Source organism: Heterocephalus glaber, unplaced genomic scaffold, assembly GCF_053883595.1.
Source record: "Heterocephalus glaber isolate CG9 unplaced genomic scaffold, H.glaber_assembly_v1.0 deba00001757, whole genome shotgun sequence".
In the NCBI taxonomy this organism is placed as follows: Eukaryota; Metazoa; Chordata; class Mammalia; order Rodentia; family Bathyergidae; genus Heterocephalus; species Heterocephalus glaber.
Window position 1 is genome coordinate 522,362 of NW_028258454.1, and position 144,179 is coordinate 666,540.

General features: G+C 38.7%; 1 protein-coding gene, 1 long non-coding RNA gene and 2 pseudogenes across 6 annotated transcripts; 3 read left to right on the plus strand and 1 right to left on the minus strand.

Moving 5' to 3' along the window:
- Nucleotides 1-1,934: 1,934 nt before the first annotated feature.
- LOC106008195 (archaemetzincin-2-like) lies at nucleotides 1,935-6,266 on the plus strand (annotated as a pseudogene).
- On the plus strand, nucleotides 2,388-4,687 carry LOC101697664 (52 kDa repressor of the inhibitor of the protein kinase pseudogene; annotated as a pseudogene).
- A 9,324-nt stretch (nucleotides 6,267-15,590) lies between the features above and the next one.
- On the minus strand, nucleotides 15,591-39,623 carry LOC110346800 (uncharacterized). Of its 3 annotated transcripts, XR_002391039.2 has the most exons (4): nucleotides 39,413-39,623; nucleotides 39,166-39,310; nucleotides 38,840-39,071; nucleotides 15,595-18,252 (listed from the first exon to the last, which is right to left on the minus strand). It is a non-coding gene; the product is annotated as an uncharacterized LOC110346800 (long non-coding RNA). The 3 variants fall into 3 exon arrangements; XR_015447416.1 differs by having other exon boundaries at nucleotides 15,591-18,252; nucleotides 39,166-39,623; XR_015447417.1 differs by lacking the exon at nucleotides 15,595-18,252 and having other exon boundaries at nucleotides 37,253-39,071; nucleotides 39,166-39,623.
- Nucleotides 39,624-39,728: 105 nt separating this feature from the next.
- Nucleotides 39,729-54,235, plus strand: Mtx3 (metaxin 3). 3 transcript variants are annotated; one of them, XR_002391037.2, is made up of 10 exons: nucleotides 39,729-39,852; nucleotides 40,271-40,340; nucleotides 40,697-40,773; nucleotides 41,617-41,709; nucleotides 42,206-42,388; nucleotides 42,532-42,608; nucleotides 43,092-43,249; nucleotides 43,640-43,734; nucleotides 44,521-44,609; nucleotides 47,678-47,771. XR_002391037.2 is itself a non-coding variant. In XM_004870216.3 (9 exons), the coding sequence occupies exons 1-9, from the start codon at nucleotides 39,772-39,774 to the stop codon at nucleotides 47,786-47,788; spliced, it is 939 nt and encodes a 312-aa protein (XP_004870273.1). In that variant the 5' UTR covers nucleotides 39,729-39,771; the 3' UTR covers nucleotides 47,789-54,235. The 3 variants fall into 3 exon arrangements, 1 of the variants encoding a protein (XP_004870273.1); XR_015447415.1 differs by having other exon boundaries at nucleotides 43,640-44,609; nucleotides 47,678-47,787; XM_004870216.3 differs by lacking the exon at nucleotides 43,640-43,734 and having other exon boundaries at nucleotides 47,678-54,235.
- Nucleotides 54,236-144,179: the final 89,944 nt, after the last annotated feature.

The window sequence follows — 144,179 nt, forward strand, 5'->3', positions numbered from 1 at the left end:
ATACTGAATTTACCTCAAGTGACAGATATTGGGTGTCTTCATTACTTTCCCTTATTGCTATGGCAAAATACTCAACACCCAAAGTTAAGGAGGAAAGGTTTATTATAGCTCCCAGTTTGTAGAGGTTTCAGTCCATAGTCAGCTTGTTCCAAGAGGAGTTGGCACAGCAGAGGGGTATCACAGAGGAGAGAGTTCATGATCGAGCAGGTAGGAGCCAGCATAGCAATCAGCAACAACAAGCAGCAGCAAAAGCCTCTCCCTTTATCTTTTCCAGGTTATCCTACTTTAGAGTGGTGCCACCCACACCCAGAGTAGGGCACTCTTAATCCCAGAATCACACCCTTAATCTCAGCCTCACACCTTTAATCCACATCCACACCCCCTAATCCAGCCACCTTCAAATCCCCCACCTATGAGCACCTGAGCCCCTATGAGGTTTTGAGGGGACATCTAGATACAAGACATGGTACTGGAGATCTGGAATCTGGGGAAAAAGGGAGCCCAGGAATTCACAGCTTTTGGAGCAATGTAGGTGAAAAGCCCTGAGGCTTAATAAGCCTTGTAGCTTCAACCTCAAGTTAAAATTTACCTCTTTAGCAAAAGACCAAAACACTTCTAGGAGCCCACTGGTACTCAGAAGTTGGATGTTTCATAGTCCCGCATATTTTCTGTTTTGGTTTGTACAGCTTATGTCTTTCCCGTTACTGGACATTACCTCTCTCTGTCTTTCATTCAAACTGCACCAGAGGTAATGACTTATTTAGTTAGCCCCTCAGTGTCTAATACAGTGCCACTACTGTACTACTGGTCAGTTTTATCACCAGGTCTTCTCTTAGGCTACTGATTTCCTTAAGTTCAGACTATAGATAGTGGCTGGCTTTTTTTTTTTTTTTGGTACTGGGCTTGAACTCAGGACCTTGCTCTAGCCAGGCAGGCCTAGAGCACTCCCCCACTTTTTAAAAAATGATTTCTAGTTCCTGCTCAAATAAGTGGCAGAAACCGGTCTGGCTATAGTGTTTACAAAGAGGTACTTGAACAATTATTGGTCTCCTTCCTTTACAATGCCAAAAATCCAAGTCACACCAATAGAAAGAGTCAGGGGCACACACACACAAGCGAGGCCAAGCTTGGTGCTGAAAAGCAGCGTGGAGCCCCATGGAGTGAAGGCACCCCCTACAACACTTTCTGAACACACAGATCCTTGTAAGGTCAAACATCAGTGGCCAGTGTGTTAACTTTTCTCTCATTGCTGAGACAAGATACTTGACACCCAAAGTTAAAAGGGAAGGGGTGTATTTAGCTCACAGTTCATAGAAGTTTCAGTCCATAGTCAGCTGGCTCCAAGGCTGGGATGGCAAACAAGCATCACAGAGGAGACACAACATGGTGGGTACAAGGCAGCAAAGGTAACAAGGGGGTTTAACAGCATCTTTCTCCCCTTTTATCTTATTCAGACTACCAGGATTAGGGTGGTGCCAAACTAATCACTCATATATAGTGGTTTAGTAATCACATGCCCTTAACCCCAGCATCACACATTCCAGATTCAACTACCTCTGAAAAAGAAAGTCCCACCTCATCCACATGAGGCTTTGGGGGGCACATCTAAACACAAATCATAAGAGCAAGCTTCCTCCTTTATGAAGCCTCACAATGGAACATCTCTTTGACCCATTCAGTGGAAGGATGGAAACTACATAGGAACACCCTGGGAATGGAAGGGTCCTCTCAGTGTGAGTCCTTACTTTAGATTAATCATCTGATGTCCTCTCCAGAGAGACAACATGGCTCTGAGATATTAAATTTAGTGGCTGAGATGTATCTTACACAAATCATATGGCACTCTGAACAGACACTCAAAACAGCTCTCATCTCAAAGAACCCATGCTTGCAACACAGTACAAGAAATTAGATCCTAGAAAACAGTTTAATGCATGAAGCCTTCTAGCCAGCCAGAAAATCTCTTTGGACCGATCATCTTGAATTCACAGTCAGACTGGATCACCTCCCACCCTGCGGCTCCTCAGTACTCTGAAGAGCTTTTCTGTGATTCCTACAGGAGTCACCCTGTCCAGAGAAATGCCATATTCATATATAGTCCCTTGTAGGTCTAGGAAACACCAGAGTTAACAGTGAATATATTAAATGGCTCAGGGCTACTGTGAAGCATTTTCTATAGTGTGACAGTAAAACCCCTAGAACCAGTTAATGTTTCTGCACTCACGTGTTCCTTTAGAGTCAATGATCACACAAATCTACAAATTCATGCAGAGCACTTCCTGAATTTCTTAAAAAAGAAGAAACCTGCTCCCCCACCCCGACGGGCAGGAGGGCTGCCCTGAGGAGGCGGGGAGGGGAGGACGGCAGGCAGGCAACGATGCCGAATGATGCTGAACTTCTGTGTGGCTCCCAACTGCACAAGGAAGAGCACGCAGTCCAACCTGGCCTTCTTCAAGTTTCCGCCGGATCCGGCCAGATGCCAGAAGTGGGTGGAGAATTGTAGGAGAGCAGACTTAGAAGATAAAACACCTGATCAGCTAAATAAACATTATCGATTGTGTGCCAAACACTTCAAGACCTCTATGATCTGTAGAACTAGTCCTTACAGGACCGTTCTTCAAGACAATGCAATACCAACAATATTTGATCTTACCAGTCATTTGAGCAATCCGCATAGTAGACACAGAAAATGAATCAAAGAATTGAGTGAAGATGAAATCAGGACACTGAAACAGAAAAAAATTGATGAAAATTCTGAACAGAAACAGAAGCATAAAGAAACAAACAATAGCAATGCTCAGAATCCCAGTGCCAAAGTTCAGGGGGATGAACAGGATGAAGACATTTTACCTTTAACCCTTGAAGAGAAGGAAAACAAAGAATACTTAAAGTCTCTATTTGAAATTTTGATTCTTATGGGAAAACAAAACATACCTCTGGATGGGCATGAGACCGACAAAATCCCGGAAGGTCTCTTTACACCTGATAACTTCCAAGCTTTGTTGGAGTGCCGGATAAATTCTGGTGAAGAGGTTCTGAGAAAGCACTTTGAGACCACAGCCGTTAACACATTGTTCTGTTCAAAAACACAGCAGAAACAGATGCTAGAGATCTGTGAGAGCTGTGTTAGGGAAGAAACCCTCAGGGAAGTGAGAGACTCACACTTCTTTTCCATCGTCACTGATGATGCGGTGGACATAGCGGGGGAAGAGCACTTACCTGTCCTGGTGAGGTTTGTTGATGAAGCCCATAACCTGAGAGAGGAGTTGTGGGCTTCCTGCCTTATGAAGCTGATGCGGAAATTTTGGCTGTGAAATTTCACACTACAATAACTGAGAAGTGGGGACTAAATATGGAGTATTGTCGTGGCCAGGCTTATATTGTATCCAGTGGATTTTCTTCTAAAATGAAAGTTGTTGCTTCTAGACTTCTAGAAAAATATCCCCAAGCTATCTACACACTCTGCTCTTCCTGTGCCTTAAACATGTGGTTGGCAAAATCAGTGCCTGTGGTGGGGGTATCGGTTGCATTGGGAACAAATGAGGAAGTTTGTTCTTTTTTCCATCGATCACCACAACTACTTTTAGAACTTGACAATGTAATTTCAGTTCTTTTCCAGAACAGTGAAGAAAGGGGTAAAGAACTGAAGGAAATATGTCATTCTCAGTGGACAGGCAGGCATGATGCTTTTGAAGTTTTAGTGGACCTCCTGCAAGCACTTGTTTTATGTTTAGATGGTATAAATAGTGACACAAATATTAGGTGGAATAACTGTATAGCTGGCCAAGCATTTGTACTCTGTAGTGCAGTAACAGATTTTGATTTTATTGTTACCATTGTTGTTCTTAAAAATGTCTTATCTTTTACAAGGGCCTTTGGGAAAAATCTCCAGGGACAAACTTCTGACGTTTTCTTTGCAGCCAGTAGTTTAACTGCTGTATTACACTCACTCAATGAAGTGATGGAAAATATTGAAGTTTATCATGAGTTTTGGTTTGAGGAAGCCACAAATTTGGCAACCAAACTTGATATTCAAATGAAACTCCCTGGTAAATTTCATAGGGCTCAACAAGGTAACCTGGAATCTCAATTAACCTCTGAGAGTTACTATAAAGAAACCCTGAGTGTCCCAACAGTAGAGCACATTATTCAGGAACTTAAAGATATATTCTCAGAACAGCATCTCAAAGCTCTTAAATGCTTATCTCTGGTACCCTCAGTCATGAGACAGCTCAAATTCAACATATCAGAGGAACATCATGCTGACATGTACAGAAGTGACTTACCCAATCCTGATACACTCTCAGCTGAACTTCATTGTTGGATAATCAAATGGAAACACAGAGGGAAAGACATAGAGCTTCCATCTACCATTTATGAAGCCCTCCATCTGCCTGACATTAAGTTTTTTCCTAATGTGTATGCCTTGCTGAAGGTCCTGTGTATTCTTCCTGTGATGAAAGTTGAGAATGTGCGCTATGAAAATGGATGAAAGCATCTCAAAGCATACTTGAGGCACACTTTGACAGACCAAAGGTCAAGTAACTTGGCTTTGCTTAACATAAATTTTGATATAAAATATGATCTGGATTTAATGGTGGACACATATATCAAACTATATACAACTAAATCAGAGCTTCCTACAGATAATTCAGAAACTGTTGAAAATACCTAAGAGACTTTTACAGTGGGCTTTTTCTTTTTTTTTTTTTTTTCTTTTTTTTGGGGGGGGCAGTTCTTATATTTGCTGTTTGAAGGAAAAGCTATAAGGGGTATGTAGGCCCCTAATCACTGAATATGTTAGCCCACAGGCCTGTCATTGAATATATTAGCCATTGATAATCTCCATATTTAAATGGCCCCTCTGAATCCTCGTGCGCCTGAGACCTGTCTGTTCTTCTCCATGGTTCCACTTCATGCCTCCCAAGCGCAAGGTCCCAAGTTCGATCTCTGGTACCAAAAAAAAAAGAATGGCAGAAGATGGCATTGTAAGTGCCACACTTCTCTTTGGTGTGACCTCTGCTGGTGGCATTATGGAATTGTTTTAAGTCATTTTAGACAACACACTCATTGGGGATCTGCTTTCAAGTATTGAGTTGTCAGTTTTTCAAGAAATGAATTTTGAGGTGGTGTGGGAGAAAATCCATCTTATAAAGTGTTATGATAAAGGCCATCATTGACCTGTGATTAGTAGGAGTTTTAAGTATGTTATTAAAAATCTAATGGCCAGTTAAGGGAATTACTAAAGAGAAGTTTATGAACCTACCAGAATTCAATGTAGACTTTGCCTTTATTAAATGAGCTTAAAAGAAGAGGTTACAGTTTAAGCTTGAATGGAAGAGCTTGCCATTGTTATTCCACATCTAGTTATTGCTCTTTACATTCCTTTGTGGAACCTACATCTTCATAAGCTTCTTAGCAGGTAAATGTTGAACACTTCTGCTTCATCATCAAGGCAGAATCAGAGGCCATCTATACAGGCAACTGACTTGTCTGTTTTCTTGTCTTTTTCCATGACTTATCTACTGCCTCATCTTGATTTATAAGCAAAACTGAAAACCTACAAAATGAATGTTTTGTGGTTTATTTAGAAATAATACAGAAAATAATTGCTGTTATTTTTGGTGAAGAAAATTTTGTATAGTTTATTTCAATCTAAATAAAATGTGAATTTTGTTTAAAGTTCAAAAAAAAAAAAAGAAGAAACCTGAAAATACCTTCTATGTCATGGGGATAACAATGATTGATCTTTACCCAAGAGACTCCTGGGACTTGGTCTTGAGACAGGCCTCTCTGACAGGTGGTCAGGTATGGCAAGGATTTCTGAACCTTATACTATGACAACAAAGTGAAGAAGCTCCACAAAAAATCTTACAGTGACTATTCCATTTTTAATAATTATTATATTGTGGAAATCACTGTGTTTTATTGCTGCAGTACTGTACAGCTTTAACTCATGAGATTGAACATATATTTGGACTACAAAACTACCAATGGCTGCAATGCCTGATGCTAAATTCCGACCACTTGGAAGAAGCTGACTGCCACCCATGTGTTTACTCAAGCTGCAATGTGCTATTGGCTTCAGAACTGTAGAAAGATACAAGGCGTTGGTGAGGTGGATTGATGATGAATCTGCTGACACACTGAGAGCAATTCCAAAACAATGTAATCATGAGAATAATGTGAAATTGCTGAAATCTGTGGAAGTCTTTAAGGAATGGAAAGAGTGGGTGATAAAATTCCTTGTTGCTCTCCAAAAATAAGGACCTTCAAATAGGAGTAATTAAAATAAATTCTTGCACATTATGTTTTCAAAACACTTAAAAGAAGGTGATAGATTTGTATTAATGCTATTTTAGGCTAATATAATAACTCTTTTTAATAACTCTTATTTTGTGCTCCACATAAGAGAGTTGTAATATGTAGCAGGTTTTAGAAAACTATCATGGGATTTGGGGGAGCAGGCTGGAAGTACATCCTTATGTGCTTCCTGCAGAACTCTGAGGGGTCAGCCCTGACTCATTTTGAACTCTAAGTTTGGTGTAATTATTTTTACTCAAGGGGCATTGCTAGATAGGGCAACCTCTCAGTTGTTCTTGCCTTGTTTTTAGCTCTCTTTCTGTCTCCGTGTTTTGGGATGGCTTCTCTCAGTAAAATTATTTTTAATATAAAATAGTCAATAAGCTAAACAAACTCAAACAATACTTTTCTTTCCTTCTTGCTTCCTCCCCAATATCAATTTCCCTTTCCTTCCTTTTATTGGTAGCTAGGTCTAGGGCCTCCTAGCTGGAGACCTATATTCTACCCCCCATTGCAGCTATGGTGGCCACTCTAGATGTTCTAGATAATGAGATGTAAATGGCAGTAATTTATGCATCTTGACCAAGGTCATCCCCCTTCCTGGAGAAGATGATGCCCAAAAACTGGTCAAAGGATTAAAAGGCCCAATATCTCATCCCATTTCTAAAGAACCATCTCAGCATCACTGCTTTATATTCATTAAACTGAGATGTTGCTGTGCCTGTTCTGCAGCCTAACTTTTCCATCTTCCCTGTCTTGTTACTTTTCTCATTGCTGAGGTAAAATACTCAACACTTAAAGTTAAAAGAGGAGAGATTTATTTTGGCTCACAGTGTGTAGAGGTTTTAGTCCATAGTCGTATGGCTCCAAGGCAGGGTGGCTAGCAGCAGGGCATCACAGAGGAGAAATAGTCCATGGCAAAGCAAGACAGACAGAAAACAGCAGGCAGCAAAGTAGTGAAGCAGCAGCAGAAGCCTACCTGTCCTTTTCATCCCTTCAAGGCTACCTGCCCTTTGGGCGGTGCTACTCACTCCCAGGAACATCTAGATACAAACCATAACTTTCCCCATTCTTCTTTTTCCCTTTCTTCCCCACAGATCTTGATCCAAGGATCACTCCCTAATAATGAGCATTCTGCACACTTATCTCTGTCTCAGAGTGTGTTTCCTGGAGAAACCACCTTGCAGCACTGCTTCCAAAAAAAAGCTATCTGCCTATCTTTATGCATGTTGGGACACAGAGAGGGTGGTGGTGAAGGCTTTTTGACCATGGAAATGAAGATAATGCCTTATAGGGTGAAGGAGCAACAAGATAAGAAGCACTGGGCTTACTGTATGGCCTTGTGAATCAATCTGCTCATAAAATACTGGACCACTGACCACCTGTACATTTTCAACCTCCTAAGCAAAAGGATAATCAATTCTGATCTTATTCAGGGACCTCTACTTTTGGATCTCTATGTTAGAGTAGCTTAACCTGTTCCCTAGGAATTGGGGGAAGTGTGATGTACGACAATCAGATCATTCAGGATATTGTAGATAATTTAAAGCTTTTGGACTTGATCCTAAAAATAATAGGTCTTTGCTGCATCTTTAGGCCATGTGTATATGTTTGTCTGAAAAAGAACTATAGACCAAAACTGACTGGCTTTGTCCTTAGAAAAGAATTGCCTTCATGTCATTTTTAAAAGAAAAATAAATAAGAAATGAAAAAGAAAAGCAATATAATTGGGCTACGTGTCCCTTGAATTTAGTTAAAATGACTCAATTGAAAGAAAAATTTTTCCATTATTCTCATAAAATACAAATTAATAAAGGCAGGATATAAAATTCATATATTCTTTTTGGAATCTTGCTAAAACCACTGCTCTTTTGAGTCTCTCTTTACTGGAAGTAAATTTGATTTTTCATTCCAGTCTGGCAATCATGTAGAATTTGAGTGGAAAATGGGATTATGCTGAAAATTCCTGAGAGGCAGGAATGATTAGTGACTCTCACCATACAACCAAAGAAAAGTTTTGAGAGCCACAAACATTGGAAAGTTTAATTCTTTTAACACTTTTTCATAATATGTGTAACCGCACTATTTTTCTGATTAAACAGCAAAGTCAGTTCATATGTTTGCTTGGAGGAAAATAGAACAACACCTTTACAAAATTCCTGTCAGAGTAATTTGTAAAAATCAAACAGTAAACAGTTCTTTTTCTCTGGTTCTCAATTCATCTCTTGGCCATTTGTTTTTCCACACACACACACACACACACACACACACACACAAACACATACACTCATGCACAATTATGCAGCTAGGTAGTCTGGGTTGGAATTTCAGTTACTGCTATCCAAATAAAACACTCCTTTTCCAGAAACCAGCTGACTTCGTACTTACTGTTCTTTCAAAGCCTAGATGAGGCTGTGCTGGGAACCTGAGCCTGTCATGAGTACTTTCTATGGTCTTTCTCTCAGAGTCACCAGAGCAAATAGAATCTTCACTAATGAAGCTTCAGACTGCAAAACATTTCCAATACACCAGCAGTTCATCTCCATTTCCCATTAAACCTCCATTGGTGTCTTTCCCAAGACACTTCAAAATGAAGACTACATAAAATATGGTTCCCCCCTTCTTTCTGCAAGACCCGGTCAGGCTAGTTTCTACTAAAATACATAAATACACTTACAAATAAATTTATTCACTCAGGATAGTGTCCTCAACCAAAGGCCACCCCCTTCATAACACACACACACACACACACACACACTTCTACCACCTCCCCAAGAGACATTTAGCAATGGCTGCAGACATCTGTGGTTGTCATAACTAGGAGATGGTACTGCATCTGGTGGGTAGAGCCCAGGGGTTCTACTAAGCATTAATGTACATCTCCCCACAACAAAGAAGTTGACCAAAATGTTAGTAGTGTCCATGCTGAGAAACTCCACCTCAACAAGACCTACAATTGTATTGAATTATTTTCAAAAGTAATCAACTATCGTACATACTTTAGAGTTTAATCAGTAGCCTTGTTTAGAAACAGAAATTATTCTTTTGATTATAGTCACATATATAATGAATAAAAATATAGGAAGTCCAATTAACCTTTTTACTTACATTAAAAACTCCATTATTTATTTGAAATTCAAATGTAATTTGAATGGTCAGCTTGTGTTTCATCTGGCAACCTTACCTTAGAAAGACATTATCGCTTTTTTTTTTTTTTTTTTTGGTACCGGGGATCAAATTTGGGACCTTGCGCTTGCGAGGCAGGCAGAAGAACCACTGAGCTAAATCCCCGGCCCAGACATTATCACTTTTATATCTTAAAATTTTTTATCTTAAGACATCTGGAAATGATTACTTTTAAATCTTAAAAGTGAGAACCATTTTTGTGTCTTAATTTAAACCACTGATTTTGTTGGAAGATGCTTACTGTTTTTTTCTATGTTTATGTGCTATACTAAACAAACTATCTTTCAGAGGAATGATATTACAATGAACACACCTTTAGAGTAGAATAAATTTTTTTCTGAAAATTGTACCAGTTTAATTTTTGTTAACACTAATGTAATGTATTAATAAATTTCATATGCTCTTTTGCTCTGCTAGAACATGTCCATATTTTTTTTGGATGTGAACCCAGTTTGTCCTATCTTATCCCAAGTATATGAATTATTTTCTTGTAGGAGCATCTATTATTTTTCATTCTCAAAATGAAACTAAGAAGCTACTATTTGAGAAGAATATGAATAATTGATATTGAAAATCTCAGACAAAATTGGACATACCATCCACATCATAGAAGAAAAGTTACAACAAGTATCAAATAGTGTTTCATAAAAATGTATGTGTGTGAGCCCATGGCTGGGGATCAGAGACCTGCATTCTATGGAGGTTTTGTCACTGACTTTTCTGGGCTGCATACTGATTCACTGGCTTCAGGTTCACTCACAGTTTGGATTCTGATGCAGACAGACCCCAAGAGCTGCATCAGCTAAAGCCTTGAAGTAAAACTTGAGTGAGACCAGGAGCTAGGGCATAGCCATGTCCTGCAGATAGGACATGCATATGGACAGTAGTGTGGATGGTTGCTTCTTAGGGGACAGGCTTGTGACATCAGCCACCTAGCTCCATAGTGCAGAGTAGACCTAGGAGACACAGGGATGGCTTTGCAGTAAGCTCCCTGCATTAGCCAACTTTCCCCTTGATGGACATAATACCAGACATTCACAACTTAAAGGAGGAGAGGTATAATTTTGCTCATGGTATTAGTCCATGATTTCCAGGCTCCAAGGCAGAAACATCATGGCAGAGAGACGTAGTAAAGCAAAGCTGCTTCATTCATGGCTCCCAGGAAGCAGAGAAGGGGTGAGAGACCAGAAATAGACCCCAAGGCTAAGCCTCCATGACCCACTCAGACACACCCAGAAGTGTTCTCCACCAGCCCTTGAGGTAAATTCCAAAACAAGTCTAGCTGAAACGTCACCCTAACTGCCACAATCTTTCTTATGCTTGCTCCAGGCAACACAAAGGCTGCTCTTTTAAGGGTAGCAGACCTCAGGTGGATACAGCTGAGACAGGCAAAACTGACATTAAATAGCAGAAAAAATCACTTAAAATTCTTAGTCCATTTTACCGTACTAATGTATATGTCTGTAAAACTCATAAGAGCAAATAAGCTTAAGGCCTTCCTGGTATCCAGTCACATCATCCCCACTCCTCTTTATTCTAAGCCAGCTCTTGCAATTGTAGTGAGACTCCTTCCTTGGTCATTCCCATCTCAGACATTGTCACTCCTGTGGGATCTGGTAGCAGGCAATGTTGATATCTAGTAATGGAAAATGTCCAATTTGACTGTGAGTAGCAAGAGAATCCAAGGGAAGGGGTCTATTCCAAACAGAAGTAAAGCAAAGGAGAGTTGGGAAAAATGAAACTTCTTGATGTTTTCTAGCTCTGAAGAAAAAAAAGCTTTCTCAACTCCTTTCATGGAAACAATTACTTTTCAGAAAACCTAGAATGCATGCCCCACCTTAAAAACAATGCCACAAACAAAGCATAAACTTGTTTGCATATGAGGTTATGATCACACTGCTAGGTCTCCTAAGGCCCCACCAATCAGGAGTAAGAGAGATCAGTGTCCGCTTTACAAGGAAACAGGACACTAAGATGCAAAGAAGTGAAGGGAATTCATCAGGCCCACATATGGCAGAAACCAGCCCCACCCCAATTCTCTGGAACTCATATCAAAGATTCATTTTTCTGTGCCACACTCTCTTTACAAAGTTTAAGATGTTTTGTGGTTTTGGTATATTAAAATGTATTAGGAGCAAACAAATTTATTCACAAAATTGTCAGGTCTGGTGAATTAAATGAAAAGGATAGTTCATTCAGGTTAACTGCAAATTTACTAATTAAATTATCCTTTAACTATACTTATTTTTATTACATGTGGCACTACAATCTGCTAAATTTTAAGAAACCTATATCTATTACTTTTCCCAATATGTGGAAAGCTGGAGAATATTTTGTCTTTGTAAAAACAAAGACATTTACAATGCTCTTTGGCTATTCTCTTTAGTGACAATGAGGCACTAAAATAAATTTTCACAAAAGAAGTTGAAAAATAAAACAAGAAAAGTCCACCCTGCCCCCAAAGTATATCAACTACAACTGTTCTACATGAATATAGTGCCTAATTAATGTTATTCTCTAAGCTCTCATTTTAAAAATTTTTTCTCATTTTTCATGATAGCAGAATGTTAAAAATTATAGCTTTGCTCACAATAAATAAACATTCTCAAATCTTTTATTTCTTTGTGTTATGGCTTGAATCTAGATGTCTTCCCTAAGCCTCAAGTGGTCATAGGTGGGGCTTTTCAGAGTTGGCTGGACCTAGGGTGTGTGATGATGGGATTAAAGATGTGATGCTGGGATTAATGGTGCAATGCTAGGATTAAAGGTGCCCCACCCTGGGTGTGAGCAAATAGCCTGGATAGACTATAAGGGACAGAAAGAGTACAGCTGCCAGTTACTTGCTGATTCACTACTTTGCTGCTTTGCTGCCTTCCATCCACCATGCCATCCTGCCTTGGAGCCAGCCAACTATGAACTCAACCCTCTACAAACTGTGATCCACAATAAACCTTTCCTCCTTTAACTTTGAGTGTGAGGTACTTTGTCTCAGCAATGAGAAAAGTAACTAAGACAGTCTGTTTCTGGAGTTTTCTGAATTTCTAAATCAAGTCCCCAGACCATATCAGAAGAGACTCTAGCAGATGGGAAACAACAAGAATCCAAACCAGCATACTACAAAGGCCTGGGTCTGGTGAGACCCAGATTTGCATCTCTAGAATGAACATCAGGAATGGTCATGTCTCCAACATGTGGCAGTTCCTGCTGGTCCTCACCTCCCCAGCCAGTTAAATGCAGTGCTGATCCCACTTACAGAATCTGAATATTTTCATTTATGCTTCTGTTTTAGTCCATTTTCTGTTGGTATAACAGAATACCAAAGCTTGGATAATTTATAAAGAAAAGTTTATTTAGCTCACATTTCTAGAGGCTGAGAAGTCCACATGTATAGGCGTATAGTGTGGCCCCTGGCCAGGGCCTTCTGCTGTGTTATAACCTTGCAGGAGGTAAAAATACAAGCTCATGTGGGAGAGACAAACCATGAGGGGCAGACTTGATTTATAGCAATCTGCTCTCAAGGTAACTACTAATCCACCTGTGATGAAGATGTCATCCCACTCATCGAAACTCCACCTGCATGACCCAAATACCTTGCTTCAGGCCCTACCTCCCAACACCCCTGAGATGGGAATCAAACTTCCAATGTATGAATTCTGGGAGCAAATGTCCAAACTATAACAGCATCTTCATTATCTCTCTTAAATGGAAAACCTAAAAAATTGCCATTTCTCTCCATGTGGAAAAAAATAAATAAACCTTAAAGTAATCTTGAATGACTTTTCAACTTCTAATTTAGATTTAACTCTTGTGACTTGGGTTCCTTGTGAAAGCTACCTACCACATACTGAAACTGAGAGAAACCAACTAGAAGATTTTCAGAACCCTTTGAGCTGTACAATTCAGTGGCCTTTATTTTCACCTCTCTGATTTTGATTCATTTAAGCCATATGAGGAAGGTCCTAAGTGTGAATGAACTTTCCTCTTCTCTATTGTCACACAGTTCCTTGAACTCAGTTGCACTTTTAACTTTTAAAGAAATAGGAAAGGAATATTTCAAATCCACAATATATGAAGAGCTTCTCCAGAACCTCTCACCAATCTGTTTCTGATGATAAATACCAGATGCTCTAAAGGAAGATTAACTATGCAGACAACTTGCCTGTAAAGTATAGTAAATTGTACAGTGATGGCAGAAAAAGAGTCTGCAGGGATGTATGACTTCATTTTGAACTGGGCTGAAGCATTTGCTTCTGTCCCCAAAGGGGAGTACTTTAGAGCAGCTTTAGGTTCATTCATACATATGTGCTCTTTGCTTTTCCTTTTCTTCTTGAGGGAACTGCAATTGTCCATTTATTCTTCTTTTTTCTTTCCATTGGAAGAACTGTTTTAAATTGGTGAAGCTGTTTTGTGGCTAAGTTTTAGATATCAGAATGACATGAGAAGCTCCTTGAACCTCATGGTTGGTGAGAAATGGTTAGATAACTGTTCAATCAGAGCAATAATTCAGGGGCCACAGCCCTAGCCAACAGTATAATGTGACCTCTAGGTCCAAAACCATCCCTTCTCCTCTTGTTCTCTCTTCTGCCTTATTTCTTCTATATTTTCTCTTCTTCTTACCCTTTTCCCCTCTGAGCTCTTTCTTGCTTGCTCTCTCCTTTCTCTAAATACCCGAGTCTGATACTGTTTTGAAAAGTAATGAAATGTTTATAATATTTATACATAAAGGTATAAGAAATAATACAACAAACATTTGTTCCGCTACTCAGTGAAGAACAATTGAAAATTATTGAAGCCCCTCCTATTTCCCTCTCCTGATAGCATCCATTCCCATTCTTGACCCCAGGACTGGACTGAGTACTTAGCTTGCTCCTCACTCTCCTGGGACAGACACGAACTTTAAGAAAACACACTTGTTCTTATTGAATATATTCCCTGTTCTTAAGACAAGAATTAGCACACTCAATATGTTTTTAAAGAGAAAGTGAAATAGAGTTTTTCAAGTGAACTTTTCTCAAAATACTAGTTCCCTCATGCCCTTCCTGCTGTATGGGTATGCACTAATTAGCATCCAGCACCACCAGTGCCATTGTGCTCAGAAGTATTTTTCTGAATCTCCATAAATGTATGCTCTTTCATTTTTTCCCCCTCAGGCTTTCTTTTTTTCCCCTTTTCTCTCCTGGAGTTTCCTTAACTGTCCAATGTTTCTCTCCTGTCTCCAGTTATAGAACTCACCCTGGTGACATTTACTGCTCAGGCAATTTATTCTTGAATATAAAATGCTCTTTCTGCTTTCTGCTCTGCACCAAGTGATTACAGTTGACTCTTTATTTGAACAACCTAGCGAAAAGCCTGAACACAGTTCACATTAGATAGAGCATGGGGCCACTGAGAGGAGCTTCCCAGATGTGCTGAGGCAGCAGGACTGTACACAAGGCAGAGGGCGTGGTCCTTGGTCCCCATTCCTTTTTGGGAAATGTTAATGGTTTAAGGGCAGAAGAGTCATCCTTAGCAAGTAGGCCTCCCCTAACGATCCAAGAAGTGTCAGTCTCCAGTGCCAGGATAGGCAGAGACATTTGCTCTCATCACACCCAGCAGAAGCATCTGAGCAGAGGTGCCCTTGAGGTGGTCTGGACTCAGATTCACATCTCTGCCAGGCAGCTGCGAAGGTTGCATCTAGATGTTCAAAGAACAGAACATCTCTTGTGTAGTTATCACCAGCTGAAATCCCAGCATTAGACAATAGTCAGTTCGCTACCTAATTGATGATAATTAATGAAACAGAATGCATAATATGGTATGATTATGGGAGTAAAAGGTAACTAATCAAAAGGCTCAAAGTTCTTCAGAGAATATTAATAATCTAATAATACTGGCTTTTTCCCAAATAATGTTTTTGAATTTTGAATATTTTCCAATTTAGTAGTGTTCTTTTTCCACTTACAATGTGATTTACATCTTTGGTAAATAGTTTTCAAGAATGTCTATGAAGTAAGTATGATTTAGTGTAAACAGCATGAACTTTGAAGTCAAACAGAACTGGGTAAAAATCTTTATGTAATCACTTTTGAATCAATGTATTTACCCTGGGCCCAGATTCTTTGGCATGGCTACATAGGCCTCTTATTGTGCCTGTAGTCTCTCTGCTCTCTGCTTCTCATCAAGTCTACTGTCCACTTTACCCCTGAAATGTTGAGTTACACATGGTTCTCAGACAAGTTGAGCTGTTATGTCTGCCTGGAGCTTCTTCCCCCTTGCTCCTGCTCCAGGGTGACTTCCTGATGCTGCTTCATCCCCCAGCCTTCTGCTATAGGTGAGTTACCCTTCCTCTATGATCTCTTAACTTCCTGAATTCATCACCATCAGCACTCCATACAGACACTGGATGTTACAGGGTTCCCTCCATCAATGTGCACCAGTCAGTAAGAGTCACATTTTATTCATCTGGTATCACTGCCAGCATTTAGCAAACTTACTAAATGTTTATTGTATTTAAATGGATATATCTATAAAATGAACATAATAGTAACCCTTCAGTTCTTATGACAAAGAATTCAATAAATGCTATTGCTGGTTATATTAGCCTGCCTCCTTAGGTATTTCTAAAACACAGCAACAAATACACATTACATTCAAAGAAAAGATAAATTGACAGTCACCTCTACATGTCATTTTTGAATTCATAATATTTTCTATAGAAATATATGTTCAACAGAATTGCAGCTACATTGCCAGTTTTAAGACACTGCTACTTGGCTGATGAAATCCAAATAGAAGTAAGATATTCAGAGACTAGATGAGCATGTTATTTGAGAGTCAACTGGTCTCTTACTTGTTATAAATTCTTGGTCATATCTGCAGGTAAAAATTATCTTGAAGGATAATGGATATAAAAATATGCTGTTTTAAAAGTAGGTCCACATCCACAATGGAGACATTATATATAAAACCATTAGTGAGAAAAGAGTCTTTTCTTCAAACAAAGAACACCTGGGAACATTTTTTGACCTCAGGAAGATTCCTCAACAATTCTTGCATCCTATAACCCTTCCTCCATCCTCCACTTCATGTGCATATGTTGGAAGCACTGCCTCTGGATATTCACACTTGGTTCCAAACTGTTCCACACTGGAAATACACCTCTCTGGGCTGGATTTGTTCATTCTCATGTTATCACTTTGGTTTTTAGTGGTTTAGTCAGTCTTAGGTGAGAGTTCAAGTTCATTTTATTATCCATGCCAACAAAGAAGGGAAAAAGTACACAAATTGTGTTTATTCCTCTAATGGTCTTATTATCCCATACTTATGATGGCACTCAGAGGTGGAGAGAAGAAGCAATGGTAGCAGTAACAGAAGGCACACATGCCATATTGGCAAGCCAAAGGATGGATCTGCCTTGTAGAGCAAAATAAGGTTCTGGTCCTGAGTATGAGCAGCGACCAAGATGCACCCAACTCAGAGGAAGACACTACAATAAGGGGTAGGCCTGGTGGTGAGAAGCAAAGAATGACTTTGAGACATGGGAAACTGAAGCAGCAAAGTTCATCTTTTTCACCCATGAACTATAAGCATTTATTATGTGCTTGCTAAATGCTGTGGGGAATATAAAACTTACATAAAGACCAAGGTGCAAACTTTATGCAAACACAGTAATACAAATTAATATGAACTCATAAGAAGTATTTACACACAGATGCATTTGTCAGGAAGTTAAGCCATATGCCATTCTCTTATACACATACTGTATACACCTCTTGACCTGATTTAATGTTATTGTCTCAGGGTCTTGATGAATATGAGAACCAAGAAGCTTCAAGAGCTATGAAAACATACAGTTATAAAAGTATCTTATGACACAATTTTGAGCTCACTAGATTTTGTTCTTTCCCTTTCCTGTCACTTCCACTACTCAAAATGCACATTGATTTATTTTAATCTGTTAGATGACATTTAAAATATTGATGTGAAAAATAATTGACATTCCATGAGAAGATTCCATAAAGTGAGATATCCTGTCAGTTCCGCCTCATTTACACAACTTACATGATTGTGTATATATAGAATTTTTACATATACAATATTTTTAACTGCCAGGAGAGTTTGATTTTTAAAGCAATTTAGGTATAAAAAAAAGAATCTCCAAACAATGACACTTTATCCAGACTTTAAGATGTTGGAATTTCACAAGGCAAGACTTGTTTGTTCTTCACTACTAATGACAGACAATCAATCTGGAAAAGAAACATCCCTAAAAACTTAGCCATATCATGAAATGATTTAAGTTTTTGGAAATAAGATATTTCATATATTCATTTATACATTTCAGAAAATGGAAAAATATCTATGACTTTTTAATTATCACCATAAAAAGATGAGGCATATGAATCTAATGTTTTACACTCTAGTAAATTAAGCTAATTCAATAGAGAAATATATATATATTTATATACATTGCCTTTTAAAGAGAACCCTGAAATATTTCTTTAGTCAAAATAGAGAAGGCTGGATGATTTGTAGGTCATCCTGAGGATTGCAGTGATTTCCCAGGTTGATGGAATCTCAGTGGTATAAGGAGCCTTAGGCAGTGCTGAGACTGTACACTGGAGAGCACCCTTACTCCCAGATGTCTGTTCTTATTCCTTGGTTTTGCTTCTGGAGAGTCATGTGGTCTATTGTAGATGGCTCAGCATCACTCTGGGAAAACATTTGAATGATGTGGCTTGCTGATAAGGAGACCCAAGTGTTCAGAACCAGTTGGGTAAACACCTAGAGGCACAATAGCAAGATTGTAGGATGCATTCATTTGCTAGGACTGCTATAATAAATTATCAGAACCAGGTGGCTTAAAATAATAGAAATTTATTTTGTCATAGTTCTGGAGACTAGAGGTCTGAAAACAGCTTGTCAGCAGGACTGTGCTCCCTCTGAAGGCCATGGGAAAGAACCTTTCCTCTTCTGTTCCTACTCATAACTCCTTGCTATATAAATTCATTATTCCAGTTTTTGCCTCCATCTCCACAGTGCAATTTTCCTTTTCAGTGGGTCTGTGTCTCTCTATACCTCTGTGTTTCCTTTTTGTAATAAGGACAATCATCATAGGATTTGGAGCACAACCTAATCCAGTACAATCTCACATTAACGTGGCTACATCTGCAAAGTTCTTATTTCCAAATAAGGTCACTTTCACAGGTACTAGGATTTGCACTTTAACATAACCTGTGGGGAAAAAGTTCAACCCACAACATATACAGATAGTGTTTAGCTTTGAAAGAAACTATCAAATTGTCTTGCAAAGTTTTGCATTCCCACCAGGAATGACTGAGAATTGCCTTTGCTTGTTCAATATCCTTACAGAGCAGTTGGTGTTGTCAGTGTTTAAAAATTTAGCCATTCTAGGGCCGGGGATTTTGCTCAGTAGTTTCACCGCCTGCTGCGCAAGTGTAAGGACCCGAGCTCGATCCCCGGTACCACAAAAAAAAAAAAAAAAGAAAAAAAAAATTTAGCCATTCTAATAGGTGTACAGTAGTACTTCATTATTGTTTCAGCTTACAATTCTCTAATGATAAATGATATTTAGCCTGTTTTTTTCCATTAAGTTAATTGGTACATTTTGGGTATATAATACAGTTACATTCATCATTGGAATCTTACACCTTTACATGATGTATCTTGGTTCTTATTTTTTCCCCATTCCCCTGACCTCCCTTCACCCCCTCCACCCCTTCCCTATTTACAAAGACTTTGTTTCCATGCTTTCCTTTTCTCATATTTTTTCTTTTCCCTTCTTTACTTTCCCCTACCCCTCCCACTTCCCCTACTCCTTTAGACATTTTCTTCCTATTTCACAATATTACTTATACATTTGGATCGTTATTTACTCTATTATTCTTTTTCACACAAGAGAAACTATTCAGTATTTACACGTGTGCCCTATTTATTTCACTTAAGAGTATGGCCTCAATGTGCATCCACTTAGCTATAAATGTCTCTAGTTTCTCATTCTTTATGGCTGAGTAGTACTCCATTTTATTTTTTAAAAATCACACACATCTTCTTTATTCACTCTCCAGTTGATAGGCAATTGAGCTGTTTCCAAGTTTTAGCTATTACAAACTGTGCCACTATAAACATGGGTGAGCATATATCACTGTGGTATGATTCTTTTGGGAAGATACCCAGAAGAGGAATAGCTGGGTCAAATGGGACTTCCAATCCTAGTTGTTTGAGGTATTTCCATATTGATTTCTACAGTGGTTGCTCCTGTCTGCACACCCACCAACAATGAAGAAGGGTTCCTTTCTCCCCACAACCCCTCCAGCATTTGTTATCGGTTGATTTCTTGATAGCAGCCATTCTTTGTGGGGTGAGGTGGAATCTCAGTGTTGTTTTCATCTGCATATCTCAAATGACCAGTGATGTTGAACGTTTTTTCATACGTTTATTTGCTGCTTTCACTTCTTTGAGAAATGTCTGTTCATTTCAGATGCCCATTTTTCAATTGGGTATTTATATTTGGGGGCTCTGATTTTTTTGAGTTGATTGTATATTCTAGATAATAGACCTTTGTCTGAGGTACAGCTGCTAAAAAAATTTTTCCCACATTGTGGGTTGTCTCTTAGCTCTGTTGGTGGTTTCTCTTGCAGGGCAGAAGCTTTTTAATAAGACAAGATCCCACTTGTTGATTCTTTGTGCTAGTTCCTGTGCTACTGAGGATTTGTTCATAAAGATTTTCCCTATGTCAATGTCTTCAAGAGTTCTAGCTAACTTATTTTCCAGCAAGTTTAGTGTTTCTGTTTTAGTGTTTAGATATTTAATCCACTTCAATATTAGTTTAGAGCATGGTGAAAGATAGGGGTCTAGTTTTAATCTTTGGCAGGTTGAAATCCAGTTTTTCCAACACCATTTATTAAAAAGGCTATCTTTCCTCCAGTGAGGATGGTGGGCTCCTTTGTCAAACATGAGGTAGCTGAGTATGTCTGGAGTTGTTTATGCATCTTCTAATCTATTTCACTGATCCTTGGGTCTGTTTCTTTGCCAGTACCATGCTGTTTTTATCACAGTGGCTTTGTAATATAGTTTCAATTTGGGGATTGTGATACCCCCTGCCATGTCTCTATTGCCTAGAATTGTTTTTGCTATTCTAGGTCTCTTCTGATTCCAGATGAATTTTTGGATTGTTTTCTCTAATACTGTGAAATATACTGTTGAGATTTCAATCGGAATTGCATTGAATCTGTATAGCAGTTTTGGAAGTATGGCCATTTTCACTATATTGGTTCCTCCTACCCAGGAACAAGGGATGTTTTCCCATTTTCTTATATCCTCTCTGACCTCTTTTTTCAGAGTGTTGGAGTTCTCAATGTAGAGGTCTTTGCCTCCTTCATTAGATTGATTCCTAGATATTTCTTTTGGGGGTTTTTGGATGCTATTGTGAAAGGGATTGTTTCCCTAATTTCTCTTTGATTTTTGAGTGCTTACCTTGTATCCAGCTACTCTACTGAATCTGTCAATTAAGTCTAGAAGTCTTTTGGCAAGATTTTTTTGGGTCTTCTATGTAGAGTATCATATCATCAGCAAATAATGACAGTTTAATTTCTTCCTTTTCTATCTTTATTCCTTTTATTTCTTTCTCTTGCCTACTGGTTGTGGCTAATGTTTCCAAAACTATATTGAACAGGAGTGGTGATAGTGGACATCCTTGTCTTCTTCCTGATTTTAGCATGAAGGTTTTCAGTTTTTGATCCTTTAGTATAATGTTGGCTTTTGGTTTTTCATAGATGGCCTTTATCAAGTTGAGATAAAGACCATCTATTCCAATTTTCTGCAGGGTTTTTATCATGGATGGGTGTTGAATTTTGTAGAATGCTTTTTCTGTATCTATTGAGATGATCATATGGTTTTTGTCCTTGGCTCTGTTAATATAGAGTATTACATTTATTTTTTTTCTCCCATTAAGTTTATTGGTACATTTTAGGTATAAAATACAGTTACATTCATTATTAGGATCTTGTACCTTTCCATGATGTATCTTGATTCTTATTTTTCCCCTTCCCCTGCCCTGCCTTCACCCCCTCCACCCTTCCCTATTTGCAAAGACTTTGTTTCCATTTTTTTTCCTTTCCTCATACTTTTTCTTTTCCCTTCTTTCCTTTCCCATACCCCTCCCACTTCCCCTACTCCTTTAGACCTTTTTTTCCTATTACACAATATCAATTATACATTTTTAAAATTACAATAGAAGACATTACCACAGATTTTACAGAATTTAAAAAGATATAGAAAGCATATTACAAAAATCTTTTTTGAAATAAATTTGACAACTTCTATGAAGTACCTTGGAAGATAAATTAATGAAACTAACTCTGGAGGAAATATAAAATTTTAATAGCATCTATTAAAGTATATTCCTAGCTTGAAAACCTACCTATATGACAACAGCAGGCTCATATACATTTTAACTGATAAATTATATCAAACATATAAAGCAGAAAAAAGAAGGAACACTTCTCTCCTCGTTTTAGGAAATCAACATCATGCTAAAACTAAAACTGGATAAAGATAATAGAAGAAAAAAGTATGAACATAGATAGAAATTTGGTTAACAAAACAAATTATTAGAAGTCAGATCTGGAAGTATGTAGAAAGCAGTTTTATTATAGGGATGGCAGTGTTGATTCAGCATTGGAAGATCCAACCACAAAAGTCATCATTTTAACAGAGGAAAGGAAAAGCCATATGATCCTGTCAGTAGTTGGAGAAAAAGTATTGGACTATATTCCACAGCTGTTCATGGTAAAAGCTATCAGGAGACTAGAAGTAGAACAGAACCTTCTCAACAGATCCAAGATGTGTACTCCATACTTCCAACAAAACCACCTTATATGAATGGAGAAGATACAATGCTTTCTCCCTAAGGTGGGGAACAAGGGCAGATATGCCTACTCTTCATCTGTTCATTAAACTTTGAAACATAAGCCCAAATCAAAATAGTCTGGTAATAAAATGACACAATTAGGATAGGATTGGCAAGGTATAAGTAAAATCTTTATATGTAAATGAAATGATTTTCTACAGAGAAAATGCTAAGAAACCTCTAGGAGCCCTTAGAACTTGTATTTGAATTTAGCAGGATTAGAAAACCCAAGGTATATATAAAAATTCAGGTCTATGTATACTTGCTATAAATGAAGAATTGGATATTGAAATTTAAAAGTTATGTAGGAGTACAAAGGACCTAGAAAAGTAAAAAAGAAAAAAAAACAATATTGGAAGACATTTAGTACCTAATTTTAAGACTTCCTCTAAAGCTACAGTAATCAAGGCAGTGTGGGTATAAAGAAAGATATGTAGGTCATGGGAATAAAACAGAAAATCTAATAGAACCACATATATATGGTCCACTGAGTTTTGAAAGATTATTTAATGGTAACATTTTATAGAACATAAACTCAATTAAAGAGCAGAGGAAAAGATAGTGTTTTCAGCAAATGGCATTAGAACACCTGGTATCTGTATATAAAACTTAACCTTCACCCTTTGTGAGAAAACAACTGAATCTGAGTTGCCCAGTTTGAGGATCATGTAACATGCCTTTAATCATCTGTTTGGATTAAAAATAATTCCAATTAAAAGTAAAAATTTATGCAATTTAGGGGACAGTCTATGGCATATTTGTAGACCTGGCCTGGTTTGTTCATTGATAAGCAATGACTAGTCTAGTTGTGGAGTTAATATATGAAATTTTTACATATCAAAAAAAAATTAACCTCAACCCTTTATTTCCATACATAAAAATAACTTGAAAGGATCTATGCACCTAAATATGAAAGACTAAAACTATAAAACTTTAAGAAGAAATTATAAGGGAAAATGTTTATGAATTTAAGGTAGGCAAGAATTTCCTAGGATATAGAAAACATGATGTATAAAAGAAAAAAATTGATAAATGAGATTCCATCAAACTTTAGAACTCTAAATGACATTGTTAAGAAAATGAAAAATAGTCCTTAAACAGACCATATTTATAATGCATATAACCTATGACCAGAATATATAAAGAACTCTTACAGCTCATTAATAGACAACCCAATTAAAAAGTAGACACAAGAAGATGATAAATGGCCAGTATAGCACAAGGAAAGGTGCACAAAACTGGAATCAGAAAAATACTAATCAGTACAATAACAAGATTGAATTATACACTCATTAGGGAGATGAAGTTAAAAGTTTTAAAAGAACAAATGTCAGCTTAGGTGTGAACCAGTTAGAACTTTCTAATACTCCTAATGCGAATGTAAAATGACAAAACCATTTTGGAAAACAATATAGAAATTTCTTGTATTACTGTTATGAACCAAGAGCCCTGTTCTTAAGTTTTTATTTGAGAGGAATGAAAACACATGTTCACAATAGATTTGTATATACAAGTTGACTACCCCTTATCTGAAATTATTGGGCCCCAAGTGTTTCAGATTTTCATTTGAAATCCACTTGATCTGCAAAAAGGATAGCTACTCCTGCTTTTTTTGGGCGGGGGGGTCCTGTCACATGGAGTATTGTTTCCCACCCTCTAACTTTCAGACTATGAGTTTCTTTTTGAATTAAATGTGTTTCTTGTATGCAGCATATTGTTGGATCTTGCTTCTTAACCAATTCTGCCAGTCTATTTCTTTTGATTGGTGAATTGAGACCATTAACATTGATGATTATAACTCATACATATTGACTTATCATTGTCATGACTTTTTCTGTTTGTTGGATTCTCCCCCTCTGCTTTGTTGCACCCAATGAATTCATTATGCTGGGCTTCCTGGGGTTGTGCTCCTCCTTGTCTTTTCCTAGGATATTATCTAAAATTTTTTGGAGTGCTGATTTGGTATTCATGAAGTTCCTAAGGTGCTCTTTGTCATGAAAGTATCTTATTTCTCCATCAATTTTGAAAGATGATTTTTCAGGGTACATCAATCTGGGTTGGAGGCTGTTTTCCTTTAGGGCTTGAAATACATCACTCCAAGCTCTTCTTGCCTTGAGGGTTTGCATTGAGAAGTCTGCTGTGATTCTGATGGGCTTTCCTTTGTATGTGATTTGTTTCTTTTCTCTCACTGCTTGTAGAATTTGTTCTTCTGTTGGGTTGCTGGAATCTTAACAATTATATGCCTATGTGTAGATTTTTTTTTATCACACCTACTTGGAATCCTATGTGTCTCACTTATCTATATATCGGGCTCTTTTCCCCTGCTTGGGAAGTTTTCTGCATCACTTCTGTGAACAGTTTTTTTATGTCATCTTCACTCTCTCCTGTTTCTTCATTGACTCCAATAAGTCTTATGTTATTCTTCTTTGCATCATCTAGCAGCTGCTGGATTGATTTCTCATGGTCCCTTAAAATTTTAAAGCAATTTTTCTTTTCCTGGTCACTAATTGCAACCTTATCTTCTATATCTGAAATTCTGTCCTCACATTGGTTCATTCTGCTGCACAGACTTTCGATGTAGGTTTTAATCTCCTGGAAATCTGTTTGCATCTGTTTTATGGATTCCATTTGTTTCCTATGTTGGGATTCCATCATGTTCTTCAGCTCCTCTATTTTTTTATCTGTGTCCTCTCTAGATTTATTAATCATGTCTTGCACTATGGGCACAATTTCTGTTGCTATCTGAGAAATTATTTCTGATTTCATTTTTTTCAAATCCTCTTTTGTTGCCAGTTCAGGGAGTCCAGGTGGTTGAGTATCACAATGTTCCATCTCATTTCCCTTTGGGGTTGTTTTAGGTGATCTGGAAGTCTGGTTTTGAAACTTGTTTACTTGTCTTCTCATTTCAATGGGAGGTCTTGCTGCTGTTGCCCACATGGATCACCTCCTTTGTGCTTGCGGGGGTTGGAGGGGTACAGCAGCCTGGAAGCCTCCTCTTGTGCGCTGGGAGCAGCTCACCTCCTCTGAGCTCATGGTGGGTATGGTGGCCCAGAAGTCTCCTCTTGTGCGCTGGGAGCAGCTCACCTCCTCTCTACATTTATTGATTTATGTATGTTAAACCATCTTTGCATCCTTGGGATAAATCCAACTTGGTCAGGGTGTATGGTCTTCTTGATGACCCTCTGTATTCGGTTGGCCAATATCTTACTGAGGATTTTTGCATAGTTCTCTTTTTTGGTTGGGTATTTCTCTGGTTTTGGAATCAAAGTAACACTTGCTTCCAGGAATGAAGTTGGAAGTATTGTTTCCCTTTCAATTTCTTTGAAAAGTTTAAAGAGTAGTGGCAATAGTTCTTCTCTAAATGTCTTGTAGAATTCAGCAGTGAAGCCATCAGGACCTGGGCTTTTCTTTGTTGGTAAATTTTTAATTACGTTTTCAATTTCACTCATTGTAATTGGGGTGTTTGGATTTTTTTTTTTTTTTTTTTTGTACCGGGCATTGAACTTGGGACCTTGTGCTTGCAAGGCAGGCAGCAGAACCACTAAGCTAAATCCCCAGCCCTAGAATTTTTATATCTTTTTCATTCAACTTTGGTAATTCACATGTATCTAGAAATCTGCCCATTTCTTTTGTGTTTTCCATTTTATTAGAGTACAGGTTCTCAAAATAGATATTGATGATCCTCTGGATTTCTGCTGGATCTGTTGTGACTGCAACTTTTTCATTCTTAATTCCATGGATTTGAGCCTTTTATTTCCTATTTTTAATAAAGTTGACTAAGGGTTTATCCATTTTATTTATTCTTTCACAGAACCAACTCTTCGATTCATTGATTTTTTTGTATTGTTCTCTTAGTCTCCATTGCAATGATTTCTGCTCTGATCTTTTTAATTTCCTCCCTTGTATGAGCTTTGGGTTTGTCTTGCTCTTCTTTTTCTAGGAGCTTGAGATTCAGCATTAGGTTGTTTATTTGAGCTCACTCAGTTTTCCTAGTGTGGGCATTCACTGCTATAAATTTCCCTCATAAAACTGCTTTCATTGTGTCCCATGGATTCCTGTATGTTGTACTGGCATTATCATTTAATTGTAAAAACTGTCTAATTTCTTCTTTAATTTCCTGTGACCCATTGGTTGTTCAAGAGTGGGTTATTCAATTTCCATGTGTTTGTGAAGTTCCTGGGGTTTCTTATGCTATTGATCTCCAGTTTAACTGCACTATGGTCTGATAATATACACAGGATAACTTCAGTTCCTTTGCATTTACTTGAACACGTTCTATGAACTAGTATGTGGTCTACTTTGGAGAATAACCCATGTGCAGCTGAAAAGAATGTATATTCTAATTTTGTGGGGTGGAACACTTTGTAGACTTCTATTAAGTCCATTTGTTCAAAAGGTTGGTTAGGTTCTAGTATTTTGTGGTTAATTTTTTGTCTAAATGATCTATTTGTGACAGTGGGGTATTGAGGTCCCCCACTACAATTATATTAGTGCTTATTTGGTTTTTCATGTCCCTTAATATTTGTTTTGTATAGTTGGGGCATTAGTATTTGGTACATATATATTTATGATTATCATCTTTTCCTCTTGGATTTTTCCTTTACAAGGATGTAGTGACCTTCTTTGCCTCTCTTAATTAGTTCTGGTTTGAAATTTACTTTGTCTGCAAATAAGAGAGCTACTCCTTCTTTTTTCTGGGTTCCTGTCACATGGAGAACTGTTTTCCATCCTTTTACTTTCAGTCTGAGTTTCTTTTTGAACTAAGTGTGTTTCTTGTATAGAGTATATTGTTGGATTTTGCCTCTTAATTCATTCTGCCAATCTGTTTCTTTTGACTGAGGAATTGAGGCCATTAACATCGATGGTTATAATTGATATGTATTGATTTATCATTGTCATGTTATTTTCCTGTTGTTGGCTCTCTTTTATTTTTCCCCCTTTCCCTTTAATTTCTTGCCTTGCCTGATGAATTTGCTCTGTTGGGCCTCATGGAGTTATGACTGTCATCGTCTTTTTCTAGGATATTTTTAGAATTGTTTGGAGTGCTGGTTTGGTATTCATGAAGTTTCTCAGGTGTTCTTTGTCATGGAAGCATCTTATTTTCCCCATCAATTTTGAAAGATAGTTTTGCAGGACACATCAGTTTAGGTTGGAGGCTATTTTCTTTTAGGGCTTGAAATACCTCACTCCAGGCTCTCATTGACTTGAGGGTTTGTGTTGAAAAGTCTGCTGTGATTCTGATGGGTTTTCTTTGCATGTGATTTGTTTCTTTTCTCTAACTGCTTGTAGTATTTTGTTCTTTGGTTCGATTTCCAGGATCTTGATTATTATATGTCTAGGTGTAGAATTGTTTTTATCATGGCTAGTTGGAGTCCTATATGTCAAATTCTTTTGTTCTGTTTGGGAAGTTTTCTGTTGTTAATTCTGTGAACAGGTTTTTCATGTCATTTGTACTTTTCCTGATTTTTCACAGACTCCTATCAGTCAGTTATTATTCTTCTTTGCATCATCTAGGAGCTGTTGAATTGATTTCTCATGGTCCCTCACTATTTTTAAGAGATCTCTCTTTTCATGGACACTGACTGCCATCCTGTCTTCTATATCTGATATTCTGTCTTCAGATTGGCTCAGTCTGCTGTGTATACTTTCAATAGAGTTTTTAATCTCCTGGGTATCTGTTTGAATCTGTTTCATGGATTCCATTTCTTTCCTATGCTGGGCATTCATGGCTTCCATCATGGTCCTGAACTCATCTATTTTTTTATCTCTTTCTGTTCTAGAATCTCTAATCCTGTCTTTCATTCTGCTCACCACCTCTGTAGATATCTGGGAAATTATTTCTGTTTTGAATTTTTCTAGAGCCCCATTCATCTGTTTTGTTATTTCCTGTATTATCAGTTCAGGGTATCCTGGTGGTTGACTATCAGACTTTTCCACCTCATTTCCCCCAGAATTTGCCTTTGGTGAGCCTAATGTCTGTGACTGTGCCTTGCTTAAATGTCTTATTATTTCAGGATTTTTAAAAAATAAATTTATTATCAAACACACACATACAAAAAATTAAAACCATTCAAAGAAGAATAATGCAAGGGGAAAAAAACTACAATAATATTCAAGTACAGTAGAACTCAACCAAAACAAAACTGAAAAGCACTTAAACATTTTTCCATATAACTTTAAAAAGCATCTCAAGCACCAACAAGACCCCAGAGGATGTGATTTGTTTCAGAAAGATCCCCAAAACCATCATTGAACAAATAATGATCTGGAAAAAAAAACTCCAGTTAGTTAGCAGACTCCACATAAGCCAAACTTCTCTCTAATTTCTGTTTTTGTTGTTGGTACTCTCCTTGGTTTAATCCCTGGGTTGATACTTCAATATTGCTTATTATAAGTATCTTTATTGCTAGTATTTAGAATCCTTACAGAATGATTCCTTCTCAGAGGTATCTTCTAGATATAGCTGTTCTTTAGGTTTTGAGTCTCTAATGACTCTGGGGCAATCTCATTTTCATTATACCAGGAAGGATAACTGGTTAGATCAATCACAACACCTTAGCCCAAGTGATATAATCAGCAACAACAATAGTATCAAGCACATCTTAGAAAATTACAATTTGTGGTAGGTATTAATCTATCACCTTTAACCATGTGAATTAAGTCAAAATCAAGGACCAGGCCAAAATTTGTTTGTAGTAAATAAACTCTTCAATATAGCAACTTTACCTTTTGGGATGGGGACTTAGAAGGAGTTGGGGTGGGAGGGCTAGATAGGTAGAAGGAATGTGAAAGGGTAAAAGTGAGGCTAGAGGACACAGGAAGATCATGCAAACTCTAGGGAATGAAGACAAGAGGAAAAGACAGAATGAAAGAACAAAGGCAAGAACAGAACAACCTAACTGCAATAGGGAAGCTAGAAACTATTCACTTTCTTTTGAAACTAATGACAATCAAGAGAAGGAAAAAGAGAGGAGAAAAGAAAAAGAAAGGAAAAATCCAAATTAGGGCAGGAACAGGAACAAAAAGGGAGATGAAGAGCAATGTGGGAGAGAGAGAGCAAGAGAGTGAGAGAAAGAAAAGAAAAAGAAGAAAGAAAAAAATTTTAATAGAAAAAATTAAAAATAAGAGAAAAAATAATTTTAAAATAAAAAATAAAAATGAAGGGCCTCCTTCAGGGTATGTCTCTGCTGTCACAATAGACAATGTGGGCTGCAGTGTGCAGATCTAAGTCAATTAGTCTCAGCAAGCCAGCAGCAGACCCCTGAGATTCAGGCTGATTTTTGGCTGCAAGGCCCAAGTTGAGTTCCCTGACCTCCTGGAGAGTTGAACTCTGCAAGGTTCTACTGCAGGTTCCAGTTGCCCTTCCCCTGAAGATAGTCCAGGTTCTGATGGGAGGTGGTGATCCCTCCAACTTACCAACTACAGTGGTCTGGTGTGCCTTTATTGCAGAGATTCTCTTGCTTTTCCAGTGGGCTTCAATTTTCATCATTGTTCACTTCTGCTCTATCTTGTGGAGCTCAGGACAATGGTCTTTATGATCCCCTGTGCCTCTGCAGTGTGGATCCAGGTACAAGTGCAGTCAGGAGGCCAGAGGTGGTGGTGGAGGGGTTGCTGGGGTGGTGCTGCAAGCACCCCCCCACTCCTCACTGGTCTGCTCCTGGCTGGGAGACCTGGATGGGGGTGGGGCAGTGCCGATGGCTCCACAAGGCTCCTAGCCTGTTTTCATATACTTATTTTCATCTATGTGTCCTCTTGGGTAAGATGACTATTCACATTTTCCCCTATTTTTAAATTAGATGATTTGCTTTCTTATTGTTATGATTTGACTAAGTGTCTTCCAGAGTCCTATGTATTAAAGTCTTGGTCCTTATCCTATGGCACAATTGGGAAGTGGTGGAACACCTTTAAGAGTTGGGGCCTAGTTGGAAGCTTCTCCAGTTATATGGAAGTCTCCCCTGGAAGGGATACTGGGATCCTGATTTCTTCTCTTTCCTCTTTGCTTTCCAACCATTGTGAGGTGAGTGGATTACTCCACCATGCACTCCCTGCCATGATGTGCTATCTCACCACAGGCCCAAAGCAACAGGGACAATTGATCTCAGACTGAAATTTCCAAAATTAAGAGCAAAAATAAACCTTTACTCTTTTTAAAGTTGATTATCTCAAGTATTTTGTTATAGTAATAAAAATATAACACATATGAGTTTTAAAAGTTCTTTGTATATTTTTGTTATAGTCTCTTGACACTTACGCCTTTTGCAATTTTTTTCTCCCAGTGTGCTGTTTAATTTCAAAGTATACGGAGTTTGGATATAGGAAAATATAACTCCCAATGTGTTAGATGTCAAATGTGCTGAGATCATGGTTTCACAACAATAAGGAATGAAATCACAATCCAAAGGAGAAAGTTATGAGAGTTTTATTGGGAATAAGGAGAATAGCTTCTGGGTTTTCAGGAAAGGTCCCAAGTGGGTGGCCACTGAGGCCCTTTGTCAGGAGCAATTTATACAGGAAAATCACAATAATGTGGGCATGATGTGGGCCAAACTAAATCAATTTATAGGATTAAAAATATAGCTGATTAGCTAATATTGATCCAATAGGAAAATGAGTCACATAGCGTGGGTATATGGAAAGATCAAAGCAATTCTTGGAAAGGGATGGAAGTATGGGTCCAGACATTCTGGTCACTCATCTATGTATCTGATAGCTGTCTGGGCCCACTGGACTAGGTGATGATAATTACAATATAATCTCAAGTTTCCATTTATCTCACAAGCCTGGCTCTTTAATGCCCATCCTGAGACCAGGCTTTCTTCAGATTCACCTCCAGCCACAATTCTGATGTCCCTATGTTTTTGTACTGACTTCCTCCAGGGCCCAATCCTTCTCTGATTGCATATTAATTTCTGTCTAACTTAGTCAACTATAATGGTGTTTACTCTTTGTCTGTTGATTTCTATTGTGATTCTAGTGATCTCTAAATTACTTAGGAGTGTATTTTCTTTTTTTAAAATTAACTTTATTGAGACACTTTTGACATACATAATGATCACAATAATCAAAGGGAATTTGTACCTGTACCTATAAGAATATATCTTAATTCTTTTTTCCCATTCCCCTCCCTTTCCTTCAATCTTTCTTCCCCTCTCCCTTACAAAACTTTGTTTCTATTGTTTTTCTTCCATTTCTTTTTTTTCCCTCTACTCCCTTTCTTCCCTTCCTCCTCCCCTTCCCTCACTCCCTCTCCTATTTGAACATTTTCTCCCTGCTTCCCAATATCTATCATCCATTTTGGTATTTATTTACCCTTTGGGTTTCTCACACAAGAGAAACAAGGTAATATTTAAACATCTGAGCCCAATTTTTTCACTGAAAGCTACGATGTCCAGATGCATCCATTTACCTATAAATATCTCATTTATCCTTCTTTATGGTAGTGTGGTACTCCATTACATATAAAAATCACATTTTTATTATCCACTCATCCATTGATGGGCATCTGGGCTGTTTCCAAGATTTAGCTATTACAAATTGTGCTGCTATAAACATGGATGTGCATATATCACTGTTGTATGATTCTTTTAACTTTTTCAGGAAGATACCTAGAAGGGTAATAGCTGGGAAAAGAGAACCTCTTTAGTTTTTTGAGGAATCTCCATACTTATTTCTATAGTGATTGTACCAATTTACAATCCCACCAACAGTGGATATGGGTTCCTTTTTCCCCACAGCCTCACCAGCATTTGTTATTGGTTGATGTCTTGATGATAGCTATTTTTTTTTGGAGCGAGATGGACTCTCAGTGTTGTTTTAATTTACATTTCTCAAATGATCAGTGATGTTCAACATTTTCTCATATATTTATTTTGTTTGTACTTCTTCATCTGAGAAGTGTCTATTCATTTCAGATGCCCATTTTTGGCTGGGTCTTTAAATTTAGGGGAGATCTGATTTTTTTAAATTCTTTATACAGTCTAGATATTAGTCCTTTGTCTGAGGAATAGCTGGTAAAAATTGTTTTTCCTACTCTGTGTGCTGTCTCTTCACTCTGTTGGTGGTTTCTTTTGCTGTCCAAAAAAAAAGCTTTTGAATGTGATTTGATCCCAGTTGTCAGTTCTTTGTAATTTTCCATGCCATGGGGACTTTATTCATAAAGTCTTTGCCTATACTTTCCAGACTCTTCTAGAATTTTACCTATTCTATCTTCCAGTAGATTAAGTATTTCTGTTTTAATATTTAGGTCTTTGATCCATTTAGTTTAGTGCATGGTGAGAGATATAAGTCTAGGTTTTCTTCAGCATATGGAAAGTCAATTTTCCCAACACAATTTATTAAAGAGGCTATACTTCTTCCAGTGTAGATGTTTGGCCCTTTTGTCAAAGATAAATTGGCTGAGTATGTTTGGAGTGTTTTTGCATCTTCTAATCTATTCATTGATTCTCAGGCCTAGTTTGTGTTTTTGTTTTGCCAGCACCATGCTGTTTTTATCACGATAGCTTTGCAGTATAATTTCAAGTCAGGGGTTGTGATGCCCCTGCCCTTGCCTTCATTGCCCAGAATTGCTTTTGCTATTCTGGGTCTCTTCTGGCTCCAAATAAATTTTAGGATTGATTTCTCTAATTCTGTGAGGTATGCAGTTGGTGTTTTCGTTGAGATTGCATTAAATTTGTATAGTAATTTTGGAAGTATGGTCATTTTCACTATATTGGTTCTTCCTACCCAAGAACAAAGGATATTTTCTATTTTTTGATATCCTCTTTGATCTCTTTTTTCAGAGTACTATAGTTTTCAATGTAAAAGTCTTTTACTTTCTTCATTAGATTGATTCTTATTTCATTTTTTGATAGTACTGTGAAAGGTGTGGATTCCTAATTTCCTTTAATTTCACTCTCAGTGTTTGTTACTTGTGTTATTTGTGTCAATATTGTGTCAATATTTGTATAACATAACTTTTTTCATCCATTTTGCTCAACCTACGTAAAGCATTCTGTTTGAAGTAGATTTCTTATAGACAGCAAATATTTGACTTATTTTTAATCCACGTGAAAATCTTTTTTAATTGCTTTATCTATTTATTTATGGGGGGGCAGTACCAGGTATCACACTCAGGACCTTGCACTTGTGAGGCAGCTGCAACACCACTGAGCTAAAATCCCCAGATAATTGCTTTATTTAGATCATTTATATTCATAGCAACTATTGACATTTTAGAATTTAAATCTACTTTGTTGTTTATTTTCTATTTGTTCCCTTGTATCATTGCCCACATTTATCCTTATTCTCCACCCCCCCACACACACATCTTCTTATGGGTTACTTAGGCTTTAAACATTCTATTTTTGTTCATTTGGCATTTATAAATATATACTCTTTGTAGTTTTCATAGTGGTTGCCCTCAGCCAAGACATATACATGTATACTTTATCACAGCCTACTGATATATGTTTTACCACTTTCAATGAGGTGTCAAAATCTCATTTTTATTTAGGGCCTACTATACTTCTAGCTTTTAAAATGTATTCTTTCCTCAGCATAAATTAAACACCATGTCAGACAATGAGATTATTATATTTCTTGGATTTCATTCAAAAGATACATAGCAAGGTCACTATGCTGGAGGAGCAAAATGAATACCTTCCAGTATATATCACTGCCTGCTAGACTTGATATAGCTACCAAATGAACAATCCTGACTCCTACTTATGCTTCTAGGCAACAAAGACTCTTTGGAAGAAGCCATACAATTGCATAAATGTAACTAGACTTAGGGATGACTGAGTAACCAGCATGCTGAAGCTATAGGTTCCATCTTCTTTCAGAACCTATGATCCCATTATCATCATTTTCAGGCCCAAACTTTAAGGGTTAATAAAACTCATTTATCCACATAAGTCTTCTAATATAATTAGTAAAATGTAAATTGATCTTGTTACATTCTGCAGCCAATCTTATTTTCCATTTTGAAAACACTGCATTAATATTTAAATAAGACCTGCTTGAAGCCCCCTACTTATAAGCCTGCCTGGGCTCTCACTTATTTCTATTTATAAAATTTGACACTTAGCACTGTCAGCAATGCTCCCACTCACTGTGAACAAATTCCCTGGGATAGTTTCTAAATGGTTCTCACCTCTTTTTAAGCCCCAATCTCTCCCTCTCGGTCTCTCCTTTGGGTTTTCTAATGTAATAGGAAACTTTGAAGGTAATTCATTTGAGCTAACATAGTATTCCATAATCTCCTTGAAATTTCCCCCAAAGTCAGAGAGAAAGGATGACTCTCGTTTTCAGAGCCTGCCCCACTGCTCAAATTCTTTATCTTGTCCTCTCAACTCTTATGATCCTATTCTTCCTAGTATCCTATTCTTCTCTCCAGCAATTCAGACTGTTACTTAGTAATGGCCAGCTTTGTCTTCATCTGTACACAGATCACCCTGTCATCTCTTTCAAAACCTATCTTGGGTCTTCCACTCCTACCCAAATTCTCTAGTTTTATCTGTTGTATTCTTCATGATCTTATACCTACGCCTACTCTTTATACCCCTTTCTTTACAGATCCCTTGCAATTTGATTTTTAACAACCTCCTCTGAAAAACACTCAGTGCAAATGTGCCAAGTGACCTTTTAATGACATGTAGCAGCATTTCCTCACTTCAGCTTCCAGCACATTTTTGCTTCATTTGATACAGTTTATGGGTTTATAAAACTATTCCTCCTACAGTGTCTATGAAACAATAGTATTTCACCTGCCACCCTTGACTATGGGAATCTATTAACACTGTATTTAGACTTTTACTCTTCTTTTACTTCCTTAATACTGTACATTCCCTTGTCTTCCAATTCTGGTTCTTGTTAATTAACATTCTTCCTGATCAGTCTCTAGATTATTAAAATGTCAGCATTTATTTACTTGTCTTCAGACTCTCTGCCATAGTCATTTCCATTTCTAGGCTTTCACCCATATAGCTTAGCCACATGGAACACTTTACTCTGTGCTAATCTAAATCCAATGTACTCAGGGTCCAAGGGCACCTCGTGTCCTACATTAGGCCTTTGCTAAGCATTGCAGAACTTTTAAAGTCTTTGTCTGATGCCATATTAGAGTTGTAGTCTTCCTGACAAAACAGTATCTTCTGACAGTCTTTAGTTACCTCAAATATATAATTCTTGTCTCATCAACTACCCCCTCTCAAAGCATGGATGTAGGGTTTTATTACCTGACAGGCTTGCAATATGTTAGGCATAGAGTTGCTTAATGAATTTGTCTAATGGCTAAATGGCGAATGTTATTTAAATAAGTCATAATAATTATATAAATCATTGATCCCTCCACTTTGAGTGAAACTAGGTATTTAATTGGCTTATTAAAAGGTTATGTGAGGGCTGGGGATTTAGCTCAGTGGTTCCAGCACCTGCCTTGCAAGCACAAGGTGCCAAGTTCGATCCCCAGTACCAAAAACAAACAAACAAACAAAATAAATAAAAGGTTGCATGAGGCACAATGACATTGGCTCAGAAAGAGAATGAGCTCTTAAACCAGGCTACCTGAGTTCAAATCCTGGCTCTCTCACATAATGGCTATGTGACTTTGAGAAGGTTAATTAATATCTTTGGGACTTAGTGTCTTTCATTGAGAATATGAGAACATAACAGTACCTCCTTCCGGAGTCATTACAAGCTCCAATGACTTATGTCAGATACATATTTACAACAATTTCTAGCATGTAGAAGTTGCTGTATAAATGCTATTATTAAATGTTCATTACACATAGAATGTACCTCAGAGCTAAAACAATCTTCGCTTTACAAATGAAGAGCTGAGGAATCAAGATAAAAAGGATGGACTCAAAAGCACATGGCTAATTTGGGCATCAAGTTAAACTCCCTCCCTGAAGCCTATTCAGTATCTGTTTTTGTTTTTCTCCCTAAGGATCTCTATATCTGAACAGAGACCAAATTACAGAATCTTTGACTTATAAGGGACTCTTTTCTTTAATTTTCCCATACAGGACCATACTGCATGATCACTTATTACAAACTTTTCATCTTTGCCAGCAGCTCCATTTCAGATTTTTAATCATTTTGGGTGTGGGGGGAGGGGGATATGTGCTACTAAGAGAGCCTGTACCAGGGCTCCCAAGTTAAGAAATGCTTGAGAGACAGGAATGGATGACAAGGTCAGGTCCCCTGAGTTCAGCTGACCATCACTAGTGAAGCTATTTTAATATCCATTTTTTGAAAAATAAGATTTCTTTTACAGGGAAAACACTGCCTGGAATACTCATTATAAAGCTGTGATTCAAGCCATCCCACACATACATGAATGTTTTGCAGATAGTATCCTTCCTGGTAAGAATCTGAAATTATGATTTTGATGAACTCTGAACAATACTCTCTAGCAGCCAGAAAAAGGCACAGGAGCCAAGTATCCATACCAGGCATAATTTCAGAAGTTTCAGCTTTCTGTGTGGTTCTCTGGAACAGTATTCAGCCTGGTTGTGAAACCAAGCTATGCCGGGGTTTTAAAATTCAATCTAGCAGATAGAGACTCTCAAGAGGAATTACAGCAATAAAAGATTGCTATTAACTAGGCATAAATAAGCCTGTGTGTAAGGATACTTTCATCAGATACACTGAAACTCTATTTTCTGCCTCAATTCAATGCTAAGGGAAGAAATTTAATTTCTCTTTTACACAAACAAAATCATCATGGGAATATGTAACACCTGTAAGGGAGCAGAACAAACTGAATAATTATGTTCATCCACCACATTCCCATTGCCCACTATTCCCTCCACAAACAAGACTCAGGGAACCTACATTCTCCTTGCATGATTATTTTAAATGCCTGAGTATAAAATAGCGACTCTGAGCTTTATGGCTTGGGATTTAATCCTCAGAACAAGGGGGTTCCATTACTTGAATCTCAAAGTTGAATTAATGTATTTTCTTTACACTGAAGCCTGAACAGATTCTCTCTACTAGTCCTACATAGGATTGTCCCTCCTTTGTATTTCTTTAGTATTTTATTTACATCTCTAAACTTAGTCATAAAAAATGATTTATTATACCTAGATATGTATATTCTCCTTTGTAGACTCAGGAGGATAGACTTCATGTCTTACATATGTCTGCACTCTCTCAGAGCTTTACAGTGTCTTAGACATAGTAGCTGCTCACTAAACATGTTATTTAGGTTTAATTGTAATATTCTAATCTGAAATGAAAAGACAATTCTCAGATGAAAAAGTAGAAACAGCAAATAAATATGTGAAAAAATGTTCACCATCAGTGGTCATTCGTGAAATGCAAACTAAAGCAATGCTGAGATTCCATCTCACTCCAGAAGGAATGGCTGTTATCAAGAAATCATAACAAATGCTGGCTGGGGTGTGGGGAAAAGGGAGCCCTTCTCCACTGTTGGTGGAAGTGTAGACTGGTGTAACCACTGTAGAAATCAGTGTGGAGATTCCTCAAAAAACTAAAACTAGAGGTTCCATTTGACCCAGCTATACTTCTTCTTGGTATCTTCCCAAAAGAATTAAAAGCTTCATACCAGAGCAATATATGCACACCCATGTTTACTGCAGCACACTTTGTAATAGCTAAATCTTGGAAACAGCCCAAATGCCCATCAACTAATAAATGAATAAAGAAGATGTGGGGGGTTTTATACAAGGGAGTACTACTCTACCATAAAGAAGGATGAGCTTCAGACATTTATAGCTAAATGGATGGACCTGAGACCATACTCTTAAGTGAAATAAATCAGACACACATGTTCAAATACCACATTGTTTCTCTGGTGTGATAAACCCAAAGTGAAATAAAAGCTAAAATGTATAACAGATATTGGGAAATGGGAAGAAAATGTTCAAATGGGAAGGGAAACAAGGGAGAAAGGAAGGAAAAGACAAGAAAAAAAAGTGAAAATAGAAGGAAAAAATGGAAACAAAGCTTTTGTATATGGGGGGATGGGGGAAAAGGGGTGGAATGTACCATGTACAGATGCAAATTCCCTATGAGTGTTATCATTATGCCTAAAATGTACCAATAAATGTTGTGCTATTTAAAAATATGCTAAGCTTATACAGCGATAAAGTATTATTAATGATTTTTCAAGTTTATTATATCTTTTCCTTCCCAGTACTATGAATGCTTATTTTTTTAAACATGAAAGACTAGCAACTGGCATTGTAATTTCAACAACTATGTAAACAGTAAGAGAGTGCCTAGCAAATACTTGAACAGCTATTTTGTGAAAATTTGCATATGTTTCTTTTGAGCTTTCAGTTGTTTAAGGGAAACTCATCTATCTCAGAAGGACATCAAAAAGGAAGAGAACTCGCAACATAATGGAAGGATCCCAGAAACATTACTGCCCCATTCAGAAATAAGCCTCAGTACACAAGTCCTATTTCTAGGAGCCAGTAAATTTACCTGAATCATGGCATTTCCAAGTCCTCTTTCTTTTTTAGTGGGTTTTCTGAGAAATTGTCAGGTTTAATTTTCAAGAAACCAGTCTATGCCCACCAGGCCCATAGCCTCTTGTTCAAAAATTAAGATTTCAAGACAATGACAGCAAAGCATTAGCTGAGAAGCTCTTCTAAACACAGGGCCTTGTGTAACTGCATCCATCCTCCAAAGCTAGTCCTGTTGTCTCAAAGAGCTTCTGTACAGTGAAGAGAAAAAGGTCAGCGACTAATAATAAAAGCTGCAATTCAAGTACATACAAGGAGCTCCAAGAAAGAAGAGCAACGTCCTACCTTTGTACAGTCATTCCAAACAAAGTGAAAGTTAATTGAGGGCGCAGTTGAACAGGGAAGAAAGACATTCCAGATGTAAGAAGTAGCAGTGAAGGCGGCAGAATTCACTTGCTAAATTTCAGGAACAGGGATACTTTCAAGGAGGCTGGAGCAAATGAACATAGATGATACTTACCTTAAGAATAGAATGGCAGGTAGAGGTATAATAAATACGTAGGGGAAAGAACTGAACAAATTGAGCGCCTACTATCTGCCAAGTCCATTGCCTCATGTCATGTTAAACACCACAATCCATAAACAAACCCCTTATTTACTAAAGGATTGAGCCTTTTCCCAGTAAAGTACACAGAATTTGACACATCATAGGCATGCAATAAATATTTGAGGAATGACTAGCAGGACCGTCTCACTTAGGGCCCAGGGAGCTTAACCCCTAAACTAGCTGCTCAGCGCGCCGCTACGCGGCCCCCCCCCCCCCCAGCTCTTTCTAACGCTCTCAGAGCCCACACCTTCCTCCCGCCCCTTGGTCCGCCTCCTCCCCACGCTTCCACGTGCCGGAAAGTGGGCGAGGAAGTACTTCCGGGTATAAAGGTCGGGCCCGTCAAGATGGCGGCCGCCTTGGAGCTCAGCTGCTGGGGAGGCGGCTGGGGCCTCCCCTCGGTGCACAGCGAGTCTCTGGTGGTGATGGTGAGGCCGCCCCGCCGGCAGGGGGACGGGGAGAAGGGGGGGCCCGAGGTGAGGCCGGAGGACGCGTGCTCCGCGGGTTGGGGCAGCCCGGGCTCCGCTCGCTTCACCGCGGAGTGCGCCTTCTCTTCTCTCAATGAGTCACAGCTGGCCTGTGACCCCGGGGCCCCGGCAGAAACATCGTGGCTTCTCTGCTCGGCCCTGAGTTTCTCAACTTTGTAAAGCTTTCCGTGCGGTGAAATGAAAGCTTTCCGGGTTGTGAGTCCCCGGTACGTTTGGGGGACAATGTTCCCGAAAGCCGGCTCCCTAGCCCATGTGTCAGGAGACATTCGCGTTTAGAGGACGGGACTGAAGTAAAGCTGCACTGCAGACTTGTATTACGTATTCACTTTAAAATGTGTTGTTGCAAACTCTATTTCAGGCTTATGCCAAATTCTCTGGTGCACCCTTGAAAGTCAGTGTCATAGATAACACCTGGAGAGGTTCAAGAGGTACAGTGTAAACTTCAGACATCCCTTTCTGCCCTTACCCCAATTCCATTTAAACCCATGAGACAGCCCTACAGTACCTTGGGAATTTAGTTACTTCTTACTATGACCTTGGATATGTGTTGCTTATAGTTTAACCACTCTGAGTACCACTCTGAGTAATAACCCAAACTGCAAGCCAAAACAATGGAAATTTTGAGAAATGAAAATATTCTCTAGAACTCTGAGATTGAAAAAATTGAGACGTGCTTACTCATTTTTCCCCCTCCAAATGTGCGACTGGTATAGTTTTTAGTGTATTGGAATCTCCAGGGAAATCACTACAATGCCTTGTGTTTTCATGCTTTTTTTGATTATAGGCGATGTACCAATTTTGACAACTGACGACAACATTGTTTCTCAGCCTGCAAAAATACTAAACTTTTTAAGAAAACAGGTGGGTGGTTCCTTTTGAAGAAGTATATTATTGATTTCTGCGTCTTAAAAAAAAAACAGTGTAAGGTTGTTTTTTGTTGTTTTGCAACTCATTATACAATTGGAAATAACCTGGAGTTTGATGAAAAATAGACTTGAGAATCACTTCCTGAAAAAGCATGAATTTTACTGTGTTTGGGAAGTCATATGGTGAGGTGTAGTCAACATAGACTTTTATGCACTTTGCTTGGATTTTATTGAAATTTATAAGAAGATTCAATTTAGGTTTTTGCGCTATTTCACTTATTGATAGCCAGTTTAGTCACATAGTTGCTACACATTTTGTGCTGGGTCTGACAACTATTTTTATGTTGAGTGTTTTATGAAACAATGTATCTAAAATGTTTGTACGGGAACATTTATTTAGAAGTATCCCAAATGTTTAAACATGTAACGGTTTATATGAGTGCAAAGTTACACTTGTTTTGCCACTACTTTTTAAACAAACGTTCTGTGTCAGTACAATTTGAGAATTGTCTGTTTCCTTTTTTATGGATAAAAATGCAACCAATTGAATTTTTTTTGTTTCCTTTTTAAAAATAACAATTATTTTTACAGTATTTGTTAACTTTGCATTACACGCTATGGTTTTAACTAGCCCATTAACAAAAATTAAGGTAATAAGTTAATTTTAAGATCACATTTATTACGTGCATGATGTGGTGCTAAGATCCTTATGTGCTTTGAGCAACAGTTTTCAGTGGGCTTGTATTTCCCAGTTAATATCACATTTGCCATTATTTAGCTTCACTGTCCTCAGGATATTATTTGACTATTGAAGCCCTTTGGTTTTGTTTTTTAATAGAAATATAACGCTGATTATGAACTGTCAGCAAAACAAGGGGCAGATACACTGGCTTACATTGCTCTCCTTGAAGAGAAGCTTCTCCCTGCTGTGGTGAGCATTCATGAATACTAGAGTATTTTAGTGACTTAATAGAAAATGTACTTTGTCTGTTTAGGAGGGAAACAATGAAAAGGCTTAGGAGAGGGAAATTCAGTTGCATATTAGTCTTGATTCTTTTATATTACTGTCTTACTGGATTAGATTCAACTAGTATGTGATATATAAAAATAAAAGAATCTCATTTTCGAAATAAAAATTCTTTGTGGGAGACGAAACCTTTTTCACAGTGTATAAAATTGGTTAAATTGTAAATCATACTTTTAGGAAGTAATTACTGTGTACCTACTATATGCTAGTGCTAGGTCTTCTGGGTGTTTGGGATTAGTGAAAACTCATAAACATAATTTTGTTTTATCCTAAATCATTCTAACTGTAAAATTTATATAAAGTCACTTTATACAGAGACATTTATGAGAGATTCTCACATTGATTGAGCAACCTTTTAATAAAAGAACATCCTTGAGATATTTTTGCTCTACTTTTGCAGCTCCACACATTCTGGGTAGAGAGTGACAATTACTTTACTGTGACAAAGCCATGGTTTGCTTCACGAATTCCTTTTCCCTTGAGTTTGATCCTGCCTGGAAGGATGTCTAGGGGAGCACTGAATAGGATTCTCCTGACCAGAGGGGGGCCTCCCCTCTACCACATCCAAGAAGTAGAAGCACAGGTATGGTCTGGATTATTCTCCAAGCAAGGGCTCTCTAGGGAAGAGATGGGAAACAGCACAGGTTGACTGATCTAGGGATGCTGCCTCAAAAGCAGTTTCAGAACATCTATCCTACTTCTGAGATATAATTCCACTTTTATTAGATATACAGAGATGCCAAGGAGTGCCTAAATCTTCTATCAAACAGATTGGGAACATCTCATTTTTTTTTTGGAGATACGTGAGTACATTGCCTTAAAAATCATTTTAGTATTTTCTGTGCATATATTCCATGAATAGTAAAGCAAGTCCTTCCTGTGCCCCCAAAAGATGAGTTTTTCACTTAAAAAAAAAAAAAAAAGATTTCATGGGTTTTTATTGTAGGAAACCTTTTCTGTCAGTGGTAATCTAACCTTGGCTTAATATGCTGCATGTGTAAATGTAAAACTGAAGATTGCTCCCACCCTACCTCTAGTCTATTTAGTACTTGCAAAAATGAGTGTAATTGTCAACTTCATTTTCTTATAAATAAAATAAGTGGTTATTTAAAAACTACGTAAAGGGTAGAACCCTAGTTGCATTGTTTTTATAGACTAAAGTGGGTGATAAACCATTAAAACATTGTGTTGTGTACTTCAGACGACATGTATTTGAAAGAAAAATTAAGCACAATCCCAAATTATATTTTCTTATGTACTTACAGAAATCCTTAATGTATTTCTAGGCCTTCTACCTTGGATGCCTATGTATTTGGTTTTCTTGCACCTCTTTATAAAGTACGGTTTCCTAAAGTTCAGTTACAAGTACATCTGAAACAGCTTTCCAACCTCTGTCGCTTTTGTGATGACATCCTAAATAGTTACTTTAGGCTTAGTCTTGGAGGTAAGCTGGCTCTACTTAGCTAATGTTTGTTTGCATAGTGTATTTTGCATATTCTCCTGGGATGCATAAGCAAAACTCATTACTTATTTTAATATAAAACATTTATGCATCATCTTTTAATACTGGTTTATAACATTTCATGAAGTTACATTTTTCCTGCTTCATTTTTCCCCATTAGTGTTAGTTCTTATTTAAATAAATAGACACGTGCCTTGTATTTATTCCTCTGGATTTTATATTTCTTACCTCTTTTAAGTACTACCACTTTGAAATGGGTGGTTTTCTTCTAAAAGATTAAACCACAGGTATTTTGAGTCCCTACTGAAAAATAGTATTTATTCTCATGCAAATGGACAATTGCTTTAAATGATTCTTACCTGCCACTTCTAGCATTTTCCGGCGTGAACAGAAATCAGTGGCAGATTGATTTTGGTGAGGTACTCCCATGATTCCACTGCTTGAAAAATGAGTGCATCAGACTGGAGGTATAGTAAATAGAGGGCAGCTGTCGCTTAGGGTATGATTCTCTGTGAATCTCTGTGGTTAACTGACTGGGATGCTGAAGTTGTATTGAGAGTTGGCTGAAACTGTCCTTTTAAGAAACTAAAATATTATAAAGATAGTGCCTTAGGTAGACAGTGTTTTTGTTTTTGTTTTTTTGCTCATGGTGGGTTACATGGGGAGGAATTAGTAGATTGGAAGTCATGAAACTAAGTAACATTTAACCTTGTTACTTTGGAGCAGTTAGCAAACCATATTCCATAACAAATAAAAAGCACTGGGTCCTGTTCTTGACTCCATGAATTAGAATCACTTAGGGATGGGTCCCAGAACCCTGAACTTTTTAAAATGTCTTTAAATATTTTGAGTGCCTGGTAGGTAGCTGTTTGGAAGTCAGTGCCTTACAAAGCTTACAAATAGTTGTGACCAAAGACTTATTTGGAATGCCAGCGGGGAAAGTACAACTTCAATTTCAGAAGAAAATAAGGACTATCATGCTTTTACTAATTACTGTGGTTAACTGTGTGTCACTTGGATCGTGATGTCTCCTCAATGGAGATTTTAGTCCTTTTGTTTAAGGTTTGGTACTAGAGCATTACTGTCCCTTTTAACTTTGCCTTTGAACCCAGAATGGTTTTTCTCTTTGCATTTTTTTTTTTGAGAGAGTGGGGCACTTCGGAGGGTGGGTCGACTCAAAATTCTTTTAGTCTAAACAGCTTTAAAGACTTTCAAATTTTCCTGTCTTTCTGATTTCTGTCCTGGCTTCTTAGGAACCTCTCCAGTTGGACAAGAAACAGTAGATGCAAATCTGCAGAAACTCACACAACTTGTAAATAAAGAATCCAACTTGATTGAAAAGGTCAAGTTTACTTCAATCATTCTTTTACAGTAGTCTAGTATTTTCCTTTCACCTTCTTCATTTTCTAAAGAGTTTACATTTTAGAAAGTTGTTTAAATATACTTTTACTGAAGTTGTATATAGTGCAATGTTTTGAAACCAGTGGTGGCCTTATTGCTGTGGGGAAAGTTCAGATAATGGTATTGTGTTTACTTTTACCACAGTTCGCACTTGTCAAGCTAAGAGACCTAGAAGACTGACTTAAAAAAAAAAAAAAAAAGAAGAAGCCGGGGATTTACCTCAGTGATTCCATCACCTGAGTTTGATCCCCAGTACAAAAAAAAAAAAAAAAAAAAAAAAGCAGCAGCAGCCTGGCACATGGCACAGTGGCCCATGCCTCTAATCCCAGCTACTCAGGAGCCTAAGGCAGGAGAATTACAAGTTCAAATCCTGCCAGGGCAACTTAGTAAGAGTCTCTCAAAAAATAAAAAGGGCTGGGGATGTAGCTCAGTGGTAGAGTACTTGTCTAACATTTGAAAGGCTGCGGATTTGATCCCCAGCGCTGCAAAACAAACAAAAACAAAAGAGTTCTTGTTTTTCTCTTTTTTTCTCTGTGCTTCTCCTTTTCTCTTAATAGTACCATGATATCTTTTTCTGTGATAGTTTTTCTCCATCTTGTCCTCTGTTTTAAATGTAGTCAAGGTTTTTCCACTAGTATACATATTTTGCCATTTTGGGATGTTTATTTTGTAAGAGCTATTTGAGGAACTGGATGGGCTTTACTTTTTTTTTTTTGGTACTGGGGATCAATCTTGGGACCTTGCGCTTTTGAGGCAGGCAGAACCAATGAGCTAAATCCCCAGCTGAGGAACTGGGTGGGAGAGAGTCAACAATGGAAATTTCAAGGGTGATTCTAACTGGGAAAATACAAAAGAGTTGCACATTTTTCCATTTGTCTGATAAACCTGCTTTTTTCTTACAAAAATGAAAATACTCCATTCCTTCACTGACACTAGCTAATTTTTTGAGGTCTAATGAGCACTGTAGTATAAGGCTCATTCAAGTTACCTCATTTAAACCTCACAGTAGCTCTGTATGGATACTATTATTGTCCCCATTTTACAGATGTGGATACTGAAGCTGTTAGACTAACTTAAATCACCTGCCCAACGTCATTCATCTGGCAAAAAGTAGAGTGTGAACTTGAGCCATAAAAGTGGGTCTCCAGCATGAGCTTTGCAGTTAGCTATTCTCCCAGGGACCACTGGGGTCAGCTGTCTTAGCTTGTAAATGAGATTATGTTCCCGTTGCTAGTGGCACTAGTAGTCAGGTTTATCACTGTCATTCTCTGAGATAACCACCTGTTGCTTTTTTGTGGTTTTTTTCATGTGTTGTTATAATTTGAGGAGTAAAACTAGGTAGTAAAATTGTAAGCATGCATAATTATTGAATTTTGGTAATTTGTGTTAATTTTGGTAAGAATTGAATTAGTCTATCTCAATTCTTTGCTCAGTTCAGTAAATCTCATGATGGAAGTATATGAAGTATAAAGTACATATAAAAGAAAGAGCACTTGCCTACTAAATGAAGGCTATTCAGTGTGGTTTACATTTTCTATATGTGACACATTCATGCTATATATGGAAGAGGCACTATGAAATAGGTACTGTACAGAAAGTGAAAACAAGGGACCCTGTCACCACTTCATACACATCCACCTGAGCTTATCAATTTATGAAGGCGTTTTTTACCTATTTCAGTCAGGCCTTCCCTTCCCTCCACTCTTCATTCATTCATCCCTGCTTATCCATTGGAAATGTTTGGTTTACTGGTTGCTACAAGACAGTAGTAGCAGATCCTGTTGGCCATCACCATTCACAATTTGAACAGAAAGTCTAGAGCTTAACAGAAGAGTCATGTTTGAGGAACTTAGTTTTACAAGAAAGAAAAAACATCTTAACATAATCTAAATAGTTCATTGTTATTTTTTCTGGTGGAAAATTAAAAATTAATCATTTTTTTCTACAAATCTATTTCTGCTGAAATTTTTTTTATAAGAACATCTTGGGAAGATAAGGAGGAGTTTTGACTATTCTGCACATATGTAAAACTCTTTAAAAAGCCTGCTTATCGAGTAGGTGACAGGATCCTGTTTTCTCTTGGTGTTGTGTTTTTGGATGGCAGTTACTTTCAAGTACTGAAGGTTAAGCTGAAAGTGAACCCACCATCAGGATCTGAGTCTTGCACTTAATGGAGTACTCTGGTTAAAGATAGTTTTCAAGGGTCTGGGTTCTAAACAATCCCTGTCCTCCTACTAGAGTTGTTAATATGACTTTCTTTAGATAAATCTGAAGTTCTTGGGCATTTTCCTAATATGCTTATATTTATTTCTTTAAAGTAGGCTTGAACTGATTGAATGTTGGAAGATGTGTAAATTGGGTATAAGCAATTTGTCCTTTCTGCCTGTTTTTCTGACTTCTTTTGGTCTATATACTCTCAGCTTGAAAGAGCTGGTCTTTTTGAGTAGAGTACAGGTCATTTCATTGAGGCAAAACATTGTGTTGAGATTCAAGTTCAAGTTTCAGCTCTCATACTAGCTTTTGGACCTGAGACAAATCACTTAACCTTTCTGGGCCTTATTTTGCTATCTATACATCAAGGAAGGACTGTTGTCTGCCTTGTTTCTTTCAGTATGTTGGGAAAATTAAATGCAGCATTGGAGGTGTATAGACTTTATAAACTGTGGGACTTAGTGTAGCAGAATTAGTACTTTTACCCTTTCTATTAGAAGACTTCTTAAACTAAGTGATACTATGGGTGAGTTAATTTTCATTTAGTGGAATTACTATAAATTGTGAGGGTACCAAGGTACTATAAATTGTAAGCCACATTGCTTTCTACAGCTAGTCCACTGGTATTAGTGATATATTCAAAATTCTTGAGAGATTATTTGTAGGAAAAGGTGTCTGTGACAGCTCTGGCAACATATGGTTCTGTATTCTTCTAGGCTGTAGTTTGGAAGGGGAGGCCACAGTCCACCGAGGTGGTACCACAGCCTTAGTCAGATATATCTTTTGTACTTCCTGCAGATGGATGACAATCTTCGCCAAAGCCCTCAGCTTCCTCCTCGGAAACTGCCAACACTCAAATTGACTCCAGCAGAAGAAGAAAGTAATTCCTTACAACGGCTGTCGCCCTAAGAGTCGTCATGCTTTGTGGTCCTGGTTGTATGAATTGTTATAATCTCTTACACCAAGTGTATGAAGGCAAAAAGAAAATACTGTTAGTAGGTATAAGGAAGACTCGAAAACAAAAGCTTTCTGTGGCATCTTTTTTTTTTTTTTTTTAAATTAAGAAACTTGTATTTTAGCTCGGCAATGCATTTTAAATAAAGGTGCATGCTAAAATGAATATGATGGATGGGAGGGGAGACATACTGTACTGTATGTTTAAAAAAAACAACAGCAGCAACCTGCCTTAATCCTGGCAGATTTTTGCCTTTGGTTCATGTGTTGCTGACCAGAAACTACAATTCTGTTCTCAGTGTGCATTCTTAATTTATTCCAGTTAATTTATTCAGGTTATTAACTTAGTTTTCTTATACCTATCTAAATACATAGTATGTGGCTCTATGCCTGAATCTTTTTTCTTCTGTTTAGAAATCTGATGCCTATCTTAGGAACTAGGAAAAATATAAATTACTTCAATAGAAAAGCCTGTATTTAACTTTAAAAAGCAACGAGGAATGTGTTTTCTAATTATGTTCTCATAAGCCTAATCTTTTAGGAGTTTAGTACCATATATAAATATCAAGTGATTATATTTAATGTTCTCCCAGTGACATGCACTTCAGTACATTAGTATTTGTTGATGTGTTCAGTGTAGGCCAGCAAGGGCTCTTTCCATTTGCTGGGCAAACGTGGCAGCTTTAGACCTTTGGATTTGTAGTGCACCTTTAATCATCTCATTGTGTTGATTCCAGGAGAACTGAATGTGTCGGTCGTCTTTACTGTGTGAGGCCATTAAACCTTAATGAAACTTGCCCAGTATTAGACACTACTCAGGAGGAGCCTGCAGCCAGGGTAATAGAAATATCTACTGTGCGTCTGGTCCGAGTTCTCCATGCTTGACTCAGGCCAGTATTTTTTTAAAAGAAATACATTATATCATCACAAGCTTTCTGACAACCAATTGTTTTCCATGTATTTTAACTACAGGTTGAAAGATCCAAGGGAATAATCAGAAATATTTCAGACTGTTTTCTATTCATTGGTTGCTGAACTGTTTGAGGATTTGCTCTATGGGAATTTTACTTATACTGTAATAGAAACTTGGTTATTTTAGTGGTTGAGGTGCTTCTGTTGTCCTAAGACCACTTCTGGGGTTTTTAAAACGTAGGACCATGTTTTTGATTGGTGTCTTAGAAGATTACCATGGCGCTCAGCAAAGCTTACCAAGTCCTCTGGAAACCAGAATGTTAAGAGAACAAGCTTTGTCGTCGAGAGACTCAGCTAGTTGGAGCTGAGTGAAGTTCAGCCATGTTTGACCCACATCTTCCTAATTTGTTCTGTGTTTAGGTAGCTATTTATACAGAAGTCTTGAAGTCATTCTCAATATTTTTTCTTGAAAGTTTTAACTAAATGACAAACAAGATTGTAGTCCCAGTCTTGTTCACCTGTTGGGATGCCTTTAGGGAAAGTAGCTAAAGAATTCACATTATTTCTACAACAGGGTGTGGGGGGTGTGTGTGTGTCTGTGTGTGTGTGTGTGTGTGTTTGTGTGATTCATCTTCAGAGGCAGGTTATTAGATTCTAGCAATCTGAAATATGTATGAATATTTTATATTAAAAGCCATGACCATGAGACTTTACTTTCCCTAGGATTGATGTATGTTGGAGAAGGGTGGTTAGCACATCAACCAGACATCTGTTTACACTTTAGTCAAGGTTAGTCATTTTCAATCATGATTTATATTAAACCTTCCAAAAAGCATTTGAAGTGACTTACAACTAAAATACATGTAAAACAGGACAATTGTGATTAATCTATGAAAAAATAAATTTGTAGGAAGGAAAAACTATATCAACACTAACACACTGTAAAATTGAATAGTGAATTTAACTTCAAGTTTTTCCATAGGTAAAGTCAAAAGATAATTGTGGGTTAAATAATTTCTTTTTTCAACAAAGCTACTGATGTTCATGAGGAACAGAAATGTATTTAAATATTTGTAAGAATGTGGGAGTTTGTGTTCTCACAATACACAGACATCAACCAAAAATTGTACTATAATCATGTATTAAATTTTTAATCAAAAAAGGCCATTTTAATATAATAAGTATTTGTCCTTTTCAGTAGTAGTATTTATTTACTTTTTGGTCATTCCTGCTCTGAACTGTCTTTAGCCTTGTGTAGCCCATGATATTTCCAAACTACTACCTTTCCTAGGAGGCAAAATGTGATTTAGTAAGTGAGAATTATATGTTGAGTTACTTAGTTGAGTTCATTTCTTTGTATAAGCACATAAAATGATAGAAAACTATGCCTGGCCACTAAATACTTTAGAGACCAGCCACACTTACAGGAAGCTCTTGGAAAAAAATAAATTTTGAGACTGATCAGAGGGCCTATAATTACCCAGTCAATAATGCTTTGGATAAAGGTTGAGCTTTCTGGAAAAAATGGTCCACAGCCTTAAACAAAATACTATGAGCTACTGTCTTTTGGAAGTGATGAGGGAGATAATACAATAAGAGGGAATGGGCTTGTGTTTAATTTTGTTAGCAGTACAGGATTAGAAAAATTAGCTAGACAATGCCCATAAGATGAAAATCCTCTATCAACAGCCATCCATGAAATGGATTGAACAGCACTAAAAGAAGTGTCCAGAGCGTTGAAGATAGTCTTTCCTTCAAAACTGTTTTTGATCTTACAAAAGGTTGGCATTAACAAATATCAGTGTAGGCATGTTTGTCCTAGAGAATTAGAGAATTTATAAAGCAAGCATTTTTATTTCTATTTGTAATTGCTATTTAAAGATGCTAGACACATAAATATGAGAGAATAGGGAAGCTTTTTTTAATCAAAGATAAGTTAAATTTTAAGTCTGTGAAAATGGGAAAAACTAATGTCAAAAGAGGCAGAAACTGATAATGGTAATAGTATCTTAGCAAACCACTTTATTCAGATAACTTCATGGGATGAAAATGGCACTTGAATTTAGTAATATGATTCCTTTGAGTCTCCTCCAGAAATAACTATTTACCAGCCCAGTTGGATTTGGGGAGTTTTTCATGAGCTGTCAAAAACCTGAAGCTTTTAAAAATCAAGAGTAAATGCTTAAATATAGACAGAAAGCTAAATGATAACGACACATGATATCTCTGTTCTGTTTTTTTGAGTTTTGTGAGACTATCATTACAAAACAAGAGGTTTTTTAAAGTAAATTCAGTAGAATAAATTATCTACATAAACTATGATTTAAAAGTTAATGCTCTAAACATAGTATTTAGTTCTAGATGAATATATGTTAAATATGATTTTTATTTCATTCTGGAGTTTAAAGAAAAAACAGTGCTTCTCTGCAAATGCTTCTCGAAAGATTTACTTTGCCTTGCTACAAAAGAAAAAACCTAAATTCCAGAATTCCTTTTCCTTGAGATATCAAAGTCTATGATTTTATGTTTCTAATTATATTTTTCCATATGGTATCTAGGTTCACATTTGAAAGAAATGCCTCCATCTCTTCATATGGTATTTCTTCTTTGCTTTGTGTTTGTAATCTAATTGCACAGTGTGACTAAGATGTTCACTAAGAGCACTTTTTAAAGAAGAGGGTATGACATGTCTCTGATCATACTGTTTTTTGTTTTTTTTTTCTGTTTTTGGTACCAGGAATCGAACTCGGGACCTTGTGCTTGTGAGGCAGGCGGTGGAACCGCTGAGCTAAATCCCTGGCCCACTGATCATATTCTTTTAAGCTCAGGGGAGTTAGTACTGACTTTGTCTTGGTTTGGTTATTTATTTATTTATTTTGCTGAGGTTTTTTTGTTGGTTTTTTGTTTTGCTTTGTTTTGTTTTGGGTTTCCTTATTTTTATAATTGAAATTCTGAGCAGAGCAACAGAGATAATTTGGGTTGTGATGACGGTCTTTTCTATCTGTCCTTGGTGGAAAGAATTATTTTTGCCTTTTTGTTTTCATATTTCTTTTCTAAAATTTTGTTGTTACATGAAATAAAATGCTAGCGATCCTATTGAAGGTTTAATTGAAGCTTCATTTAGATATTCAAAATGCTAATTTTCAGAGAGCTATAAGGATGAAGGATTTTTGTTTTAAGTTGTTTTGTATTTGTTTCTAAGGCATTGCAAAATAATGTAGCCTAGAAACTATTGTTGAGATGTAGTGATTGCTTAGGAACCCAAGTTCTCTGCCCTGGATATAAGATTTTTGTGACTGAGGTAGAGAAGTACTCTAGGAATTAAAAAGGATATAAAAAATTACTTTTTAATAAAGTTTTGTTTCGTTTTTTGTTACTGGGGATCGAACTTGGGTCCTTGCGCTTGCAAGGCAGGCAGTGGAACCACTGAGCTAAATCCCCAGCCCCTATTTTTTTATATGCCATGGATTACTGATAGGAGTTAACATTCTTGAACAATTACATAATAATAGCATAACTTCAGGTCAAATCTTTCCAAAAGGGGAATACTGTAATAGAAAATTTTTCAAAACAAAATAAACTACTTTTCTTAAAAAAAAAAAAAAGACAAAGTCTTTGTGTTCTCATTATTATTAATTTGAAATTATACTATAAGTTTTTTTAAAACCACCAGTTTAGTTTACCAGATAAGCAGTTCCCAAAGGGGTGTTTTGGCAGAATAAATTGTTATGTAAATTGAGGGGTCTGTTTGAAAGATGCTGGCTTAGGCAAAGTTGAAACTATAGGTTTTTCAGAACCTTAGATACACTAATGTGTATTTTCAATCTCTAAGCTTTGCAGATTTTCAAGTTTTATTTGATTATGTATTAAAGGCAATCTAAAGGATTATTGTGTGTGTGTGTACACAGATTGAGTAAGGTATTTCCCAGGGGAGGTTTAGTTTCCATTCAGAACCTCTATTTCATACACTATCTAATTTATTTTAATATGGATATTTTTTTTAAGTACAATACTATGTCATCTGCAAAATACACTTAGGGAGTGTTGCCCTGAAGTATTTTTGCTTGTTTGTGTTCATTGCAAAGGTTTCTTATTCTGGAGTGCCCCTCTAGTGATGGTGATAAAATAGGAAGGGATAAGTCAGGTCTGCCTTGGACCCCAGAGTTGAGAGAGGGGGGCTGGTTGTGGCTGCAGAGAGGTTGTCAGTGCATCCCCTTTCCTAGAACTTTGTCAGTCTGGATCAGCTGTACGGGGCCTAAACTGGTGGCTTCAGGGGACAAAACAGTTCTTAGGTGTCCATGAGACAGGGACGACAAACTTGTAATTCCAGAGCATTTTTCCAAAGCTTTTCTGTGCTTTATAAGTACCAAGAAAGACAGTGAAGTTTCTCATATATATGAAAGTTTGCAGTTGCTTCAGTGACACAGCAAAGAAGTTTACTATCCAGGTTATATTCTGTCAATGAAGACAGTTTAAGGAACAATTTCGGAAGTGGGATGATGTGTTCATTAGATTTTCAGCAGATTCTGCATCCTAAAAAATGTAAACTTTACTAGGCCTCCAAATTTGAGTTAACAAAATATATTTTCTTTTTTTCACTTCAGAGTGTAAAACCAGATCACAAATGAAGCATAAGGATGTTTTTCATTTATTTCTTGTTAAGTATTCAGCTGCCTGTTTGGAATTCCATGCTTTGGATGTGTATTTGAAAGAAAGCTTTCCTTTGGGCTTTGAGCTGTGGTATAATGGTGAACATCTAGCCACATAAAAAGCAGTTAGATCTCTGTCCTGATTCGTTGGTTTTCCTCTTGCAAATTTTGAGAAATGCCTTTTAATCATTCATGTTACATATCCCAGAACCTTGGAAATCACAAAACCTCACTTGCCAGAGTTCCCATCAGTCCCCAGCTAGTCATGCACCATGGAGACTTGTGGCCATTCATCTTTTGGACCATTGGCTGCTCCTCCATTGCTGACATCTGTCTCCTAGAGAAGAGGAGTATACTCTAGCTTTTAGGTTAAATGCATAAAGATGAGCTTTATTCCTTTCGCAACTCTTTTTTTTTTTAATTTTGTAAAATAGAAAATAATGTCTTTCCATTTTTCTGTCCATCTTGAAGTAGGAGTTTGAGGTGTTTGTAACTAGCTTTTTGGAAGATTGACAGTAATGAAGACAAGAAATATATATGTGTACATATTGGTTTGGTTTCACCAAGCCTATCTCATCAGTACTTAACATTTTAAACATTTTTTCTAGTGTGCAAATACTGTACTTTCATTATAAAATAAACACTTACAATAAGCAATGCTGACAGTCATTCCAATATTCTAGCCTTGCCTAATATGAATATATTTTACTCAAGAGACTGTGTATAAATACCCAGAAGTGATCAATGTTGTAAAGAGAGTATTCTAATAAATGACAACTGGATATAATGTTAAAATAGCTATTTTCTCAATAAAATCTCAAATTGCCCAAATGTTTAGTAATTCTTGAGTGATGTCATTTATCCTTTGAGGTAAGTGTCTTTGCTGTCAAGAATCTTTTACTGGTGTAGCATAGCTACTATATGATGGAACTAAGCTAAATTGAGGGCTGTACCTTTCATGTCCACCCGTCTGGAACACATGGAGACCACTTCTGCCATTTGCACCCCATGCAGAGGGAGGAGAGAGGCCTGCTGTCCAGGCTGCTGATGAGTAGGTGAGCCCTGACGCTCATGCAGCTTTTCAGGGCAATACCTTCCCCGTCCATTCTGCTGTATCACTTTCTTTTAAATTTTTCATTTTGCCCACTCAGTCCAGCAGTCTTGTATTTAATTGAATAGAAGACACAGAAAAATAATGCAGTATTACACACGGAAGATATTTGTGTCTTTTCTGCTTTGTTTATGGAATAGGGTGTATTTGCATGGAGAACCTTGTTATTTATAGTTGTTAAGGGCAGATGTCTCAGCCATTAGAATTTTTTTAATTAAGATAATTTACATACAGTGAAATACATGGATTTCTCCAAGTAGAACTATTCAGGGTATGAAAGTTTTTCTCTCACACAGGAAGCTGGCTATATCTTTGTTGATACTTCTACCAATAAAAGAACACAAATCTTAATTGCGGATGTGCTTAAGGTTTCAGATGAAAGGACCTTGAGTGGGTGGAGGTGGTTAGAAATGATCATCTGCTTTCTAAAAAAAATCAGGAAAGAAAAATTGCTATTGTGGAATAATGAGATTCTTTTCAGGAGAGGCAGCTGTACCTGTTTGGGAACCACAAAGCTGAAAGCTTAAGAAATTTTCGTTCTTAAATTGCGTGACTCAGAGGCTTGGCCTTGTCTAAGCATACTTCAGGTGCTCAGAAACTCATGGACATCTGTTTGGTGAGATGCTTTGCAGTCGGTGGTAGGCTGCAACACACACACACACACACACACACACACACACACACACACACACACACACACACACACACACACACACACACACACACACACACACACACACACACACACACACACACACACACACACACACACACACACACACACACACACACACACACACACACAGCTGTTTTTCTTTTGCCACAAAGTAGCTATCAGGAATTGAAGTTCTGCCTGTTGGTATCTTAAGTGAATCTCCATAGGAGAAACATAAAGATAAAGGACAACTAGTAAGGTTACTATGTGCTGCACCTATATTGGAGACAGCTGTAAGACGACAAGAAAGAAATGTCAGGATTTGTATTCTTGGAAGTCATCCTGTAATTGAGTTTCTTTTTAAAAAAATAAAATTTACCTTATTTTATCCTATTCCCCCCCTCAAGCCCCTTCCTCTCTCTATGTAATTAAGTTTCTAATTGTAGAAAAAAGAAACCAGTCTCTTATCTGACAAGAGCTTCAAGAGGAAGTGTGAGAAACCATGGTCCATTTCTCCAGGTACATGAGTCAGCCTCCTGTAATGCTTTAGACATCTGTGATCAAAAAATGAAGACAGCTGCATATCATCAAAGACATTTCTAATTCCTAATGCAGCCAATTTGAAGCTCCAAAAATTGTGCTTTTCCAAGTGGGAGAGAAGCTATAACATTTATTGTGCTTTTTGAGTAGTAGAGCAGAAAGAACTTGGAAACTTTAACATGTATAAATACAAATGAGGATTAGTTCCTTAGACCCTAATTTGGGGAAGGTGATCCTCTCAGGAGTTCACATTTTGGAAAAAGAAATCATTTGGTATAGAAAAAAGCATGACACTAAAGTGCAAAAAACAAACTGAATTATTTGAAGACTTTCAGATTTTGTCTATTCTGATGTCATACTTCCCTCCATGAAAGGGGTAATTGTCATTTCAACTTAATGAATATGATTTACATTTTATAATAGTATATAACATCCAATTCAGAAATTAACTATTGCTAAGGCAGATTAGAAAAGTTAGAGGGTAGGATGAATATAGTAGATGCAGAAATTAGGAAATGAACCAAAAAAGTTACATGTACACACACCATGTTAAGGAAATGTGCAGATAATTTAGTCACTGAAAAAAATGTGACCTATTGAGAATTCCAGCAAATTTAATATCCACTTTTTGAGTTGTCTAAATCCCATTCATTCCAAGCCCAACACTCATCACTCAGTCATTGATGCTATATGGAAGCCTTGAGATACCCACATCATTAAGCCACCACATTCCTGAGTATATCAAGAAAAAGAGTAGGAAAACTTGAATCCAGGAGCCAATGGATCAGCAGTGAGGAAACAGGTAGGTTCTCTAGGTGCTGACTATTAACATGAAAGTATTCACATCTCATTCTCAAAGATCTGCCAAGAAACAATTTCTTACAAACTAAAGTGGATAAAAGATGAAACAGCCATATTCAAGGCTGAAATTAGCCTTTAAAAGTAGGATGGTTTTTTCATAAGCTAAGTAGTTTAAGTACCCTAGGAAAGATGACTAGTTAAAGGGATTAATAATTGATTTTCTTATAAGGTGAAAAGCTTAAAAAAAAAAAAAAAAGGTTAATCCTGGCGCAGGGATTTAGCTCAGTGGTTCTGCTGCCTGTGTTCGATCACCAGTACAAAAAAAAAGGTTAATTCTGATTTTAACATGTATAGATTTGCCTAAACTGGAAATTTATGTGCAATAATAATATACTTATATAAAATGATAATTAATGTAACTCAAGAGGAGTAGTTCCTCATATTGAGAAGAAAGAATTGGTGTCCAGTCTTATTTTATTAAAATATCCTGTGATCTCAGGGAAGAAGGAGTCAGTCAGTGGTGTGGTAATGAGATTTGCAGATGGCTTTAAGTTGAGAGGTATTGTAAACAGCAAGAATAACTGAGAAATGATACAGAGAATCTGGAAAGGTTAGAAACATGGAGAGGAAATCAAGTGATTCAGCCTGTACTAATGCAGGCCAACCTGACATCTGGGCCAAATAAAAAACACAGATACACTATGAAAGAGACAAACATGGAAAACAATCATCTCAAAGGAGATTGGAGGGGCACTACAGGAAAATAAGAGAGAGGGAAGAAATAGGAACTGATGGTTATTGAATACCCAGTGAGTCCCTAGGCCTTTCCATGTTGATTTCTTTTTGACCAAGTTTAAATGATTCAGTACTATTCAAGAAATGGAACTTTTTGAGGATTGGTAATGCAGAAGAGCTCAGCACTTAATGAAACATTTGTTGCTACCCTTTAGTTGATTCCAGTGTTTTGGTGTTATCAGTATAGACAACAATGTGAAAGTGGCCTGAAATGCTCCAGTAGAAGAGATCATTCACCACCTAACTGTCTGTCTGACCATTGCTCATTCAGTGAGTGCTTCCAAGAACACTTGGAGCTGCTTCCATTAGACTATCCTAGGCACCAGCAGCAGCATGATGGGGTCCCAGGAGAGCTGAAGCAAAAATAACACAAATGTCTCATGATATCTGCCCCACAAAGTGCCCATCTTCCTCTCTCTTCCAGTGTTAACCTCTAACAACAGCTCCCACCCCAGCCCTTTCCTTGAGTTTGTACTGTCCCTTATCCTCTCTTGCTATACAACTCTGGCGATCATTGTGTTTCTTCTAGATGTCAGTGAACTAAATCAGATTTATCAGGGACATTGGCTTAATTTGTGAATTTCCAGTATTTTTAAACGGAGCCACCACTCATTTTTTGTTACAAGGTCTTAAAGAATTGGGTCACAGTGAGGACCCCATGTAGAGGAAAAGGAAAAGAACCAATTATTATTCTAGGGAGGAAAAACCCTGAGCAGACACTACTGACTACATCTGTTCTTCATTGGAGGAAAACAGAACACAGTAGACTCTGTGGAAGAAGTGAGCTGGAAAGGCAACATCTCACTTGTGATTCTTGCTCAGCCTGTGAGATATGGCTCAGATCAGAAACCTGAAACTGAAGGTGTCACTTGTCCCCAATAATATTTACCTTATGACACCTCTCCCCAGTTACATTTGCCTTGTTGAATATTTTTCAATTCACCATCCAAGTTGACACAAACTACCATTGTAGTTGAAAACCAAAAAAAATTATTCATTTATTTAACAAGTACTGTATTTACTGAGTACCTCCTGTATTCCAGGCACTGTTCTTGGTGTGCAGGATACAAGAGTGAATATAAAGATTTCTGCCCTCATGGTATTTACATTCCACCAGGGGGAGACAATTAATAATGAATCTAATAAATAAACAGCTTGCATAATATAGTAGAAAGTGTGACCTGTGCTATGGAAAAGGGGAAAAGGAAAGCAGGATGAGAGAGCTGAAGAGTTCTGGGTTTGGGGGCAAGTTACTGTATTAAGTATGGCAGGGTACTATAGTTGTCACTGGGAAGATGGCATTTGAACAAAGACTTGAAAGAAGTGTGGGATTAGCCTTCCAGCCCAAAAAAGAGCATTTTAGGCTAGGCAGAGGGCACAAGTAGAGGTTGTCTGGAAGGTCTGAGAAACAGCAAGAAGTCCAAAGTCTCCGAGAAGAGTGATCAAAGAGGAGAGTAAAAGAGATGAGGTCTGTAAACTAGCAGATGAGAGTGGACCAGGGAAGAGCTTAAAGGCATTTGCATGGCCTTGGTTTTATCTCTGATCCAGTTTTTGAGTTAAGAATTGATACTGATCATTACTTCTTTGGGGGGTACAGGGGATCAAACTTGGGTCCTTGCGCTTGCAGGGCAGGCAGCAGAACCACTGAGCTAAATCCCCAGCCCCAAATCATTACTTTTTTAAAGGATTACTTGAGCTGTGGTATTGAGGACAGGCAAGAGGTTAAGCAGGAAGACAAACTGGGAGTATATTACAGTAACTTAGGGCCAAGAGATGGTGGTAACTCAGATGGACCAGGATGGTAGCCCTGGAAATGATAGGAAGAGATTGGATTGTGGGTGTATTTTGCCAGTACCATCAAGATTTCCTGGCTGATTGGATATGGGTTGTAAAAGAAAGAAGTGTGACTTCAAGAGTTTTGGCATGAGCACTGGCTTGATCAAGTTGCTGTCAACTGAATTGGAAAAAGACTATGAGTAGAAGAGCTTTTGGGGAGAGATTGAGAGTCCTTTTTGACATGTTGGGTTTGAGACGTCTGTTCAACACTCAAGTCCAGATGCTGAGTCGGCACTCTGAGTATGTAAGCCTGGAGTCTAGAAGGTACACACTGAAGAGTCATCAAAGTAAAAGTGTGAATGCCACGAGCCAGATGAAGCAATCACATCTTTCAATTATTGAGAAAGAAGTCCAAGAAGGAACCCTGGGGGATTCTGAACACTAAGAAATCAAAGAGAATACTAAGGGAAGGTGAGGTCCGCAAGGAAGGAGGAAGAAAGACCACAAAGAGGGAATGATCAGCTGCATTAAATGCAATTGATAAATCCATAAGTTGAGGACTGAAACCAGGCACAGAGTGGGGATGGTCTGTAGTCTGTACTTGGGAGGCTGAGTTGTAGGATCACTTGAGCCTAAAAGTTTGATGTCAGCCTGGGCAACACAACAAGACTCTATTTCAACCAAAAAGAGAAAGAAACGAATAAAGATGAACAAGGAGTCTTCACCATTTATCAAAATAAAAGTCACCAAATGACCTTGATGAGTAGTTTTGATGGCATGGTCAGGGTTGAAACATGACATGAATACACTGGAGAGAGAGTAGGAAGAAAGGAATTCAGACAAGTGAGAAGAAAACAATATGATCATCATAAACAACAACAGGAGTGGGAAAAGTCTCTAGTAGTGAGGATATCTTCTGGGTTCTCAAACTCCCATCAAGGAAGCACCCACTTCTTTATGTTTATTCAGAGGTTGGAAAGCAAATTTCACATATGAAACAGTGTTGAACTAGATCATTAGGAAATCCCCATTAACAGAGATCCAAATGGAATTTAAGAGTTGGTGAAGAAATTTCTTATTTTTTACAAAAATATTGCTATTTGAAATACAGGCTTTCCCTCATAATGATAAGCTACATTATTAATTTTATAAGCAAAGCCTAGCCTCTTAATGCTTTTATATTTATTTAAACTAGATGAGGCAGAAACCAAAGCAGTCATTTACATACTTACTTTGTGGAGGATTTTTGCTCTTGTAATTTAGGTGTTAGAATGTCCTTCCTCCACCCCAGCTCAGAGAACTGAGCCCACATGAAGTAAATCTGCATCTTTCCTCTCCTTTTGAGCTACTCAATGAGTGTGTGTGTTCATCAGAAGACAAGATGAGAACATATTTGAAAACTAAGGGCTTACTACTATAGAAAGCATTGAGAGTGCTGTGTGAAACATAAGGATATATTAAGGAAAATGTAATGCTTCAAAGGCAAAGAATCATCAGAAAATAAACCAGAAACCTTGGTTTTATCCTCTCTTACTCTCTAGCTACTCAATCAGCTGGTCCCATCTGCTCCTCACTGTGGCCCTTGTTGGAGAGGTCCAAGAACCTCTCCATAGTCCTGGCTCACCCTTTCTATCCTGGATCCCTGTAGCAGATGCACCACTGGTCTCCCAGCTTCTGCCTTTCCTCCTTTCCAATACATTATCCACATGGTTCAACAGCAATCTTTCCAAAATGCAAAATGATCATGTTTCACCCTTGCTCAATACCCTTTAATGGGCCTTCATTGTAATCAAGTCCAAGCTCCTTATTGCAGCTTCTAAGACATTTCATTCTTTTTTCCAATGTAACTATGGCCCTCTTCGTCCTTGCCATCACAGGTGCAGCCATGATACCACACTGCTCTGCAAATACTTCAGACTTTCTTTTAAATCTTTGGATGAAGAGACTCCAATGAGTAATAGGAGAAGCCACAAAATCAATTTAACAAGACTAAACAGCAGATTCAATTTTTAAGCACCTTTAAAATAAAAATAGAAGGACCATTCTTTGTTTCAGTATTCCTTACATTCATATTATACCAGATGTTTCTACTTGCACATGAATAATGTGTATACATAACAGCTCTGCACATAATCCACTTGTTGGCTTCTTCTCTTCTTCTCTACTTGGCTTTGAGAACCCTCATGGTCAGTCTTTGGCCCTCAGTTTACTCCTTACTCACTTTATAAACTTTACCTTGCTCATCTTTTCCATTCTCTGAATTTTAAATATTGCCTTATTTTTTGAAGTCTCAAAGATTGACATCTCCAGCCCAATCTCTCCTTCTGAGATTAGACTCTGATACAAAAGGAAATCTCCAAGAGATCTGCAGCAACCCTAGACTTATGTCTTGAGTTGAACTCTGGTCCTTGCTTTATCAAAATCTTTTTCTTTCCTCTCTCAGTAAATGTCACCTGCATCTCTCCATTGCTTGAGCCACAGATCTGGATATGTACTTCTCCATTTCAATCTGTTAAGAAAAGCTACATGCAAATAATATTTGACAAATTTTATATATGATAACTTGTTTAATTCTCACAGAAAGTCTTCGAAGTAGTTACTGTTATTATCACCCACTTTGTAGAAATGGAAACCAAGACAGAGTGTGTTTAAATAACTTGCCTAAAGTCACAGAGTTTACTAATGGAATTGGGATTTAAATCAGTCTGGTCTCAGAGTTCATGTGCTTAATCTACTGTTATTCTTGGCACCTGCAATGTTTTGTATCTAGATGTCCCCCCAAAGCCTCATGAGCTCATAGGTGGGCTTTTTGGAGGTGGCTGGATCTAGGATATATGTTACTGGATTAAGGGTGTGTGGTAACTAAATTAGTCCACTGATTGGCTTAGCATAGTTCTCAGTGTGGATAATGGGAAGGCCCACCCTGGATGTGGGTGTCATTAAGCAATATGCCTGTAGTCTGGGTGGGATAAAAGTCTGGAAGGCTAGCTGCTCTGCTGCTTCCTGCCTGCTCTGCCATGAACTGTTTCTCCTCTGTGATGCCACTATGCCATGACTGAAACCTCTACAAACTGTGACCTACAATAAACCTTTCTTCATTTAACTTGTGAGTGTCACATTTTGTCCCAACAACAAGGAAGTAACTAAGACAGCACCTCCCTTTGACTCACCCCTATATACAACCTATCAGAAGTTCAATCAATTTCATCTCCAGAAATGTGCAAACCCATTTTCCTCCTTGGCAGTTGCTACCACCCTAGTCTTTTTCTGAGACTATTATAATTTCCTGAGATCTCCAGGCCCTTTCTGTCTTCCCACGTTCCTGGACTCTCCACTCCCAGTCATTCTTCCCAGAGAAGCCAGTTGTTAGCTTAAATGTAGGGTTTTTTTCCCTTAACTCCTATATCCAAATCACATTCCTTCCCCCAGTTATTTCTCATTGTAATATTCTATTCTTCCATATTAAATTTTATAATTGAAAATCATGCTCTTGTGTATTTTTTTTAAAAAATGAGAGCAAGCATTTTGATTTATTTTCTACTATCTACCAAGTACCTGGCATAGAGCTTTGTACATAGTAATATGTGTGAGTGGAAGAACAGATGGATGAATGACTAATGTTGAGTAACAAATGACTGGATAATTTTTATTTTATGTTTTAAAAGAAAAGTACAGTTGGACATCTTTATGATTGAGCTAATTGGAAGAGGGTATATAAATTAATGAATTATATGCAAGTTCTTATTTTTAAACAATAAAATGTAGTTTTATTGTTTCAATGAAAGCTATTGGTATAATTCCATGATAGTACGCTCATTGCCTCCACCACCACCCCCAACTCCTTTCTCAGAAATTCCATCCCTAGTTTCTCACTCTGGACAGTTATTGGACCAGGAATGGAAACTGACCCAAGCTGGGAAAATTAGAATCAGGAAACTGAGAAACAGATTTTTAAGGTAAACTGCATTCATCCATCCTTCAAAGATTTTTTGAGCATCTAAATGAAGGAACTGACTGTTGGAGATGTAATGAACTAGACACAGCTTTCCTGGAAGGCATTTACAGTTCACTGGAGAAAACTGATGAGTGAAGCTGCTATTGCAATTCTTCATGTTGTGTGCTGTGATGTTAAGAACCGAGTGCTGCAGGAATGCAGAGGAGAGTACAGACGAGAGGAGAGGTCCAAGACTGATACAGTCTTGGAAAGGCAGAGGAAGCTTCCCAGGAGAGGTGATATCTGGGCCTCAATAAAGCTTAATAGATCTAGGAGAGAATATACGTGAGGCAAAGAACATTCTAAAGATGGAACAGAAAATGTAAACGGTGTCTTCCAACTGATGTGCAAGGGCCAAGGAGGTTATGCCGAAAGAGGAATGTGGTCTCCATCATGATAGCCCAACCTCTACCAAGTTTAGATTTTCTCCTGAGGGCAGTGAGAGCTCTGAACAAGGCTTTTAACAGAGGAGTAACACATCCAGTTGTTTCTTGGGTATTTTTCAGTACTAGGGAAAAGTATTTTGAGACAGGGTCGTACTAAATTGCTAAGTCGCCCAAGCTGGGCTCAAACTTCTGATTCTCCCTGCCTCAGCCTCCTAGGGGTCTGGAATTAAAGGCATGCACCACCACACCTAGCACACATTCAGATTTCACTCTACAAAGATCTTTGTGGTTTCAGGGGAATGTATTAGAAGAGATGACACCATTCAGAGATGGTTAGAGAAATCTGAACAAGAAATGATGGTAGAAATAAGTTAGTGACAATGGGAAGGGAAAGTGAATGGTTATGGTGATGTCTATGGTGGAGATGGGAGGGAGAGGAGCATTAAGAATGATATCAAGGTTTAAGGTTTAGGCTAACAATAGAGAGTGGGGCCACCCATGAGACAAGATGCACACAAAGGAGCTCAGAGAAGAAGTTGGGCTGAAGATGTGGGTGTCCTCATTATCTCCATAGGCTTGATAATACCTGGTGAGTTTTTGGACAGTGAGGAAGAAGAGATGCATGCATGAAATCCTGAGCAACTTCACCACTGAACAGCTAGATGAGGAGGAAGAGCCTGAGGTGTTCAGAGAGCAGCTGGAAACCAGGATATCATGGAAGTGAAAGGATGAGACCCTTTCTAAAAGGTTCTGGTGCTCTAACCACAAGCCGAAAGTAAGGACCACTTCAAAGATAATTATCTAATAGAAATGAAAATTTCTCTTAATCAAGTAAACACTAATTATTTTTACCAGTCTTATTTACAGCATTTCATTTGTTTGTCTTATGAATCGTAAGATAAATTTGGCCTGGTACTTCACAGGCTCTTTAAAAATAAAGAGTTCCATTTGACCCAACTATTCTCCTGCTAGGCATCTCCCCCAAAGAGCTTAAGACATCATATTACAATGATACGTGCATACCAATGTTTATAGGAACACAACTTGTAATAGCTAAATCCTGGAGGCAGCCTGTATACCCACCAACAGATGATTAGATAAAGAAAATGTGGTATCTATAGATAATGGAATTTTATTCATATGTAAAGAATGACAAATTTTAGATATTTGTAGAAAAATGGATGCACCTGGAAAATATAACATTGAGTGAAATAAACCAGACACACAAGCTTGAATACTATATGGTATCTCTCATTTGAGTAAGCAAAGGACAAAGACAATAAGAAAGGCTGAATAGAAGGGGACTAGGGGACGGATCTCTTGCAATAGGGAAGGTGTCCAAGGGAAAAAGCAGGAGGGAGGGGAAGGAAGGGAGGAGGAAATAAATAGAATAAAGATATGCCATGTACAGAAACCTAATAACCCCAATTAATGTAAACATTATATGCCATAACATAAGCTGAGATTCATAACATCAACAAGAATGAAAAACGGGATAAGGGAATTGGAGGAGGGCAGAAAGGGGGAGAGAAGGAGAAAGGGATTTTAAAAAAGGGAAACAAGCTGTACATGTATCCACTCCCCAAGATGATTGTAAACTGCATGTACTATAAACATAAAATTTTTTAAATCTAGGAGAAATATTTTTTTAAGAATAAAGAGGATTCATGAGGGTTTTCAAAATTCCCTTTTCAAATGCTATTACATGTCAGTCCATGAAGTGCACTTGAATGTCAGAGTTGAGAATGTGGAAAAAAGTAGACATAAGGAAAATTTATTTTTAAAGTGTTTTTTTCAACTTTAAGGAAACATCTAACAACCCACTAGGTTTAACATTTCATGTGTGTTTATGACCTGTCAAAACTGCCAGAAATTTACTGTGAGCAAGAAGAAAATGATGCTACCTGTTTGTCATCTCTGAAAGTGTCCAACTTTTGAAGGCCACTTTGCAACCAAAAAAGAACTTTTCTTCACCAATGAACCTATGTCAAACAGGAGAAACATAGTAAGTAGAAGCCAGGCTATATAATGTTAATTAAACAATTAGGTACCAATGCCAGTGCACAATCACTGTTTCCCATTTTATTTTCAACACTTTGAATGTTCCTATGAGGCTTACATGGAATTGGATCGACTACTTTAATCAGAATTTTAGTACATTCTCAGGATTGGTACCATCTTCTCCTTTCCTACTTATTTTGTACAACAAATCTCCTGGGTCTGATTTGTGCTCCTTCTTCTGAACGTTTAGCCAATTTAATACCCACAGTGGATATATTCTGGGAAAAAATGCACGACTTCTGAGCACAGTCATTTTAAAGATTAGGTGTTGTTTAAAAACAAGGCTGTGCTGTTCATCACAATTACAAGGCAGGAAATGCAATGCTCTGCAATGTTAATTAGAGCTTTTCTTAAGGACTCATTTTTTCAGACCTATAAACACCACTAACTTTTTAGAAGATGATTTGTGGCATCCCTCTGATGTTTAAGGGCCTGAAAGAGCTAAACAATGTTTGCTAAATGCTGTCTGTTTTGTTGAATGATTACTGATGATTACTGAAAGGGAAAATAAAGCACAATAGGAAGACATTCATGATCAAGTTTGAGTCCAAGACAGAAAGTCCAAGTTCAAGCAAATGCCCACACTGAGCATGAGCACAGCCTTTCCCCTCCTCACCAGGCTAACTTGGGGGGCAGATGACAGAGGCTATCAATCCCAGGCCATAAAAACAGACTTAAGAATAACTTTCTTTCTTTTTCATTTTTTAAAAAAATTTTATTTTATTGGTACATTTTAGGTATCCAATATAATGACATTCATCATTGGAAATTTGCACCTTTACATAATCTCTCTTGGTTCTTATTTTTCTCCCTTCCCCTGCTCTCCCTTCAACCCCTCCATCCTCCCTATTTACAAAGACTTTCTTTCCATTTTTGCATTTTCTCATATTCCATTCCCTTCTTTCCTTTCCCCTACCCTTCCCACTTCCATTTCCCCTTAGCACCTTTTCTTCCTATTTCACATTATCTATTATACCTTTTAGTCCTTATTTACACTTTCAGTTTCTCACACTAGAGAAAATATTTGGTATTTACACGTGTGTGTCCTATTTATTTCACTTAAGAGTATCACCTCAATGTGCATCCACTTAGCTATAAATGTCTCTAATTTCTCATTTTTTATGGCTGAGTAGTACTCCATTTTATTTTTTTAAAAAACACATTTTCTTTATCCAGTCTCCAGTTGATAAATTGGGCTGCTACCAAGTTTTAGCTATTACAAACTGTGCTGCTATGAACATGAATGCACATATATCACTGTGGTATGATTCTTTTAATTCTTTGGGGAAGATACCCAGCAGGGGAATAGCTGGGTCAAATGGGACTTCCAGTCCTAGTTCTTTGAGGTACCTCCATACTGATTTCCACAGTGGTTGCACCAGTCTACACTCCCATCAGCAGTGGAGCAGTGTTCCTCTTTCCCGAAGCCCTGCCAGCATTTGTTATTGGTTGATTTCTTTTTTTCCCCCCATTAAGTTTATTGGTACATTGTAGGTATAAAATACAGTTACATTCATCATTGGGATCTTGAACCTTTACATGATGTATCTTGGTTCTTATTTTTTACCTGTTCCCCTGCCCTCCCTTCAACCCCCCCCCCCAACCCGGCCCTATTTTCAAAGACTTTGTTTCCATTTTTTTCCTTTTCCCATATTTTTTCTTTTCCCTTTTTTCCTTTCCCCTACCCCTCCCACTTCCCCTGTACCTTTAGACCTTTTATTCCTGTTACACAATATCAATTATACATTTTTAAAATTATAATATCAAGATCTAGGAGACATTACCACAGATTTTACAGAATTTAAAAGGATATAGAAAGCATATTTCAAAAATCTGTTTTGAAATAAATTTGACAACTTCTAAGAAGTACCTTGGAAGACAAATTAATGAAACTAACTCTGGAGGAAATATAAAATTTGAATAGCACCTATTAAAGTATATTCCTAGCTTGAAAACTTACCTATATGACAACAGCAGGCTCATATGCATTTTAACTGTTAAATTATATCAAACAATTAAAGAAGAAAAAAGAAAGAACACTTCTCCCCTCATTTTAGGAACTCAACATTGTGCTAATCCTAAAAATGGATAAAGATAATAGAAGAAAAAAGTATGAACATAGATAGAAATTTGTTAACCAAGCAAACTATTAGAAGTCAGATCTGGCAAGATGTAGAAAGTGGTTTCGTTATAGGGATGGCGGTGTTGGTTCAGCATTGGAAGATCCACCTCCAAAAGTCATCATTTTAACAGAGGAAAGGAAAAAGCCATATCATCCTGTCACTAGTTGGAGAAAAAGTATTGGACTAAATTCTACAATTGTTCATGGTAAAAGCTATCAGGAGACTAGAAGTAGAACAGAACTTTCTCAGCAGATTAAAGACATGTACTCCATACTTCCAGCGAGAATGCCTTATATGAATGGAGAAGATACAATGCTTTTTCCTTAAGGTGGGGAACAAGGGAAGATATGCTTACTCTTTATCTGTCCATTAAACTTTGAAACCTAGGCCCCACCAAAATAGTCTGGCAATAAAATGACACAACTAGGATAGGATGGGCACGGCAGAAGCAAAATGTTTATATGTAGATGAAATGATCATCTACAGAGAAAATACTAAGAAATCTCTAGGAGCCCCTAGAACTTGTACTTGAATTTAGCAGGATCAGAAAACACAAGGTATATATAAAAATTCAGGTCTGTGTATACTTGCTAGAAATGAAGAATTGGATATTGAAATTGAAAAGTTATGTATGAGTACAAAGGACCTAGAGAAGTTAAAAACAAAAACAAAAACAGGGTTGGAAGATTTTAGTACCTAATTTTAAGACTTCTTCTAAAGCTACAGTAATCAAGGCAGTGTTGGTGTAAGGAAAGACATATAGATCATTGGAATAAAACAGAGAATCAAGAAATAGAACCACACATATATGGTCCACTGAGTTTTGAAAGATTATTTAACATTAGCATTTTATAGAATATAAACTCAATTCAAGAGCTGAGGAAGAGATAGTGTTTTCAGAAAACAGCACTAGAACACCTGGTATCCGTATATAAAAAAATTAACCTCAACCCTTTATTTCCATACATGAAAATAACTTGAAGGGATCTATGAACCTAAATATAAAAGCCTAAAAGTATAAAACTTTGAGAAGAAATTAGAAGGGAAAATATTTATGAATTCAGGGTAGGCAAGAACTATGTAGGATACAAAAGACATGATGTATAAAAGAAAAAAACTGATAAATGAGATTCCATCAATATTTAGAACTTTAAATGACATCATTAAAATGAAAAGTAGTCCTTAAACAGACCATATTTACAATGCATATAACCTACGACCAGAATATATAAAGAATTCTTAGAGCTCATTAATAGACAACCCAATTAAAAAGTAGACATAAGATGATGATAAATAGCCAGTATAGCACAAAGAATGGTGTGCAATTCTAGAATCAGAAAAATACTAATCAGTACAATAACAGGATTGAATTATACACTCATTAGGGAGATGAAGTTAAAAGTTTTAAAAGCCTTGTCATGACTTTTTCTTTTTGTTAGAGTCTCCCTCTTTGCGTTTAATTTGTCATGCCCAGTGGATTCATTCTGCTGGGTTTCCTGGGGTTGTGATCCTCATTGTCTTTTCCTAGGGTATTGTCTAAAATTTTTTTGGAGTGCTGGTTTGGTATTCATGAAGTTCCTGAGGTGCTCTTTATCATGAAAGTATCTTATTTCTCCATCAATTTTGAAAGATAGTTTTGCAGGGTACATCAACCTGGGTTGGAGGCTGTTTTCCTTTAGGGCTTGAAATACATCACTCCAAGTTCTTCTTGCCTTGAAGGTTTGCATTGAGAAGTCTGCTGTGATTCTGATGGGCTTTCCTTTGTATGTGATTTGTTTCTTTTCTCTCACTGCTTGTAGAATTTTGTTCTTCTGTTGGATTTCTGGAATCCTAACTATTATATGCCTATGTGCAGATTTTTTTTGATCAAGTCTAGCTGGAGTCCTATATGCCTCACTTATCTGTATGTCAAGTTCTTCTCCCCTCCTTGGGAGGTTTTCTGCCATCACTTCTGTGAACAGTTTTTTTATGTCATCTGCACTGTCTCCTCTTTCTTTTTTTTTTTTTTGGTACCGGGAATCGAACTTGGGTCCTTGTGCTTGCGAGGGAGGCAGCAGAACCACTGAGCTAAATCCCCAGCCCTCTCCTCTTTCTTCGTTTACTCCAATCAGTCTTATGTTATTCTTCTTTGCATCGTCTAGCAGCCGCTGGATTGATTTCTCGTGTTCCTTTAAATTTTAAAGCAATTTTTCTTTTCCTGGTCACTAATTGCAATCTTTTCTTCTATATCTGAAATTCTATCCTCACATTGGTTCATTCTGCTGCACAGACTTTTTTAATCTCCTGGAAATCTGTTTGTATCTGTTTTATGGATTCCATTTGTTTCCTATGTTGGGATTCCATCATGTTCCTCAGATCCTCTAATTTTTTATCTGTGTCCTCTCTAGATTTATTAATCATGTCTTGCACCATGAGCACAATCTTTGCTGTTATCTGAGTAATTATTTCTGATTTCATTTTTCCCAGATCCTCTTTTGTTGCCAGTTCAGAGAGTCCAGGTGGTTCAGTATCAGATTGTTCCATCTCCTTTCCCTTTGGGATTGCTTTAGGTAATCTGGAAGTCTGTTTTTGAGGCTTGTTTATGTGTCTGCTCATTTCCACGGCAGGGAAGGGTGCTTCTGATGCCCTTGCGGCTCACCTTCTCTGCCCTAAGAGCTTGGGATGGTGGCAGGGGAGCTTCCTTCCAGGTTCTGGGACTGGCTCACCTTCTCTGCCCTAGGAGCTTGGGATGGTGGCAGGGGAGCTTCCTTCTGGGTGCTGGGGATTAAGAATAACTTTCTTCATTTTCTATAACATCTTAATTTCTAATGCTGCACTCTTTTCTGGCTGGCAGAAAGAACCATAAGGAAGTGGAAAATGCTTAATTTCAGACTTCCCTGGGCTGCCCTCCCTATAATTACTGATGCCTCTGGGGTGGGGCCCACTTGGTCCTCACCTGGCTGTCTGCACCACTCATCTCAGACACAGCCTGGCCCTTGCCTGGCTGGCCTCCCACTTGGCCCTGCACTCTTTGTGTTGTGACTCCCCCACCATGAGCATCTTTGCAAGACCACCTGTGTGCCATGGTGATGTCACCCTCTGAGGAGCAGGGCTTCCTCTCCACCCACAGACCCATCTCTGTGTCACCTCTTCCCTCACTTCCTGCCAGCTGAGCACGATCTCTCTGTAGTGGAGAAATTGCTTCTTTCTTTTAGGCTTTTGTTTCCAAAGGTGAGGAGGGAATTCCTTGCTTTGTGCCCTGCCACAAACCTCTTGGAAAATGGGAACACAGAGTCAGCTGTGATCTGCTTGCATGGGGTTGGAGAGAATGTGGGAGACAAAGAGGAAAAACAGATAAAATGACAATAGATAGCTCAAAATATTGTTTTGTCTGCACACTGCATTATCACACTTCCTCTGCCTTACCCCAAGACTTGGACACACCCAGGGTCTATAAGGAAATGTCACCTCACCCTTGCTAGCCACATTTCCTGAGTTTTGTGGACCCAGGTGTCTGTGGGTTCACATACAGATGTGGACACCAAATCACAGGGAAGATCTGGAGCCCAGGGAGAAAAATAGCCTCTTGGCTGAGAAAGGAGCCCTGGGAAAGTCCCACTTAGCCACAGGACCAAAAAAAGAGCCACTATGTGAGCTTCTGATCCAGCCCCTCCTGTGATTATGTTTCCTGGGTTGGAGGAATGGGAGGAGCTATAATCCAGGGGTCCCAGGTAAGGCAGCCACTGGTCTGCATCTTCCCACCACCCACTCCTGCTACACACATGTGGAAGGACACACAAAAGAGCAGGGCACAGAAGGTAGAGTCCTTTCCCTTCCAGCTAGAGCAAGACTTGGGGTGAGCAGGGACATCAAGTGCTCCTGTGCAGCTAGAGGAGAGAAGGGAGAGGGTCCAAAGTCTATTAGAGGTCACGGGTGGTTTCCTGCCACACTGAAACTTTGGCAGGTCTGCAAAAACAAGGGAGTCCATTGCATGATCTCTCAGGTACAGCAGGAAAGGACAAAAGAAGAGTGAGTAGTAGTGTGAGTTATATGTGCTACAACTTCCTGGGCCATTCCATGAATGTCCCCAGAGACACAGAAGAAAGGCTAAATGAAGAAGTCCGATCACTACATAGGTGGGGAATGGGCTGAGGAGGTGGCTATTATTTTAGTAGAATTAGAGACAGCTATTAAAGAATCTCAATAAGGATCTGTAGCTAGAAGGAGCAAGGGCAACCACACATCTCCACATCCACATCCGTATCTCTACATCACTATTTTAATCCATGTATCATAGTGGAATAAGATAAGACTTTGGCCCAGATATAGCTGGCTTTAAATTCTAGATCTGCTAGTTCTTAGGTAATCTTGATAAGCCTCTTTCTCTCATCTGTAAATGAGCATAAAGGTTTTTAAAAGCACCAGTATATTGCCTGCCACATAATAAGCACAAAGTAAATGAGAGATGCAGTTGCTGTTGATATTATTATTATTACTATTATCTGATTGCTCTATTTCACCTTGCAAGACCAGGCCAGGAACCTAGTGCTAAAAGCATTTCTGGGTTTTTGCTTTAAGAGCCTACACATTACACCAGATGAGAAAACAGAGTACCATCTCCTGTCCAGTGGGTGACTTCTGGGAGACCTCAGGCAAGTGGTCACTCTTTGTTCATTCATTAAAGTCACACACTTGGGTTGTAATGATTTCCCTGGGTATATTGGAACTGAGTCTGCAAGAATCATGGCATTTGTTGAGGTTAACCTGTGAAAAACTGCTCTGGGCTACAAATAACTTTTCAAATGATGAATTCCTTTGCCAAGTCAAAGGTACAGCTCACAGTGGGCTTGGAAACAACAAAAATATCTAATAGAAAAGTATGTTTTTCAGAGTGACTCCAGCAATCTTTCACCTTCAAAATAGGGAAGTGGGTAATTTCTACAGTATATGCTTTAAACTGTTTTGAAACAAAGATGCAAGGAAAGGTTCAAGGAAAAAAGAAGCTTCAATAATTTATCAAGGTGACTTGAGTTCATCAAATCAAAATCTCAGTGGAAATTGTAAACTGTGGGACTTTCAAGCTTCTCGATCCTACCTCCTCTACTGCCCATTTGTCAGGAGAATTTGTGGACATAATATCCAAATCTGTGTCCCCAAAACTTTAGCCAACTAAAGAAATAAATGCATTTGGTGGAAAATTCATAAAAATAGACATCCTAATAAAGTGCTTAGCATATTCTTACTGCATTTTGACCAGGTAAGAGCTATGAAAATAGTAACGCTAGCCTTTTACCACTTAGTACATGGAAGCTTACTGACTCATGATTAAATGTTTCAAAGGAGGGACTGATTGGGATTATAAACTTTTATAGTGGATTAAAAGAAAAGTTCAGGGTGAGCCAATAATCTTTAACTGGAACTAATTAGGTATTTCTGGTAGAGACTAATAATTTAGTCAGGAGGTAGGTATGTGGTACAGGGAGGGATTGACTAAGCAAATCAAGACTAACAAACACTACAGAAAAATATTTCATCTACCTAAAAATATGATCTTTAAAATAGTGCTCAAATATCAATTTGCATTAAAATGAAAATTTTTGAGACAGATTTGGGCAGACTTTGTTTGGCACTCTTGTTTCTGTCATTCTATTCTTGAAAGTAACAAATAAAAAAATTTTTAAAACTTCTCCTCACACTATCCCTCCCTGTATTCTGGAAATCTCAAACTTCCTCCTGTCCCCCTTCTCTCAAAGATGTTGCCTTAATTCATCACCTCCTGCCTAAATCATAGTTCTTAGATTTGTTTTTTAAGACCATAGGATACTTTTTTCTAGCAAAATCTGGGTGAAAGTCCAGCTTTAGATAGAAGAGACCTGCTTTGGATAGAGCAGGAGTGGCGCCAAATCTCCATGAGCTCACACCTCGCCCATCCATTCATTCATTCACTAAACCAGTGACTGAGTCTATTAAATTAATTTCCAGATCAGGTCTCCTGGCCTTAGTAATATATCTTTGCAATCTACTATCCATCATGGTAGTAGAATTAATTTTCTGAAACTCAGATCTGATCTGATCATAGTCCTTTTTAGAAGATTTCAGTTGTCTCCTTCTTGTCTTCTGACTGACATTCCATCTTGTTAGGCTCTTCAGAGTTTGGCTCCAGCCTTCCCTGTTGGTGTTACAATCTGTCCCTACAAGGTGGTATTCCCCACCATGCCTTGGACATTCATGTCCACTTGCCTCTGATTGTGCTGCTCTCTGCCTAGAGAAACTACTTCCTCCTTCCCACTGTGATATTGTATTTTTAATAATCCAAATACCTCCTCCTCAGTTAAGCCTCCCTGGACTACCACAACCCACCTCCTTCAAACTCTAGATGCCATGTATCTGACCACCCAGATCAAAGGCAGGTAGCTTATTTTTATTCATCACAATGTCTATAAGGCTGACTGTTGTCAATATGCCATTGAGTAGGAATACCAAATTGGTTTTATTTCATAGGCCTATTGATTGGTAGTAGTTTCCTGAAATACTGTTTGAGAAAGATACTGTCTTGTCTAGGTTCAGCAGGAAAGTATCTGGTAGGCTAGTCAGTGTCTGCTTTGGGCCAGGGTGTGGAGAATGAAGACATGCTTGCTATGCTTCTGTCTTCCTGGCAGTAAAGGCATAATCAATATTTACTGCTGAATAAATGAGTGAATTTCTTCTTTAAAATTATGTGATTTAGGCTTTTTAGAAGTTCAGTCTACCTTTCTCTTGAGGCCAGTGAGCTTTTGCTGATTTGATTTTCTTGAGTGACATGGGTATCTAACCTTGGGATCAAATTGATGTTGCAACATATGCAACAAAAAAGGCTCAGTGAGACATGGGACATAAGTGGTGTTACTATAGTACAAGCCCCAAAATGAGACAGTCAGGACATGGGCTAATGCTGCTCAGTGCCAGAAAGGAGTGAGCTGGGTGTATATAGATGAGCAGCTCCAGGGCTCCACTGATGCCCAGTGGTCCTGGCAGGATGGGTCTGAGTGAGTAACAGTGGGAAAGTGAACCTGGCTGAGTCTGGAGACCATCACTTCTGCAGGTGGGATGAAGGGTTGAAAGCCAGCATGGCTGTCACTCCACTAATGGAAAAGGAGTTGTTTGAGAGCATATGTGAGCTCCTCTGGGGAATCTCAGTGCTGTTTGGGGGACACCCACTTGGAGAAAGAAATGGAGCAAAGCTTGTATAACCCAGGTTGGAAGCAGCAAACTGACTCCCTTCATTTCTGTGTTCTGATGAGAGCCGAGGCAGTTTGGGTCACAGAAACTTTAAGAAAAATCAGTTTCTGAGAAGATAGCTATTGAGAAATAGCTGTCAGAGCCACAGCCTATTCTCCTATTACTTTTCTCAGAGAGTTTAATTGGTGTCATACCAAAAATGGGAAGGGGGCATTTTGAGTAGAGTGGCTAATTAAGGCACCAGACAGAGTTCAGTAACACAGAGCACTGAGGTCTCAGCTGGTTTGAAACTCTCCGGGCCTTTGCAGCAGAATCAGCAGACTGATGCTCTCCTGGAAGTTGGCTGCCTTGCTTTGTTCACAGTAAGGGCACTTCAAGGTCAGAGTGAGAATGAGAGAATCATCCCACTGTAGGTATTTCTGGACTGGACTACAGTTTGGGGATCCTTAGGGGTAAAGAGAGTGACCTCTGTTCAAATCTTAGTTCCTAAGTTGGATGTGGCCCATGGCATCTTCTGTGTCACCCAGTTAGAAACTATTTGGCATTTGCAGTGACAAGGGCTTCAGTGCATCCTGGACACCTAAGTACAGGGCCAGTATAGTCTTACCTGTGAGATAGGCCTGTGTGCTAGCTAAAGCCTTGATGCTTGGGGTCCTTCCTGATGTTAGTACCAACATAATCAGGACCCTCCCAGCTGTGCCAGGCCAGTGCACAAACTTCCACTCATTTGTCACAGGCAGAATTTTAGCTCCTCTCAGGTTGTTGAACCTGGATCATGAACCATCTGTTCCTAGTGTTTTCCCAGGTTCCAAACTTAACCAAGGAAAAATGGAGTGTTTTGCAAACTTTGCAGCTATTAGTCTCCCTGCTGATCACACCTCAGGGTAGTGGGATGCTTTTCTAATGGTAAAGTCTCTTTCCTGAGGTTGGACTGATTTAAAATGTCTGATTTAGCAGTGTTCTGAGGAAACATATTACAGCTGATCAGGCAGAAAGGTCTCTGAAAGTCTCTTTGTGTCTGCACTGTTATCCCAGTGCCCTCTTCTCCTTTCACAAAGAAAGGATTTAACCTGCAAGAAGACTGGTCTGGAAGTTTTCTCTGTCCCTTATCAGCGACTTCTCCAAATGCTGTTGCCACCTCCACTTGCTCCATGACAAGGAGACACATTTTTTTTTACCAGCATCTGAGGGTGCCTCAGAGGGTTCTGGATATTTTCAGCATAAATAAGGACAGGGCCCATCCCCTCATCCCAGGTGAGAAGCTATCTCGGGAGACTGGAATCACTTGTCTCTTACATGGATGCCTCCTGACATTCTAGAAATACCTGAAGCACTGTGTTCCGGAGAGGATTTGAGCACAAACTCTCTAGTGACTAAGGAGGTTGAACTGCTCGTATATGTATTGGCCATCTGGACCTTCCTTTCTGTGACTTACTGGTTCAGCTTTTCCCTATTTCTCTGTTAGTTTGTGTTTTCTCAGAGAGTCTGTCTCAAATAAAGGTTGAAAACTTATGGCTTGCTGACCTGCTGCCTGTTTTTATAAATAATGTTTACTGGAAAATCCCCATTAGCTTATGCACCTTTGATGCTGCTTTCTTTACTCTTAGACAGGGTCAAGTATTGTGATAGAGTCTGTATGGTCTAAAATATTTACTATCTGATCCCTGAAGGAAAACGTTTGTTGCCCCCCTGACTCAATAATTCAACCCTTTCTAGAAAAAAAAGAATAACTATTTCATATACACATCAGACGATCATAGAGAATAAAGTTTAAAAAGAGTGAAAAACACCTGAAATGACAAAAAGACATGTACAAGCATATTTATACAGCATTATTTACAAGAGTTTTAAAAGTTAACAATTTTTTACTTGGAAAAAATACAAATTTTCCTATATATCTGCACTGGAATTTTTTTTTTTTTTCCTGAGCCAAATGTGAAGAGCAGCTAGTGCTCTTCAAGAGCAGTCAAGAGCAGCTAGTGCTTGAAATCTCAACCCCAAAAAGCAGCTTGTGGGTTTCCTTTAAGCAGTTCTTCTAGTTGGGGAGGGCTCAGGGGGAGCTCAAGCAGAATTTTACAGAAGCAGAACTTTACCAAGTTAGTGGGGGTTAGGGGAACTTTCACACAGTCCAGTTGAGGCGGAAATATCACACAAGTGCAGGATGTTCTGCCCACAAGGTCATAAAGGTAACATACAGCTCCAGGCTGCTCTGCCAAACAGGATGCAGTCTGTCATGCATCAGCCAAGGGGACTTCCAAGAAGGGAGGGGGAGGCGACCACACAGAATCATTTCACTTTATACAAAATGGAGGGGGACAGTGATGGGGCACAAAATGGAGTCAGGTTGGCTATAATATTTCCAACTCCTCTAAGCTCGATGGCAAAGTATTGACTCATCTTAAGCCTCTTGAGTGGGTGGGGAATTATAGTAGGTTCTTATGCATAACAGTTTAACAGAGGCTATAAGTCGTTTCACAAAGTTTATCCAGTTAAGAACACAGGGCCAAATCAGTAGCCCGAGGAAAAGCAAGATGAGGGAACTGACCAGTCCAGTGATGAGAGTGGTCAGCCAGGGGCTCCAGTTAAGCATGTTATGGTACCAAGAATTTTGAGTTTCTCTTTCTCTCTGACATCTATCTAGATTTTTTTTTTTTTTTTTTTTTTTTACTTTTTGAAGAGTATTTTGGCTCACACCAGGCTTATTAGCATAGAAACAACAGGCTTCTCCCAAGGCAGCACATAGTCCCCTTGTAACAGAAGCACAAGGTCTAGCCCTCAACAATTCTGGATGACCATTTCAGCTAGCAATCCTATCTGGAGTAGAGAGTGTCAACAGCATACTGTAGGCTCCCTAAGTCGGAATCTATTTGTTCCGATAGAGAGCCGGGAGTTCTCCCCTAGTCAAAGCGGCAGTCCCTAGTGCCACCAAGCCAGCTACCCATGGTTCCATCAAAACTGGAACCACTAGGGGGCTGCTCAACTTTGTCTGTACTGCAAACCTGGAGGCACTTTAAGGACCCATCCCTGTTGTCCTCCATACACATAAACTTGAAGGAGAACTCTTAACTAGGATGCATAAAGCTTTAGGTCCAGCATATAGTTTAGAACCATAGACACATCTGGTAAGCCTGGACGTACAAGCTAGCCAGGTACTATTAGGAGCAAAATAAGCCTTTGAGGTCTCTGGGGTCAAAGTCTGGTTGCATACAGCAAAAAAAGGGGACTTACTTATGTCATAAGGGTTTGCCAGGCAGGTAAAATTTCCATAAACTTCACCTATTGTCAGAGGAGGAAGAGTTGAGATACATGCCAATGCATTATTTGAGGCCTGGATCTGTTCTAGAGTTCCCATACCTACATAATAAGGGGGCTTAGCCTTTAAGCATAGCCAACAATCCCAGGCTAGAGCAGGTTGGGTCAAGTTTAGCAAGGTGGATAGATTCCAGCATGGAAAACAGAGGAGGCAGTGGGCAGGTATACTCAGCCTTATCAGAGAAGGAAGGTGGGACAGAGGATTAGGGTTCAAACATGGGGTCCTTCACATCCATCAGGGGTCCTATGGGTTGCCTTACTGGTCGGGTCAGGAGCCGGCACTGGATTGTAAAGATGGTCCCCTGATCTGGGCCAGTCATGTAGACCCACAGGCCTCAGGTACGAAGCATCAACCATACATAGGGCCTTGGGTTGGTCACTTTCAGGAAGAAAGGGTTGTATCCCCCAGTGGCACACACACGAGGATTTTGACCTCTCCAGATAATTAAGTCAAAAGTGTGGTTGGGTCCCTGGGAATATGAAGCCACAGTTACACAGGGCCAGTAGCAGCAGTAGTACTCTGATGATTGGAGGCTGGAGGACTGGAGAGGGTCCTGGCCTGGACACATATAGAAAGCCAAGCTCTGCAGTCCTATTTCTTTGAGGAATCTCCACAACATATGTGATTTGATTTCCCACAATTACCAAATCTATCACATTACCCTGCCTGTGAATACAGGAATATGTGAAGAAGTTGACAAAAATCTAATTTGAAGAGGATGGCGTCCAACCCTGCATGGAAATCCTGTTTCATTAAGGATTACTCTTCTAGTAGAAAAGGAGGTAAGGAGAACGGAGTACTTCTCTCCTCAGGAAAACCTCTCCTTGGAGCCTATTCCTGCCACTTTAAGGACTAAAAAGACAAGCATCATGATCGGACTAGTCTTAGTTTCAAAGGGTCTGGCCCTGGTTCAGCAGTCCATAGTTTTGCCCGTTTGATGTGCGAATGATGAACCCATGCTGAGATTCTGTCAACCTTGAGAGCAGAGGGAGTGCTGAGAATGATGGTGTATGGGCCCTTCCATACATCCTTAGGTGAGTTCCTCTTTCTGGAAGGCCTTGACAAACACAGTGTGCCCCCACTTGAATGGATGGGAAGGCGCAGAGCTGGGTAGGGGTAGAGTAGCTCGTATGCTGGTGTGGACAGAACCCTGCACCTTTTGAAGAGACTGAAGGTGTTTTAACAGAGACTGGTTAGAAAATTCTTCTAGCAACCCACTTTTGACTTTGGGGAGCAGGGGAGGGGGCATTCCAAACAAAATTTCATAAGGAGTAAAGCCTGCTTTATAAGGGGTGCATCTCACTTTAAGGATGTCCAGGGGCAACGAACTGACCCAGCCTTCACCATTTTCTAAAGTCAATTTGGTCAAGGCAGATTTTGGGGTCTGATTCATTCATTCATTCCATTTGTCCTGAGCTTTGGGTTGGTAGGCACAGGAGAGTTTTCAATTTATACCCAGTGCCCTAGTGACTGAGTTATGGAAGCTATAGGCGGGGCCATTGTCAGATCCAATAGACACCAGTAGTCCAAACCTGTAGATCAATTTCTGGAGCAGCTTCTTTGCCACCACAGTGGCAGTTTCCTGCTGAGTTGCATAGACTTCCACCCAACCTGAGAAGGTATCTATGAAAACCAGAAGATATCGATAGCCACCTACCCAGCAGCTTGATCTCTGTGAAGTCCACTTCCCAGTGTTTCCCAGGGCTTATTCCTCTGAATCTAATTCCAAGGGGTGCAGACAGGCCCTAGCAAAAATTTACTTGCACACAGGCTGGGCACCTAAGGGAGGCCTGGCAAGCCAGCTCTTGTAATTTTGGGACACAGTATCTCGAAGTTAGAAGGTTGGAGACCTCTAGGTGTGTGACTGAATGTAGCTGCTGGATGAGTTGTCACCCTAGTGCCTGGGGAAGATAGATCTGACTGTTGGGACATTTCCTTCTTTGCTTTCAGCTGGCTTGCTTCTTTGTCTCCTCTTTATTTTAAGTGGGGCTAGCTGGCAGCAGAGGGGGAGGTGGGCCTCCAGCAGGCAGGATAATTAAGGGCTCAGCTGGTCTCAGGGACACCTCTCTGGTGGCCTGGTCTGCAAGCTGGTTCCCTTTTGCTTCTGGAGCACCATGTCTTTGGTGTCGCCAAATATGTTCAACGACCACCTCCTTGGGAAACCATACCACCTCCAGGAGAGACAATATCTCCTCTTTGTTTTTGATGGTCTTCCCTGTGGCCATTAAGAGTCCCCTTTCTTTGTATATGCTAGTGTGGACATGTAGCACAGCAAAAGCATACCTGCTGTCAGTATATACATTTACCCTTTTATTTTTTTCCTACCTTAAGGCTTGGGCTAGGGTGATCAGTTCTGCCTTCTGCGCTGAAGTCCCTTTGGGCAGCGGTTGGGCCCATATAATTCAGTCAAGTGTAGTCACCAAGCCCCCGCCTTCCGCACCCCACTTACCACCATGATACCTCCATCCGTGAAGAAAGTGCCATCAACCTCAGCCACGGGGTTGTCTGTTAGGTCTGAGCAGCCTTCCCAAGTTTGGCCCAACACTTCCTCACAGTCATGAATTGGAGTAGTGAGGTCATCATCCGGCATTTTCACTGCAATTTTTTTAAAGATTTAAAATGGTTATAAATGTTCAAAACATAAAATTGAACAAAAAGAAAGTACAAATTGCCAAACTCTACATAGAATGATACCATTTTATTTATATATAAAATTTTAAAATATGCAAACAATCTACTATGATGTAGACTAAGAATACACAGTGAACTAGGCCACACTACAGAGGTGGCCCTGCTGGTGGGTAGAGAGCTTGTTGAGATGACTCCCAAGTTGGTGTAGCTTCAAAGCTATGACAAGTGAGAGAGGTTCTTCTCCTGAGGACATTTATTCCTCAAGGACACATGGCCAGAGCTCTGTAGTCTTGACAGCCATCATAGAGTCCAGAAACCCTTGGGCACCAGGATTCTTTAAACATGGGCTCACAGCCTCCAATACTACTTTAGGCTGGAGGCCAATACATTGCTGTACTGGAATTTCTTACTACACTCCACTTATTAATTGCCTATGTTTTATTTATTTGCTGAAGCATTAGGCCTCTTCAAGGTATCAGTCCAATGAACTAGACCATGTATAGGATAATTGTATATAAAATACACAAGTACCAAATTCAGCAAAGTAGTTATTGCTGGGAAGGAACAGAAAAGAAAGATTAAGAAAACATCCTGTTATAACTATTTGTGTTCATTTCTTTAAAACATAGGAAACAAATGTGACAAACTATCATTATTGGATTAAGTTGGGAGCAGACAATACATGAATATACAGAGCAGAAGGGAGTTGGGGGACAAAATAGAAACAGAGCTTCTTGATAGAAAATAAGAAAAATATATTTCAGGGGAAAAGAGAATAGTAGGAGCTAGCACATAATTTAGGTTGATATGCTTATTGTTTTTTATGCAACAAATATTTGTTGAATGGATAAATTCATAACTTTGTATTGAATGTTGTGCAGACAGGCACTCTGGGTGGGACATAGAGATGATAAGACATAGTTCTGCAGAATTAAATGGAAGACTACAGAGTCAAACTTGTAAAAGGACAGGAACCAGGAGTACTTCAGGGATCCAGTTGACAGAATTTCATTAGGAATTGTTCAATCTCCCCTACAATTTCAAACCTAAGGATCTGTTAGCTCCTTTTCTGTTGCTATGACAAAACACTTGAGATAAGATATTTTATAAAGAATAGAGGTTTATTTAGCTGACATTTCTGGAGGCTGGTGCAAAGGCATGGCACTTGCATCTTCTCAGCATTGGCGAGGGCCTTCCTGACAGGTCTGCATTACAAGGTGAGGCAGAGAAAGTGTACCAGAAAGAGCTTGCTTCACGTCAAATCCACTCCCTAGATAACTCATTAATCCAGAATTAATTCATTTATGAGCGTAGAGCCTTCAAGACCCAATCACTCCAAAAATGTCTTACCTCCAAGAACCATTAACATGTATTTGGGGGTGAAGTCTCTAATACATGAAATTTGGGGAACACATTCAAAATTTAAAAATTGAGGAAAGACTCAAGCAAAGGCAATAACTCAAAAATATGAGTGAGGGTGGCAGATAGGGTAGAGTGACAGGTTGGTGGTAGCTACAAAGACAGCTAAGAAGGCAGCAGGAAAGGATTAGTTCAAAGAGTTCCAATGGGCCCACTTTTGACTACTTTACTTACCTCCAGGGGCAAAAAGTGAAGCTGCCATGGGATGTTACCACATGAAAAGGATCCATTTGCAAGTTCTTTTCATCAGGGAAAGGGTACATAGTCTACATTCAATCCATAGTCCTCATGCACATCTTTACCTAACACATGATCTTGACCCCATCACCCAAGAAAACTCTTTGGACACATCTAAAATTAGTCAGGATGAGGAGAGAAAGTCAAATAGATGGGGCTTGAAATTGGTCCAGAGGAAAGAAGTGAAAAGAAGCAGAAGATTGGGCTAATGTCATGGAAATAGTGAATATACCTTGAAATACATCAAGAAATAGCTTGACTGGCTGACTGTAAGAGCCCACACTGTTAATATACCCCCACGCTAGCTCTGCTAATCAAGTAATTAAAGCACTTTGCAAGCTGGTACACTCACTACAAGCCATTCCTTCATTTTGCCCCAGGCATTTAGTTATAATTTATTTATGTAATTCTATCTATATTAGTGTTGGTACCTTTCATATCTGTCTGGGCCACTAGACTATAAGTTGCATGAGGCCAAGGCTGGTGTCTCACTCATCTTGGCTTCCCTAAAATCAGACACAATCCTTCCCATACTATCAGACTTCTGTCATTATGACTATGTTAGAAGGAGAACAGCATGCACAAGGCACCATGTTCCCCACCTGTGCTGATCTAGAACCCAGGAAAGGCATGAAGATCACATGATATGAATTCTAGCAAATCCCTCGGCTGACCTCCAATCACAAAAGGCCTCAGAAATGTGGCTCTATCTGGACACACTGACTTCAGTCTGTGATCATCCAGGTGTTCCTCTGTCTTTCTCAAAAGAAAACAAGGTGTCCGCCCTAAATATAGGCTAGCCAGGCAACTCCAGTGATTCCCCCAATTCTGAACATCCCAGCAACTGCTTTTTCTTCCTCCAAAACTCTGCACAAATTTATTTCTTGTTGACAAGCATCTATCCAAAAAGGCTCAGAAATTATCAATGAGAATGAAGGAAAGCATTTTCCCTCCAAGCATTTCAAATTCAGTTGCCTTTCTTTCTTCTTTTTTTTTTTCCTTTTGGTACCGGGGATCGAGCTCGGGTCCTTGTGCTTTCAAGGCAGGCAGCGGAACCACAGAGCTAAATCCCCAGCCCTCAGCTGCCTTTCTTTTATTGGGCTGACTTAAAAACAAGTCCAAAAGGTCCAGCCCAAGCCTTAGCACCCATAAAGCTATTCTCAGCACCTTCTGGAAAGCAATGCTGAAGATCGGTCTTTTGCTAACTGTGTATGTGAGGTGAACATTTTAATGAGGGTAAAGTTTCTTGGAAATAAGGAAGGAAGGAAGGAAGGAAAGAAGGAGATTGATTTATCCTTGTCCAGAAGATATTTGTACCCATTCATTTTCATTCCCAGTTCTGTGAATTTTCAGGTAGCATCTCCCTTATATGACCTAACTGGGGCTATGAATGAAATACACTTTGCTCACACCCTATCTGAGGGAGCTCTGGGGCTAATATTTGTTCCCAGGGCTCTGCACAGCCAGGCACCAGCTGTGCTCAGGTCCTCAGGGGCTCTCATGGGAGAAGACACACTAAATGTCAATGGCAGCTTTCTCTGGAAGGTAGCCTGGTAGGTGATAATTGTTTCTTCCTTATATTTTTCTGTTTCAGTTGGATTTTTGGACAACTAAATATCATTTATTTTACAGTCAGAAAAGTTATATGGACATTTTTAGAAAGTTCCAGGAACATAGGGCACTTTTGTGTTCTCCAAACACCTGCCTAACCCCTAACCCTATCCTAACCCCTGCCCTATTTGTTCTTCTCCTCAGTGTCTCCACATCTCAGGCCCCACCTCCATGGAGCACTGCTGTCAACCCACTTACATTTCTCCTCCTGTAAAACTCAGCTTTCTCATATTCTTTAGTGATTGCTTATCATTTTTATAGTTGATTTTAATGTTCTGGAATAATTCATTTTGAACCACTCAAGTAATAATGTGAGTAAATTTTTCTCATAAAAGTTAAACTTTTCCAAGTCTTCTCGCTCCCTCCTGTTATCAGTGGACATGTTCCCTTCTGGATCTTTCTGTTCCCTGACTTCTGCTGTTACAAGCAATGAATATCTTGGGCCTGCCTCTTTATTTGAAAGGGTATTTCTTTATGCTTCCACTGGGATTGTGTGAACACACTTGTTTCCCCACCTCCTGACCAAATCCAAATACTATCAGACTTTTAAATTATTGCCAATCTGATGTGCAAGTATATTATTAACTGTGTTAGTTACTTTTCTCTCATTGCTAGGGCAAAATACCAGACACTCAAAGTCAGAGGGGAAGGGGTTTATTTGGCTTATAGTTCGTAGAGGTTTCGGTCCATAATCAGCTGGCTCTGAGGCTGGGATGACAAATAGACATCACAGAGGAGAAATAACATGGTGCGCTCAAAGTAGCAAAGGCAACAAAAGAGAATTTAATAGTGTTTCCCTGCCCTTTTTATCCCATTCAGACTATTTAGAGTGGGTAGCATTCACACCCTTAATCCTAGTGCCCTTGAGCCTAGCATTGCACCATGAATCAATTCCAGCTTCATACACTCCAGATCAAGCCTATGACCACATGAGGCTTTGGGGCGACATCCAAAATCCAAACCATGGATTGGCTTAACTTTTCTGATTATTAGTGAGATTCAGCATACTTTCTTAAGTTTATTTGTATTTTATGTAAATTGCCTATTTATATATTTTTCATATTTCTCTTTTTGGCTGAGGGTTTATAGAAATTCTTTAAATGCTCTAAGCTTTAGTGACTTAGATGAAGTGAAAAAAATCTTTCCTCTGGTTTTGCCTTATTTTTAATTCTATTTATGGTGTCTGCTGTCCATTTTTATGTTCTCTGATTGTTTTTAAAGTGTCTCACATTAACTGGTCACTGACAATGGTCTCGTCCTCTAGTTCTGACATGCTGTTCTCACGTTGGTCACTTCAGCTACCCATAATTTCAATAGAAATTTTAATTTCCTGAATTTTAGTTTGGAGTCTTTTTATGTACTCTTTCTTTTCCATACTGGTCATGTATGTTTTGCATCATTTTATTCAGTTCTTTTATATTTTTATTAGTGTCTTCTGTAGCCTCCTTGATCATTTTGTTTATTTGGCCCAATATCTTATTATTCATATCATTTCCGAGCTTGGCAAATGCCTTATTGATCTGTTTTGTTATCTCCCCTGATACCACTTTGAATAATTCAGGAGTTTGGCTTTTGGTTTCCTCACCTTTGATGCCACATAGATCAGCTTTGGAGAGATGGGAGTTTTTGAAGACGTTTTGTTGGCTTGTCTTATCATGTTTCTGTTTGTTTGTTTTTGTTGAAGTTTGTGGGTTGATTATAGTAGAAAGATTTTTTTTGTAGTGTAGAGATCTCTTTATTTAATGCCTACTTTTCAGTGGTGTCCTCTGGGCATGGGTAACTATTAGCCTTTGCCTCTGTCACAGGATCCAACCACTTCCATTTACTGGAGCTGAGAGATTGCAACATACTTGGCCCAGTTTCCCAGTTTCCCAGGAATGGGCTACAATAGTGTTAATGATCTCAAGGTAATCCAGATATTGGCATCCCAAGAAAACTAATTAATAGCAACAGCTATGTTACCCTTACTGTACTAATAAAAGCAGCATTATTTATAAACTGAATAGTGACAAACCTTAAGGAACAATAAAGTACCACTTTTAATCATAGAAAAGAAATTTATAGTTTGAACACTAAGACAAACCAAATATTGACCTACTATTGACCTACAGTAAATATCTACTCAATGGAACAACTTTACCTCTACTAACAATGGAATTGTATTTAACAGCAATACTGTAAAATTAACTAGCTATCTAGAGATTCATAAAGTTTGATAACTACACTAGTACAGGTAGGGGAGTGGGGAACCAGTGAGTGCAAAAAGCAAAATTTTAGAAATTCATCAATGGGACATGAGGAGAGAAAAATGAGATGGGGGGTCCTATAAGGACAAAATCCAACATCGTTTTCATAATAAAAACCTTGAAGCAAATAGTATAGAAGGACCTTATTGCTATATGATAAAAGCCATTTATGACCAACCCACTGCCAACATCATATTAAATGGGGAAAAACTGAAAATTTTCTCTCAAAAATTAGGAACAAGGCATGGATGTCCACTATCAGCACTCCTGTTCAACATAGTACTCTAAATATTAGAAGAGTAATTAGGCAAGAAAAAGAAATAACAGGGATGTGAATAGGAAAGGAAGAAGTCAAATTATCATTATTAGCAGATGACATGACCTTCTACTCACAAGACCCAGAAAATCTACCAAAAGGGTTTTAGAATTAATAACCAAATTCAATAATGTAGTAGGATATAAAATCAATACACAAAAATAAATAGCATTCCTGTACCCTAATAATAAACCCACTGAAAACAAAATTAGAAAAGAAACCACTGGCAATAGCATCAAGAAAATTAAATACTTAGGAATTAACCTAACTAAGGAAGTGAAAGACCTCTACAATGAAAAGTACAGCACTCTGAAAAAGGAAATCAAATAGAAAATGGAAAGATATCCCCTGTTCCTAAATAGGAAAACAAATATTGTCAAAATGGTCATATTTCTACAATTGATATACAAATTTAATACAATCCCAATCAAAATTCTGATAGCATTCTTCATAAAACTGGAGAAAACAATCTTTAATTCATATGGAACCACAAGAGACCCAGAGTAGCAAACCCAATCCTGGGTAAAAAGAGCAAACTGGGAGGCATCACAACCCTGGGCTTAAAGTTATATACAAAGCACCTGTGATTTAAATAAATAAATAAATAAATAAATAAATAAATAAATAAAGCATGGTACTAGCACAGACATGAGGATCAGTGGAACAGAATAGAGGATGCAGAAACAATTCCAAGCATATTCAACTATTTGATCTTTGACAAAGGTGCAACAACAAACACTGAAATTCTTTCAGATAGCCTCTTTAATAAATGGGAAAACTGGCTATCCATATGCAGAAGATTGAATGTAAACCCATATCTATCACTATGTACTAAACTAAAACCAAAATGGATCAAAGAACTAAATGTTAAAACAGAAACACTTAACCTGCAGGAAGACAAAATTAGGTAAAACACCTGAGGTTATAGACATAGATAAGGACTTTCTGAACAGGACCCCAGTTGCACAAGAAATATTACCAAGAATTGACAAATTGGATCATATCAAATTAAAGAACTGAGTAGCAAAAGAAACAACCAAGAGAGTGAAGAGACAACCTACAGAATGGGGAAAAAAATTTGCCTGCTATTCTTCAGACTAATATCTAGAATATACAAAGAATTCAAAAAATTAGACACCCCAAAATAAAAGACCCAACCCAAAAAAAATGAGCAAGTGAAATGTAGACAATTCACAGAAGAAGAAATACAAATGGCCAATAAATACATGATGAAATGCTGAACATCGCTGACCATTACAGAAATGCAAATTAAAACAACACTGAGAGTCCATCAGAGAAAGAAAGGCTATCATCAAGAAATCAAATAATAAATGCTGATGAGGCTTCAGGGATAAAGTAATCCTTCTACACTGTTGGTAGGACTGTAAACTAGTATACGCACTTTAGAAATCAGTATGGAATTTCCTCAAAAAACTGAAACTAGAAATTCCACTTGACCCAGCTATTTTCCTTCTAGGTGTCTTCCAGAAAGAGTTAAAGATATCATATTACAGTAATATAGGCATACCCATGCTTATAGCAGCACAATCCATAATAGTCAAATCTTGGAAATGTGCTATATGTTCATCAACAGATGAATGGATAAAGAAAATGTGGTATTTACACACAATAGAGTACTATTCTGAATAAAGAAAGGTAAACTTGCCTACCGAGGTCCCCAGTCTCATGGAACAGGCCGAATCACTCCACTGCAGACAGGCAGGTCTGTGCACGCCCTACCGAGGTCCTGAGTCACGCGGAAGACGCGGAATCACCCCGCTGCAGACAGGAAGGTCGGCCCATGCCCTACCGAGGTCCCAAGTGGCACAGAACACGCCAGATCACCCCACTGCAGACAGGCAGCCACCTGGTTCCACACTACAAAGACGCAGAGGACACCAGACTACCAGACCAAGGTACTGAGTCCCACTGCTCCCAGCCCAGAGGTAGGGGCTTCTGAGCCACCGTCCCACTGCTCCTGGTCCAGAGGAAGGGGCTTCCCAGCCACCATCCTTCCCACTGCACCCAACCCACAGGAAAGGGCTTTTGGGTCAGCATCCCTACCGCTGCTCCTGGCCCCTGTCCCACCTCTCCCAGCTCAAAGGAGGTAATCCGTGCAGGCACTAACAGCCCCCTGCCCCAGTCAAAATGAGAAAACACTTAAATAAGTCTCAAAACCAGACTTCCAGATCACCTAGAGCAACCACAAAGGGAAATGAGATGGAACACTCTGTTACTCAAACACCTGGACCCACTGAACTGGCAACAAAAGGGGATCTGGAAAAAAGGAAATCAGAAATAATTTCTCAGATAACAAGAGAAATTGTGCCCCTAGTGCAAGACATGATTAATAAATCTAGAGAGGAGCTCAGGAACATGATGGAATCACAACATAGGAAACAAATGGAATCCATAAAACAGATGCAAATAGATTTCCAGGACATGAAAAACTCCACTGAAAGTCTACACAGCAGAATGAGCCAATGTGAGGACAGAATTTCAGATAGAGAAGATAAAATTGCAATTAGTGACCAGGAAAAGAAAAATTGCTTCAAAATTAGAAGGGAACATGAGAAATCAATCCAGCAGCTGCTAGATGATGCAAAGAAGAATAACATAAGACTGATTGGAGTCAATGAAGAAACAGGAGAGAGTGCACATGACATTAAAAAAATCTCTTCCCAGAAAGAATGGCAGAAAACTTCCCAAGCAGGGGAAAAGAGCTTCACACACAGATAAGTGAGGCATATAGGACTCCAAATAGCCTTGATCAAAAAAAAATCTACACATAGGCATATAATTGTTAAGATTCCAGAAACTCAACAGAAGAACAAAGTTCTCCAAGCAGTCAGAGAAAAGAAACAAATCACATACAAAGGAAAGCCCATCAGAATCACAGCAGACTTCTCAACACAAACCATCAAGGCAAGAAGAGCTTGGAGTGACATATTCCAAGCCCTAAAAGAAAACAGCCTCCAACCCAGATTGATGTACCCTGCAAAACTATTTTTCAAAATGGATGGAGAAATAAGATACTTTCATGACAAAGAGCACCTTAGGAACTTCATGAATACCAAACCAGCACTCCAAAGAATTTTACACAATATCCTAGGAACAGACATTGAGGATCACAACCCCAGGAAGCAAAGCAGAATGAACCCATCTGGCATGACAAGAAATTAAATGGAAAGGGGGAGAACCCAACAAAAAGAAAAAGTCATGCCAATGACAAGTCAATACATTTCAGTTACAACCATCAATGTTAATGGTCTCAATTCACCAATGAAAAGAAATAGACTGGCAGAATGGGTCAAGAAGCAAAATCCAACAATATGCTGCATACAAGAAACACACTTCATTCAAAAGGAAACTCATAGACTGAAAGTTAAAGGGTGGAAAACAACACTCCATGTGATGGGAACCCGAAAAAAAGCAAGAGTAGCTATCCTCTTTGCAGATCAAGTAGATTTCAAACCAACACTGATTAAGAGAGACGAAGAAGGACACTACATCCTTGTAAAGGGAAGAATCCAACAGGAAGAGATGACAATCATAAATATCTATGCACCAAACACTAGTGCACCCAACTATATAAAACAAATACTAATGGACATGAAAAGTCATATATGCACTAATACAATTGTAGTGGGGGACTTCAACATCCCACTGTCACAAATAGATAGATCAACTAGACTAAAAATAAGTAAGAAAATACTAGAATTCAATCGAACTCTTGAACAAATGAACTTAACAGATGTTTACAGAGTCTTCCACCCCACAAAATCAGAATACACATTCTTCTCAGCTGCACATGGGTCATTCTCCAAAATAGACCACATACTCACACACAGAACATGTTTAAGTAAGTGCAAAGGAATTGAAGTTATTCCCTGTATATTATCAGACCATAGTGCGATGAAATTGGAGATCCATAGCAAAAGAAACTCAAAAAATGTCATAAACACGTGGAAATTGAACAACACACTTCTGAATAACCAATGAGTCACAGAGGAAATTAAAGAAGAAATCAGACAGTTCCTTCAATTAAATGACAATGACAATACAACATATCAGAATCTATGGGACACAATGAAAGCAGTCTTATGAGGGAAATTCATAGCAGTGAATATGCATATTAGGAAAACAGAACGAGCCCAATTAAACAACCTGATGCTGAACCTCAAGCTTCTAGAAAAAGAGGAGCAGGACAACCCCAAAAATCATACAAGGGAGGAAATTATAAAGATCAGAGGAGAAATCAATGCAATGGAGACTAAGAGAAAGATACAAAAAAATCAATGAAGCCAAGAGTTGGTTCTTTGAAAGAATCAACAAAATTGACAAACCTTTGGCCAAACTTGTCAGAAAAAGGAAAGAAAAGGCCCAAATCCATGCAATTAGGAATGAAAACGGTGAAATGACAAAAGACCCAGCAGAAATCCAGAGGATCATCAATACCTACTTCCAGAACCTATATGCCAATAAGATGGACAACACAGAAGAAATGGACAGATTTCTAGATACATATGAATTACCAAAGTTGAATGAAGAAGACCTAAAAGTTCTGAACAACCCAATATCAACCAATGAAATTGAAAATGTAATTAAAAACTTATCAACTAAGAAAAGCCTGGGCCCTGATGTCTTCACTGCTGAATTCTACAAGGCATTTAGAGAGGAACTGCTGCCACTACTGTTTAAACTCTTTAATGAAATTGAAAGGGAAGCAATACTCCCAAATTCATTCCTAGAAGCAAGCATCACCTTGATCCCCAAAGCAGAAAAAGACCCAACCGAAAAGGAGAACTACAGGCCAATCTCACTAATGAACATAGATGCAAAAATCCTTAATAAGATAATGGCAAATAGAATGCAGAAGATCATCAAGAAGATCATACACCCTGATCAAGTGGGATTCATCCCAGGGATGCAGGGATGATTCAATATACGCAAATCAATCAATGTAATACACTATATCAATAGAACCAAGGCAAAAACCATATGATTATCTCCCTAGATGCAGAAAAAGCATTTGACAAAATCCAACATGCATTTATGATAAAAACCCTACAAAAAATTGGAATAGATGGTCTCTACCTCAAACTGATAGAAGCCATCTATGAAAAACCAACAGCCGATATCATGCTAAATGGTCAAAAACTGAAATCCTTCACACTAAAATCAGGAGCAAGACAAGGATGTCCACTATCACCACTCTTGTTCAATATAGTTCTGGAAACATTAGCCACAGCAATTAGACAAGAGAAAGAAATAAAAGGAATAAAGATAGGTAATGAAGAAGTCAAATTGTCATTATTTGCAGATGACATGATACTCTATATAGAAGACCCCAAGAACTCCACCAAAAGTCTTCTAGACTTAATAACCAAATTCAGTCAAGTAGCTGGTTACAAGGTCAACACACAAAACTCAATAGCTTTCCTCTACACCAATGACAGACTCACTGAGAGAGAAATAGGGCTAATAATTCCTTTCACAATAGCATCCAAAAAACTGAAATACCTAGGAATCAACCTAACGAAAGAAATCCAAGACCTCTTCTCTGAAAACTATGGCACTCTGAAAAGACAGATTGAAGATGATATCAGAAAATGGACAGACATCTCCTGCTCCTGGGTAGGAAGGATTAATATAGTGAAAATGGCCATACTTCCAAAACTGCTATGTAGATTTAATGCAATTCCAATTGAGATCCCAGCAGCAGACTTCATAGACCTTGAGAAAACAATCCAAAAATTCATTTGGAACAAGAAGAGACCCAGAATAGCAAGAGCAATTCTAGGTAACATGGACATACCAGGGGGTATCACAATCCCCAACCTTCAACTCTACTACAAAGCTACTGTGATAAAAACAGCATGATACTGGCAAAGAAACAGACCTGAGGACCAGCGGAACAGATTAGAAGATGCAGAAACAACGCCAGACACACTCAGACATCTCATCTTCGATGAAAGAGCCAAACACCCTCACTGGAGGAAAGATAGCCTCTTTAATAAATGGTGCTGGAAAAATTGGGTTTCAACTTTCCAAAGATTAAAACTAGACCTTTATCTCTCACCATGCACTAAACTAAAATCAAAATGGATTAAAGATCTAAATATTAAAATAGAAACGCTGAACCGGCTAGAACAGAGGTTAGGTAGAACCCTTGAAGACATCAGTGTAGGAAAAGATTTTATGAACAAAACCTCAGTTGCCTGTGAACTAGCACAAACAATCAACAAGTGGGATCACTTCTTATTAAAAAGTTCTGCACAGCAAGAGAAACCACCAGCAGTGTGAAGAGACAACCCACAATGTGGGAAAAAAAATCTTCACTTGCTTTTCCTCAGACCAAGGTGTACTATCTCGAATCTATAAAGAACTTAAAAAGATCAGACCTCCCAAATTTAAAGACCCGATCCGAAAATGGGCATCTGAAATGAACAGACATTTCTCAGACAAAGAAGTAGAAATAGCAAATAAATACATGAAAAAATGTTCAACATCACTGGTCATTTGAGAGATGCAAATGAAAACAACGCTGAGATTCCACTTCACTCCAGAAAGAATGGCTGATATCATGAAATCAACCATTAACAAATGCTGGCGGGGCTGTGGGGAAAGAGGAACCCTGCTCCACTGCTGGTGGGAGTGTAGACTGGTGCAAGCACTGTGGAAATCAGTATGGAGATACCTCAAAGAACTAGGACTGGAAGTCCCATTTGACCCTGCTATTCCACTGCTGGGGATTATCCCCAAGGAATTAAAAGAATCATACCACAGTGATATATGTGCACCCATGTTCATAGCAGCACAGTTTGTAATAGCTGAAACTTGGAAACAGCCCAAATGCCCATCAACTGGAGACTGGATAAAGAAAATGTGTTTTTTTTTATAAAATGGAGTACTACTCGCCATAAAAAATGAGAAATTAGAGACATTTATAGCTAAATGGATGCACATTGAGGCAATACTCTTAAGTGAAATAAATAGGACACACATGTAAATACCGAATAGTTTCTCTGGTGTGAGAAACTGAAAGTGTAAATAAGGACTAAATGTATAATAGGTCATGTGAAATAGGAAGAAAAGGGGCAAAGGGGAAGGAAGTGGGAGGGCTAGGGGAAAGGATAGAAGGGAATGGGATTAATATGAGAAAATGGAAAAATAGGAACAAAATCTTTGTAAATAGGACTGGAGGGGTTGAAGGGAGGGCTGGGCAAGGGTGAAAAATAAGAACCAAGAGAGACTATGTAAAGGTGCAAATTTCCAATGATGAATGTCATTATATTGGATACCTAAAATGTACCAATGATTAGAATGAATAATCGATAATGTAAAATAGAAAGAAAAGGTCCAAAGGGGTAGGGGTATTGGAGGGGCAGTGGAAAGGAAAGAAGGGAAAGGAAAAATGATGAGAAATGGAAAAAATGGAAATAAAGTCTTTGTAAATAGGGAAAGGTGGAGGGTGTGAAGGGAGGGCTAAGAATGGGGAAAAAATAAGAACCAAGATGCATTATGTAAAGGTACAATTCCCAATGAGAAATGTAATTGTGTTGTATACCTACAATGTATCAATAAAAGAATTTTATAAAAAAAAAAACGTAAGGTAAACTTGAATCATGTGTAGTAAAATTAATGCACCTTGAAACCATAATGTTAAGTGAAATAAATCAGGCTCACAAGCACAAATATCACAGTTTCTCTTGTAAGAGAAACCCAAAGTATAAATAAAGAGCAAAATAAAAGAAAATGGAACATAGGGAGGTAGATCTTTCTCAAAGTTGAAGGAAGTCAAGAAATGGAGGGAAGGGGAAGAAAGGGATGGATATGGGATGAAAAAAGAAATCAAGATGTGTTATGTACATATACCAACTCCACTCAAGGAATGTAAACATGTATTGTAAACATATACAAAGAAGAAAAGAAAGGGGATCAAAAGGTGGATGGAGGGAGGGAGGAACAGAAAAGGAAATGAAAAAGGAATTAAAATGTGTAATGTACATATACCAATTCACCACAAAGAATGTAAACATTGTGTACTACAAACATTTACTAATAATAATTTAAAAATAAGGTCATACTGGATGAAGATCAGCCTTGAATACAATGTCCTTATATAGACACAAACACACAAACTCCGTGTAACAATGGAGACAGATTTGGAATTATGCTGTCACAAGCCAGGAACATCAGATTGCTATACCACCAGGAGCTTGAAGAGTCAGAAAGAATCCTCTCTTACAGGGTTTGGAGGACCATGGCCCATCTGACACTTGAACTTCTGACTTCTAACTTCCAAAACTGTGGGAGAATAAATTTCTGTTGTTTTGAGCCACCTCATTTGTAGTACTTTAAGTCAGCCCTAGGAAACTAACACACTGCTTCTATCAGTCAATACTTACTAGAGAAACAGACTTAATGCAAAATGTATAAATATATAAGAATTTACAAGATAAGCTTACAATGACCACCCACAGGGTCAGGTGTGGAAGAATGCAAAAGGGCTGTCTGTGCGCTGGAGATCTGAAGGATGCAAAGATCAGAGGCCTGGAGCTCACTGTAGTGTCCTGAATGAGGTATCAGGAGGCCAAAGAATCTGCAATGGAAGGCTGAAAAGTCTGAGCTCGGAGGCTAGAGGGTCGGTGTTGGAAGTCAAGAGATGATATCTAAGGTGAAGGTGAAGACTGGAGCTCCTTGGAAGAAACAGAAGCCAGCCTTCCTTCTTTGTTTGCCTTTTTTTCTATTCCGGAGACAAACCTATTGTTTGGTGCCACTCACATCAAAGTGGGTCTTCTGCCTTCAGTAAATCCCTTCAGCCACACCCAGAATTATGCTGACCCAATTTAGTTGGGCATTCCTTACTGAAGTTGACACCATCTGTTAACTATCACACTGCTAAAAACCTTACCATTCCCCACCTTCCTTTCTTAATTCATTTTGTCCATAACACTCATCCTTTTAATATAACATAATTTACTTATTTAGCTTTTGTTTTGCATAATTCTAGTGAACAGAATGCTAACAGGTTGGCTGTCACTTGTCTCCTCCTTACCAAAGACCTCTTCTGTTGGTTTGATGAGAAGTTGCCAGAAGGAAATTGAGTGAATTCTGCTTCTAAGGTAGACATGCAGGAGGAAAAGCAGCTCCACCCTACCATAGATGCAAAATGGTTTTCCTTCATAGCCTGTAAGATTTAGAGTATGAATTCAGGGTGTATTTATGGATATCAGAATGAAAATATCATAATGTGTAGAAACTTCCAGGCTAGTCATTTGAACTGTGTTTCTAAACACATCTTGATACTGTGCTTCTTACATCTGAAAATTAAGTTGAAACAGTTGCATTTTCCACATGAGTTCATTGAGCCTGGGATTCTCATGGGGCAGCCAATACTGTCATGGGCCAGACGTCCTGTCATGATGGCTCAGCCGCATATGAGGTGAGGGCTGGTTTATTTTTGCCTTTGCTTCTGTATGGGTTTCCCATCATTTCCCTCTTTTCCAAAGGCTTTTGGAATGTTCTGAGGAAAGAAATAAAAGAGATTTTTTTAAAAGAACAAAGTTTGGTTTTGATGCTAACATTTTTTCATCTATTTATTTTTGGGGGGGTTCTTTTTTTTTTTTTGAGATAGGGTCTCACTTTGTAGTGCAGGCTGGCCTTAAACTCATTAGGTAGCCCAGGCTGGCTTCAAACTCACAGCAATGCCCCTACCTCTACTTCTCAAGTACTGGGATTACATGTGTACACCACCATGCCCGGCTTTTTCTAGAAGTATCTATCTAGGTAACAATATATCTACCTAGCAATAGAAGTGAAAGAATACTAGGTAGTACATATAGTGAGTGACTGGGAAAGTTAGTGAGACAGAGGTTCAGAAGGGATACATTGTATGGTTTTGTAGAAACTTTGTAGGAAAACCCACAGCCCTGAATCCATGTGTCTGTAAGCCACCTCCAAGGGTAAGTTCAAATTGTACCAATGTTGTTTGAGGGGTTTTCAGGGTGGAAGTGAGAGAAAATAATGGGGAATATTTTGTCTTAGTACTGAATATATTTCAATAATATATTATTCTGTATATTCTAAATTTTTATAATTGTTACTCCATGTGGTTTAAAGACTTTACAATACCAACTGACTATCCTAAAATTAAGAAAACCTAAAGATAACTTTAAAATATTTTCTGTAGCTTTGGATAGTCACATTATCTTAGCAATGTCTGCAATCCAGGTGCCAGGGATTGAGAAACAGCAATAGGCTGGGCCTAATCTTAAATTTGTCCACCTTTTTTCTGAGTAATTTCATAGGATATGAATAAAAGTGATATAGGGGGAATAGATGTAACTCCCAAACCTGCTAAATATCTGAGTTCATGTTCTCTGAAATCAAAGAATGAATTCTAGGAACAATGGAGGTTAAGAGTAGGAAAATTTATTGAGAGAAAGAAAGCTCCCATCTAAGAGAGGCAGAAGGGGGACCAGAAAGTGGGATGCCCACCCACACCACTTCTCAAAGGTGTTTTATACAGCAAAGCCATGAGGCAAGGTGGGTACAAAGTGGGACAAAACTGTAAGACCCAATGGAAAATTACAAGGCGGGCATGAGGTGGGACAAAACCATGACCAGCCAATAAGATTACAAATACAGTCACCCTAGTAATATTGATTAAATAGGGATCAAATGGGAAAAGGAGTAGCATACATGGAATTTCCCATTTAGAATATCAATCACTGCTATCTACCTCTAGGGAAAGTAGTACCTCTTTTCTTTTTATAATGCTAACCAGTGAGTGTGCCTCAATTGTTCTCCATGTTGGCTCATTGTGTTGGCTCCTTGAGGGCTGGCACCTTGAGGGTAGCCATGTCTAACTGCCTACAAGATCTCTAATTAACTTACCTATCTACAATAAAAGGACTTATTATATAAGAGATATGGAATCAATATTCTGTAAGGGTTTGTGGTTCACAGAAAGGCATTTCTCTTATTTATTATTTTATTCTTATTAATTAATGTGTTGAAATTATTCATAGCCCAAAGAGGTGAGTTTTAATATCTCCTCCATTTTAAAGATAAGGAAACAGGCCCTGGGAAGTGAAATCACTTGTTCGGTATTATTGTGTACTTGGGGTTATTTCTCCTGCTGACAATGAACTGACTTTTGGAGATCAGCCTGGGCCTACAGTAGCCCTGTTTTCTCATTTTACTGCCTCTAGGGGCAGGAGTGGAATCCAGCCCAAGCAAAGCCAATCAGAGGTCCTTTTCAAGAAATTGAATTTGGGACTGGTTCAGCATCCACATGTAGCCGAAGCTAAAACATACAGACCCTGAAGCCATGAGGCCCCAGTCTACCTGTTTCTTTGGCCCAAGACAGTGGTGCAGCTCAGAGAGGGACAATGAAGAAAACCAGAGAACATGTCCACATGCCCAGCTCTTTCCTGTCAGCTCACACTGATTTCCTTCCAGAAGCTCAGCTGCAGTCCCACCCTTGGGTCCTATGAGACACCTCCATATCTTAACCTTGCTTGAGGTTGGCTGCACTTATTAGAAATTAGAATCCTCAGACCCTTGGCTAGGAAGCAACAAAGCCAGAGATCAAGCCCAAATGGCTCAGTGCAGTGCCTTCTGTCCCTTAGGGCCTGTCTCCCTGACTTTGACACAGCTCCATTCACAAACATAGTCGCCCAGCCTCAATTGCTACAGCTTCTCCTGAGGGTGGTGCAGAACCAGGAGAGAACAATGCTGCACAGTCAAGCAGCTGTGAGGACTCTGCAGCAAATGTGCTGCTCTAATCAGGTTTCTTGGATTGCAAATACTTCACAAATGGTGTGTGGGGCGGGAGGGACACCTTCACTTCACATAAACAGCAGCACTAGACTGTGTCACCTTCCCATGACTGAGGGATTCCTGGGAGGTGTTTGTTGTTATTTGCTGATAAGTTTTCATAGACACATCCATTGCCTGAGAAAGTTTCACAGGGCTGCCTGCTGAGGAAGCGCAAGTGTGCAGCAGGGAAGTGAAAGGAAGGAAGTGTTGTCTCTATGACTCATCTTCTTCCTAAATTCAGATTCCCTCTCAGTTGAATCCCACAATGCAGAGTACAGCAGATGGCCTTCACACACTAGTTTCCAAGTCAGTGATATTGCTTTCTGTGGTTTGAGAAGCCTGAGGTCAACCATTATCTGAAAATATAAAGTGGAAGATTACAGAAAGAAACATATTGCATGCAATCCTGAGTAGTGTGGTGAAATATCTTTTATTATTGTACATCATTATAATTGTTCTGTTATTATCAATTATCCTTATTAATCTTTTATTGTGCCTAATATATAATTTAAACTTTATCATACGTATGTGTCTGTTATGGTTTAGGTCTAAAATGCCTCCCAAATGTCTCATGTGTTTGGAGGGTGATTAAATTACAAGGGTGCTGTACTCATCAGTGGATTCATCCATTGGCAAGTTCAGGAGCTGAATGTTCTGCTAGGAGATGGGGACTGGTTGGAGGTGCATCACTTGGGGGCATGACCTGAAAGGGTGTATTCTTGTCTCCAGCTCCTCCCTTCTTTCTGTACTTCCTGGCTGTCAGGAGTTGAGCAGCTTTCCTCCATCATTCCTTTCTACCATCCCATTTCTGCTATGGAGCCACATAACCATGGACTGAAACTTCTGAAACCATGAGCCAAAACGAACCTCTCTTCCATTAAGCTGTGGTGTTGTATATTTTGTCCTAGTGACAGGAAAATGACTAAGACACTGTGCATAAGGGAAAAACAGAAAATACAGGGTTTGGTATGATTCCTAGTTTCACACTCATCCACTGGGAGTCTTGGAATATATCCCCCATAGATAAAGGAGACAACTGTAGTCTCAATTCCTTTCTCCTTCATGTATCTACATCCTTTGCCATGTAAGTTTGCAGCTTCCTGTTCCCCAACTCTGGACTGGGTTACAGGGCTTACTTTAGCAAATGAAATGTCAACAAGTATGAGACCAGCAGAGGCTGGGAAGTGTGGTGTGCCTTTCCACTCACCCTCTTTCTCCTTGGGAGTCTTTATGGACCATGCTCACTTAACCTAGAGAAAAAAACAAAGTGGCAGCAAGCTGAGTCATCTTGATCAAAGCCATGTGAGCAGGCTCAGCCGAGGTCAGAACTGCCCACCTGAATCCAGCCTAAGCCATGTACTGACAGGCTTCACTTGTGAGAAGAGTCGGTCCTTATTTTATGCACACATTGACTCATACAACACAGCCCATACCTTTATAGACCTCAGTGATCTTACTTGGGCAAGTATTGGGTTAGGTTTTAAGACAACCCATCAAGAAAATCAAACTTAAAAGCAATCTTTTATAAACTTACCAACACCATCATTGTACAAGAAAGGGAGCTTCTAGGTCCGTACTTTTCCCGGCTACTGTATGCACCACAGAAGCGCACACCTGGGGTTTTGTGGTTGAGGTCACTTACTTCCTTGGATTTCAGTTTGTCTCCTGTAAACTCCCCTTCCTTTCTTCCTTTCTTTCTTTTTCTTCTTTTCTTTTTACTGCATGTTAGTGATACAGAATGGTGAGGCTCATTTTGGGAAATTGATATATGTATTTAACATATCTAGATCATTTTCAATCTCACCCCCCCATTCTCTTACTCGTTTCCAGAATTCTTTTTTCTAGTTTCTAGTCATTTCTCCCCTATCTATCTATCTATCTATCAATCTATCTATCATCTATCTAGTTTTCTTATATAAGAGAAAACATGATATTTTCTGAGTCTGTCTGATTTCACTTAACATGATGGTCCCCAGTTTCATTCATAATTCTGTAAATGACACAATTTCATTCTTTATGACTGAAAAATATCCCACTGTGCATGCGTATGTCTGTGTGTATTTCACATTTCCTTTATCCATTTTTTTTTCATTACCAGGGATCAAACTCAGGACCTTGCACTTGCGAGGCAGGCATGATGGCACTGAGCTAAATCCCAGCCCCTAGCCATTAACTTTTGAAAAGCAGCTAGGCTGTCTCCAGAGCTTAATTATTGTGAATTGTGCTGCTGTAAATATGGATATCATACAGGTATTGCTGTAGTGTGTGTCTTTCTTTTGAGAATTTACTGAAGAAGTTATAGCTGGATCAAATGGTATTTCTGGGGCCGGGGATTTAGCTCAGTCATTCTGCCGCCTGCCTCGCAAGCCCAAAGTCCCAAGTTCAATCCCCAGTACAAAAAAAACAAAATGGTATTTCTGTTTTTAGTTTCTCATGGAGCCTCCTTACTGATTCCCATAGTGACTGTGCTAATTTACATTCCCACCAACAGTGTAGAAGAGTTCCTCTTTCCTGCTTTCTCACCAGCATTTATTGTTTTTCATATTCTTGACAATAGCCATTCTGATTGGAGTGAAATGGAATCTCCATGTAGTTTTGATCTGCATTTTTTAATGGCTAAAGATGTTTTTTCATATTCTTATTGGCCATTTGTGCTTCTTCTTTTGAGATGTGTCCATTTTGCTCATCTGATCATTTTTTCACTGAGTTATTTGTTTAGGGATGTTCATTCTTTTGAGTTTTGTATATATTCTAGATATTTACCCTCTATTAGAAGCATATTTAGCAAAGATCTCTTCTTATCCCATAGATTGTCTCTTTACTTTGTTAATTATTTCTTTTTCTGTGCAGAAGCATTTTAATTTGATGTAGTCCCATTTGTAAATTCCATTTTCAAAGAAGGTTGAATGTCTATTCTCATCAAAGAAAAGGAGCAAAGGTATTCTCAGGAATGTCCTCCAAGCCACCTGAGAGGGCTCTGGAGATTTGTGCCCCTGGGCCCATTTGTGCTCACTGAGAAATGGAATTGTAAGCCAGAGTTTTTCAGGTCCAAATCAGTAAAATTTAAACCTAAGTGTGTGCATGTGTGTAAAATATACATAGGGCAGTCAATTTGTAATCATGCCAACTGAAAGACTAAAAACAAAAGTGCCAAACCCCTAACTTCTGTCATACCTTTATAACAAAGCTTGTTCACCCTCAAATAAGTGATAGAAATATAATTTCAGTATGGTGACCAGATTTTCTCCCAAAATAAGTTAGAACTCTTATACCATAATCCATCTTTCTATCTATATATACCAATCTATCAATTGACCAATCTATCTAAAAATAATTACCTTTGTTTCCTTATTTCCTTTGGACTTGGGGAACTTTCATCATAAATGAGTCACTACTTCTGACTTCCTTCTCTGCTAGGTGCATCTTCCCATAGGACTGTAGTCTCATGGTTCCTAGAAAAGCTAGAAGACAGAACATTCCCTGCCCCACTGGAGGCCAACAACTCTGTGTGGTGGGGTGGGCTGGGGTGGGATGGGAAGGGGCAAATTAAATCTTCTCACCACTATAAAAATCAGCATAGGTGTACAGTGCACCTCACCCCAGGTGCTCGCCTGAAAGTCTGAAACATCCCACACATTCCTTTTTCTCCCACCTACTCTCCAATTTTCTCTTAACCATCTCCCCCTTCTTCCTGCTCCTACAATCGGAGTGATTCATAGAACAGTACTTGCACCAAATATGTTAAGTCATTAACAAATCCTGTACCATCTTGGTCCTTGCCTTTGAAATTTAGATATTAAAGAATGTATAACCTTCTTAGAGAGAAGGATAAACCAAAATTACTTCCTGCAGTTGCAAAGCATGCAACTTCTATTCATCATCTCTGGGCTTCAGTGGAACGTAGTCATAATCCCAGGATGGTTACTGCACACACAAAATAATTTAACTTCTTAAAGGATTAACTCAGCCATGGCTCTGGTTCTTATTAGCAGATGGGAGGAGATGGAAATACTAATGGATAGGACTCTCTCAGGAATTTGCAAGTGTTAAAAAGTGAACAACATAATCATTTAAATGTAAAGAAAGTGATAAATACCCCCCCCCATTACTGAGACTAGATCAAGCTGAGGAAAGCCCCTCCCAGGCAGAGTGAAGGAAGTCTGAGGATTTCCTGTGCCTAGGAAAAGCAAGGCCATACACCTTGGTTTGCAGTGCACACTGGTGTGCAACCAGCCAGCAGCTGGGGCCCAATGTAAATGAAAACAGTCCCTGTCCCACCCCAGCACCACAAAGGCTGATTTAACACAACTCTTGGGTCTTGGCATTGAAATCATGAGCAGTAACTCTTTTCTTCCTTTCTCTTTTGCCTTAACTTTTTTTTTAGGTTAGAATTCACATCAGACATTTGGTTTATTTAAAAATGGAAACAGTTCAAGTTTTCTTTTCTTTCTTTTTTTAATAAGCAACCTTGAATTAAGAGACTGTAATTGGCAGTCTTCCCACTCCTACTCAGACCCAGTTTGTCTTTTTTTAAAACCCTAATTTGCTTCTTTGGAGACCAGGAGGTATGCAATCCAGATGACTTTTTGGTGCTGGTTTCCTATCAATATTCCAAGACTTAATGAAGACACTTCCAAGTCCAGGCATTGGACATGAGGGAGACAGGTTGGGGCTCACCCTAGCACTGGCAGGGCAGGGCAGGGCTGTGCTGCCAGGGTTGATAAAGGGCACCAGTAATCCAAAAATGCTATGGGGCAATGAGTAATCACATAAGGGAAACAAGGGAAATATAACTCCCAACCTGCCAGATATCTGAAACTCAAGTTCATGTTCTCTAAAACTGAAGAATGAATTCTAGGAACAATGGAAAGAGTAGGAAAAATTTACTGAGAGAAAGATAGCTTCTGTGTCAGAGAGACAGAAGAGAGACCAGAAACTGGGTTGCCTGCCCACCCCACTTTTCAAAGGTGTTTTAGAGGCCAAAGCCACAAAGTAAGACAGGTACAAAGTGGGACAAAACTATAAGACCCAGTGGAAAATTACAGGGTGGGCATGAGGTGGGACAAAACCATGATCAACCAATAAGATTACAAGTACAGTCACCCAGGTAATATTGATTAAATGGGGATCAAATGAGAAAACAAGTCACAAAGAAGGAATTTCTGGAAAGGAAATGGGCTAGGGAGATTGATGGCCATTTAGAATATCAAGCACTACTATTCATCTCTAGGGGAAGTAGTACCTCTTTTCTTTTCATGCTAACCAGTGAATGTGCCTCAATTGTTTTTCTATGCTGAGGGCCCAGCTTTGTCTAACTGCCCTATAATAATTTCTAACTAACTTGGCTATCTGCAATAGGCTGGACCAGCAGTAGCTGTTTGGAGCTCTGAGGTGAGAGCTGACCTCCCGGGATGATAGCAACCTATAAGGTATGCTACAACATTCCCGAAGTGGAAAGGGATGGAGAAAGTAGTACTTGCCAGAAGTGTTCTCAGGAAGAGATTTGAAGGAGTTTTTTGATAAGCTGCTTAAGATAAGGTAGGGGTTAGAGGGTTGAACTATTACCATCACCAACTCTGTGTGCCTTGGCTGGTAAGCTGCTGAGAATATGATGCTGGGAAAGACAGAACAGGTCCTTGACTGAATTCACAGAAGGGTAAAAGAGCAGACAGCTAAGAATTAGGGGCCACACAGAGCAACAAATGCCATGGTGGGGAGATACTTGCTCAACTGTGTGGGAAGTAGGAGGTGCCATCTCTTTCCTTCCCATCACTGAAAGGTAGGACTTTAAAACTTTTAAAATAGCCAGGGATTTAGCTCAGTGGTTTTGCCGCCTGCTGTGCAAGCACAAGGACCCGAGTTCGATCCCTAGTACCAAAAAAAAAAAAAAAAAAAAACTTTTATAATAGTTTGCTGGAATAAATATTGAATGGAATTAATTTGAATTCAAAAGTGACTCTTATTCTCAATAACCTGGGTATGGATCAAGACGCCTGGCTACTGCATGTGGGAGGGGAGGGGCCTAGATCTTTGGAGAAAAGGGTAAAAGCCAGAGTGTGGTAGGTCTTAATTGCCAGGCTAAAGATCTAGTGTTTCCCTTCCTTATGAAACATCCTGGACTATTCACTGCTGAGGGTAAACTTGATTTTTAAAAATCTCTTAGTACCCAGAATAATGTTGGTATAGTAGAGTCCCTGCATTGCTTTCTATCACCTACTGTTCATTTTTTGTTTTAGTAATAGGACCAAGTCTCAGCGGGCATCTGTAAAGACAGTTTCTGAGTCTCTCTGATAGCTGGGTGAGGCCATGTGGCCAAGCTCTAGCCAGTTGTAAGAGAAAATGATGCATACAACTTCCAGATCACCTGCTGGGAAAGAAAGCTTCCCATCTCCTGAATCCTCCTCCTTTCCTCCTTACCATGGCCCAAACACACTGTGGTGGGGCTGAGTTAACTCATGTCATGTGGGCAAGGCAAGCATCCCAGAAGAGTAGAGAAACAAGGGAAAGGGAATCTTGATCCCTGAGCAGCCTCAAGAGCACAGTGGCTTTCCACCATTAACCACCCTCTCGCTGCAGACACATGTATGGGAGGGAAGTGGACTTCTATCTTATTTGAGCCATAGTATTTGGGGACCTCTTTGTTATAGCAGCTTAACTTGAACCTTGATGAATACACAAAGGCTCAACATGGTTGATCAGGAGCACTATTGAATTATTTTTGGAAATTCGTAAAGGAAATGTCAACACAAGGCTGAGAAAATAAATGAAGACCAACCAAGTGAGAAAAGTAAAGGGTTTTTATTCAAAGCTGGCTATTGACAGGTCCTCCAAGCCAGACCCCCGCCCAAGCAGATCTGCTGTTGCATCCACAGGATCACAGAGATAACAAGAAGCCAGCAGGTGCCCTGCTGCTCTCACTACCGCCCTGTTTATCAGCCAGCCCCAGGCCCATCAGCCATGGGACTCTTAAATTTTCCACCCTCTTGACCAGTGCCCCTCCCTTACCTAAAATGCCCTATATTAACCACAAGCACCCTCCTCTCAGGGCCAACAGCCTTCTCACCCAGATGGCAATAAACTCATCGAAAGTTGCTTAGACTTTGCCTGCCTTGATGGTCTCAGTCATGCCTCAGTCTGACCTTACAGCTACAGCTATAGTACAGCCATCATCACTTACCTTTGTGCAGAAACTCAAGGCAGGGAGAAGGAGAAAGCTTCATAGTGGAGAAGAGGCAGATTCCAGGCATGTTGGAGCCCGCTGGTACAGGGAAGCTGTAGGTGGGCCCACTTGAAGTGGAGCCTCCTACGGACTGGTCAGAGGTGAACATTTGGCTTTCTCTGGCTGATCCTAATTTGGAAACAGGGACAAAAATTAGGAAGTCTGTCAGTCATTGGCCACGTCCCGGGCCCTATGGAGCTGATTGTTGTGGAAGTTATGATTTAGCTTCCTAGATTGTCACTGGAGATAGCAATCTAGCTCCCTGTAAAGGTCAAACTTACAGCATATGGCTTCCTGGGCTGTTTATTGTAGATATGGTGTTGGTTTCCTGGGCAGGTGGCTGTAGGTTGTGGGCGGAGTTCTCTTTTTATGTATGATCTGGCTGTTATCCATTATAATATGAAGTTTCTCGTGACTGATGGGAACAGCCCTGTCACAGGGGGCAAATAGATTGCTTAAAACAATCTCACTTGGGGGCCAGGGATTTAGCTCAATGGTGCCACACCTGCCTCACAAGCCCAAGGTCATGAGTTCAATCCCCAGTACCACACACACACACACACACAAATCTCACTTGGTATCAAAATGTGGAAGTAAATAGAAGATTCCTTTCATCCCCAACAGATATAGGAAATGCAATCTTGGGCTCCACTGAGAACTGACCAAATCACAGTGGCAAAGAGAGGCCCCCAGGCTAAGGAATGGCAGCTCTGTGAACTTGGCTGACAAGAGACAGAATTTCTGTGAGGTTCATGGCTAAAGGACATTAGGACTTGTGTTGATCCTGACTTATCTGAAAAAAGAAGTGGCTGGTGGCTCGGTGCTCTAGGTTCCCTAGGGCTTACATGAGGGAGCAATGCTCAAGGCTACCTTTGTTACCATCGTAGACCCTCAGAAGTCAGGCACGCCACAAAGCATACTTTGTGGATTTGACAGACCAGTGGTCACTGGAAGAATTTACTTTTCTTAGCATGAAGCCCGCTGTGATCAGGACCAAATGCAGAAGGAGGCTGCTGATTATCCACAGATGTCTGAATGGTGCCCAGCTGGCTGGCCTGTGCTTGCTTTCAAATCTGGTTTCCATTCCAGTATAGCCTGTGGGACGACGGACCCTTCTCCATGGTATCGAAGGCAGTATGCCGAGAGCTGCCCTGAGCTCTCTTCTTGATTGGGTAACACCTCTCCTTCTGGTCATTCACTGCAGACACTCCAGCTTCTGCACTTCAGTTTCCAAGAACATTGAATGTTGATCTCCCCTGGAGACAATGATGCTTTATGCTTTGTTCTCTCCGTACTTACCCCCAGCATTTCAGGCCCTGCCTTTCCAGGCCTCCCTGGGGCCCCAAGAACTTCAGGAAATCTCATAGAGTCTGCACTCTGTGTCCAGGGCAGGGCCAGCAGTTGCACAGCAGGGGATATTTTCAAAGAAAATTTTCCCTTTGGAAATTTCCCTTTGGTTCTACCCCCACATCCTGCCCCCTTTCCTCAGCCTTACTCCTTTCTGCTGCCAGTATCACTGTTCATTCAATGGATCAAGCTTAAACCTAAGGGCCACTCTTAATTCTTTATTTCCCTCACCTCCCACTTTAATAAGTCCTGTCGTATCAACCTTCAAATTATAATCAAAATATAAATGGAAGATACTTACTCTTTGTTTTGGTACCAGGGATCAAACTCGGGATCTTGTGCTTGTGAGGCAGGCGCTGGAACCACTGAGCTAAATCCCCAGCTATAAGATTTACTCTTCTCCATATGCATTGTCACTGTTTCTCAAAACAACCTTTAACTGGTTCATCCTCCCCATTCACCAGCTCTCTCTAATCCATCCAATCTCTTAACTACAACCAAGAATGACACTCAGACTGAATTCTTGCTCTGCATATAATGTTCACAGCACCACGTGACCTACCCCACTCTGTCCTGCTTCACCTCTACCTCCTTCTGTTCCATTTATGCTGGCTTCTTTTCTTTTCTCCAACATGCTGCCAACTTTCTGCCTGCCTCAGGGTATGTTTCAGTCTGAAACACACTTACCTTCCCACAATGTGCTTCTACTCAGTTTTTCAGGTTTCATCTTAAATATCTCCTCCTCAGATGAGTCCCTGATCACTGTCCAAATGAGATTCCCTGCCCTTTTCCCTCCCTTTTTCTTCCTATAGCAGGTCTCATGGGTGTTTGATTAATCTGCTTATTATTCATTGTTTATTTTACCCCTGGACTTTAAGAGCTTTTTCACTATTGTCTTTCTAGTGCCTGTCACAAATTAGTACTCTAGAAATAATTTTTTAAATGATGAATAGATGGATTGGTTGGTAGATGTATAGTCTTCTTGGGGTTTCTTAGGACTAGATCAAATTTCCTCCTAAGCAGTTACTTGGATATAATTCTCAGAGTTGAGCCAACCACAGCCAGGCCTTGGTCTATAAACTCAAGCAGATGTCAATTCACTCAATTCCATGTAATATTTATGGAATGCCTATGATATTCTGTCCCCAAGATACCAGCATGAATGAGATAGACATGGAGTTTTCAGGAGAGAGAGGTGGGAGAAAGTTAAATATGCCATTATAGAATAGGACAGGGTAACATACTGATGATAGGAGAAGTGGAGGGTGTGTCATAGCACATCACAGAAGCATCTGAATGTAGTCCAGGGATTTCCAGGAAAAGGACTGTTGTTCTCCTGAGCAGCTCAATGCTTTCTCGGCTAATCATATTCTGGGTGAAATTGGGAAAATCTGATTCTCACAAGAGTATCTACCAGCTTTTGAGTGGTACTACTCTTACCCAGGCTTTGTTTCAAAGCATTTTACATATCCCTCTCTTATTCCTACAGCAAACCTGCTGAGTAGGTATAATTATCACTCCACTACAAATAAGCAAACTGTCAAAGTAAGCCCTATGCCTCAAAGGCATTGTTTTAGGTCAGATTCCCTGGGGAAATCTCTGGCAGTGGAGATCAGCATGTGGGAGTGCTACTCAAACAATCCCTGGGAGGCAGTGGAGGCAGCAGGACCAGGTGGAGGGAGAAGTTCAACAGCTGATGCCTTGGCACTCTGGAGCTAGGAGGAGCTTGGGCTTTGTACCCCAACTGACCAGGCCCGGAACACAGACTGTCCAGTTCCTGGAGTGGGTCGAGTTACCAGCTGTCACCAGCTGTAGAGAAAGTGCCATGTTCCTGCCTCGAGCACCCACTGCACCCACCCAGCTCCTACATGGCAGCTCAGCCTTCCGTGTGTTCCATGCAGTGCTCCATGCAGGCTCCTTGCACCTCTTCTCCCTGACTACCATCACTCTTTGGTGACCTCATTGAATCTTGCTCTTTTAAACACCTTTTACACGATCCCACATTGATATCCTCAGTCTAGGCCTCTCTCTCTTGCTTTGGAGTTTTATGCAATTGTCTATTTAGTATATCCACCTAATGTTTCCAAAATTAAACTCCTGAATCTCTGTCTTTCTCTGCAAACAATTCCTCCTCCCACGGTCTTCCTGCAGTGGTTCATAGCTCCACACCCTTGGGATCACTCTGGCAATTCCCTTTTCTTCTCCCCCCTCATTCAATCCATCAAGAAATTCTTCACTTATTTTACTCAAGACAATTGCAAGTGGCTTCTTCATTACCTCTTTCAATGTGCCTCCTCCCACTGCCAAGCCACCTTATTCCCTGTGGAAAAGTTGGCCTCTTTGTTTTTCCTTGAACATTCCTTCCCTTCTCCTCTGAATACACAATTTACACTGCACTCTCCTTTCTCCAGTTTTACTTCATTTCACCCCATCCCCCATTACCTTCAAACATACTCTACATGCAGTGTTATTAAAATATACTGTGAACTTTTAAAAAACTATTATAATAAAATTTTTTTAAAAGTTTTTACAGTAAAAGACACATCACCATTAATCCCCCTCAAAATCCTCCACCTCACTTTAAACACCCTCATCCCATCATTCTTGCCACTTTCTGAAGCAGTTTGGAAGCATGTATGATATTTTAAAAAATACAGGCACGAATGTTGCTGCCAACTACCAGGTGCTATCCAATGAAAGGCAGGTTTCTAAAAACATGCTGGGTCCTGATCCACATTAGTCACCAGATTTTGCACCACAGGACATTAGTCTCTTCCCCAAGTCAGAATGACCATGAAAGGTAAATGTTTTTAATCATTTCAAGACATGGAGACAAGCATGACAGCACAACTAAAGACACTCATAGCTAGGCATGGTGGCTCACTTGGGAGGCTGAGGCAGGGCGATTGCCTCTAGTTCAAAGCCAGCCTGGGCCACATAGCAAGATCTACATAGCAAGATCTTGTCTCAAAACAAAACAAAACTAAAAGCACTCAGGAAAGCAACTTCCAAAACTGCTTCAGGCAAGAATGACAGGATGAGCGTGTTCAAAGCAAAGGAGTGTATTTTGAGGGGGATTAATGACAATATGTCTTTTACTTAATTTAAACATTCACTGTCTTTGTCAATCATATCTCTTAATTGAATTGTTTATTTTATTTACTGTCAGTCCTCCCCCAACTAAAGCATAAACATCATGAAGGCAGGGACTCTTCAGTTTTTCCCACCATTGTCTCCTCAGAGCCTTGAAGAGTGCCTGGCACAAAGTGGACACTCAGAAAATCTCTGTTGACTGGACTGAGACAGTAGAGCAGACACTGAAAAGTAGATCTGTCTTGTTGTAAAACTGTGTTCTTGCCCCTATGCCACACTGCTTCTTTCCTTCAGAATCAAAGTCCAATCCTTTGAGACTGACATAATGCCACTGAGAAGCCAAGAACAAATCCTGGCCTTCCTGGAAGTTACATGATATGGCCAGCCAGGGTTTACGTGTCAGAAGTGATTCTGCCCAGGCTTTACTAGCTGGGCCAGAATCATTTCACAGTGTGCTGCATAGGCAAAAAGCTACCCCAGTCATGCCAGGACTGGAAAGTGACAGGATCAGGGTTTCTGGAGCTCTCTTTCTGGGAGCCAGGTGTGACTTTTTGACATGCTGGGTGATTCACAAGGTTTTCTGTGGCAGTTCAGGTTCATCGCTGAGGTAGGAAACTCGAGCTTCACACTTACATAACAGCCTCACAGCCTATTCATTGAAACAGCCCAGGCCTGGCTTTCTGTTTGAACTTTTGATCAATTTATCCATATACTAATGCTGTTCAGAATTTCCTGCTAAAGGAAATCTGGAACAAAGGAGTTTGACCACATTTAATTTATTGAGGGAAGTATGCAATTGGGTCCTTCTTTATTTTTAAAGAATTTTTTTGTAAGACTCAGAGCCAGAATAGAGCAAGGAAAAGGACTCTGATCTTGGAATTAGAAACTGAATGCCAGGCTAGTCCTGATTTTGCACTGAGGAGTATTGCATCCTTGAGCAAACCTCATTCTGCCTGTATATCACTTCCTGCTATCCAGTGGGGAACATTAGACTGAAGAGCTGGTAGGCTGGTGGGCTCTGATCAGCCTGCATATGGTTTGCATATGGTTTGGGTTTTTTTTAAAAGAAAAAACAGCTTTATTGAGATACAATTTACATGCTCTATAATCCACCTTTAAATATATACAATCTAATAGTTACAGCTATGTATAACCATCGCTATAGTTGATTTAGAATATTTTTACCACCTCAAAAATGAGTTCTTACCCTTTAGCTCCATACTACCCATCTCCTCTACTCCCCAATCCTAAAAACTACTAACTTACCTTTTCTATCTCTACTCCAGACTTTCATATGAATATATTTATGTAATATGTGGTCTTTTGTGACCTTCACTTAGCTGAATATTTTCAAGATTCATCTTTGTAGTGTGCAATAGTACTTAATTCTCTTTTCATTTTCTTTTTGGCAGTACTGGGGATTGAATTCAAAGCTCTCTCACTGAGCTACATCTCTAGACCTTTTCTAAAAATTGTTTATTTTGAAATAAACATATGGTTTGCATATGGTTTTTTAGAAACCTCAGTGGTTTCTAAAAATGGAATGTGAATGGCCCTGGGCAGGGCTGGAGGTCCCTGTTTCACTGTAGACAGCCTCACTCCTTGTCTTTCACCTAACTAGACCTCGCTGTGTCCAGGCTGCCAATTTCTTCTTCCAGCAATGAAAATCTACTGATTCTAATGAACACAATATTTTCTATACATAATGGTGTTGTAGGTAATCTGAACCAGGAAAGACTAAACCCACTCAAAAGAAATGGAGGAAAGCTAAGGCTTGATTTAACCAGCTGGTCCAGTGAAGCTAAATGCTTCGTAAAGACCTGGGCCCCAAAATTTAAAAATGAGGGAGTTTTATTCAGTAGTTTAAGTTGGGGTGGGCTTGGGATGAGCAATAACTATCTTGAGATTGAGGCTTTCTTTAGAAACAGGATATTCACATGGAAGAGCCCAACAGGATACATATTGTGAATGTTGAGGCTAACCAGATACATATTTAAGGAGATCTAACAGAGAGGACATAACAAGATATACATTGAGAACTTTGAGGCTAACGGAATATATATATTTAAGGCTAACAGAAAGGACATAACAGGACACATATTGTGAATACTAAAGCTAAGAGAATAGATATATACATATATACACATATACATATATTTACATATATATATATATATATATATATATATATATATATATCTCAATGGGAGGGGTTGCAGATCTGCCTGTTTCTGGGTAAATAGAAACAAAATTAGGGCCTGTGAGAATTCTTAAGGCTTGAAGGCCTAAAAGTTTAAAGTTTCTGTATTAGTGGTACTCAATGGATAAAGGTGGGGAGCAATAGCTTTTGGATTCTAGAATGAAGAAATGCTGTTTGCATGATCAGTATAAACTGAGTCTGTTATACTTTACTCCACCTTTGCTAAAATTTGTTCCCAAAGGTTGGACCTTCTTTTACAAAGCATCTGAACTCAGTAGAATCTTTTTCTAGGATGTAAAGGAGTTGGGAGGTAGGAAGGAGGCCCTAAGATGATACAGATGCACCCTCTCCCATGACACATGCCTGGAAGCACTAAATAGAATATAAACATCAAAAATGAGTTGGGAGAGTATGTTTCCCTTGATGGCAAAAGAAAGGAGGAAAGAAAGAAGAAAGAAAGAAAGAAAGAAAGAAAGAAAGAAAGAAAGAAAGAAAGAAAGAAAGAAAGAAAGAAAGAAAGAAAGAAAGAAGGAAGGAAGGAAGGAAGGAGAGAGAGAGAGAAAGAAAGAAAGAGAGAGAGAGAGAGAAAGAGAGAGAGAAAGAACCTCTGTGGAGTTGGTGTAAAAGAGGCCTAAGGGAGATTTGTACACAGATGTAGGCCTGGCCAAGGCCTCTGCAAAGCAGGGTATAGTTTAGAGCCTTCTGTGCAGGGTTTAAAGAGCACCACAGGGAAGCCTTTCTACTTAAATGATTAAAGAAGCACCAGGATAAATGGAAGCTGTTAAAAAAAAAGAACTGTGCAATAAAAGGACCACATATTTAACACAGAGCAGAGCTTTGCCTAACTCAAACACCTCCTCTACTACATGAATATTCAAGCTCTCAAATTTCTCTGAGCCAGTACATGAAGGGATTAGTCTATTTTTTCTTTTTTCTTTTCCAATTGCCAAATAAAATTCATATATATTTATGATATATAAATGATTTATGATATATATGTTTGTATATATTTATAATATATGATTTTTCAATATATATGCATTACAGAACACTAAATCAAACTACTTAATATGCATGATCTCACATTATCTTTTGTGTGTATGTGGGGTAGGAATACCTAAAATCTACTCTCTCTGCAATTTTAAAATATTCAAAATATTGTAATTAACTTTAGTCACCATGATATACAATAGATTCCTTTAATTTATTCCTCTTAACTGAAATTTTGCATTCTTTGACATCCCCTCTCTGTGAGTTTATTTGTACAGCCAATAAAGCGGATCCTGATAAATCTTAAGATTTTAGATTGTAAGATGCTTGTGACTGCTTATTTTATGGCAGCCCTGATAGTCTCTACTTTCAGGTGTCAGGAAGTCACACAGTCAGGTGAGTCCCTCTGTACTCTCTTACTCCACCCAGATGTCTAGGATTGGGCCATGAGATTCTGCTCCAGGATGAGAAGAACTGACCATACCTCTACTTCCAGCCCAGTGTGCCTGTGGTAAAGTCCAAACAGACCTGGTATTGTCTATTTTTAGTGGGAAAATTAAAGATCCCTAATGCCCAGTAGGATTCCTTTGTCATTGGTGGCAGGTGAAAGAGTCTTAGGAAGATGTTCTTGATGTAATTGTTCTCCATGAATCTCTGTTAAGTTAAACTGTAACTCAGTGTTTATGCTGTGCTATCTGTGCTGTGTCATAGCAAGATATTCTAAGATATTTGGAATAAGAAGTTTGCCAGGAGCCAAGGAATTTGTGATGGGAAAAACAGAACATTTTCTTTTGATGGGGATAAAATTTCGACACATAATCTCTGAATCAGATTTGTGACTTGTGCCCTTTAGTTTGAATTAAGAGTTCTTTCTTAAGTGAGGCTGTGACTGTATCTCCTCCCTCTATTTTTAGTAAAGATGCCAATCTCCTTGGAATCAACTTTTGTGCTTTGTACCAGATAAGATCATTGTTTGCATTAAATGCATTTGTTTACCATTAAATACATTTAATGATAGTGCTGAAGTGCTGCACTTGAAGGGTTTCTGATTTGTGAATGGAGACAGTGTTCCCAGCAGCCCCATGATTCCTTTCTTTGGATTTCTCTTTTTTCCTGTAGGAAAGAAAGGAAAACTGGATAGATCCCACAGTGTGGAAAGCCTGTAATCCTTTGGAAATTCATTCCACATGTACAGGATTCTAAGATGAAGCTGTTTTATTCATTTCAGCTGCCTTTGTGGCCAATGCCTGTCTATGGAATTTATGTGAGGAAGGTTTGGGAGGCTACAAAGTAAGATTTGGAGATGTCCCTTTGGCCATCCCAGGTTTTCTTTAGCAAGCAAGGGACTGCTTATCTTATTTTTGAGAACCTTTAATGGTGTGATCATTTTTATTTTCTTATGTGTATAAGTTACCTGTTATTTAATTTCTGAAGTCTGTTTTATTTTTCTGACCCAGTTAAGGTAACTGGGTTTGACGCCATTCATTCTAACCTTTAACACTGGAAAGCACACTATCGCTGTGTTTTATGAAGCAGTGAACCCTAATCTCTGCTCCCACTCCCACCACGCTGCCCCCACTCTATTCTCTCTCTCCAGTCCCCTTTGTTCAGTTACTCACTGGTATGAAAGTTAACTCTGTGAAATGCATTCCTCTCCCTCAACTCACAAAGCAGTAAAAGAGAAGCTTCTTTTGTTCTTTAGGCCATTACCAATGGGGAAACTTTCTTAATAGCCCTTCTACAGAAGTCACCAAAAGGATAAAACACAGGAAATTAAATGAATTCCAAGGAAGTCTGCATACGATTCTAATTTGTCCTTCCAAATAATGAAGATAGCATTCCTGAATATAACACAGTACTATTAAAACAGCAATGAAACAGTCACATTTTTGCCTGTAATTGGTTTAGTATCAGAATTCATAAGTATTCTTTCTTTCCTCTTAACATTTAGGGGGGAATGACATTTATTTCTCTTATAAAAAGAAACTTGGAATTTGTATTTTGTTCTTGTCATGGGAACAGGCTTTTAAAAAGTTTCTTGTGGCCTTGATGAATAGATCATGTCTTTGATTTTGAGAATAAAATGTACAAAATAGGGAGACCCACAGTACACAATAGTGAGAACAAATAGAAATCTGTTTTGACCAAGTCATATCGATCAAAATGCTGTTAAGCTAAACATACTGTGCTTTTTTGGAAAGCTCTAAGTATAGAAATGAGAAAGCACACAAACTACAACAAAAAAATAATAAAATTCCAACATAGATCTCAATTGGAGAACTTTGATTTGTGTTAAATGTAAGCACCCCAAAGAAACAGGAAATGGTCACCCCAGCATCCTGGGGTAATTGACAGATAACTCAATTGTAGACCCCCTGACTTCAGGACTACTGAAAACAGTGCTGGTACCACCATTTGATGACAGCTGGTCTCTCCACATCAAGGGACGAGTCTTTGCTTCAACTAGGGAAACCCGTGGCAGTCTCCCCCATGTCTTTCACAGCAATCCCACATACTACTTTGTGCATTTAATGAGAGGAGCCCAGCACCAGCCTGCACAAGCAAGCTCCTCCCTGCCTCTGAGCACTATCTGCATGAACATGGAACCAGTAATGGGCAAAAAGCTGGGCTTTGCTGTTACTAAGACATTCATCATTGAGGCTTCCAGAACAAAGATTCTCCATTTCTGGAGCTCTCTTTGCAAGTAGGTAAATCAATGTCACTCTAGCATGGCTATGTGAGGCAACACACAGTCAGCTGCATTAAGGAGTTTTCTGAAAAAGAAGTTAACTTGATTTTGCCAATTTTGTTCACCAGATCCTTGACTGCAACTGTTGGTTGAGAAGTTGAAGGTTCTTTCCAACAAGTGGACATTCTTTTAATTGAAGACTTAATGACTAAAATAACTGGACAGATTGTGCCTACCAGTTAGATGGAGAAAGTTGCAGGGTTTTTTAAATCATTAAACTAAATCATTATATGTTAGAATGTTATGTAGCAATAAAAATGATATTGTATAAGAATATTTGTTGACATAATGATGAGCATGCTATATTATTGAGTGGAATGTGCAATTGCAAGTATGGGATAATGCATATTTTTTGCAAAAAGTAAATTATATATGTTTTATAGGTAAATTTCTATTTCAAGCCCTCATTCTGCTGAGTGAAGCATCTTCATCACAGTCATTTTATGATAATTTTCCCTTCCCTACAATCACACCTAAGCCCCAGTAATGTACAAATAATATGGTACCAGGCAAGATCGAGGGCATCTGATTTCTTGTCCTTCAACTAGACAGGTATCTGATGGCTTGTCATTATTCCAACTTTTTCTTGGATGTTAGGTCCACACAGGCCAACTTCCTTATCACAGCACAAGGTTTCTCTAGTTCCAGTTCTTCTTTAGATTTTTCCACCCATGAGAAACATCAGACTGATCCTTGCTGGGTTGCTTAGGCATCTAAGGTATCTCTCCTTCACTTCTCTGGCTTACCTCCTTTGTAGGACAGATGGGGAAGAAGATATCAGTTCCTCTTATCCTTCCAAACCTATCTGGTACCCCTGTCATGTCATCTTCTCTAAGACTCTTTCTGAGGGACAGGAGCAGACCCCTTCTAAGGGCCAGCCACTTTCCAAGCTCTTCTGCTTTCCTTCTTCCTTTCATCCCAGAGGGAATCTTCATCCAATCTGAGGAGGAGGGTAAGGAAAAACAATTCATCATTATTACCAAGCACTGTGCTTACCAATCTTTCATTTATGGCATAAAAAAATTCTCAACAAGTATAATTCTCATACATAGAGATAGTAAGCTGCTGCCAAACTTTTATTAATTTATCGGTGAAGAAACTTTCATGTGCTGATCTGGAGAAAATTTGAAAAGTGGAGATTATGTAGTTTGCTGGGGAAAGGAATACTAATAAGATTGCCAAGTAGTTACAAAATAAGTTAATGCCCTACATAGTAAATAAAACCTCAAGTGCCAAAGTTATCTTTTCTACCAGTCCTTCCCCCTCCAAATCATCACACATTATCATTTTTCTGCAAGTAAATCTTTAGTTTTTCAGAGTTATGACATGCTTGTGCCAAAGTCAAAGGCATATTTTCTGAGTAAGTCAGATGATCCTTCACAGGCTTTATAGGAAGGTCATGTGGCCATCATCTTTGTCTTACATCCAAATTTTAAACACTTTTCTTGCCTAATGACATAAACTTTATGTTCTACATCCTTTAGGATTTAGAATTTTGAGATGTCAGGCCTAAGATTTGATTCTTGCTCTAAGATTTTCTGCTATAATAACTGTACCTTGCTGAATCCCAGAAAAAATAATCTTAAATCAGAGCTGGAATAAACAAGAACTAAAGCAAACACCTGAGGAACAAGCAGTACCAGATCCTTCTGGAATTGGGAGTGTTAAAGGATTGAAAGGCACAGTGAGTACCTAAACAAGGGATGAATAACTCTATTTTTTTAGCGTTCTATGTAGAAACTCCCAGCCCTTCCCTTACTCAGAACCAGAATGATAGCATCCAGACATTTCTCTTTTGGTAAAGAGAGAGGAAGAAAACTCTGCATTCTTTGGCCAATCCAAAGACAAGACCTGTAAACAGGCTTTCCTCAACAAATGGCCTACCCAGATCACTTCTGAGTAGAGCTTAGGTTTGCATGCCAACCTACCATTCTGAGCTTCCAACCAACCTTTTAGTCCTCAATTATGAGCAGTCAAAGAACATCAGATTTCTGAGGAAAGTCTCTAATTTGTAAGATGGATGCAAACAAATAAAAAGCAACTTGAAGGAAATCAAGAGAATAGTTAAGAAATAAAGAAATATGGGTAATGTAATCAGAGAACTAAGAGAAGATACTACAACCATGAAATAAGAACAGGACTTTATAAGCTGCTTCCCCAACCTGGTCCCTCACTTGACACAAAGGAACATTTGAAGAACAAAAGAGCTCCTAGAAATTAAAAATGTGATAGCAAAATGAAAGATAAAAGTCATGGAAGGGGTGTAAGATAAAGTGATAAAGTTGAATTCCTTCCCCTAGAATGTAAAGCAAAAATAAAAATATCCTAGGAGGCCCAAAAGCCAAATAATAGAAATTTCAGAAGGAAAAAAATAAAGGATATAGAAGGGAGAAAATTACCAATGAAATGATTTAAGGAAATTTCCCAATTGAAATATATGATTATCCAGATTGGAAGGACCCACCATATGCCCATCCTAGATGCTAGATGGTAATAACCAACACCTTTATAATTATGAGCCTAGGATAGTCAGTCTATTCATACTATCATTCAAATGTGAGCATAGAATAAAAACATTTTTAAACTTGCAAGATCTCAAAAAATCTTACCTTCCATCCATGTTTTTTAGGGAACTATGGGAAGATGTGCTACACCAAAACAAAACGTCAAACTCAGAAAGAGGAAGACTCAGTATAAAGGAAATTGAGAATCCAACACAGGACAGAAACAAGGAATCTCCAGGCTGATGGTATAGCAAGATCCCAGGATGGCAACTGCACACCGGAAGAAAAAGACCACCAGCCTTTCAAAATGCAACAGTGGATCCAAGGGACAGGCATATTTTTCAGATGTCATCCGAGTCATTATCACACGGCATCCAAATAAGGGCTGATAGCAGGAAGGAAGGCATGAAATTGAGGAGGTAGAGAATATAACCATGAGACTAGTAAAGGGAATTTCAAGGTTGATAACAGAGGGAAGTTCCAGATGCCCAAAGAGAAATATTTGATATACTTTAAAAACTATGTACTTTTTTTTTCATAGAATAAAAAGAAATGATTAGAAACTTTGAAAGGATCTGAAACAGAATACTAACTGCACACATCTCTGAATGGTAAGATAATTCAAAATTAACTTATTTGCTTATGTGTATTTTCAGGGGTTTTAACGACATAAAATGCAATAAAAACAATAATAAAAATGATGTCAGAATATAAATGAACACAGAAAGATCAATAACTTATCTGTATATCAATAAATGTTAAGAGCCATTCTCTATAATTTTGGGGGAAAAATCATTTCATAATTAAATTGTGGTGGCTCACACCTGTAATCACAGCATTTGGGAGGCTAAGGCAGGAAGATCACCACAAGTTTGAGGCCAGCCTGGGCTACATAGTTCCAGGACAGCCTGAACTACATAGCAAGACCCTATCTATAAATAAATAAATAAATAAATAAATAAATAAATAAATAAAGTTTTATCTATGTCCCAACAGACTGCTAATTTTGATGACTAGATTCAAAACTGAGATAAATTTTCTGATGTATTTGATCAGCTTAATCCCTTTAGCTATCTCAAGGCTCACTTCTGGTTTTATATTGCTGTGCTAGTAGTAATTAGATTATGTCTCCCTGCTATCTTCTTAATCTGCTACAGAGGAGCTCAAACCAAATGATGTCTGAAGATGCTGTAACCACAGGTCACAGTGATTCAACTTCTACAAGCAAATAAAAAGAAAAGGGGATCTGTTGAGAGCCATTTTATATAATTTTTGAGAAAAATCATTTTATAATTAAACTGTGGTTTGGGCTCATCTGAGGCCTAGTGTCATGATGTGTGAGCCAGCCATGGTATGCAGAAACAAAACTCCGTGTGCCTCTGATCACAACTGAGGTTTCAATGGTCATGTGGTGCTGTGATGCTCCAGGGCAAGATTACATCAGCTGAAGACATCCTGGTTCCTTGAGAACTGAATAGTAATTAAAAAAAAAATAGGTTTCATCTTGGGGAAAGGATAAATTCCTTATTAACCTGCTATCTCTTCCCACCTACTATTGTAAGAATGCTTTGTGCATCCCCTGCATCCCACTGTCCTCATCAACATAATGATCCTCATCAAAATAAGATCATCAGCATAAGATCACCACTACCCTGAGTCATCCAATACTCCCTCCAGTTATTGTGTGCACCCAATAAATAATGGCTAGCTTGGAGTGTCTTTGTCTCTGCCCACTCTGGCACTGACCTACCAGCCCACCATGTATTTTGAAAGTGTGTCTCTTTGGCTTTCTTTCTTTATCCCTCACTGCACCTGTCTCTAGGCAGATCAAAGGACTGATCTGCCTCAAATAAATAATAAACCATCAAGAAAGAAATGAAAACAATTTCATTTACAATAGCTTCAAATAAAAAGAAATTTTTAAAACCTAGGAATTGACATAACTAAGAAGGTGAAAGACATCTACAATGAAAATTATACAACACTGAAGAATGAAATTGAAGAAGACATTAGAAAATGGAAAGGCCTCCCTTGTTCATGGATCAGCAGAACTAATATTGTTAAAATGGCATATTACCAAAAGCAATCTAGATTCTATGTGATCCCTATTAAAATACCAAGATTTTTCATAAAACTAATAAAATAAGCATAGAAGATCCAAAGTAGCCAAAGCATTCCTGACCAAAAAGAATTCTGGAAGCATCGTAATATTGATTTTAAATTATACTACAAAGTCATAGTAACAAAAACAATATGGTACTTGCACAAAAACAAACATGTAGACCAATGAGATAGAACAGAGGGCAAAGAAACCCAGGCACCTAAAGCCATCTGATTTTTGAAAAATGAAAAAAACATGCTGGGGGGAAAGATAATGATAGCCTCTTTAACAACTGGTGCTGGGAAAAGTGAATATCCATGTGCAGAAGATTAAAAGTTGATACTTATTTCTTGCCCTATACTAAAGTCAAATTAAAATGGATCAAAGACCTGGATATAAGACTGGAAACCTTGAAACTGCTAGAAGATAAGGTAGGGCAAACACTTGGAGCCATAGGCACAGGCAAATACTTCCTGAATAGGACACTAATGGCACAGGAAGTAACAACAAGAATCAGCAAATGGAATTACATCAAACTAAAAACCTGCACAAAAAAAGGAAACAATGGACAGAGTGAAGAGACAACTTACAGAATGGCAGAAAATCTTTGCAAGCTATTTTTCTGATAGTGGATAAACATCTAGAATATACAAAGTACTCAAAAAACTTAACATCAAAAATAGCCCAATCATTAGAAATTCCAAATGCCCCAATTACATTGAGTGAAATTGAAAATGTAATAAAAAATTTACCAACAAAGAAAAGCCCAGGTCCTGATGGCTTCACTGCCAAATTCTACAAGACATTTAAAGAAGAACTATTGCCATTACTCTTTAAACTCATCAAGGAAATTGAAAGGGAAGCAAAGCTTCCAAATTCATTCCTGGAAGCAATTATTACTTTGATTGCAAAACCAGGGAAAGACCCAACCCAAAAAGAAAACTACAGGCCAATCTCCCTAATGAACATAGATGCAAAAATCCTCAACAAGATACTGGCAAACAGAATACAGAGGGTCATCAAGAAGATCATATACCCTGACCAAGTTGGAATTATCCCAGAGATGCAAGGATGGTTCAACATTCGTAAATCAAAAAACATAATACACTATATTAACAGAGTCAAGGACAAAAATCATATGATTATCTCAATAGATGCAGAAAAGGCATTCAACAAAATCCAACATGTATTTATGATAAAAACCCTACAGAAGATTGGAATAGAAGGTTTTTATCTCATCTTGATTAAGGCTATCTATGAAAAACCAACAGCCAACATCTTACTAAATGGTCAAAAACTGAAAACTTTCATGCTAAAATCAGGAACAAGACAGGGATGCCCACTATCACCACTCCTGTTCAATAGTGTTCTGGAAACATTAGCCACAGCAATTAGAAAAAAGAAAGAAATAAAAGGAATAAAAATAGGAAAGAAAGAAGTTAAACTCATTACTTGCTGATAATATGATACTTTACATAGAAGACCCAAAATACTCTGCCAAAAGACTTCTAGACTTAATTGACAGATTCAGTGGAGTAGCTGGATATAAAGTAAACACTCAAAAAACAATAGCCTTTTTATATACAAATTATAGACTCACAGAGAGAGAAATTAGAGAAACAATTCCTTTTACAAAAGCATCCAAACAAATGAAATATCTGGGAATCAACCTAAGAAAGGATGCAAAAGACCTCGACACTGAAAACTGTAGCACTTTGAAAAAGGAGATTGAGCAGGATATAAGAAAATGGAAAGACATCCCTTTTTCCTGGATAGGAAGAACGAATATAGTGAAAATGGCCATACTTCCAAAACTATTATATAGGTTTAATGCAATGCTGATTGAAATTCCAACAATGTATTTCACAGAACTAGAGAAAACGATCCAAAAATTTATTTGGAACCAGAAGAGACCTAGAAAAGCAAAAGAAATTTTAGGCAACAGAGATATGGCTTGGGGTATTACAACCCCAACTTGAAACTATATGACAAAGCTACTGTGATTAAAAAAAAACAGCATGGTATTGGCAAAGAAACAGACCTGAGGATCAGTGGAATAGATTAGAAGATGCAGAAACAACTGCAGATATGCTCACCCACCTCATCTTTGACAAAGGAGCCAACCATCCTCATTGGAGGAAAGATAGCCTATTAAATAAATGGTGTTGGAAAAACTGGATTTCAACCTACCAAAGATTAAAACTTGACCCATGCCTATCACCATGCACTAAATTAAGATTGAAGTAGATTAAAGATTTAAATATTAGGACAGAAAAACTAAATTTGCTGGAAGATAAGTTAGGTAGAACTCTTGAAGATATTGGCATAGGAAAAGATTTTATGAACAAAACCTCAGTGGCACAGGAACTTGCACAAAGAATCAACAGCTGGGATCTTATCTTATTAAAAAGCTTCTGCACTACAAGAGAAAGCACTAACAGAGCTAAGAAACAACCTACAATGTGGGAACAAATTTTCAGCAACTGTACCTTTGACAAAGGACTACGATCTAGAATATGCAAAGAACTGATAAAAATCAGACCAAACCAATTCAAAAATGGTCATCTAAAATGAACAGACATTTCTCAGACAAAGAAGTAAAACCAGCAAATAAATAAATGAAAAAATGTTCAACATCACTGGTTATTCGAGAGATGCAGATGAAAACAACACTGAGATTCCACCTCACCCTGCAAAGAATGGCTGCTATTAAGAAATCATCTAATAACAAATGCTGACGGGGCTGTGGGGAGAAAGGAACCCTTCTCCATTGTTGGTGGGAGTGCAGATTGGTGCAATGACTGTGGAAATCAGTATGGAGATACCTCAAAGAACTAGGCTTAGACGTCCCATTCGACCCAGCTAGCCCTCTGCGGGGTATCTTCACAAAAGAATTAAAAGAATCTTACCACAGTGATATATGTGCACCTATGTTTATAGCTGCACAGTTCGTAATAGCGAAAGCTTGGAAACAGCCCAAGTGCCCATCAACTGGAGACTGGATAAGGAAGATGTGGGTTTTTTTAATAAAATGGAATACTACTCAGCCATAAAGAATGAGAAACTACAGACATTTATAGCTAAATGGATGCATATTGAGACCATTCTCTTAAGCGAAATAAATAGGACACATATGTGTAAATACCGAGTCATTTCTCTAGTGTGAGAAACTGAAAGTGTAAATAAGGATACACAAGGATGAAATGGCCTAATAACAGATTTTTTGGATTGTGTTTCCATTGTGAGTCATCTGACTGCATCAAAATTTAAACTAGGGAGAAGCTTGGCTTACATGGAGTCTGCTAACTAACTGGAGTTTTTTTTTCCAGATCATTATTTGTTCAATGTTGGTTTTGGGGACCTTTCTGAAACAAATCACATCCTCTGGGGTCTTTTTGGTGCTTGAGATGCTTTTTTAAGTTATATGGAAAAATGTTGAAGTGATTTTCAGTTTTGTTTTGGTTGAGTTCTACTGTATTTGAATATTATTGTAGTTTTTTTCCCTTGCATTGTTCTTCTTTGAATGGTTTTAATTTTTTGTATGTGTGTGTGTTTGATAATAAAGTTATTTTTAAAAAATAGCCCAATCAATAAATGAGGAAATGTATAAACAGAATTCTCAAAAGGAGAAGTACAAGTGGCCAGTAACTTTATAAAAGTGCTCAGCATCTTTAGTCACTAGGAAAATGCAAATCAAAACTACACTGAGATTCCATCTGACTTCAATCAGAATGGCTATTACTAAGAATTTTTAAAATTTTAAAAATAAAAATAGAAACATGATGGAGGGAAAGAAGTGAGCTGCCCATGCCCACAGGAAACTTCAGTCATAATCCTGAAACTCATCAGAACTGCATTCATTCTCAACCAACTCCACACCCATGGATTTTGCACACTTACTGTGGCCACAAGCCAATTCTGAACCCACTCTGAGAAAAACAAACAAGAGCAGCTATCCTATTTTCAGATAAAGTTAACTTCAAGCCAAAACTGATCAGAAGAGGCAAAGAAGGTCACTACATATTGATTAGTGGAGCAATTCAACAGGAAAAGATAAAAATCATAAACATGTATGTACCAAACATCAGCACACCCAACTTCATACAACAAACATTACTGAAAATAAAACATCAGATAAACATCAACACAATTATTGTTGAGGACAGATCAATTAGACAAAAATAATCAACAAAGAAATATCAAAGTTGAGCCAAATCTTTAATCAATGCACTTAAGAGATATTTAGAGTATTCCACCCAATGAAAACAGAATATACATTCTTCTCAGTAGCTCATGGAACTCCCTTCAAAACAGACCACATACTAGCCATGTATCATGCTGAAGTAAGTGCTAAATAATAAAAATCATCAAATGCATATGATCAGATCATAGCACAATGAAACTAGAAATCAATGGCAAAAAACCCCACAGAAATTATGCAAACGTGGAAATTCATTATTGAATAATCAATGGGTCATGGAAGAAATTATACAATTCCAAGAATCAAATGATAATGCTAATACAACATAGCATAACCTATGAGACACAATGAAAGCACTCCTAAGAGAGAAATTTATAGAGGTGAATACCCACATCAGAAAAATAGAGCAAGTCCAAATAACTAACATAATGATGCACCTCAATGATGCACCTAGAAAAACAAGGACAACTAAAATCCAAAGCTAATGGAAGGAAAGAAATTATAATTGTCAGAGCAGAAATTAATGAAATTGAAACTAAAAAATACAAAGAATTGATGAATTGAAGTGCTGGGTCTTTGAAAGAATAACAAAATAGATAAGGCCTCAGCCAATCTTACCAAAAAGATCAAAGACCCAAATCAATGAAATTAAAAATGAAAAAACTAAAATCACAACAGACACTTCTAAAATCCTGAAGATTATTAAAAACTATAGTAAAACCTTGGTTTGCAAGCATAATTTATTCCAGAAACATACTTGTAACCAAAAGTACTTGTATATCAGAGCAAATTTCTCTATAAGAAATAATGGAAACTCAGATGATTTGTTCCCAAACCCAAAAATATTCATATAAAATGATTACAACACTGTAATATAATACAAAATAATAAAGAAAATATAAAATATGAAGAAAAATAAATTATCCTGCACTTACCTTTGAAAACCTTTATGGCTAATGTGAGGGAGACAAGAGAGAGGAGGGTTATCATGTAGGATGACTTTCACTATCATTAACAGAATTACTGCTATTAGCTCAATGGAGTCCTTTTCTTTTTGTGAACTTTAACAAGGAATCTATTCAGCGATACTTGTTTTTGCTTCCTTTTGAGGATTTCACAGAAATGTGACATTGTATTGTTGTTAAACAGATTCATAGCTTGAACTGCTGTAGCCTTATTCAGGTGGTGCTCTTCTACAAAATTTATACTGATCCCACATTTTATGTATCCTCCTCATCTCATTTGAGATGAGATCTCCTCCATAACCTCTTGCTATTGGGAAATGATCACCCACAATAAATCCCACAATAAGAGAGAAAGAGAGAGAGAGAAACCATTGGTACAATTGTGATCATGTGACATTCAGCATCATGTACTACTCATATTTTAAAACATTACTCATTTATCAGGTTAAAATTTATTAGAAATGTTTGCTTATCTTGCAAACACAGAACTTGCAATCCATGATTTTACTGTACTTTGAAAAGCTGGACTCTAATAAATTGGAACATGCAGAAGAAATGGATAAATTCCTAGATACATATGAATTACCAAAGCAGAAGCAAGAAAATATAAAAATCCTAAATAAGGGCCAGGGATTTAGGTCAGTGGCACTGCTCCTGCCTTGCCAAGTTCAAGGTCCTGAGTTCAATCCCCGGTACAAAAAAAAAAATCCTAAATGATCCAATACCAGGGAGTGAAGTTGAAGCAGTAATAAAAACCTCCCAAGAAAACCCAGGACCATATGGATTCACCACTGAATTCTACAAGAGCTTCAGGAAAGACCTAGCACAAATACTCCTCAAAATCTTTACAGAAATTGAAAGGCAAAGAGTACCCCCAAAGTCATCCCTGGAAGCTAGCATTACTCTGATTCCAAAGCCAGACAAAGTTCCATCTGAAAAAAAGAAGTATAAGTCAGTCTCTTTAATGTGTACAGATTCATCTGGCAAACAAAATGCAACAAATCATCAAAACGATCATATATCATGACACATCATGATCAAGTAGGCTTCATCCCAGGGAAGGAAAGATCCTTCAGCATATGCAAATCAATAAATGGAATACATCACATAAACAGAAGCAAGGACAAAAATCACCTAATTATCTCAATAGATGCTGAAAAGACATTGGACAAAATCCAATATTCTTTCATGATAAAAACACTGAAGAAAATAAGTATAGAAGGACGTTATCTCAATATGATAGAAGCCATTTATGACCAACCTACTGCCAACATCATATTAAATGAGGAAAAACTGAAAGCTTTCCCTTTAAAATCAGGGACAAGGATTTCCACTATCACCACTCTTGTTCAATATCATACTGAATACAGCCAGATTAATCTAGCAAGAGAAAGAAATACAAAGGCTATATTTAGGAAAGGAAGAGGTCAGATAATTCTTTGCAGACAACATGATCCTTTCCATAGAAGGCCCCAAAAGTTCCATCAAAGACTCCTAGAATTAATAACCAAATTCAGTAGTGTAGCAGGATACAAAATCAACACATAAAAACTAGTAGTATTCCTGTACACCAATAGTGAACTCACCAAGAAAGAAATTAGAAAAATGATACCATTTACAATATCATCAAGAAAAGTTAAATACTTAGGAATTAACCTAACCAAGGAAGTGAAAGAACTCTACAACAAAAATTACAGTACTCTGAAAAAGGAAATTAAGAGGAGGTCAGAAAATAAAAATATATCCCCATTCCTGGACAGGCAGAAACAATATTGTCAAAATGACCATTTTTCCAAATTGTTATATAAATTTAATCCACTCTCAATCAAAATACCAATAGCATTCCTCACAGAACTAGAGAAAAAAAAATCCTAGAATTCATATGGAACCAGAAGAGACCCAGAATAGCCAAAGCAACTCTAGGCAACAAGAGCAAAGAAGGAGGTATCATAATCCTGGATTTTAAGTTATATTACAAGGCTAAGTGATAAAAGTAGCAGAGATTTTTATTTCTTCGTACAGATTTAAGTTACCGTCTAGTGTCCTTTCATTTCAACCAGAAGACTCCTTAGGTTTTCATTCCGAGAAGATCTACTGATAATGAATTCCTTCAGTTTTTGTGTATTTGGGAAAGTCTAAATTTCTCTCTTATTTTTGAAGGGCAGTTTTTGCTAAATAAAGGGTTATTAGTTGACAGAGCTTTTTACCTCTAGAGCACTTGGAATGAATCAATGCCTTCTGGCCCCCAAGGTTTCTGATGAGAAAGCTACTGGTAATATTTTTGAGGGTGCCTTGTAAATGACAAGTTACTACTCCCTTGCTGCTTTCAAGATCACATCTTTATCTTTGACTTTCAACATTTAATTATAATGTCCCCTGGTGTGGATCTCTTTGAGTTTATCTTGCTTAGAATTCATTGGCCTTATTAAATATTTATATCTATGTATTTCAGAAAATTTGGGAAGTTTTCAATCATTATTTTTTCAAACAATCTCTCTCCCCTTTCTCCGTCTCTTCTCTTTCTGTGTGTTCCACAATGCATAAGTTGGTCTACTTGGTGATGTCTCACAGGGCCTTAGGATCTGCTCACTTTCCTTCATCTATTTTCTTTCTGTATATCAGATGATAATTCAGTTTTCTTGTCTTCATGTTCACTGATTTTTCTTCTGCCTGTTAAAATCTGCTTTTGAATTTTTCTAGTAACATTTTCAGTTATAGAATTTCTTCTAGTTTTTTAGCTTTTCAATATCATTATTGATATTTCTATTTTTATGTGTTTTTAATATTTATTTATTTGTCTTTTACTATATCTTTCTTTAGTATCTTTATAATAGTTGTTTTAAAATCTTTATCTAGCAAGTTCACCACCTCGCCTTTCTTAGGGACAGTTTCTACTGATTTTTCCTTTAAATGAGACATTCTTCTCTGTTTCTTTGTATGCCTTGTGATTTTTTTGATGTTGTTGAAAACTAAACTTTTGAATCTTATAGTATAACTCTGGAGATCTGAATTTCCTTCTTTGCCAGGGTTTTCTGAGGTTGTTTTTAATTGTGGTATAGTGTCTCTGTGCCAGTAAGCCTCATGTCTACTCAGAATTTTTTCTGAGCTTGTTCCTTTCTCTGGTGTTCATGGTGAATCTATAAATTTCCTCAGAAATGTGGTTTCTTTTGGATGTCCTAGTCATTAAATGTCTGATTTCCAAAAGGAGAAAAAGAAAAATGAAGAAGCCAGGAAAAGCACAGTCCTTTATATCCCTTGGAAGGTGTTTTAGTTAGAGGAGGAAGGGCTTGTAGCAGTGACAATGAGGACTGCAATAAGGCTGCATCTCTATAATCAGAAACAGCAATCAGCAGTCAGAGCTCAGATCCTTAATACTTGGAGAGCAGCATCTTTATCATTCACAGGCTCCCACAAGCTGTATGTAAGTGGGTACTGAGATATGTGCACAGTGGCCTGGCATGCAACTGGGGTGGAGGTGGATGCCCATACAAAGAGTTAAAATTAATCAAAATTAACTTCAATTTACCACCCAAGCCATCCTCTGGAAGTTGCAAGCATTCAAATAGATTCCAAAATACTTATATCAGATAGAACCTGCTAGGGATCTGATAGAGCCCACTAGGTTATCTTCTTCCCTATGGTCATTAACTTTAAAAAAAGTTACAAAAGATATTTGGGCATATGAATTATGTCTCATGGAGGTTTCTATTAAAAGATATTTGAGGGTACAACTGGGAAAGTTTTAATATGGAGTATATATTTATTTTCTTAAGTGTGCTAAGCATATTGTGGTTATATAGGAAAATATCCTGATTCTTTAGAAATAAATACTGAGGTGGTTAGGAGTGAAGAGTCATTACATCTATAGCTTTCTTTTAAATAGTTCAGTAAATGAATAAGAAACATATATTAGGTATATTAAAAAGATGACGAGTATTAACACTTTTTGAATCTATATGGTGGATATGGGGATGTTCATTGTCCTATCTTTTAACTTTTCAGTACATATCAAATTTTTTTATAATAAAAAGTTTTTGCTACTAGGAACTAGAAGGTGGAAAGAAGTGATTTCCTATTCAGGTACCAGCTTGGTGACATGATGGGTGGCAGGAACCAAACTTTCACATGCCTAATTTAAGCATGTCAGAGATAGTTGAGATTGTTTGACTCCATTCACTTAGAGGCCAAAATCATCAAGGTCTATTAGTCCACTCTAAATTATTTCTAATTCATCTATGAGGTGGGGGAAAAAGTCTACAAATAGTCTTAAGCAGAAAAACAAAAAAAGCATACTTTCACATTTTGGTAACACCATTCAAGCTGCAGAATTGCTGGAAAGGCAGCAAGGCCGAATGGAATAACCTTTTGGGGATTATTGGTCAGTCTTTTGGGCAGGCTTTGATGGAGCCTAAACCAAGACAGTGATAATGGAAATAGTGAGATGGTATAGAATTTTAGCAATATGGAATGAAAAAGTATAAATCTAGGAATTAGACTTGGTGGCAGTGAAAAGGGGGTTAGAAGTGAGGAGAGATGGGAGCTGGAAAAGGGAAGAAGAAGTAAAAATGATTAAGATATAATATGTATGTATATCGATTCCCTAAGATGAATGTAATGATTATATCTTACAAACATACTAATAAAAAACTAAAACAAAAAAAATCATAAGTCTCAAACTTCCATTAATTAGAATTGAAGACTTAGTTCATGTTATGGCTTGTATCTAGATGTCTCCCCAAAGCCTCATGCAGTCATAGGTGGGACTTTTCAGAGCTGGCTGGATCTAGGTTGTGTGATACTAGGATTAAGGGTGTGTGATACTAAATTAGTCTACTGATTAGAGTTAGCATAGTTCTGTGTGTGGCTGAATGGAATTATTGAAGACACTATCCAAAAGGCTTGTAGCTTGGATGGGATAAAAGAGAAAGGGAAGCTTGCTGCTCACTGCTTGCTGCTTCCTGCCTGCCTTGAAACGGACTGTTTCTCCTCTGCCATGTCCTTCTGCCATGCTGCCCTTCCTTGGAGTCAGCCAATTACGGACTGAAACATCTACAAGCTGTGAACCAAAATAAACCTTTCCTCCTTTAACTTTGGATGTTGGCTATTTTGTCCCAGCAACAAGAAAAGTAACTAAGACAGTTCAAAATGAGATATGATGAGAATCCCTATTTAAAAAATCATATTGTTGATATAAGTACTTTAAGAAATTAAGTGCTATGTTATTTATCCCCTTTCTTAGCAAAACAAGAAAGAAAAGTTTATAATATATTTGCATACTATAACAGGAGTACAATGAAAAAATTATTCAGGTTGGGCAAAGGTCTCAAGAAAAATTTAAATGTACATGCTCTGGATCATAAATTATGAATCTACTTTCTTGCTATGATGAAGATTTTCAGTGAGAAAGAACAATGGGTTCACCAAGCTATCAACTGTTTATAAGACTTTTATTTAATTTCTTAAAAATATAAACTTTAAAGGTTTGTAATAATCTCAGAAGATGGAAAACACATTCTTTCAGGAAATTGTTTACTTAGGTTATAAGTGTGTTTTTTATGGACCAGTAAATTTACTTGGGTAATCCACCATTTGGAGGATTATGTTCGACAAAAAGCATCTGACTGCTTAGTCTAGTTTTCTCTTTGAAGAATGCTTAAAATGAAAGCATGCCTTGGACCAGTTTTGAACCAGATACACAACAAAGCTTTGTTATGTACGTTACAGAATAGTTAGACTTGGTGAGTGGTTCATAACAGTCAGAAAGAGCCTCCAAGTTTGATGGCCAGGTTGCTGGCCTAAGAAACTAGGTTGGTGGTGAGGCAAGAAAACCAGGGGAAGAGGAGCAGATTTCTAAGGAAGACAGTGAGTTTGACCTTGAACACAAGGTATTGAGGTGCACAGAAGACACCAGAGGAGAACTGATTAAAGGGAGATGAAGATGTGTATATGGAACTTAGGAGAGAGATCTGAAAATTTAAATTTGAAGCTAACATCAGGTGTAGCCATCCTCAGCTAGAATTGAGACCTTGTAATATATCTTGATCCAAGAAGATGCAAATGTTTCTTAATACCTTAATGTTTTTCTCATTAAGAATAGAACATATTGGGCCAGGGATTTAGCTCAGTGGTGCTGTGCCTGCCTGGAAAGCACAAGGTCCTGAGTTTGATTCCTGGCACCGGGAAAAAAAAAAAAAAAGAAAAAGAATAGAACATATTGACTTTGGAAGAAAATCACTATCTGTGAGGTGAATACTGCCCTGGGGTGACTTAGGAAGAAACCAGCCTTGGCAGGACTGATATTGAATGACTGAAAGGGTACTCTCCAAATAGCCCTCTCCCAGGTCCACAGTAGAATAGGTGCTCAGTAATCATTTGCTCAATGAACAAATGGTTGAATATAACTATTTCACACAGCTGGCCCCAAAATATATCCACATCTCCTAGTGAAAGTGAAAATGCACAGGATAGAAGGACTTTTTAAAATTAAAAGATTGCTCTCAGTCACCTCTGGGATGGGTAATATAGCAATTGTCACCAATTATGCCACATGATTCCCTAGTGGCATAATTTTTGGAAATTGGGAAAAGGAATAAACATGGGAGGGTAGGAAAGGGGAGGGGCCATAGATGTCAGGCCACTTCCCCACATCTTTTCCTGGGGTTGATGCAGCCTGAGCTTGAGGCACTGTACTTGGGCATTCTTGAGGATACAAAAAACATTCTGCCCAACCTTTCCAATACTAGCTTTCAAATATGCTTCTGGAAACCCCTTGAGAATACCAACAGAGTCTGATGCCCGCCTACCCCACTCCCTATTTTTTGTTACCTCATAGCATTGATCTTTGTGACTAAGCAGCAATTTAAAAAGCCAAGGAACAGCATACATCTCCCAGCAGTAATTTTGAAGTCTCTCAGGGGACTAACAAGATCTCAGGGTTTGCAAGTGGTAGCACTTCTTTGCAGGGTAAAGGATGTGGAGATGGGAGAGTGGTAGGGAAAGGAAAGCCTTTGCTCAGTTACAGATCTTAACAAAAGCCCTCAGTGCAGTTGGAGTGAAAAGGGTTACATCTTGGGTGGGAAGACAGCTGTCATCCACCACTCTGGTTTTGGCCATTGTTTATTATTACATATCAGCTTCTTCTCTCCTGAAGTCACTGTTGGCTTCTGTCTTGATGAGCTGCAACTCAGAAAGCATAAACCTGTCCCGGGAGCACCACCCTGTAGAGATAGAAATGGAAAATTTTTTGGAATAACCTTTCGCTTCATGACTGCATACAGCCTCAGGATCAGCAATTCTATGATGGAGATGTGTGGAGAGTGAGCCCACCACCCAGGACATTGAGGTTTCTAAAATGGTTTTCTCCGATACAAATAGAAGATTAACACAAACATACTTGAGGAAAAGGTGGAGTTCTGAATGAATGTGCTAACAGCTGCAATTAGAGATCTCTTCTTCACCAACTCCCCTCATCAAATGGCAGATCTCAGTAAATATTTATACTGTGTATGGGGGGTTGAGTTAGGTTAATATGGTGGGTGAGAAATGCCAGCCAAGCATGTCCTAACCCTGCTTTGTTCCAAGAGCTCTAGGGCCCATTTTAACAACAGCTGGATAAAGGCTCTATCAGACTTCTCCTCATGCTCCAAAATCCTGGTGGATTCATCACCTAAGCTAAAATTATCATCCTCTTACAAAACAGACCCCAGAGATGTGAGCTACTCCAACTCTAGCTGTGCGTCACAGCCAAAGCAACCTGACTTAATTTAAATGGATGAGTGAGAGCTGTGGGGAAAAGCAGTTACTGTGAGAATAGCTGAGGAATTAGGTTCCCAGATTCCCTGAATAAAGCACCTCCCTCCAATGATATAGAAGTGTGGGGGAATCTGAGGTGGACCCCATCTAAACAGCATCTGTTGTTTGGAGAGATGGACATTTATTTGCTGAAGTATATCTGAGGAGTCTGATTTAGTTTTCTTATTTCCATTCTGGGCTCTGGTGCTTGATTTTGCTTTGTGAGGCTCCCAGGGAACAGGTGCATCCCATCTGCTGACTTCTCATTGGCTCTGAGGTGACACATTCTCATTTACACAGCACCTATTTAAACGTTGTGTCTTCTGCTCTCTCATCTCTGTATCTTTCCCCTTTTCAATTTTCTTTCCCTCCACTGATCCCAGTGGACTCAAATGAATTACGTGACATTCTCCTGCTCTCAGTCCTCCACCTGTATTTAATCAGTATGGAATATGGTAATTATTTGACTCATCTTTTAATCCACTGGACTGTAAACAGAAGCCAAGGAAAGCCAACAACTCCATTTTCAACTGGCAAATGCCCAGGGGCTGGTTAACAACAGAAGTATTCATGGGAAAAAAAGTAATAGTTTGATGAGATTTTAGAGTTATGTACTGAGGAGGACCAACCAATCTAACCAAAGCTGAGGCTATGAAAAGAATCTATACCAAAACAGGATGTAAAATGCAGATCCACACTTGTGCTTCATATATTCCTGTGAGAGTTACTTCTTAGTATTTTCTCAAAAGATAATTATTTAACTGAGAACATTTTATTTCTGAAGTGGGAGAAGTGGTATGCACTAGAAATTGTATCGCTGTAATCATCATGATTGTTGGTTAGTAAGGAACATGGCCCTTTGTGGTGCCTAGTAGATAACTTCTAGACCCACAGAATTTCCTGAGCAATAGGAATGTCTTTATCCATGGTGGGGACCTCAAGCCATACCTGAGTTTATGATCATGAGATGAGTTAGGTCCAGGACTGGCTGTGCCAGAAAGACTGATCCTGTGATTAAAGGGTTGAGACTTTGGGCTGAGATATCAGTCCAGCCTCTGGACTGAAGTGGAGGGGGAAGGAAGTGGAGGGGAGCTGGAGTTGGAGTTCCAACTACATGGCCAATGATTCAGTCAACTGTGCCTGTGTGATAAAAACCAACAAGTCCTGGAGATAAGGGCTTTGTTGCACTTCCTGTGTGGAGCTACATGGGTGTGCTGAGAGGACATGGAACCCCTGAAGTGAGGCCCTTTCAGACCTTGACCTGTGAGTCTCTTCATTGCTTAGTCCTGATTTGTACCCTTTCTAACAAAACTAGTCACAACTAGAGGACTTTCCTGACTTCTGTGAGTCATTATAGTAAACTACCTGACCTGAGGAAGTGATAGGAACTTCTGAATTTTTAGCCATTGGTCAGAAGTCTAAGTAGCCTGGGAGCCCTGGAACTTAACAGGTGATACCTGAAGTTAGAGAAGCCTTTTGGGTGCATGACTTTAACCCTATGGGATTTGAGCTGACATCGAGGAGGAGTTAGTATCAGAATTGCATTGCAATAGGAATCAGCAGCAGCAGCTCATTTTATAGAATTCTTACCAAATTCTTTGAATATGTAATGGGGACCCCCCCCTAGTTTACTCAATATACTCAAATATGCAAAAACAATGTTGCTTTCACAGTGGATTTTAATTGCCTAACAATCTCCACACTCTCAGGCATTGAGAATGGGGGAAAAACAAATGGAATTTAAACTTGATATACTATCAGAATCCCTTTCACTTTAAACTCTCTCTTTTATAATTCTATATCTTTAGACCAAGTGCTTAACCTTCCAGATGTTCCCTACCACCCTTGCTCCTCTTCAAGGTAACATTTAGATTTGGGGGGAGGGTCATGCCTAACACAGCAACAGAAAAGAGTACTCAAATCCTTGGAGCCATACTGCCCTTAGATTTGAGCAAGAGGGGACCCCGCACAAAGAAGGTTGCTCTGGCCAAGCCCACACCAAGGATCAGGAATTTCAGGAAGCCAAGTAGGTGTGCTCCCTGGAATGTGTGCTTCCACTTCCGTAACACCTTTTGGGTGCCCAGGACACTGAATCCTCTTTTTCCAAACTTCTTCAGTCCACTTCCAGGGTGTGTGCAGGCTTCCGCTTGGGGTACACTCACAATCGGCATGTGTACCCTTAGACTTATGTGCTATGAGTAAGAAAAAACTGTAACAAGGTGGGAGTGAGGGTAGAGGAGCCTGGATCCACACCCTGGGGGATCTGCATGCCTGAGCTCACCTCCCGACTAAACTGGGATTAGGAAGAGTCAGGGAGCATACTGACCCTGAGGCTGTTTGTACTCGCACCTGGATCCCCACTGGGTTTATGATGGCCCTTTGCAGCCCTTGAACTGGTGGCCACTGAGGTGTCAGGCCTTTTGTGATGCTGTGCTGGCATCTGTCACTGGATTCTATGGTCCTTGGCTTTTTTAAAATTAATTTTATTGATACACTTTTTATATACACAATGATCACATTCATCATAGGGAGTTTGTACCTATATATGATGTATTCTTTTTTTCCTCATTCAACTTTTCCCTTCAACCCTTCTTCCCCTTCTCATTTACAAACTCTGTTTCCATTTTTTTCTTCTCCTTTCCTTCCCTTTCCCCTTCCTCTTCCTTTGTTCCCCTTCCCATTTGAATATTTTACACTCAATCATGAGTCCTGAGTCTATGACTAGCTGGTAAGCCTCTCATCTCTTCCTCCCCCCTTACTGAAGACAGGGAAACTTCTAGAACCTCTCCACACTATATGAGAGCAATGGGGAATCAGGAACATTGTTACCCCTCTGCCCTTGTGGGCTACTACTAACTTAGATTAGATGTGGCCCCCAGGTGAGGATTCCCTTAAAGTCGCACCATTCAGTACACAGTTTACTTATATTGAGCTAAATAAAATACATTACTAAAATTAAAATCACTTCTTTTTTTGTAGGCTTTTGTTTGTTTTCTTGTATTTATCCTTTCAGGGGGCACTCAAAGTAATTACAGCATAACGCTTTTAGGGATTTATCCTTGAACAAATGAAGATAGAAACATAAAAATAAAGTAACTACAGATACAAAAACCGACCAGATTGACAAGACTTAGCAGACAGTCTAGAACCAGACAGGGGTCCAGCATTAGCCATTGTTTCATGACCCTCTCTGGAAAGCCTCAGGGAGCCTACCTCACTCAAGCCCCTCTGTGGGGGGACCTCCTCCACTGGCCCAAGAGTGGCCATGCTGATCCATCACTAAGAGAGCAAGGGAGCCATTGATAGACCAGCCAGAGCTGGAGTGCCATTCTCCAAGAGCTCTGTCCAATAGAAGCTCCTCTGCTGGACCTGAAGCCTGTCCAGCGAGATCAGGGTATTTGATATAAGACACAAGGAGAAAGTGTGTTGGTAAAGGCTAGAGCAATTTGTGCACAGATAAAAGATAGGCACCCACCATGGCAAGCCCCAGAGCAGGGATCCATAACAAAGCAACTGTGAAGAGCGGTCTGCCAGGTATTGTGTCAGTCACCAGAGCTGCTACTGGAGTCATGGGGCCACAGCTGCATCCTGGACCACATCCCAGTTTCCACAGAGGCTGGCTGTGTTGCCTGAGACAACTCCCTCCCTCCGTTATTTCTCTATGTAACCTTATAATTACTCTTCATTAGTGGAAGTAACCTAAGAATGTGTTTGTATCCTGAAACTTTGAAACCAGCTAATCTAATATAAAAGTAAATCCCATAAAAGGAAACAATGAAAGGATCTGGTCACTGTTTGCTTCCCTGGTGTAGGACTGGTGGTTTTTAAACATTACTAGTGGGCCAGCTTATTCCTGGTCCTCTCCTGTTTTGCCAAGCTCTACTTTAGAAACTGGAAAAGTGAAATAATTTTTCTCCAAACTTTATTTCAGTGGAACATCACCTGTTTCTTTTTACTTTAAAAATGCAGCTGCTAGTGGAACAGATTAGAAGATGCAGAAACAACACCAGACACATTCAGCCATCTCATCTTCGATAAAGGAGCCAAACACCCTCATTGGAGGAAAGATGGCCTCTTTAATAAATGGTGCTGGAAAAATTGGGTTTCAACTTGCCAAAGATTAAAACTAGACCTGTATCTCTCACCATGCACTAAACTAAAATCAAAATGGATTAAAGATCTAAATATTAAAATAGAAACTCTGAACCAGTTGGAACAGAGGTTAGGTAGAACCCTTGAAGACATCGGTGTAGGAAAAGATTTTGTGAACAAAACCTCAGTTGCCTGTGAACTAGCACAAACAATCAACAAGTGGCATCTCTTCTTATTAAAAGGCTTCTGCACAGCAAGAGAAACCACCAGCAGTGTGAAGAGACAACCCACAATGTGGGAAAAAATCTTCACCTGCTCTTCCTCAGACAAAGGTCTACTATCTCGAATCTATAAAGAAGTTAAAAAGATCAGACTTCTCAAATTTAAAGACCCAATCCAAAAATGGGCATCTGAAATGAACAGACATTTCTCAGACAAAGAAGTAGAAATAGCAAATAAATACATGAAAAAATGTTCAACATCACTGGTCATTCGAGAGATGCAAATGAAAACAACGATGAGATTCTCCCTCACTCCAGAAAGAATGGCTGCTATCATGAAATCCACCAATAACAAATGCTGGCGGGGCTGTGGGGAAAAAGGAACCCTGCTCCACTGCTGGTGGGAGTGTAGACTGGTGCAAGCACTGTGGAAATCAGTATGGAGATACCTCAAAGAACTAGGACTGGAAGTCCCATTTGACCCCACTATGCTGGGGATCTTCCCCAAAGAATTAAAAGAATCATATTGCAGTGATATATGTGCACCCATGTTCATAGCAGCACAGTTTGTAATAGCTAAAACTTGGAAACAGCCCAAATGCCCATCAACTGGAGACTGGATAAAGAAAATGTGGTTTTTTAATAAAATGGAGTCCTACTCAGCCATAAAAAATGAGAAATTAGAGACATTTATAGCTAAATGGTTGCACATTGAGGCCATACTCTTAAGTGAAATAAATAGAACACACATGTATAAATACCGAATAGTTTCTCTGGTGTGAGAAACTGAAAGTGTAAATAAGGACTCAATGTATAATAGGTCATGTGAAATAGGAAAAAAAGGGACAAAGGAGAAGGAAGTGGGAGGGCTAGGGGAAAGGAAAGAAGGGAATGGGATTGATATGAGAAAATGGAAAAATAGGAACAAAATCTTTGTAAATAGGACTGGAGGGGTTGAAGGGAGGGCTGGGCAAGGGTGAAAAATAAGAACCAAGAGAGATTATGTAAAGGTGCAAATTTCTAATGACGAATGTCATTATATTGTATACCTAAACTGTACCAATGATTAGAATGAATAATCGATAATGCAAAATAGGAAGAAAAGGTCCAAAGGGGTAGGGGCAGTGGGAAGAGCAGGAAAAGGGAAAGAAGGGAAAGGAAAAATGATGAGAAATGGAAAAAATGGAAATAAAGTCTTTGTAAATAGGGAAGGGTGGAGGGGGTGAAGGGAGGGCTAGGAATGGGGAAAAAATAAGAACCAAGATGCATTATATAAAGGTACAAGTTCCCAATGAGAAATATAAATGTGTCGTATACCTAAAATGTACCAATAAAAGAATTTAAGTAAAAAAAAATGCAGGTGCTAGAAAACTTCTAATTATGTATGGTTCACATTAAGTTTTTATGGAACAGCTCTGTCCTAGAGACAAGCAACATGCTATTGGGTTCTGACAACTCCATCTACCATCTTATCTGGGAAGTTTCTCACACACAACCTATTTGCCCTCTTCTTGTTTCTCACTTCTTTGTCACTCCATCAAAATAGAAGAATGGACTTTCTACTTGTCTTGTGTACACTTCCCCTGTGTCCAATTGTCTTTCCTCCCAAAGGTGCTAAGCCCCACAGCTCAGCTATAATGGAGACAGTGTACTCTCTGCCCTAAGAGAGAAATCTTCGTGTTCCTGTTAGCTTGAGTATGCTCTTAATAGGAATTAATGAGTTGTGAATTTTTTTTCCTTCTCAACAAAGTTTAGTTTGAAGGCCACCAAGTCCTACTTTGATGTCAAAAGCAATATATAACCTCCCAGCAGGAGACCTCAGTCCTTGACCTCAGTCCTTAACCACAAAGAACTAAATTCTTCCAACAATCTGTATGAGTGAGAAAACAGATTCCTCCTTAGAGTCTCCAGAGATGAATGCAGCTCTGACAATGCCTTGACTTTGGCTTTGGGAAACTCTAATCAAAGAAAGCAGCAGAACACACCAGACTTTGGACATACAGACCAGTAAGATAATAAACCAGTGTTGCTCTACAGTCCTAAGCATGACAGCAAGAGGAAATGAATACAAACAATAGGTTTGACCTGTAAGTACATCCAATCAGGGAAAGAGAGGCCACTATAGATGTCTACAACAGCGAAGGGGTGACTGATGCTGAAAGTTGGTGAAAAGTGGCTGGAAGGGCTGAAAGGACAAAGAGGGAAGGCCATGTTCTTTGGTGTGGCAGATTGAAAACAGGCTCCAAACCTGAACTCTTCATAATATTGGACACTGCAGAATGTAGGAGCTCCTCTCATAAAAGTGGAGTATGTTTCCCTACGCAGGTGACTTGTGGGCTAGAAGTGATGACAAGCAGATGGTGAAGCCAGGCCAATGAAGCCCTGCAAGTCCCCACTTGTGCTGCCTCTCCTGACCACTCTCATCATGAGACATGCTCAGACTGCCTTGCAGGAGCACAAGAAGCCAGTGTCCCAGAGTGTGGCTGCTGTCAAGGCCAGGCTAGCTAACAACTACTAGCTAACTTGCAGACTATACAATCACTTAGCCCACAACTAGTGAGTCCCAGATAGACAAGCAATAAACTCATATTTTTGTATACTGCTGATGTTTTATGTTTGTTTGGTTACAGAACAATTTTGGTAATGGATAACCTATGCACCAGAAAGTTCTCATCACTCGTGACTTGGAGGATAAAAAGTGGGATGATAACCCAGAAATCAAGAAGTTGCTAACATCCCTGAGTCAATGCCCATGACTGCTACTGAACTGTACACTGTCACTGTTCCCAACACCGTTGGAGACACTAACTGCTAGCACTGTTGGATGCGACATCTCCTGAAATCAGAAAACAATCCCACTCATTGGCAGGGGCCCATGAGCCACACAGTTCTAGAGGCACCAGCTGTCTTAGTGAACAGGGGTCATTAGCAGAAGTCACCCACTGCTGCTGTTAGTCTTATCTTCAGATCTCTCACAACCATCTAACCAGCTCCCAGGGGCAGACACTAAGTAGAATAAAGTGGACAAAGGAATACCAGATGTAGAGTGGTCCTCGTTTATCCATCGGGGCTGTATTCAAAGACCACTACTGGATGTCTGAAACTGCAGATAATGCCAAACCTTATGACTTAGTGTCTTTCCACCTTATATGAGCAATTATCATTCACCATGGCCATAGCTTCTGCAATTTGAAGTGCAATAGCAAAGCATATGAATTTTTTTCTTCTTCACAATTTCACAAGTAGATTTTTTTTCACTAATATATTTGTTCTTACTGTAACTCTTAGCAAGTTCAGCATACAATTGTTTTCCTTCCTTATCAAGCAAAAGCTTTCACCTTTTCACTTAAAGCACTACTTTGTGGCTTCTCTTTGTCATATCTGAACTGCTGACATCACTATCCTTCCATTTTGGGGCCAACATTGAGTAAAATAAGGGTTATGTGAACACAAATGCTGTGATGCCATGACAGAGTTTCTCATAACTGAGATAGCTACCAAGTGAGTGAGAGGCAGGCAGCATGTGCAGCATGGATACACTGATTGGAGGAATGATTCACTCTTCAAATGTGACAGAGCAGGGCTGTATAAGACTCCATCACACTACTTGAAATGTTGCATAATTTAAAACTTATGAATAGCTTATTTCTGGAATTTGTCATTTAATATTTTTTTGGACCATGGTTAGCCTCAAATAACTGAAACTGCAGAAAGTGAACCTGTGGATAAGGAAACTATTGTGTAGTCCACAGCCTTGCAGCCTCTGCAGTACTGGGGAAATTATGGAACCCAGGATAGGGTTGTGTGTCAACAGATATTATCTGGCACAACAAATAAATTATATATTATACATGATAAGTAGCATAGGAAAAAACAAGAAAAAAGGAGGCAGGATTTAAATAAGTGGTCATGTCTTTGTTCACTATATTTTATTGCCTCATAGCTATTAAACCCAGAGCATTTAGTTTTTCTAAGTCATTCTTGCCCTTGGTTGATAGAGGTAACAAAAAGACAAAGGCTTCCTGCATGAAAAGATAGGAGAATAAGGGATAAGTTAGGAGAGAAGGTGGTAGAATTAAAGAAAGGCCTTTGCCTGATACCTCCAGGATAAAAAAGAAAATGTACACAAACATTGCTGGCATTTAGGTACTAAATTACATGCAATAAACCATTTGCTCCTACCTCAGTGGCACCAGGCATCCTACCAAGAACTGTGAGCAGTACAGGATAGTTTGGATGTTAGCAGCTGGAAATGGGCTGCCTTAGTGAATCCAACATTCATGTTCCAACCTTCTGAGGACCTACGGCAAACAGGAAAACTAGATGGAGCGTATGTATTTTCAGCATAGTTGAAAACATTCGAGACCTAATAAGGCAGTTAAGAATTGTGTATCCATGATCTAGAGAAATCCAGAAATTGAGTTGAGCTTGGCTCTTTGGCCTTTTTTCCCCTTGTATGTGTTCAGTAATTACTGAATAGATTTCAGAGAGGCAGAACAGAATTCTGAGCACATCAGAATGCTTAAAGATGAAGGTTGGACGAAGTCCAAGTCCTCCAACTTACAGGGGTCATTTTGTCTATTAAGACTTAATTAAATGCTATTCTGAAATGTGATTGGGGGCATCTATTAGCCATTATCAGAAGGGACTGCAGATAATCCCTGTTTACAGGAAAATGCTGCTAGTAAGTGTGGGAAGGATGAGCAGCTGAACAGAAATTCTGCTATTTCTGGCTGTTTCATTGTTTTGTTGAAAATAAAAGTGGTTAAAAAAGTTTTTAAAAAGACTTAAATCCTTACCTCCTTTGTGCATTTTGTGTTTTTGTTTTTGTTTGTTTGTTTGGTACTTGCGTATGAATTCAGGGCTTCACACATGTTAGGCAAATGATCTACCGCTGAACTACCTTCCTTTGCCTTCCATCCTATACACTGAAAATTCAGCATGCTCTAAATACCTTTCAAGATTCTTTTGGAGTATTTGAAGATCTAGGCCTGAGTTCTTTCTAGTGCATTATTTATTTTGACCTTGAGTTTTCCCTTGTGTGTACAATGTCAAGGCATTAGACACTTCTGTGAGCTCTTCAGACCCAAAAAGACCTGAACAATGCTGTGTTTGCAGGAGATTTAATGGAAGGCTCAGGGCAACTACAGGAGAGTGACAATGCAGAAAGCAACTTAAAATTAAACTTAGACATCCTTATCCTTAAAAATTCTTTCAGTCAAGCCTTGCCGAGAGGAATTTTCATTTACATTTTGCTTGTATTCCTTTTTCTTCAAGTTCCCTTTACTCCGTCTCACTCCCTTTCTCAACCAGCTATAATTTGACTTTTTCTCCTACCCAAATTCCTGTTGTCTTGTTTTGTTTTTTGTTTTGTTTCACAGTGCTAGGGATCAACCCAGGGCCCTGTGCATGATAGGTCAGGCAATTGCTTTATCGCTGAGCTACATCCCCAGCTCTTGTTAATTTGTTAAGTGGAACAATTTACCCAATTCTGTCTCACCACAAGACTATTATCTGGGGTTCCCCACTTTCCTACTACAGTCTGCTCCTAAACAAACACATATCTTTCTTCTTAAGAAAAATCTGCAATTAGTTCTTAAAAATCATTTTTGTCTTTCCCAGCAAATGAAACATAATAAGATAGAGCTTCCACATTCACGGGTACTGTGTAGTAGTATATACAAAAATGGCTGCAGAAAGTGTCCTCAAGAATAGTCCTGGGGTTTCATGTCTATGTATTATTCTGAGAGGCTAGCCTGTGAGGACCTAGCTATATCAGTACAAGGGAGGAAATCTATCATTAGATCAAGATGCTTTGAAAGTATGCACCCTCATTTCATGTGGTAAATGGAAGTTAAGCATTTTCCTTTAAAAATAAACAACCAGTAAACTTTTGTTTTTATGATTACCAAGTAAGTCAAACCAATCCTTTGACTGAGGGCGAATGGAAAAGCTAGGTGTAGTACATGTACTTTTGGCCTACTTGAAAACATTAGAGACCTAATAAGGTAGTTAAGAAGAGTATATCCACGATGTAGAGAAATTCAGAGTTCAGCTTCACATTCCAGCACTTTTTCCCCCTGCATGTGTTCAGTGATTACCGAATAGACTGCTGAGAGACAGAGCAGAATTCTGCACAGCATCGGCAGGCTAAAAGATAAAGGTTGACCTCACTAAGGTAGCCCATTTCCATGCTTTGGATCGGAACCATCAAAATCTGAATTGTAGGAGTAAGAACAAATGGGAAATACAAAATAGATTTCCAGCCCAC

Bases quoted from the DNA above. Each gene is read 5' to 3' on its own strand.
- Mtx3 (XM_004870216.3), top strand. From the start codon at position 39,772: ATGGCGGCCGCCTTGGAGCTCAGCTGCTGGGGAGGCGGCTGGGGCCTC. The intron at 42,609-43,091 runs GTGAGTACATTG...ATGTATTTCTAG, and splicing joins CATTTTTTTTTTGGAGATAC to GCCTTCTACCTTGGATGCCT. The intron at 43,250-44,520 runs GTAAGCTGGCTC...CTGGCTTCTTAG, and splicing joins CTTTAGGCTTAGTCTTGGAG to GAACCTCTCCAGTTGGACAA.